The sequence below is a fragment of the Pinus tabuliformis genome, chromosome 2_2 (assembly GCF_031772625.1).
Source record: "Pinus tabuliformis cultivar Carrire ecotype Pingquan chromosome 2_2, CPIR1, whole genome shotgun sequence".
Taxonomy (NCBI): domain Eukaryota; kingdom Viridiplantae; phylum Streptophyta; class Pinopsida; order Pinales; family Pinaceae; genus Pinus; species Pinus tabuliformis.
The window spans coordinates 1,036,177,012-1,036,321,190 of NC_142300.1; positions in this window are offsets into that span (position 1 = coordinate 1,036,177,012).

A 144,179-nucleotide genomic window follows, 5' to 3' on the forward strand; every position below is an offset into this window, starting at 1 on the left:
TTCTCCCGCGGAAACCTACCCTATACCCGAAGTTCTCTGCCGAAGCAGACCAGGACGCATGCCCCCTGGGTTCCAGTCATATCCTCCCGGATTACTCACGCTCATCAGGAGGACAGAGCATGGGTTGAGACACTTCTTGCGTGAATAGACCATTTAGGGATGGTATATGACTATTTGTGATGCGTGATCCGGGGAATGAAAGTTGGTCCACGAGCTTGACCATTCTTCCTTCATGCGGAAAACACATTACTCTAAAGAGTGATGAGACGATGGCTCCCATGCAATATATATAGTCTCGTCCAAGGAGTAGGTTATAATCCAAGGGTCCTTGAACGACCGTCACGTTCATTTGAACGGTCTTCCCTTTCAATGTTATGGGCACATTGGGGAGGATCCCTAAAGGTTGACTGGTTCCTTTATCAAAGCCTGATAGATTTCTCATTTCAGGCAAAAGCGCTGGCGAACCAAGCGCTTTCCAAGCAATAGAGGAAAGGATACTCACAGATGCCCCTTCATCAATAACTGTGCCAGCCATTACCATTCTGTATATTTGGATGATAATTATGAATGGTATGCTAGCTGTCAAGCGGGGTCTGCCTAGTTGGTTCCAGTCGAATGAGACAACTAGGTTGCTTGGCGGTGGGACCGAATAAACAGCCGGATATTGCTCTGACGAACTTCCCTCCTGCGATAAAGGAATGGGAGCATTGCCCCCTTGATCATCGGAGTCAGTGTTGATGAAGAGAATTTGGACGGCGTCGTCTTTATTCTCCTCTGTGATGGTATCATTCAAAGATAGAGCCTCTGAAGGCAAAACCGGGTCAACTGCCATTTCAACCTTTAGACTTTCGTCAGGTATGGATTCCGACGGTTCATCCTCAATGACCGGCGCTTCGGCTGACCACCTGAGCGGGCCAGCTGGGTTCTCAACTAGCGAAGGACTTGGCAGGAGTCTTTGATATCTAGGAGGAAGTTGCGCTCGTAAAATCAGGCACTCTTCCAGAACTCTTTTTGCCTCGTCTAAGAAGGGACAACGGTGGATGGCATGATCGCCTTCACACAGTCTGCAGGGAAATTTAGCTTTCCCTCTCTATCCTGGGGCTTCACTCCCGCTAGTTGACGGTGAGCAGTCAACATGGCTATCAGAGGTTGATGCTACCGAATTGTGCAAACGGGGAGACCAGTCCCTTAGTATCCGAGGGATGCAGGGACAATCTCTGTGGAAGTGGTCTCCCTTGCATATGACGCATGGCGATTTAGGCCTTGCCAGTGCTGTGTGTGGATTTTTGTTAGACGACACTTGTTTGCCCCCAGACGCCTTTGGCTCCTTCTTCTTCTTCTCTTTCTTCTTCTTCTCCTTCTTCTCCTTAGGAACTTGGTTTTTTGTTTTACCAGTTCCGTCAAGCGAAGAGGAAGGAGGAGAGGAAGATGAAGTAGAAGGCTGGTGGGAAACTCTGGTCTGGTCTAACTGTTGACTTGACTGTTCAGGAATAGTGGTGTTCTGAACGACATTGGTTGAAAAGAGCCAGACAGGCAAGCCAATCGTCAGTCCTGGAAGCGACAATGTGGCCATGTGGGGCACACCAACATCTCCCCAAGAGGAGAAGGGACTAGGATTTCCACCAAGGGGAATTCCTTGGTTGGTGGGCTCCATCTTTTCAACCTAAAGATCAACGCGGGAATAAAGGGTTATTGTTCCGTTTAAAATAAATTGTTAATGACGCTTTAGACACAACTTGCTTTTTCACTTTTAAAGAGTCGAGAAAAAGCTAAAGATGACTCTAGTGTGCTTCGATGTTTTAACGAGCCCGAAGTGACAAATGCTCGGATGGACTTTTTCTATTATAGAGTCTGAAAAAGGCCAAAAGAAACTGCTCTGGAGTTCTAGGCAGAGGGTGTGCCAAACTTTTCACAAAACCGCAGAATACTTTTTTAAGGTACGGGCGGTCGATCTTCCTGAATGCTGTGTTCAGTGCATTGCGATCAGTAGGGAGGCTGACACGGCTTCCTAAGGATAAAGGATATATGCCTATAGGGGTCTCCCAATATATACGCGACGGTACGTGGGAGCACAATCCATACTGGCGCTATCGTCCCTCAGGAGGAATCACCCACCTTCAACGAGATCGACAGTCACCCGGCTTAACGATGCCGGAACACGTCTCTAGCCTAGACCTCTATGTTGTGCGTTATGTTGCAAAGCGTTGTTAAGTTCATTCAGTTTATTTTAAGTTGATCTTTTTAGAAGTTTGCCTTTCTGGATCACCACGAGATGTATGATACAATTCCTAAATGCAGTCTAAAGATGATAAGCAAGCTTTATATCTTTCAACTTTGAAAATCCTAGCTACTAAGGGAAAAGAAAGACACCATCTTTTCTCAAAGAGCAATCAGCAAAGGATCATCAAATCATTTGTGATTCCATTGTTCAGATCATAGACAAATCCAGTGATTGGATCAAGGCAGCAACTGTCTACTTTGCAACTGAGAATAGCAGAAGCAGTTCGATTGTTGCTGTTGAGTCTATGAAACAAACAATGATAGAAACACAAATAAAATGACTAAAACAAATTTCCCCAGCGGAGTCGCCAATTTGTTGTGGGGAAAAATGCCTATGCAGGACGATCCTATCCACCTAAGGTGTGACAGTGCCTTAGCAACAAACAGAGACAGCTATTCTAGTATTCTTCCTTTATGAATTAAGAATGAAGAGAGATGGGTGGACTAACCGGTGTCTTCCATTTGTCCCTCGATCCGGCTTCTCTTCTCTTTGGGTGTTCACAGCTACTTGCCTTCTCGCTCGCCCAGCTTCAACAGGTCCCTGCAAGATCACAAGAGAACAGCTAGTTGCAACAAGAGAACAGCTACTTGCGACAAGAGAAGAACACTACACAAAGACAGATATTCACATTCATAACTGATTCAGGATTAGAAATAAACCAAATACACTAATGCAATCATACATCAAAGATACATCAGTATATAGGAGAAACCAAGATAGCTTTATTGATGAATAACAAGGTTCAGGAAGAGATACAACCCAGAGGGCTCCAATCCAGCATCTCCTTCCTAGCAAAATGGAATTCCTATCTTCGCCTCCCTTCAAAGCATTAAGCACCCAATGATTCCAGTCTCAAACCAACAACAATTCTTTGCAATAACAAAATTCCAGCCTCTCAGATCTCATGGAGGAGAGATCCATATATAGATGTTTGGAGAGAGGATGAGTCAGCTTGAGATCTGACTAGTGTCCTCTCCCTCTGTCAGTTCTTGATTCCACTTGGAGGTTCTTGCTTCCACTTGGAGATTTGGAACCTCTTACTCATCACCAGTCGAATTCCCTGAGGCAAGTGTCATTTTGGAAGCTTCCTGGGTTTTGACACCTTGAGAAATGAGTTTGCCACATGTCCACTCTCGCTCAGCGCAGGTAGCCAGTGTTGGCTTTGACATTCAGCGCAGGTAGCCAATGGAGCCATTGACATTCAGCGCAGACAGCCAGTGGAGCCATTGACATGATCCTGAATTGACTTGTTTTTGAGCAGTTTCAGGTGGAGAACTTCTGTGAATTGCTGTGGTTTGTTAGCCTTGTTCCTCTAGGGGTAGGAACAACATGTTTAGGGACTTTGGATCCCTTAGATTATGGACATTTCATGCTCAATGCTGTAAGGCACAAAAATGTCTATAACACCCTATGGTCCACCATCCCTATGAAAGTTGCTATGCATAGACTAGGAACGATATATTCCACAGGCATCATAGCTTCTACGCCATAGACCAACCGGAAAGGTGTTTGACATGTTAGTTTTTTGAAAGTAATCCTGTATGCCCATAATACTACCAGTACACGCATGTCCCAATCATTCTGCTGTGCATTGCAAATATTTTTCAGTGCATTCTCCAATATCTTATTGAAAGCCTCAACTGTTCCATTAGCCTGAGGATGATATGCTGTACTCTTCTGATGATAAAAGTGGAACTCTTTAGTCAGCGCGCTAATCGTTTAATTGAGGAAGTGAGTATTGCAATCACTCATCAACACTTTCAAGGAACTGAACCTTATTAACACGTACTCAAACAAGAATTTGGATGTTGTAGCCCCTATACAATCCTTCATAGGCTGCGCCTCCACATATCTAGTCAGATACTTTGTCACGGTGATGATATAGCGCACACTTGTTTTCTTTCCTGGGGGTTGAATTGGTCCTACAAAGTCAAGAGCCCATTTCTAAAATGGTTGTAATGACACCTAAGGATTCAGAGGCAGCTCATCCCTTCGTGATGGCTTGCCCAGTCTTTGACATCCATCACATGCCCTACAATATTCTTTGTTATCCTTGTGTAATGTAGGCCACCACAACCCAACGCTCTGAATCTTCTGCTCCATTTCCTTTGTTGCATAATGCCCCCTACATCTCCTCCATGAGCCTCCACAATGATGTTGTTTCTTTCGAAATTGGGCACATATTGTTGGAGTATCTCATCTGAACCCATCTTATATAAATGTCCTACAATTATCGAGAAATCATTCGTGCATACTACCAACTCTTTCTTTTGCTGACTGGTGTAGCCTTTTGGAGCTGTCCCTATGGTCAAAAAGTGGAAAATATCTGCAAAGTGGTTGTCTGCTAACCACACGACGAAGAGCTACACGTAGGGAATCCCTTCCTCCATATTAGTAGGCTCGTCCCATGTTTCAATTGGCGACAAATGGTTAGGTCCTGCATGTCGTATCTCTAAGATGATAATGGTTCGCTATCATGCTAGAGCATCTAAGATAATTGTTTTGGGGGTTTTGTTCTAATTTGGAGGACCAATGAATGAAATAGATGTAACATTGTAATGCCTAACCTTGTGAATAATATTAATATCAAAGCAGAGGGCTGCTATAAAATTTCACACAGTGATATAGCTTGTATGTTGGCGAGCAGAAATAGAGAAATAATATGATTATCACAGTTTTCAAATTGAAAATAAAATAATCATAAGTATGAAAGCATTTAAACTATGTTTAGAAGGTTTAATAGAATATTCTTAAGCTTACAAAAGATGCTGATGATTTATTGATTCATAGGGAATTAATTAAACAAACAGTCCATTAATTCATTCTCTTTATAGATTATCACTTGAGAAGCTTATAGGAATATATTGAAACCCAATTACTCCTACCTAGTTATCTTTGTAAGACATAATAATATGAATAAAAACATAATGAGTAATACTGGAAAAACTTACAGGAAACACAAAGTGTGTAAAACAGAATTCTGAATCCTTTGCTTTGTATTAATGATCCAGAAAACTCAAGTATATCAAATGTTGAGAAATGCTTCGTCAAGGGTGCAACCCTTAATAAATCGTGAAGAGAGTTATTTATACAACAGTAGAACTAAGAAAATATCCTAAACTATTTTTACAAAAATAGATTATTATAAAATCAAAATAACGACTGCTAGTTTCTCTGGCACTATTTTGATGTTGCGTTGTTGGTGACTATCGTTGAAAAAACTGAAAATTGTTGAAACTAACTGACTGTTCCTTCAAAATCTGAATGATGTTCGATTTTCACAGTGGATTTCATATTTACTCATAACTTTTCATCTGATACACTTTCATTTGATACACTTTGACTTGTATTTCTTTATCTGTGTCCTCTATTTTAGTCTTTTAACTGTATGCTCTGTCACCTACTTTTACTTTTACCAATCACAAAAAAACACATCATCTAGTATTTTTTACTCTTATCCTAGATTTATGTCTTTAGTAAAAGTGAATTTCACTAAAGACCTATTTCACTCCATGTCAAAATGTGATATGTTGTTGCTGATTTATTTTTGTTTTAACAATTACTGTGTAAATTAATTCTTTCTACTCTGTCTCTAGTTTAAACTTTATTTTCTGTTTGTACACAAAACTTCTGCTAAATGAAGCCTTTGAATAGATTTCCTAAGTATCTTGGAGCAAATAGGTTTCATGACTAGTATCAAAATTGTTTATCCAAGCTTCTGCCCTTCTAATCACCTGCAAAATAAAACAATTTATTAATAAAAACACAGGTTGGAAGGGAGGTGATAATGGTTTCAGGGAACAGGAATGTTTGTGGACAGATTCCAAAGCATGTTCGGGAGGTAATCGAAGGTTTAATTGGGTTGCAGAGGCTCAGGGTGGCGCAGGAAGGGTTATTGATAGAGGGAATTACTCCCCTAGGGCTTTTTGGGTTGAAACCCTAGCAGACTGAAAGTTATCTATTCAAAGAAACATGCATTCATATAGCCATTATGCTATTATAAGCAAATTCTATGATAAGGGTACGTACCTTTGGTCCTACGTTTGAGAAGGCCTTTATGGTCGAAACCCTTCTTGGAGTTCCCTTCTTCTCTTTTGTCCTGCAAAACAACCAATTCAAAGAACACAACAGTACATGGACAAAACTTATAAAGAAACCATCTTCATGTTATAAATAAAGGTAGTTAGTTATGAAATCCAAACAACCATTTACATATGAATTCTAAACATGACTATCATTAACATAAAGAAGATTCATTTCGGGAACCAAGACATGTGTTTCTTTTATTATAGACAAATAAAGTACATAAAAAGGAATATGTTCACCTGAATCACCTTCAGCAGGCTCCAAGCAAAGCTTCCTTCCGGATCTGCTCCAGCCTCAAGCCTCTAACAAAACTCCTTCCATGACTCTCTCCATGATGTCATAAATGGTGGATGAACATCAACACACAAGGAAACAAAGGTTTCCTGTACAAAATGGTGGAAGTGCAGAAGGCACAAGGGACTTCAGACCTGGTCAAGGGAAAAATCTCAACATAATAACCTTTCTCTCTATTCTCTCCTCCCTTAGGCCTTCCCTTTGAGGTATTTTTATACCATCTCCAAAGTAGTTTTTTAGTTAGGAGTTGGTTGGGAACAGTTGGGCCACGGGCACTAACAGGTGATCAGTAGGTAAAACCCGCGATCTCCGCCCGAAAATGAGGAGTTTTATATATTTTTAAGTGTTTTAATACATACACGCGGGTTTGCTATACACATACCTGCGTATACACGTGTTTAACTCAGGGCAATGTCGCGTATAAGGGATAAAACACTTTTTTTTAAATTTGAGGACCAGGTCTGGAAGGAGGGGTTGCCCTAGGCCATGAGTACAGCATCACAAACCATAAGAGTGAGATTTGGAGCTATAACAGATGCCCCCTAATATATGAGTTCAGAAGGGGTACATGATGGCCGAAATATATTATGTGAGTACATGGAAAGGAAGTCTGTCAAAAACCGAGGAGGACTTCACCAGAATTCATCCTGCCAAGCCACCAAAGGAGATCAGAAAGAAACACTGTCTGAGGTGGGCATACCAATGCTCAGAAAAAGTAAAGCATGTCCGCATATCAAGTACAAGCGGATCCACTAAGTATACAAGTATAAATGACTGAAAGATACATAATGGATCATCTGATCATAATGAACAAGTACATGTCTGAATATCACATAAAAGACTGTCAATGATGCTGAAAGATGCGACGGATCACTGATATCAAAGACTGATCCCAAAAGGTACCAACTGAACATGATGGAATAGGATGGTACTACACTGCAAACTCAGGTGCCAGCATATAGAATGTCGCCATGACTGACTGCAACATATAAAGTGGAGTGGTATCAATTAGCAGCAACAGGAGCAACTGTCAAGTGAAACAATGAATGCTAATACAACCTGAGGTCTTCACCGACCGCCGTGGTACATTTCTACACCATGGGAATAAATGATCTGAAGTCTACCATGTGAGAAATCGTTTGATTACCAGTCATTGATGTATACCATTAACAAACGCGAGACTACTCACCAATAATGATAATGAGTGTCAAGGTACCCAGTACAATCTAACAAGTGTGAATAGATGAGCTAGAGTCGAACACCTGTAAGAATCTATTGAGCAGGAGACAATGATGGTTTCCCACTGTCGATAGCAAAGGATCTGCCACTAATGACTGCAAACCCCAAGGTACTGCCAAATGGACTCTAGATCCTTGTCCCAGAGCAATGAGTCGGAGTCGATAGGGAAAGATCTGCTAGAAGGAAGGCATTAAGGCATCCTTCATCAATCTAACGCGAGTGTAACCCGTAGGCCAATAATGTGGAAGGAATCGGACGAAAAAGATGTAGTGACCCAACCGAAGTACGTTTCTGGGGTACACAAGATGTGGCTAGCGCACGACAAAAACCCTCTGAACCAACCAATAATGAGAGCTGACATAGAGGCAAGGTATCCACCAATAGGGTCAAATGGAAACCAAGGTACTGCATGAATCCCAATGTGTGATAATGTATGTTGATGTCGAACACAAGGGAAACCACTCAGTCAAAGACCCATGATACTGATCGATGCTGAGCACAAGGTAACCTATCAATAATGAAAATAGGGCCAGGGTGCAGCTCTAGGCCTGTCCTCAGAGAAAGATGTCGTCGTCGATAAGGACAAGACCCGCCAGCAAGAAGTCAATGGGGACCTTCTCAAACCGGCACGAGTAAAGGACCAATATAACTGATGTGATGATAGACATGACACTGACAACCAGGGATGGCCGACTGAAAAATGAGTCAAGAGACACCGCAGAGAGGTCAACTCAGGCTAACTTCCCTTGAACAAAAGCACGACTCAATGTGACTATGTGGCAGCAGATGATGACTCTGTATAAGTTCGCCATGCAGGAGGCACGAATGAACCCTCCATATGATTGGAAGAGATAACCAATCGGGGGAGAACTGACTCAATAACAAGGTTATGGCATACCTAAGTCAAACTAAATCCCACCCATGCGGAGGAGACTTTGTTTTGAGTGCTTTGTTCAAGGGCGATACGACTGACTCTAGCTGCCAACAATAAATGGAAATAATGTCCCGTTCCCGCTCTTTTTGGAATATTTAATTTTTTTGTCTTTTTCTGTTAAGCCGGAAAAATAATAAAAGAATGCTATGGTACAGTGGAAAGAACGAGTGTCGGTGAAACAGATGATCTAGTTCCTGGGAAAGGAACGTTCCTATGCTCAATGCAGGGAGGTGAAAACTAGTCAGTGACACTCAAAGGTATGTTCCTTCCACGGGTTAAGGTGTGTCAAGCTGCAGAAGTCAAGGGTATGCAAGGTTGATTTTGCAGATGTCATGGTAAAAAGTTGGCTTAAACACGAGTCCAAGTGAAGCCGGCTCTAGGCCAAAAGGTGCAAGTGGTCAACATGCAATGCAGTAGTACAACTCAACACAAAGGAGCCTCCAGGGTATATGGCCAGAACAAAGCAGAGAAGCTAAGAGGAATGAGTCTTCAACACATAAGTCATGGCGGGATTACAGAGGACTCCCGAGCCTACTCAAAACGTAGCAGCATGGGCAACAAATGTCAGTGAGGTGCTAACTAGGATGCCCATGTAAAGGATGGCTCTACCATCGTGTCATGATTTAAAGAATCGGCGAGTGAAGATGGCTTACGAACCATAACACAATGGGATCAACCCTATGGCAGATGTATTGGTCAAATGGAGGCTAGTATGCATAATGCAACGGAAAAATGGTGTCCCTAACCTATATGCCAATGAGAACACGATACCTGCCATGACGGGTCAGCAGTCATGGAACTGCCTCGAAACTGAAAATCGTCCAAAATGTCCTGAAAAACAGACCAATCTCGACATTCCAAGCTCCCAAGTTAAAAGTCACATGAGGCCAAACAAAATAAAATTTTGAAAAAATTTTGCATTTTCAAAACTTATAAAAAGCATTTTGGACTCACCATTTTTACCATTTGAGTTTGAGAGCAAAAGATTTGGAGCAAAAGGAGCAAACTTCCCACAGCCAGATTCAACTGTTCAAATTCGTCGAAAACCTCCAGGTAACTCTTATACTTAGCTTGCAATTGATTGTGACAGGTTTTAGGATTTTTGATTGAGGTTTCACCATTGAACTGTTGTCCAAAATTTCCTCGCGACGTATACGCGGGTTGGTAATATTGAACCTGTGTACACGCGGGCCCTATACGCGACTGTGTGCACAGGAACCTGCGTATATGCCGCTAACCATTTATAAACAAAAACTAACAGTTCTGAATCGATTTTTTCTCAGGATGCCTATCATGTGGCGTGAAAGAGAGCACGCAGTGGTAGACAATGAAGTTATGAACAGTCCAGAAGCATTAGATGCCCTACGGGGATGCGGTTTGCTTAAATTTTTCAAATTGCCAAATATGAAAGCAAACACACGTCTGCTTGAGATGCTCATTGATTATTGGGATTTCGATGAGGAATCTTTTATGATCAATCAGATGCCGCTCAGGGTAGAAGTGGAGGATATCTATTTTATCACGGGCCTTTCCCGAAGGGGAGAGGTAGTACAGTCCCGGGACAGGACACGGAGTGCCCTCTCGATAGAGGACTATGTCCAGATATACTGCCCGGGACATCCCAAGAAGGTTGGGAGCCAGATTTCCATCACACATGTGGCGAGTTTATCACTTAGGATAATCCTGTTTACCATGGCTCGGGTGAACGGATCATCCTCTCTGCATCAGGCGTCACAGCAAAACATGAGCATGACAGTTGACTGTCTCACTACTGTGTTCGACTGGTGTACTCCTCTTTTGGCCAACATGAAGAGCCAACTTACTTCTATCAGGAGGGGTAAGATTAAAAACTTTGGATATGGGAGCATCTTGTGCACTTTCTTCTTCGAGAAGGTTCCCGTACTCTGCCCCAGGGTAGCAGTTTCCATCAGCACCCCACGCGATCCACGCATGGGCCGGTGGGATGATCTGATGAAACGTCTGGGGGGTGGGGAGGTCCCAAGGACTGCCTTCGACGATGACTTCTTCACCTGGTGGGATCAACAGATCATCGCCGTAGATGATTACCCCTATGTTGGGCTGGATTTCTAAGGAGATCCTGATCTAGTGTTACCACCGAATGCAGCATGGGGCGAGATCGGTAAGATTTTTTGATTTTATGATTCTTTGGATTTTTCAAATATAATGATGAATTTTGAAAAATATTTTTGATGAGATTCAAATGACTGATATGGTGATCATGTTCCAGACATCGGGCCAGTACGACCAGATGGATTCCCGTGGCATGGACGGTGCGGCCGAGGAGCCGAAGAGGCGGCTGCTGATACAGAATGGACTCTGAACAACGTCCAACGACACTTGGAGAGGTTGAGCTGCCGAGTACCGATGGCCGTCATAGAGGACCTTCCTGAGGATATGTAGCGTCATGTGGTTGGCATGCCACGTGATTGGGTTCACATTTTTCGGCGTGTGGCCAATGCTATAGTGACATACTTAGATGCTCATCCTGAACCGAGGCATTAGATATGCCGGACATGATTATGGGCATTTGAGTCCCAATTTTGTATATTTTTTGGACACACATATGTACACTCGAGATGCTTTACGATATATATATATATATATATACAGTTTGACTTTTTGATGCTTGATTTTATTGTGATGAATGATTAATATGCCAGTCTAATGCTTGATTAGCGATAGAATTAGCTAACCAATTATGAGATCTTGGAATTTGCAAATAATTAATATAAGTAAATGATCTTTGCAACAACCTCACCCTTAAATATTGGCGATATAAAGATGGATCCCGTACCCGATAAATGTTATTTAATTGAGACACTATCAATTGAGAATCAAGATACACTACCAACGAGTCAATCCCATGAGAGATTGCCTCGGATAATAAATTAATAACAGCAGTATACTCGGCCATATTGTTTGAAGCAGGACCGATGCACATGCCTCTTGATGCCATCAATTGACTAGTTGGATAATAGAGTACCCAAGCTGCGGAAGCAAGATTCCGAGTGTGCCGACTAGCACCATCGGCGAATCCAAAGTAGACCAAATCATCCATCAACACCTGCCAAAGCAGACCAAAAAGTGTTGATATCATAAAACTCTCGATGATATATGTACAAATATACATAAGATACAAAGAATCCATTGCCTAGCCAAAGCTAAGCAAAGCATTTCCTTAGGTAGAGCCCGTCAGGGGGTTCCGCCAACTTACTCCTAGGGATGTTTATAGGTACGATGATCGAACCAATCAATATACTCTCTTTGGCAAATGAATGTGTTGGAGCCAAAGGGACCGTGCAAAAATCACTAGTCGAACTAGAGGACCGAGATTCGACTTCATGCACAGGGGAATGAAAGTGTAACTGATGATGTAAATCTTCCAAAGGTTGATCTACGGCCGTCATTGCTTCGAATATTGCTTCATCCGATGGAAAAACAATATCCGAGCAATCCAATGCAGAGGTGGAATCAAGGGTCCGAAAATGAGCCACATCACCATCTATCTCCTTCCCAGAGGAAGAAGTAGAATGGTTATCTGCAGAGTTATCTATAGATTCACATCTAAGCTCTACTGCAGATATAAGAGATTCTATTCCACCCACCTTGTCGTCACCTGATGTGGTCACAGATGAAGCTAAGGTTCCAGGATTCGAAGAATAAGGAGTTTGAACAAACTCTCTCCGTAAAGGATCCCTGGAGGATGAAATTGTATCTATACCAGCTGTAGGAGGGGGAAGATTAAACGTACCCATCAATGAAGAGTACATCCCAACTCCTAGACTCTCAGTAGGCGGACGGGGGTTACCCACTAAAGGAATAGTAGAGTCAGAGTTTGCTTGAGGATCGACTGGACAATAGTCCAATTGATCAACCTTAACGATTTTCCCCTCATGACGAAAGCAAATGACATGAAACAGAGTCGAAACAACGGCATCCATATAGTATACCCAGTTCCTTCCTAATAGGAGATTATAGTCTAGGTTAGCGTCTATGACCTCTACTTCGATATTAACAACCTTCCCTCCAACACATACAGGAAAGGCCGGGATAATCCCGTATGGCCTATGAGAATGAACATCAAATGTTGTCAATAGGGTGGGAGAAGGAACAACCGACGGTGATCCAATGGCCTTCCAGCATGACATAGACATGACACACGTGGAAGCTCCCTCATCTACAACCGTCCGAAAAATATTCGTTTTCTGGTAGGTAGACTTTATCTGGAAAGCCATGTGATGAGGAAGTCTCTTTTTGACATTACTCATATCAAAAGTGAGAGCTAAGGAATTACTTGGATCTACTGCCCCCATTGCCGATAGCAAGGCACTTCGTTGAGTAGGACACAACTGGAGAACCTCTAACGCAGACATAGCACATGGACTCTAGGCCAGATCCTCAACAATGGAGTAATTCTGGGCTGCCCTAATATTAGGGTTGATAGTCGTGCATTTAGCGGAACCTTTCGGCACCCGAGGTATAGTCTCAACAGAAGGTCGCTCAATATGAAGTGGGTTGTTAGTTTCGGGAACTGATTTACCCTTGGAAGTTTCACCTTCACCATAGTCGCGTGACCGTGTGGTCACATTAGCGTGAGCACCCATCATGAAGACATTTGATGACTTGTCCCCATCCTGGTTGCCCCCTGCGGAGGTACCAGGGTTTGAACTCGCGCCAGCAAGAAGTTGTTTCCCTTGGGGAAATGGGTTGGTTAACACAGCTTGAGAACTAGAAGTCCCTTGCTGTCCTAAGAAGCGCTGAGCCTCTTGAATCTTGGGGAAAAGATGAGTTAGATGGTCTCCATTGCACAACTTGCAAGCAAACTTGACTTTCTTTCTTGACTCATTTCCACCACCACCGGCGTTGTTGCCGGATTTATTTGCATCAGGCTTCCCATCCTGGTTCTTTTTCTTACCTCGTCCTTTCTTTTTCCCATTGGAATTTTGATTTCCTTTGGGGTTATCAGATTGGACGACATTTATTGAAGAAGTTTGGGAAGCGGGGGGATTAGACGATGTGACTTGGTTATTAGAAGCAGTTTGCAAGGACAACTGCTGCAATTGATTCAACAAGTTCACAGTAGTTGTGTCTACTGACTCGATGATACCATCCGCATGCGGACCTGGCTTCGACTTAGCTACATCAACCTTGGATCCAAGAGCATCTGGCAAGTACTTTTGTAGGATCCTAGACTGAGAGTAGATCAATTCTAATTGCTGGGCCCTAAAAATGGCTTGCTCCTCAGAATAGACCCCAGACATGGAGACATCCTTGGAGATCTCGGGTTGTAAAGACTTCAAAAACCACTCGAGACGGTACTCCGGAGGGATTTCGTCTTTAATGAGACTCTTTCTCCGTCTCCATTCCTGAATATGGTCAGAAATGTGGGTTGCCTTATCCTGACGAAAGGTGGCCAGAAGTTCAGTTCTGGCATCATAGCGGACAGGTAACTAGAAGTGATTTAAGAAAATATTGGCTAAGTCAACGAACGATGTAAAGCTGCCCCCTGGCAACTCTATATACCATCTGGCCGCATTACCAGTCAAGGTGCGCTGAAAGAGTCTCAACCTAATCGAGTCATCGATAAGGGAGTTAGATGAGCACCACAAATGGAATGTGGTTACATGGTCGCCTGGGTCTTCACCACTCTTCCCTTCGAATTTTGGAATGTCCGAAGGGAGTTTGGTTGGGACCGGAGGCCAGGCCGGATTGTACTTGATTGGGTCATTTGTTAACTTAATGAGATCTGGCAAGTTTAACGTTGCCAGAAACGAAAGCCTAGGAGGACCTTGGGGATTCCACCCGGACTGGGCAGAACTCCCAAAGTTCTGAAAAGATTGTCCTGGAATTTGAGAGGCACCAGGCTGCCCGAAGTAACCAGTAGAACCGGCTGAACCAAAAGGAAAGCCTTGTGGTCCAGCAAAATTCGGAGTTTGACCAACTCTGGCCGTATAACCTCCATAACCAGCAAAGTTTCCTCCTAAAGGATTGTATGGAGTTGATAACCCCTGATACGGATTCCAAGCCGAAGCAAGGGGAGGAATACTTTGAAACATACTAACAGTGGAGTACGGCCTATTCCCTTGTTGGCTGATAAACGGATTCCCAGTTCCCGCGCTACTAACCCCAGGGTTATTCCAACCTTGGAAAGGATTGCTGCTTTGTCCCATAGAAGAAAAAGGCATGGATCCTACCGTCGGGTTGGAATGTGGTATATGACCACTTCCAAAAGGAAAACCCTGGAATGAAACCGATCCGCCCATCATGGACGTAGCGGCACTAAACGGAACCGATGGAATATCTTGTGAATGGGTGCCAAATGGGAAGAATCCAGTACCAAAAGCATTGGTTTGGGAATTTCCACTCATGGACGGAATGGAGGTAGACCCAACTATAGATGTGCTAGCAAAAGATCCAAACAAGGAAGCAGAGGAGATGGAAATGGTTCCTCCCCCTTGCACCGATGTTGGGGTTTGCATAGTCGTAGCACTTGTAGAAGCCATGCTTCCAGTAGTGGTCATCGATGGTAAGCGCGTAGCGTAACTTGGACTTGATGGTCTATGCATCGGAGTCCCAACGTACTGCAGTACGTCTGGATGACTAGATGGTAGTGGAGAATTTGGAGCCGCTAACGACTTTGAAATTTCTTCTACCTCTATGTTATTCTCCACTTGAAAGAGAACTTGAGAAAGGACTGGAGTGTCCCTCTCTTGTTCAGAAGTGCCAGGCCTTGCTTGGCTGCTAATGCCCCTGAGAGGAGGATCAATCCCCGATGTGTCAACCAGCATAGGATGGAACCCACCGGTAGTATTGCCTCTACGCCTTCTAGGAGAAGGCTCTAAACTTGGTGGTGAGAGACCACAAAGTCTTCGAGACCGTCTTGGAGATCGGTCAGCCACTTTGAATTTTTTGTTATGATCTAACTAAAGACTCAAAAAATTAAAAGCTAGGCCAACTAGGAGCACAGAGCACACACTATAAAGTCCCTAAAGATACAGCCAGTCAAACAACTTCCAAGTATTTCCGCTCCGGGTGATTAAGACCGGACACCAAAATACGAGAAAGTGAAATAAGGGGCCCTCCGAAGATAGTCTGGGATGATGAGGGCCCAGTCCTATTAGCGAAGGTATCAGAGGAAGTTATGCTGACCTCCTAACAACAGCCTGCGCCGGTGCAAGCCCCCAAGCTTCGCAAGGATGCCCTCCAGTAGTACTGTCGAGAGTGATGCAACGTCAACCTCAGGTGCCATGGGATTCCCCTCCGCAGCCACCTGTGTAGTTCCCTAGGAGTAGCTACTATGGATACCAACTCGTCGTAGAAGCCAGGCGGAATAGTCGTGAGGTAAGTTTGGACAAGTAGGAGAGGGGGTATCTCTCTTCCCTGTCTTCATAGACCCTCGTGCTTAACTCCCAGATCCGAAGCTTTCCTGGTCTTCCTAACACTATTGGATTTTCTCTCGTTATTCAGACTCCTACGTTTGAAGTTTATATGGCCTTGGAGAGTTAACTCTCCACTCGCCTAATCCAAGGCCCCAAAATCCTAATCTTGTTGGTGTAACTGACTAAAACAAAAAGTTCTAGTGAATTTTAGTTAGCGCTTGATTTTATTAGGCTGTTCTTTAAGTCACAAGGTAACGGAAGTGAAACTAGTGGTGTTTTTTGACACAAAAGAAATTAATAAAAACTTAACTACATGCACATGCACTTTTTCGTTTTTCGATGAAGAGAAATTTCTATAGGGTTCAGAGGTACTTCTAATAAAACAAATTTTCCTTTTCTTTTCGTTAATGCACACTTCACACTCACAAAAGCTAACAAAGCTATATATGCCTGAAAAAGGGGATGCAAATCTATCCTAATGCAACAACTATATGTGGATGCAAGATGTAAAACTACTCTGAAAAGAAAAATGAAAGTTGCTTGCTTATCAATCTTTATCTTGCCACTTACAATGCCTAGATGGAATATGAGATGTTACCATTCATTTCGTCTAAACACTAAAAACAAGTTCTAAGACAAACATAAAGCACTTTCACTTCACTAAAAGGAAATCAAATGAAAAGCAAGTTCAAGAAAGAAAAACTAAGATTTTCAAAAGATTTTCTTCAAAGCAACAAACAAAAAAGTCTTTTCAAAAATTGCTCTCAACAGCACGGAAACTTGTGATTGAAGAATAGGCAATTAAACACTTTTGGAATCAACACCACTCAATGGATGAAAACCCAACAAAAATAAATGTGTTTGAAATCGCTCTTAACAATCAAAAGCAGCAATGAAAGCCTTGGCAATGAAAACCAAAAAGATCAAAAAGACAAATTCCAAGAAAGTGTCAAACAACAACTTTCATGAAACAAAGAAGTAGATGGTCACAAAAAGCGATCTTGTCAAGCAAACAAAAAGTCACCAAAAGCAAGATTAACACAAAGATTGAATTCAATCTTCCTACCCTGATGAAATGGAGCAGCCAAGATTCCTAACAAGAAATCTTGCGTGCTTTAGCAAAAAACGATGACGCTTGCAATCAACAAAAAACAAGACCAATACTCCTTATAATCAGAGAGAATTCAGAATGAGATGCTCGCTGTAAAACAAATAACTGATACTGGAAAAAGACTATTTTAGACTGACTCAAACCACCAGACAAACCTTCAGAGACTAAAATATTTATAAATCTTGAAAATTGCAATATATACGCGACTGTACTTAAGTACAGATTGCGTGTATACACGACTGTGTTTGAGGAAACCTACGTATACGCGGGTTCACTCAAAGAAACAAGCGTATATACGCCTCTGTATCTAAGAAAAACATCATGTATGAAAAGCTTCAAGAAAAATAAAAAACAAACTGAAGAAACTGGCAAAGCTTAAAGTTCAAGAACAGACCAGACAGTAACAGCAAGCAGACAAGGAAGCTGAGCCCTGATTGGCTTGAAAAATACCCAAACTAGGAACAACAAGAGTGTTGTCCCCAGTGGAGTCGCCAATTCTGATAGAGTGAATTACTCCCATAGGGCTTTTTGGGTTGAAACCCTAGCAGACTGAAAGTTATCTATTCAAAGAAACATGCATTCATACAGCCATTATGCTATTATAAGCAAATTCTATGATAAGGGTACGTACCTTTGGTCCTACGTTTGAGAAGGCCTTTAGGGTCCAAACCCTTCTTGGAGTTCCCTTCTTCTCTTTTGTCCTGCAAAACAACCAATTCAAAGAACACAGCAGTACATGGACAAAACTTATAAAGAAACCATCTTCATGTTATAAAGAAAGGTAGTTAGTTATGAAATCCAAACAACCATTTACATATGAATTCTAAACATGACTATCATTAACATAAAGAAGATTCATTTCGGGAACCAAGACATGTGTTTCTTTTATTATAGACAAATAAAGTACATAAAAAGGAATATGTTCACCTGAATCACCTTCAGCAGGCTCCAAGCAAAGCTTCCTTCCGGATCCATTCCAGCCTCAAGCCTCTAACAAAACTCCTTCCATGACTCTCTCCATGATGTCGTAAATGGTGGATGAACATCAACACACAAGGAAACAAAGGTTTCCTGTACAAAATGGGGGAAGTGCAGAAGGCACAAGGGACTTCAAACCTGGTCAAGGGAAAAATCTCAGCATAATAACCTTTCTCTCTATTCTCTCCTCCCTTAGGCCTTCCCTTTGAGGTCTTTTTATACCATCTCCAAAGTAGTTTTTTAGTTAGGAGTTGGTTGGGAACAGTTGGGCCACGGGCACTAACAGGTGATCAGTAGGTAAAACCCGCGATCTCCGCCCAAAAATGAGGAGTTTTATATTTTTTTAAGTGTTTTAATACATACACGCGGGTTGGCTATACACATACCCGCGTATACACGTGTTTAACTCAGGGCAATGTCGTGTATAAGGGATAAAACACTGCTTTTTAAATTTGAGGACCAGGTCTGGAAGGAGGGGTTGCCCTAGGCCATGAGTACAGCATCACAAACTATAAGAGTGAGATTTGGAGCTATAATAGTTATGCAGCTTTTAGGGAAAAAACGAGCGAAAAGAGTGAAAACGAGGGTCTTCTGCATTTTAATGGGTAATGTTTAAAATTTGGTACGGAAATTAATTAATGAATAGTGGATGGTTTTGGCCTAAGTGGGGAGGCAGTATTAAGGTTCATCGCACTACTTTTGGTGGTTTTTTCATGAGAGCACGCGAGTTAATCTAAAGCTTCCATGTAATCGAAAGGGGTCAGAGCAAAACCACAAATCTCACGTGTTCTCGGGCTTTTAAATATCGAATATCAGGAGCGTGCAATATGGATGTGGGTTATTGGATTTTGAAGCGAGTGATCGGAGGGTTGTCACATGGTCGATATGCACGGAGGGAAATCAGCGGAGATTAGCGGAGCCCGGGGGTTAGTTACAAGTGATTTGTAATTAATTTAATGAATAAAGTTTAGGCTGAAAATATAATAAGTAGGTTTAATACAGTAGGACCGGGGTTAAAATATAGCGGAGGTTTATTAACCACACCAAGGGTGGTGGGTTAAAAGGACTTATATCAGGAAAAAGTGAATTTGTAGAGTTAATTAAAATAAAGCAGGGGGAAGACAAAACTTTAGGATAAAGGGTCTTTATAGGTTAAAAGGGTTTTGTTGGGAAAAATATGGATTGGCATAGTTAATTAAACAATTCGGGGGTGGGATTTAAACTTAGAATAAAGCGGTTTTATGGGTTTTTTTTGGGGTGAAATAAAGAAATTAATAAGGGGAAAGTGATTTCTTCAAAGGGGAATGGGTTTCGCACTAGGGAAAAGGGGTTTTGGGTTGGAAATGACTTTTGGAGGGTAATTTGCTAGGGAAATGTGTGAAACCAAGGGGCAAGGGTGAAAATGAAGGGAAAAGGGTATTTTCATAAGAAATGATGGGATAATGGGGAAATTAGTAAGTATGTAGTGGGGGATGAAATGAAATGAGGGGAAGTTAATCAAATCAGCTAGTGAACATCTTTTCACTTTCATAACTGCTCCTGCACACTAAAACATTGGATCAAGCATGATAAATGTGCTTATGCTTTGAGAACCTTGTATTCCTGCAACGTCTCTTCTACCTACCCTTTACTTACCCTAACATTTTTTACTTATTTTCCAGAGTGCATTTAAGCTAGCAGACCCTTTATTTCTTTTCATGAATAATCTACCTCTATACCTTATTCTCTCCATTGGCTCAGATTAAACTGTTGAGCCAGTTTTATTTTCTACCTATGACAATCAATTTAAAACAAATCCAATTATGATTAAATTGTATAATTGGATTAAATAAACTAGTGTGGCATATAAGCAAATTGCACACAACTATTATTTTCAAAAGTGAATTAGAGTAAAAGTAGTGGCATTTAGATTTGCAACACTTTCAGAGTTTATTGCTTTTTGCTTTTCTCTCTAACCTAACATTTTATTTTTTCCTTCATTTTTTAGGGTGCTTATTCTAACATTTTCTTTGATATGGACATATTTATCAAAATATTTCCTAACATTTTATTCAGTATTCTTTTTGTCCATATCCTAGCTTAACATTTTTTGAAAATTATTTTCATTTTTTGGACTAATTTATTTTAACTTACCAAAACCAAAAAATGCTACAACACTGCATTCAACCTTCATGGCTTCAGAATTAACTCAAAGTCATATTCTTGAAACAACAGCAACCATCTACATATCTCCCCCCCCCTCCAACACAGGCTTACTGACTAGGTACTTCAAGGTAGAGTAGTTTGTGTACATCTTGAAATGTTCGCCCAACAGATATTGCCTCAATTTTTGGAGCACATACACTTTAGTCAATCCCTTGCGCTCTTTCATGGAGTAGTTTGGAGTAGTTCTTCTCAACCTTTGATAATTTCCAACTCACAAAAGATATAGGGTGATCCATCTCTCCTTTGCCATCCTATGGTAGTACTGCTCCCAACATAATACATGAGGCATCAATGTGCACATGGAATTCCTTCTTCCAACTTGGGAAGACCAAGATTGGCGCGGTGAACATATTTTCTTTGAATACATCCAAACTATGTTGACATTCTTTATCCCAACATAATGTAGCATCCTTATTTAATAGCTTCTCCATAGGCATGGTAATCTAAGCATAAGCATTAATGAACTTTCAATAATACTTAGTATGGCCCACCATTACACGTAGTTGTTTGATAGTCCTTAGGGCCTCCAAATTGACTATTACCGTGATCTTGGTAGGATGCACCATTATTCCTTGCTTTCATACCACATGACCCAGAAAAATTCCAAAGAGGACGCAGAATAAGCACTTATTCAGGTTCAGCATGATCTTATATCTTCAACACGTATCCAACATTAAGCATAGACTGGCTACATGGCGCTTTACTAACCCAAACACCATCGAGTCATCAAAATATAACTCCAAGAATTTGTGAATAAACTCTTTGAACACCGCGATGACTACGCGAGATAATATTGCCAACACATTCTTGAGTCCGAATGGTATCACCATGTACTAAAAACACCCCTATTCTGTCGCGAAGGTTGTTTTGCTCCTATGTTTCGGTGCGATCTTAATCTGATGGTACCCAGAGAACCCATCAGTGAATGAGTAGGCTTCCTACCCTCCAACATTGTTGAGTACCTCATCAGTAAATGGCGTCGAGAAAGGACCATGGACACAAGCATCATTAAGCTTTCTTAGATCTACACAAATCCTTATCTCTCCCTTCCACTTCTTTTCCTAAACTACCATTGGGCTCACCCAATAAAATTCCTCTATTGGCTCGATAATGCCCACTTCAAGCATCTTTTCCAATTCCAAGCGGACCTTTTCCTTATATTTGGGATTAAGTTGATATGACCTCTGCTTAATGGGCTTCACATGCAGTTTCAAATTTAGTTTCATCACACCCAAATCACCTATGATGCCTTTCAAGTATGAAAAAATTTGTAGGAAAAAGATCCTAGTACTCATGGAGTAACTCAACAAATTTATCCGCTATGGCATCATCCCAATAATCTTCGATCTTCGCAAATTTTTGTTTTGCTTCGGTACCAATGTTTACTTGCCTAGTATTCAACGACGTGGTGATATCCAGGTTCTCTATCTATAGATCTTTGACCTCATGGTGACCTTTTGTTTCTAGGATATTGATATTCCTTGGATCCTCACCCTCCCCTTCACTAGTCACATTACAACAATCTAGTGCATGGCATAGCTAGGTGCTCCAATCTGGTTGAACCAATTCCAAAGGATCCTGCGAAATTCTGAGGTTCGCTGCCTTAAACTCCTGCAGCGCCTCATCAATCATTTCAAATTTTTCTTCAAAACTGAAGGTCATCCCAAAGCCTTCCCTTAAGATATCGCACTCTGCGGTGACGTGGTGGAGCTCTGTTTCCAAGTACCAATTCCTAGGGATTATATCTAAACTCTGATAGAATAAGTGCACCAACTCTAGTTGCAGCTCTATTCCATAGACTTTAATCCACTTTTCTAAATGATCACAAAGATCATTCCTCCCATCATATTTCTCAATTAACCGCACTTTAGGATGACCAAATCGCATCCTCATCATCCTCCTGTAATCGCGCCTGTCACACGGAATGAGTCGATCTTGCAGACAAGATAGACCTTCCTAGAATCTAAAGAGACCTAGTGACAAGCAAGCCAATCAAAAACTATCTTTCTCTAAATATGCATTTATAAAAAAAGGCAAACAAGTGTTTTAGGCCTACCTTGGGTCCAATGCAAGTTTGTGGAAGCCTCGCTCATTTGATCCAAGTGAGCTCCCTTGTTACGAATCTGCAAACACAAACAAGCAAACAAATTAAATAGCACCTGAAAAGCCAATATCATAAAACATATCTAACATGAAGATCAAGGAATTCATGAAACAAATGACATAAGACAATTTGTTGAGAAAAATGAATCTAATTGTATTAATTCAAATAAAAGAAGAACTTTACAACGTGTGCGTTGACGCTGTACAAGCTCCTCCCAGGGTCCAACAAGAAGTCTCCTCTACTTTGACAAGTTTCACTCTCTTCCCAATGAAGCCAAAAAGGTATGTGACCTCTCCTCTCAAGCTTAACTAAGAAGTCTCAATTCCACCAGCATTTACCCTAAAAAATGTTCAGCTTCTAACCTCTCTGGCAACCAGCCCAATGCCTTAATTTATAGTGCAATGGAGGGAAGTTACTAGGTCCTCCTTCAAAGGGATAAAGGTCCTCCTTCAAAGAGATAGCTCCTCTCATCAAGGGATTAGCTCCTTCTCTTTTGGGATGCATGAACCACCTAAGAGTGACCAATCCACGTCAAAATTCCTTCTAGAATCATCTAGAATTAACCCAAACTGAGTTTTTTTAGAATAAACTTGCACCTTTTTGACTTTCACAGGGGTCCGCATCCACTCCTTTAGGGACAGAGCGGGCAGGTCTGCTGGTTTTGTAAACAGGAAGTGCGAGACGCAGTCAACATTGAGAGAAAGTGCGGAACCAGAGCTTTGTTGATTTTCAATGTCTTTCTCTCATTTTCAAAGCTTGACTTGAAAAGCTGAGGTCTGAGACTTGCTTAGGAGGATAGTACAAGTGATGATAGACCCATACTGACTGTAAATAATCATGGTGACGATATTTTTGTGTAACAGATTGCCCCCTAAAGTGCGAAGTCTGTAGTAGATGAGGATTTCATTTATCATTTAGGAAGAGTGAAGTACTTTATCATTTCGAGGATTATCTTTTGGAGAGCCCGGTCGGAACCTGTAAAAACATTCAATGCAAGATATATATATGAGATCATATCATCGCTGAGGTAGGCATTCCCATACTCAGATCAAAACTGACTTAGAAAACTAACTACTGCTCTGATACAGGAGTGATCTTGTAATACATCACAAGTATAGACTCATGTGGACACAATATGGACGCAGCCATATCTTTATGAATAGTCCATCATATAATGAATACAAAATTCCTCGCAGCCTGGATTGCAGAAACTAGATCCAGGGTCTTCATTTCTACTTCTCGAAACAATACGATTATATCCATGCGAATGAATGTGTTGATGTCGAACATGGTAGAAACCACTTGATTACCAGTCAATGATGTAAACTGTTAACAAGTGTGAGAGAAACCACCAGGGATGTTAATGGCTCTCAAAGTACCCAGTACAATCCATGAGATGTGAATAAATGTGTTGATGTCGAACATGTCACTGAATCCTTTGATCGAAGGTCAATGATGCAACCTGTCGTCAAAGGCGAGAAACCTGCCATTGAGGCATGCAAATCCCAAGGTACCGACGATTTCTAGATCATCTTTCTAGATAATGAGCTGAAGTCGATAGAAAGCGATCCGTCGCAGGCAAGCCTACAACACAAAATCATAGATCAAGTTGAAGAAATTTAGTTGCAAGGACTGACTCAGGGATGGTCAAGATGGATGACAGATATTTTGCATATAAATGGCTTATTGGCAGTGACCTCTTGAACACATAATGACACAACAGATGGTTTGGTGACAATTGACCCAAAGTTAATAACCAGAAACCGGCTGAAGACTTTCAATGTGGTTTGATTAACTTTTAGGCAACAGATTTCCTAACCCAGGTGAATAAAAGTGTCGTGTTCAAGAGTGGTTACAAAGTATGAAAAACAGGCTCATTTTTCTCTCTTTTCCCCCACCATTTCTGGCAAGTACCTCTTTATTTTTGACAAGCTTGAAGAGGATAACATTTGCTTGATTATAAGCTCATCCTTTGGATGAGTCCAACTTAGTTTAAATTCAAACCCTAAGAAGGAGTGGTTCATTCCTGTTTGTAATTGAATAGGTCCTTCACTGTAAAATTTTAACGAGTCCAGTATAGGAGAAACTCGGCGTTTTTCAATTTTAGAGAGTCTGAAAAAACTTAAGAAGACTCCAGGGTTGACCTTTTTCATAAATTTGTGTCTCCCAAGCCTGAAAAAGTATAAAATAATACTTGAGAGAACTGCTTGATCTTTACGACCAAGGAGTACTTTTCGTAATTAGTGCCCTTGATCCGAAAAAGTAAAAAAGCGATCAACGACATGTCATTTTATAACCAATATCGAATTTGAAACGACAAAAATCCGACAATCTTTTCATGTTTTTATGGCTAGAAAAGAGCTGTAAGTGGATCGTCTTTTTAGTTCCATTTTAACGAGTTAAAAAAGAAAAACTCGGCGATCTTTTCATGTTTTAGGAGTCAGAAAAGAGCTTAAAGGTGACTCTAAATGTTTTTTTCGTCGAAAATGATAGATTTTTCCTGAATAATCCGTTATCTTAAACAAAAATGCAAACATTACTCATACCTATTTGAAATGGATAAAAATGCTGCAAAAATTACCTTTCCAAAGTGAAACATAAACAAATTTGCAATTTATTTACTCAAAAAACTTATAAAAAGGGCTTTCGTCAATTCAGTTTTACCGTTTGAGATTTGGGTGAGAAAATAGTGCTTTTGTTCAGAAATTTCCCCTGAAGATTGCGGAAAATCAAACTGTCGGAATCGAACGTTGTCTTCTCTAGGTAATCCACATCATCCTACTCTTCATTTTTAACTGTTTCATTTTTTGTTTTAGGCTTTTATTTCATTTTTTGGAGGGTTTTTAAGCTAAAAACCCGCGCGCGGGGGCTCGCAGGCGTAACACTGGCAGCCCGCGGACCCCGAATTTTTCTCAATGGGGAAAAAGTTAGGGGTCCGCACCTTCCATGTAGGCAAGGTCCGAACCCACGCACTATCTCTAACACAGAGGGTGCGGTCCCCGCAGCAAGGGTTTTTAACCCAAAAATTCTCAAATTTGACCCAAACAATTTAATTTCTAGCATTCTAATTTGTCTTTTTATTGGATGTAGAAGGTACATCATGCTAGATTGGCGTGAAAGAGAGCATGAGGACGTGGATCTTGCCGCGTTGAATCACCAACCTTCGATTGATGCATTGAAGGCATGCAGCTTGTACAAATTCTGGGCCATACCTGGCATGAGGGCCCAGGTGGATTTCTTACAGTGGCTGGTTGACATATGGAGCATACAGGACCAGTGCTTCTTCATTGGTGGCCACCAGCTCGAAATCGAGCTGGAAAACATATACTTCTTGACCGGTTTTCCTAAGAGAGGCGAAGACTTGACTCTATTTAGGACTAGGCCAGGTGGCCAGTCTGTCGATAGCCTCCGGCTAGAGTTCTGCAACAGCCAGGCTAGAGACAAAGGGATAGACATTAAAACCATATCCCATCCTGAACTCATGGTGATCGCGTTTACTGTCACCAAACTTTGCGGGAGTGCCGCATTACATATTGCCACCGGATCCCAGATGTGGATGGCAGTTGGCTTCTTTCGAGGCACCATCTTCAACTGGTGCGATGCTGTGTTGGCCAATGTAAAAGGCCAACTGACCAGAGCCAAGAACGAACAACTGAAGACCTTTGGTTATGGGGCTTTGGTTGTGAGATTTGGTCTGGAGAGGGTTCCAATGTTGATCCCGCAGCACCTTACTATTGGAGCTGGGCTTCCTCGAGAACCCAAACTGATGCGATGGGTTGCAGTTATGGCCCGTCATCTGGACGAGGGGACAGAGGTTGTTCAATTCAAACCTGAGTATTTCCAATGGTTGGAAAACCAGGTTTTTTCTATTCAGGACTTCCCTTAGCTGGGGTAGATTTTCGTGGTGACCCAGACATGGCTCTTCCACCAAGAGAGCAATGGGATGACTCAGGTAAAATCGTTTTCAACATTTTCCTATTTTAATTTTTTATTTTTCTATCGTCCAAAAACTGATAGTAAAAGTTTCAAATGCATATGTGGGTCCACAGTGACTAGCCGCTCTCCGGCCTTACGAGAGGAAACAACAAGTTGCAGCCGCGCCAGCCCCACAGTACGAATCAGCAGAGACTTTGGCCGAGTTGGAGAGTCATCTAGAGCGCTTGACAGGAGATATTCCGGAGACCAGCATAGATGACATTCCTCGTCGACTTCAGCGCTATGTGATTGGGGTCCCAGGACCTTCTAGGAGGTTCCTTTGCAAGGCGGCCCGTGCAGTGGTTTCTTATCGAGATCATCACCAGTGATAGGATGATCGCCTATTGTAGGCACATATGACATTTTTTCTTTTTGTACTTATCATTTTTGCCGATCATAAGGTGTTTTTCAACCTATGATCCAGGACGATGTATTTTTTGACACACTCCTATATATATCACTATCATCGGCTTATCTTGTAAATCATGTTATGAAATGGTTTTAAATTTACATGTATGATTATTGCAAATGTCTACTTAACATTCGAGAAGAAATTGCATCTGCTAATGTATTTAAAGATCTTGGAATATGCTGATATTCAATATAATCAAATTCACGTTCCAAGAGACGCACCCTCAAAAATAATCTTAATAACACTGGATTTCTAATGGCATACACTCTATTAAGTTGTAATACAACGAGTTCAGAATCTAACCTCACTATCAAACTCTGAATCCCAAATGAAATAGATTCAGATAATAACTCAATCACTGCAATATACTCGGCAATGTTGTTCATTGTTTGACTGAGGCTTACCCCATGCATAGATACCAAATCATCAGAGGGCGAATAGATAACCCAAGTTGCGGAAGAAATGTTCCGTGTATTACGACAAGCACCATCAGCGAAACCAATGTATGTTTGGAGAGGCATCGACATCTGCAATACCAAGAGTAAAACCAAGATAAGCAGGAATGATGACGAAAAACACTCTCTAAGCTAAGCACACTTTTTAAACTAAAATACACCAGCTAGAAAGAAAAACTATCCTAACTAAAAATCTCCATACCCATTCTTTAAGCATAATACCTCTTCAGGTAAAGACCATTTATGGGTTTACCTAAAGAGTCCCCGTCAAAGTCTACCAATTCATAGGCCCCTTTTGCTAGCTTTCGCTTGAGAAAATAGGGACCATGCCACATAGGAATGAATTTTCCAGTGCCTAATTTATCATTAGCTTGATCGTACACTAATACTAGATCTCCTTCCGAAAAATTTTGAGGGGTCACATTTCGATCATACTGAGCTTTCATACGTTTTGTGTGAGTTTCGATCGCCAATGCAGAATCACGTCGATTCTCATCTAATTGAGCCAAGTATAACAAACATTTTTCCTCTTCGGAAGTAGCTGGAAGTAACTCGATGGCCATTTGCAATGATGGGATTTCACATTCAATGGGTAACACAGCTTCCAGACCAAAAACTAGTTGGAAGGGAGTGAACCTTGTTGATGTTTTTACTGAGGTTCGATACGCCCAAAGCGCTGAAAATAGCATGTTATGCCAATTCGACCGATGAATCCCAATGATTCGTCGGATCATAATGACTAAAACTTTGTTGATGGATTCAACCATACCATTAGCTTGTGGATAATAAGGAGTTGAACTATTGTGACGCAAACCAAGCTGGCTTGTAAGTTCAGTCATCATAACATTTTGAAAATGACGCCCATGATCAGTGATAATCGCTTTTGGGACACCAAACCTAGAAATTATATGATTGAACACGAAAATTGCAGCTGTCTTGCTATCTGCCTCAAATGTAGGCATCGCCTCGGCCCACTTGGTAAAATAATCTACCACAAGGATGATGTACGCATGCCCCCTGGCCGAGTGAGGGTTACATGTAATAAAATCAATACCCCATTTGGCAAAAGGACGAACGGCAATTATAGGGTGGAGAGGAGTAGGTGGAGCGCGCATCTTTCGATAAAAAATTTGGCAGTTGTGGCATTTTCGTACCACGTTAATACAATCTTTAAACAAAGACAGCCAAAAGTAGCCAGCGCGCAATATCTTTTGGGTTGTGGCATACCCATACATATGACCGCCACATGCTCTAGAGTGACAGTCATTTAGAACCCTTTCAACTTCCTCGTGAGTTAAACAATGTCAAAAAACAGAGTCCGCCCCACGGTGATAAAGAGTATCTCCAATAATCCTGAATTGTTGGGACTGGAATCATATTTTCCGACATTCTGACCTTGAAATTTCTGGCCAAAAGGATTGGGTCTGGAGATAAACGATGATATCCCCATATCATGGATCTAAATTGCTTATTAGAAACAAGGATTCGTCCGCAATGGGCTCCTCCGCCACAGTTTTTGTGTCAGCACACGGGAAGTCACACATTAACTCCGTAAAAACTAAAGATTTCTTAGACTTAGATTTTTCAAACTCCAAGTCGAACTCTTGCAGGATAACAATCCATTTAGATTACTTGCCCCCTAGCAATTGCTTGGTCAAAATGTAGATCATAGGGTTGCAATAAAAAATTACTGTAGTTTTACGTAGTAAAATGTAGTGACGAAAATGTTGGACAGCTTGAACAGCTGCCAATGCCAATTTCTCCACATGTGAGTATTTTAGCTCAGTTGAATTTAAAGTTCGACTAAGGTAATATATCACATGTTCAGTACCGAATTCATCTTCCTGAACTAAGGCCATTCCAATGGTGGAATGAGAGGCGGCGAGATACAAGAAGTAGTCCTGGTTGTAGTTGGGAGGATGCAATAACGGTGCATGGGTCAACATGTGTTTTAGTGCATCAAAATATTTCTAAGCTATCTCATCCCAATAGAATGGAGTATTCTGTTTCAACAATCGGGTAAAACCCTTTGTAACCTTGGCGTAGTTAGGAATGAATCGTCGTAAAAAGTTTGCTTTACCTTGCAAACTTTGGAGTTGGTGAAGACTCGAAGGAGGAGGCAATTTGACAATAGCTTCGAACTTTGAGGGATCGACGCAAATGCCAGCTTCCGAAACAACAAACCCCAACAATCGACCCGTTTCTATACAGAAAACACATTTGTGTGGATTCAATCGAATCCGATAATGCCTACACCTCATAAAGATTGCTCGTAAATGGATGAGATGATCAGCTCAATGTAATGAATGAGCAGGCAAATCATCGAGATAGGGTTGCACAATGTGCTTGATGTCATGAAACGCATAAGACATGGCCCTTTGAAAAGTTGCTCCGGCATTCTTGAGCCCAAAAGGTAATTTGCAATAAGCAAATGTCCCCCATGGACAAATGAAAGTTGTTTTTGGTTGATCTGCAAGTAGAATATTGATTTGATTGTATCCGGAAAAACCATCCATGAAGGAGAATATTTCGCTGCCAGCACAATCGTCAATGATTTGATCGATATAGGGAGTTGGGTAATTGTCCTTTGGACAGGCTCGATTAATGTCCCTATAATCGATACATATCCTTATTGTCCCTTGTTTTTTGTTAACCGGAACAATATTCGATACCCAATCCGTTAACAGGATCGGATAAATGAAACCTGCTTTGAGTAATTTTTCAACTTCTGCTTTAATAGCAACAACTTTTCTTGGGTGAATCTGACGCAAATGTTGCCGGACGGGTTTAGCGTCCGGGTAAGTCTTGATTTCATGAATAACAATCGCGGGATCAATTCCTGGCATTTCCTCATAGGACCGGGCAAACACGTCACAGAATTCTTGAAATAGGGCCTTATATATTTGAATTTCGTCTTCTATACACGAGGCACCTATATGAATGTTCTCGAAAATTCCAGGCTTAACCGAAATGTCAATAGGAATGGTTTAAGAGATGTTTCCCAAATTTAACTCTGAATCAGGATTTTTCATTGGATTCTGAGGTTCCTTGACATATTCAGTCGTAAAAATTGATGAAAAATCATTTTCAAAACGATCATTCTCGGGTAAGAACGAAGATCTGTGATGGAGATCTTCCCATGGTAAATCATCTACACATAGGATTTCACGAATTTGCTCATCAGAGTGAACAAGTTCAGAAAACGTGATTGAATCCGAGCTTGATGTGAAAAGTGATTCCTCACGGACCACATTCATTAAGTCAATTTTGGTTGAAGATGGGTCGGTAAACGATTGCACAGCCTCATACGCAATTTCATATGGACTCAAAGGCATAACATCACCAAATGAGTCTATCTCAGATTCAGAAGGAACGATCCAAGGATCATCATAAACAATGGTGTCTGACGAAATCATATGAATGGTTGCAAATGAAGACGATGCGTTGATCAGAGGAAAAGGAAAAGTTCCCAGTAAACCGACATCTTTAACTAGTCCTACTCCAACATCCTTATACGAGATAGTCGTTTTACCGACATGCTGAATACTTTCAAAAGAGGCTGGGTCAGATGAAAAGTAAGCCAGCTGGTCTATTGTTACGATCTTTCCATTATGAGGAAACTTTATAACCCGAAATACCAATGAAACGACAGCTGTCATAGCGTAAGACCAACTACGACCCAAGAGAAGGTTGTAATCTAGAGGGGCATCAACCACCTCCACATCTAGATTAACGGTTTTTCCTTCAACCCCTATAGGTAAATCTTGTAGAATGCCAAAAGGATGAAACCCACAGCCATCAAAGGCCTTTAGAATCATCGGGGATTGATTTAGTGAAGGAGAAGCAAGCGATCTCCAACACTGTATTGACATAATACACGTTGAGGCTCCCTCATCAATCACAGTCCTATGAATAGGCCTGTTTTTGACTATCACTGGAATCTGGAAAGCCATTTGATGAGGTAAGTGCGGTGTACTATTTTCTAGATCGAAAATTATTAGGTTCGAGTCCTGAATGTCAACAACTCCTATAGCCGACAAAAGTAATTTACACTGTGCTGGACATGATTGCAGCACTTCCAAAGCCGACATTGCTGAGGGTGAAATAGCTAAATCCTCAACAATGTTATAGTTCTGAGCCGCTCTCGCATGTGGATTGAAAGCTGACTTTCGAAGTATACCCTTGGCGGGCGGTTTGATTACCAAGTCTAGATTAGGTTTCTCGATCTGTAGTGGATCGGAACTGAGAGCTGAGGTTGATGGGTTAGAATGAGAAGATTCTGCTTCTTTACCATCAACAGGACTTTTACTACCATAATCATGCGATCGAGTCGCAATCCTAACATGGGACATCATCAGTATGGGTTCTTCATTGGCACTCGAGGAAGAACCTATCATCTTACTGTCTTGACTTGGAAAAGGATCCTTCAAAACAGCAGGCGTTTGGGAACCTTTGACAATCTTCGCAACCTCTGCATGATGAGGGCAGTCTCTTGTAAAATTTTCTTCGTCACAAATGAGACAAGGATAACGAGGTTTGCGTTTTTCATCATTGGATTCCGATTTTTCAGGTTTCTCTTTTGAATTTTTGTCCGTTTTATTCTTCTTCTTCCCTTTCTTCTTGCCACTGGATTTTGATTTGGCTGTAGATGACTCTACAACGTGAATATCGGCGGAAATCTCCGCGGAAGAATCTCCTGTCGGGGAATCAGGCAAGGTTATGATAGGAGAAGAATTCTTGGAAGACTTCTTCTTACTTTTAGTGTTAACCGTACCAATCATACCATCAGCGGCATGAGACCCTGAAGGAGCTGCAGCGATTTGATTTTGCTTGGGAAGATTGGGGATTTTCTCGTGTAATGTACCTGACTGAGTATAGACCAAGTCAAGGTACTGTGCTTGAGCAATTACTTTCTCCTCAGTAACGACTCCGGCCTTAGCTACATCTTCATTGATCTTTGGCAACAAAGATTTTACAAACCATTCAGCCAAGATCTGATCCGGAATAAAAACCTTCACTAAACGCCGTCGCCGTCTCCATTCATGAATGTGATCTGAAATGTAAGTGGATGTTCATTGCTTTAATGAAGTTAGTAATTCCGTGCCATTGTCATATCTGACTGGCAATTGAAAATGAGTTAAAAACGAGGTAGCTAACTGACTAAAATTATAAAAAGTGCCTCGCGGTAACTCAATCTACCACTTGGCTGCGAGACCAATTAGAGTGTGCTGGAAAAGCCTTAGACGGATTGAATCATCTGAGATGGAGTTAGACGCACACCAGAGGTGATAAGTCATTACATGGTTCGATGGGTCCTCTCCTGATTTGCCTTCAAACTTAGGAATATCACTAGGCAACTTATTCGGCATTGGCGGCCAAAATAGAAGATAATTAATGGGATCGTTCGTTAGGCGCGACAAGTCAGGCAAGTCCAAAGTTGCGATAAATGGTAACTGACGATTAGGGTCCCTAAAACTCTGGGTCATGAGACCAGCCCCAGGAGGAGGATACCCAGGATAACTAGGAATAGGAATTGCATTTGGGATATTGTATCCTCCCGGAAAACCAGGATTAACCCGACCGTACTGGGGTTGTTGAGGTTGTTGATATGTGTACCCAGGGTACAGTTGATACTGATAGACTGGCTGCTGCACAGCAGGACCGAATTGGTATTGTCCCTGGTACAGTTGATAAGAAAATTGTGGTTGACTTGTGACAACCGTACTTGAACCAGGTTGTCCTACAGGCATTTGAACCAAAGTTTGAATCGTAGATCTAGATGACATTGGAGTAGATACAGGAATAGTAGAAACCAGAGCTGTCGATACTCCAGAAGTAGGTGGGGTAGATTGAACAGATGTTGCAGCAGTTGCAGCAGTCATTTGAGGCGGAGTACGAGGCATACTAAGCCCAGGTTGAGAAACTACCGAAGGTACAAAAGTTTGAATACTAGACTGGACAGGTTGCTGGGGTGTACCAGAAACTAAGGGTTGTCCAGTTTGAGATGAAAACTGTACATTCGGTTGCAAGACCTGTTGAGTTTGCGATGGATCCCACACTGAATTCATTCTGGGGTACGGACCCATAATAGGTTGAGAATATTGAGGACCATAACCGGGTTGAGGACAGGATAGATAATTCAAAGGTACATTTCCCGTTCCTTGAACATATGATTGGCCAGAGGGTGGTTGGAAATCTTGGTTCGAGTATTGACCTTGGGGTTGATACCCTTGAGGCACGTACTGATACTGGGGTTGACCTTGAGGTACATATTGATACTGGGGTTGACCTTGGGGTAAATATTGAGTCTGGGGTTGACCTTGAGGAATGTACTGTCCCGTAGGTATGTACTGTCCTTGAGGTTGCCCCCCAGGCACAAATTGGGTACCTTGAGGTTGCCCCCCAAGCGATAATTGAGGATTTTGAGTCTTCCCCCCAGGCGGTAACTGGCCACCTTGAGGTTGAGGATTAGGAATAGTACCTGACGTCATGAGAATATCTTCTACACTCAACGGCTTAGTACCTTTGCTTCCAGTTAATAACCCTTGTTCAATGGGTTGAGGGGATGCTCCCGAAAAAGTACCAGAAAGTGACTGATACCCATAGGGAACAGAAGGACCGACGTACAAAAAGGATTCTGGCGATTGAGTAAACATGGACGACTATCTTGACATATTTAACGGAGGATAGTAACCTCTAGGTGTTGGGTGATAAGGAACACGAGGTGGTGAAAAACTTAACCCTGGGTTTTCCAAGAAATTAGTCAAAGAAAGATACCAAGCACTACTCCTAGGTGGACTGTAAAAAATTGATTGACGCTCCCTTAGTTCAATAGCAGGTTGATTTTCAGGGATAGGGATGCCTACTTCTTCTTCCGGAGTAGCAATTTCTTCGATAGCTATAAGTCCAGAAGGAAGATTTTGGGTAATTATTCTTTCTACCCTAGGTGAACCAAGACCACTAGAAGCTGGAGAAGCAAACCTCGATGTTGGAGTAGCAGCAAATTCACTTGTAGGTTCGGATATTTCAGGTACCTCACCTATATCACTAGTAGAAGAAAAGCTACCAGTAACTTCGGAAATAGACACTGATTGTGGATTATAATCTGCTACTAAAGCTTGAAAATCAAGATGTACCACCAAAGAAGACTCTCCTTCTTCAGGTTACCCAACTCTACTGTCTCTAGGAGTTACAAGGGCTCTTAACCCTTCAGGCTGGCTTGGTGAAAACTCAGGAGGTTGGCCCCGAAGTCTACGAGACTTCCTCGATAATTCAGCCACGATTAAAAAATTTTAACTACTTCACACGCAAACAAAGTAAAATCTCAATGAAAACCACCTAAAGCCTCTAAAGAACCAAACAAATTTGAATCACATGCCTAAAGAATCTAGGAGATCAAACACACACAAACAGTAACTTTCCGTACTGAAAACACTAGTTGGTGATGAAGCCCAATGTCGTAGATTTCAATACAGAAATGGTGGTTGGAACAGTTACCCCCGCAACCTGCTTAATGAATAGACTGGCACAAGTTCCTCAACTTAACCATCTCGAGTGAAGAGAACCCCCCAGAAAATCCAAGTGAGTCTAGCCGACGTTTGCTCCAGGTACAGTGGGATCTTCCCACCACTGTCACCTTAGGAAGAATCCTAAAGAATATGGTCACTAAGGTTACCAACCGAAACAAATATACCTGGGGGAACAGTCTACAATCTGATACACACACAAGGGCAGAGTAGCAAGCTCAATCCCCTTGAAGGCTCCTTGACACAATCCAAGGTTTACCAACAAGTGACCCCAGGCTCCTCGACAATGGTTAATCCAAGGTTTACCATTTTTAATACGTGAATATCTGGCGTCGTTCCCAATGAGGAAGGATTGATTCCCACATTGGTTCGGACACGATCTCGTGCTTCTCCTTTAAGAGGAGCTTTCCCAGAGCATAAATGCAACAATTGGATTTCTTCCCTACCACAAGATACAGCTACTTGTTTGTTTTACTTTCTTGGAGAGTTAATTACTCTCCTACTCCAAGACACTAGCCTAAGCTATATTGGTGTATCAGAGCCCTAGAAATAAAAATATTACTAGATGAATTTTACTTTAAGCGTTATTTTTATTGGTTTTTGTTTAAGTTAAGAGGTGCGGAGATGAAACTCGTGGTATGAAGACTCAACTCGAAATCACTAAAAAATGCACTTAAGATGATTAAACAATCTTTTCCCTTCAATAAAATTCTAGCTAGGAAAGAGTTTGAGAATGCAAATACTTGTAAACATAAATCTTTCTTAACAAACAAATTAAAAGAAGATCTTTTTGTCCTTTCCAATGCACTCAAAACGAGACAACTAGTTATTTTCACAAAAATTTCCCTTTTCTTTCAAAACACTCAACCACTACAAAAACAAACTTTTTCCAAAAGAGATTTTTTATTTTTTATAAAACACTCAAAACTATGGAAACGACTAACTTTGAGATCTATAAATTATAAAAACCTACTTGAAGTCAAAGCTTACAAGATGTCTTTTTTAAGGATGTTTTACTTAGCTAGATGTAAACTAAGGACCAATTTATGCAGAATCACAAATCAGTAAAAAAAAAACCAATTTTGTTTTCTTTTTTAAAAAATGAAATCCAAACTTTTAAACACAAGCTTTTCGAAGTTTTGTAAAGAGAAAACACAAGGTGGGTTCCTCAACAAAGGTATATTTCAAAAATGTTCAACTCATAAGAAGGCTGGTAAAAACCAAGGTGATCTAAGGTTCCTATAGCTTCTAAGCTCAGAGCTACCACAAGACCAAAATGAAAACCAAACCGAATAAGCAAAACTTCTAGGAATTTCATCTAAAACCCTAACACCAATGAAATCAACCTAAGGAAAGCTTCTGACAGGTTCTATGCAGGTCTAGGCAGGGGATAATAACTTCTAAACAAAAACTAAGCTAACTAACAGAGAAAATCTTAGGTTTTCCAAAATTTTGACAGGGTCCGCAGGCCCACAGTTAACACAGGTGCGGTACCGCTCTGTGCTAAAAGCAAAAGTGCGGATAGGTACGCACTGTTTCAGAAGCCTAGGGCGCAGTCTTCTCCCAAAGTTATGAAAAACAAAAAATAACCCTGGATCTACTAATTCTACCCAATTCCACACACAACAAGCCAAAAACAGAAACAAAAACACGGTTTCCCAGGTCAAAGTAAAAACAAGGAAAAAATCAATTCCCCAGTGGAGTCGCCATTTTGTCACACGGAATGAGTCGATCTTGCGGAAAAGATAGACCTTCTGTTATAGAAATTTTTGGGCACTACAACCCCAAGCATAAAATGTCCATAAACTAAGGGCTCCTAAGTCCCTAAAAGTGTTGTTCTAACCCCTAAAGGAACAAGGTCAACTGATTACAGCTTCTCCCAGAAGTTCTCCATGAAAAACTGCTCAAAACTAGTCAAAACAGGATCATTTCAGATGCTCCATAGGCAAAGTGCGTTGCATCTCACCCAAGTACACTCTGTGGGTGCGTTGCATTTCAAAAATCCCTTATATGGGGTGCGATGGGCGAGAAATGACAAATGACAGTGTCAATCCGCGAGGTGGAGAGGCATGGAATCTTCCAGAAACTTCTCCTGTGACACTTGCCTCTCTGAATAGAATGAGTAAGAGATCATCAATCTCCAAGTGGAAGCAACAACTATCAGAGGGAAGACACTACTCAAATCACAAGCTGACTCATCTCCCTTATAGATATCTATATATGGATCCCTCATCCCAGATATCCAGAGGCTGGAATTTTGCATCTTGTAAGGAATTGCTGTTGGTTTCTTGAGACAACATCATAGTGTTGGGTGATCTAAGCTTTGTATGAGGTGAAGAAGGGCTTACTTGCTGAGAGGATGATGCTGGGTCAGAACAACTGGTTGTAAGTCCCTTGGCTCTTTCTTGATTATCAATAAAAGCTATTCAAGTTTTTCCTCCATACTCTTATGTCATTTATGTTTTATGCATTTGTATGGTCAATTTACATCTGATCCTAGATTGTTTATGATTATAGATCCATATTCTTGTATAGTGTTATGCTACTTTCGTCCTACAGGTACTTTGTGAAGCTGGGCATACAAGGGAGCAAGTAGCGAAGGACTATCAAGAGAGAGAGGAATCGAACTAGGAGATAAGCGCAAGACAGAGGTTGGTCTTCTTTGTTCTTCTCTCATCTATATTTCATAAAGGAAAAATGAAAGTAGCTTTACTTTGTTTGTTTCTAAGGTGGCTACCACACCTTAGTGGGATAAGCAGTTCTGTGTAGACACTTTTCCCTGTAACAAAATGGCGACTCCGCTGGGGAGCGACTAGGTTGTTTGTTTGTCTTCCTTGTTGTTCATTTCATAAACTTACAGATGGAGCCTGAAGTCGAGCCAGGTAGCTTTCAAACTGCATTTGTTATGCAAATGAAAAGTAGATAAATGTCGCTTCAGTCAATCTCTGGGATTTGTTTATGAATTAAACAACTGATTTACAAACTCTCTAATTGCCCCTGTGGGAGCTCCAGTAACCTCCTTAGATCTACCCCTGATTGTTGATTTATTGATTACCATTTGCTCGGCCAAAACCCCTTAACTGAACTGCAAACTGTGACCCAGAACCTAAGCAAAGTCTCGTCTCTGGCCCAGCGCAGGCTCTGTTCTATGAATCTGAAATTCAGCGAACTTCCCGAGTGTAGTAAGTGCGCTGCATTTCAAGTTCACTGTGTTACAGGTGCGTTGATCAGACTAGGCATTGTTCCTCAGTTGGTTTCTGTGTTCATTCTTTTCAGTTCTATTCATGTGTTTTGCTGTTTGTAATCAGTATATCTCTGTTTGAAACCCCTTTCCTTGCTGATATTCTGCTTCCATTGTGCAAAAGAACTATAAATGTTTTTGTGTATTTGTTGAGTCATTTTCAGTTCTCCTTTGCAAAAAGTAATGTAATTGTACTGTCGTTCCTTGATTTGAAAGTGTCACAAGTGTCGTTTTCAGTCATAGGAGAGAGTTTGGTTGCTCTTGATAGTCGATTACCCTGTTGCTATTGTATTTGGTCTGAATTTGTAGTTTTTCTAGTGTCGAAAGAAAGTATTCATTTCCGAATCGTAAAGTGTTGTGATTGCCTCCATTTTTTATTTTGAAAGGAAACTTGTTAGTAATTGTCGCTTGGAAAGTAATTCAGATTTGTGCATTAGCTTTCTTTTTATCATTCACATACTAAGAAAGCCAAAAACAAATACATGCATGTGCATTTGCATTTAGACTGTTTGATTGGTTTGATTTAGGACAGCGCATTTAGTGTGTGCTCTTTGCTCTTTGTGAAAGAATACTGTCTCTCTTTCCTTAGTAGCTAGGATTTTCATTGCACAAAGAAGATAAAGGACTGTTTATCATCTTAGATTGCATTTTAGGAATTGTACATCTACATCTCGCGGTGAACCTGAAAGGAAAATTTCTTAAGCAAGATCAACTATAAACTAAACTTAATGAATCTAACAACGCTTTGGAACCTAACGCACAACATCTAGAAGTCTAGGCTAGAGACATATTCCGGTGTTGTAAAGCCTGGTAACTGTTGTTCTCACTTATGGTTGGGTGATTCGTCCACTTTGAGACGATAAGTGCCAGTATGGACTTGTGCTCCCATGTACCGTCGAGTATATTTTGGGAGACCACAATAGGCTTAATCCTTTATCCATAGGAAGCCGCGTCTACCGCCCTATCGATCACAATGCACTGAACACAGCATTTAGGAAGATTGACTGTTGTACCGTAAAATGTATTCTGCAATTTTGCGATTGGTTTGGTAATCCTTCTGCCTAGATTTCCAGAGCAGTCCCTTTCGTTCCTTTTCAGACTCCTTAGCGGAAAAGGTCCATCTGAGCACTTGTCACTTCAGGCTCATTAAAAATCGAAGGCGACTAGAGTCATCTTTTGTTTTTTCTCGACTCTTTAAAATTGAAAAAACAAGTTGTGTCAAAGCGTCTAAAATTTATTTTAAACGGAATAATCATCACCCTTTCCTACGTTGATCTTAGGTTGAGAAAATGGAATCCACCAACCAAGGAATTCCCCTTGGAGGAAATCCTAGTCCCTTCTCCTCTTGGGGAGATGTTGGTGCACCCCATATGGCCACATTATCGCTTCGAGGATTAACAATCGGCTTGCCCGTATGGCTCTTCTCAACCTCTGTCGTTCAGAACACCGCAATTCCTGAACAATCGAGTCAGCAACTAGACGAATCCAGAGTTACCCCCCAACCCTCTACTTCCTCCAATTCTTCCTCTCCTCCTTCCTCTTCGCTTGATGGGGCTGGTAAAGCCAAAAATCAAGTATCTGAGAAGAAGAAGGAAAAGAAGAAGAAAGAGAAGAAGAAGAAGGAGCCAAAAGCGAAAGGGGGCAACCAAGCATCGTCTAGCGAAAATCCACACACTGCACCGACCAGGCCTAAATTGCCATGTGTCATTTGCAAAGGAGATCACTATCATAGAGATTGTCCTTTCATCCCTCGGATCTTAAGGGACTGGTCTCCTCGTTTGCACAACCCAGTGTCGTCAACCTCTGATGATAATGTTGAAAACACACCGTCGACTAGATTTCCTTGTAAACTATGCGAAAGCGATCATGCTGTCCACCATTGTCCCTTCTTAGATGAGGCTAAAAGAGTTTTGGACGATCGTCCGGTTTCACCGTTGCTACTTCCTCTTGGATATAAAAAACTCTTGCCGAGTCCGTCACTAGTTGAAAATCCAGCTGACCCGCCCAGGTGGTCAGCCGAAGCGTCTATCATTGAAGACAAACCATCTGAACCCATACCAGACGAAAGTCAAAAGGTCGAGGTGGCAGTTGACCCGGTCTTGCCTTCAGAGGTTCCATCTTCAGATGATGCAATCACAGAAGAGAATAAGGATGACACCATCCAAATTCTTTTCGGAAGCACAGACCCCGATGAACGTGGGGGCAATTTACCCATTCCTTTACCGTAAGAAGGAAGTTCGTCAAAGTCGTACTCGACCGTCTATTCGGTCCCACCTCCAAGTAACCTAGTTGTTTCCTTCGACTGGAATCAACTAGGCAGACCCCGTTTACCGGCTAGTGTACCATTCCATATTATTGCTCAAATATATAGAATGGTTATGGCCGATACCGTCATAGATGAAGGGGCTTCTGTGAGTATCCTTTCCTCGACTGCTTGGAAAGTGCTTGGTTCGCCATCGCTTTCACCTGAGATGAGAAATCTAATAGGCTTTCACAAAGGAACCAGTCGACTGTTAGGGATCCTTCCCAATGTGCCCATAACATTGAGAGGGAAAACCGCTCATATGAATGTAATGGTAGTCCAAGGACCCCTAGATTATAATCTACTCCTTGGACGAGACTATATTTATTGCATGGGAGCCATTGTCTTATCACTCTTTAGAGTAATGTGTTTTCTGCACGAAGGAAGAGTGGTCAAGCTCGTAGACCAGCTTTCATTTCCCGGATCACACATAGAAAATAGTCACAAACCAACCCTGAATGGTCTTTTCACACAAGGAATGTCTCATCAATCTCCAGTCTGTCCACCTGATGAGCGTGAGTGATTCGGGGGGACATGACTGAAACCCAGGGGGCATGCACCCTGGTCTGCTTCGGCAGGAAAACTTTAGGTATAGGGTAGGTTTCAGCGAGAGATATATGATTGGTCTATACTCCCGTCCGTGAGTGGAAGAGGGGGTTAGACTGGAATAAGAATCCCTCATCAAATTTATGTGAGTGGATTGTCTCACCTTTGTCTATTTCGGTAGACATCGCCGAGGAAACGTTTTGTTTGCGCTGTGAATAGAACAATCTTTGGTAACCTGAAAAAGGTAGACCTTTCCTGATAAAACAAATGTTTTGTCGGTAGAACAAAAGGTGACCTTGAAGCTTTATTTTGTACCTGGGGGCATGCAAACCTTTTGGCGTGCAAGCGAAGAGCGACTATTTATTTTTTAAATTTGTAGGTCCTCTAACCCTTTAAACTCGTAGGATTGGTCGTTTCCTAACTTGCATAAAGAAAGGATGGGGGCAAAACTCTACAAATTCCTGTTTTCATTATGAGACATTCTTATTATACGACTGGATTAATCGAGCAGTTTTAGCACATAGTTCAAGCTCGTTAAAAAATAAACATAAGTCATGAGAAAATGTTTCTCCCCGCGTTTAAGCTCATTAAAAAATGAACTATCTCCCGGTAAATAACCATCGTGAATGTAGTACTTCAGCCTTTAAAGCTTTGGTCGTGTTTCCATCATCACCTCCACTCTGTATTGGCCGATCATTCACCTCCATTTGATTGTTTACCCCTTTGAGGAACAGCTGCGAAGAGTGATTCCGCTAGCCATCCTTGTAACACTGCCATGATTGGAAAGTTCCAAACCTTACCTGGAATCAACTGCTACCCAATTTGATCACACGGTCCTCAAAAAACGAGTCTCCTTTAAGCTCTTTTCAACTGACTCGTAAAATATGAAAAGATTGCCGAGCCATTGGCCTCTCCACCTCGTTAAAGGAATTGGAAGTGCTATCCCTCCTTTAGATTTTAATATTTTTGGACTTGAGGGATTATTACACAAAAAGATCGAGCGCTTGTTTTTTCGGCTCGTTAAAAGTATCGAAAATTCATCCCTTCTGTATTGTTTTATACTTTTTTGGACTTAAGGGATTAGATGACGAAAAAGGAATTTTGTTATTTCCTTTACGTCCCTTTTTAGACTCTCTAAAATTGAAAAGGACCGAGTTATCTTTGTCGTTAAACTTTTTAAAACCTAATAGCGACAAACTTGTCCATAGCAGACAAGAACGAGTTTCACTATCGCTAGGCTCATTAAAACATAGCGATGGGTTTGCCCGAAGGGTAAATTATAGAACAAGCATATGTTATCCTCCTCAAGCTTGACAAAAATAAAGAGGTACTGGTCAGCAATGACTGGGGAAAAATTGGGAAGAAAACTGGAAGAAACTTTGTTGGTAGCAAGTCGCTCTTGAACATGACACTTTCACTCCGCATCCAATTCGGGTTGGGTTGTTTCATTCACCGGTCACATCACCATGGTCCCATCACACCATCCACATTTGGGGTTAATGCTACCAATCCATCACGTCAGTGTCACCAATATGTTCAACAAAAGTCATTCAGAGAATTCACCTGTGTCTCACCCGTTGCAATACATTTACAATCCATTCTTTCATGACCACCACCCTGAACCTTATATCAGCAGATCATTTTCACCTCCATTCAAATCATTTGTTCTGTTCCATGTCATTGATGTGGGATTCATTAAGGCCCTCCTATGACGGATCGCTTCTTGTCGACATCAACTCATTATCCGAGAAGTCGATCTAGGAACACCTCGTTCAGTACTTTGAAGCTTGCATGCTTCAATGGCAAGTTTCTCACTTTCGGCGACAGGTTTACATCAATGGCCTTCAACCGAAAGATTTTGCGTGGTGTTTGACGCCAAGTCCTTTATTCACACCACGTGAATTGTACTGCAGTACCTTGAGGGTCATTATCATTATCGTTGATTCCTCTCGCGCCTGTTAACAGCTTACATCATTGGCTGGTAATCAGGCGATGTCTTTCCATGTTCGACCCCAGAACATCTCTCACATGGATAGACTTGTACTTCGAGTGAAGATTGAATGAGATTGAAGACCCCGGATCTAGTTTCATCCATCCGGGTTGCGATATATATTCAGGGAAATATAGACATCAAATGTACATCATTGCTGCACAGATAATCATCCAATCAAAGGGATGATGGCTCTACCAGAATCATCAGTCTACACTCAGACGATTATCTGTCCTATGTACATGAAAATGAATTTATAAACCTGAGCATGGGAATGCCCGCCTCAGCTAGATCATGAAAATATTATGAAGATAATGTATTGTATTGTATCTTATTACAGGTCTCCTCCCAGCTTGAAAGAACTTCGGATCCTCATAATAAAGCATTTCACCTGACATCAAAAGATTAACGACCTCATGCTTTAGGGGGCAACTGTTATAGACATTTTTGGGCACTGCAACCCCAAGCATAAAATTTCCATCAACCAAGGGCTCCTAAGTCCCTAAAAGTGTTGTTCTAACCCCTAAAGGAACAAGGTCAACTGATTACAGCTTCTCCCAGAAGTTCTCCATGAAAAACTGCTCAAAACCAATCAAAACAGGATCATTTCAACTGCTCCATAGGCAAAGTGCATTGCATCCCACCTAAGTACACTCTGTGGGTGCGTTTCATTTCAAAAATCCCTTCTATGGGGTGTGATGGGCGAGAAGTGACAAATGGCAGTGTCAATCTGCGAGGTGGAGAGGAATGGAATCTTCCAGAAACTTCTCCTGTGACACTTGCCTCTCTGAATTCGACCAAGGATGAGTAAGAGATCATCAATCTCCAAGTGCAAGCAAGAACTATCAAGAGGGAAGAAACTAATCAAATCACAAGCTGACTCATCTCCCTTACAGATATCTATATATGGATCCCTCATCCCAGAGATCCAAAGGCTGGAATTTTGCATCTTGTAAGGAATTGTTGTTGGTTTCTTGGGACAACATCATAGTGTTGGGTGATCTAAGCTTTGTATGAGGTGAAGAAGGGCTTACTTGCTGAGAGGATGATGCTGGGTCAGAACAACTGGTTGTAACTCCCTTAGCTCTTTCTTGATTATCAATAAAAGCTATTCAAGTTTTTCCTCCATACTCTTATGTCATTTATGTTTTATGCATTTGTATGGTCAATTTACATCTGATCCTAGATTGTTTATGATTGTAGATACATATTCTTGTATAGTGTTATGCTACTTTCATCCTACAAGTACTTTGTGAAGTTGGGCGTACAAGGGAGCAAGTAGCGAAGGACTATCAAGAGGGAGAGGAATCGAACTAGGAGATAAGTGCAAGACAGAGGTTGGTCTTCTTTGTTCTTCTCTCATCTATATTTCATAAAGGAAAAATGAAAGTAGCTTTACTTTGTTGGTTTCTAAGGTAGCTACCACACCTTAGTGGGATAAGCAGTTCTGTGTAGACACTTTTCCCTGTAAAACCTTCCTAGAATCTAAAGAGACCTAGTGACAAGCAAGCCAATCAAAAACTATCTTTCTCTAAATATGCATTTATAAACAAAGGCAAACAAGTGTTTTAGGCCTACCTTGGGCCCAATGCAAGTTTGTGGAAGCCTCGCTCCTTTGATCTAAGTGAGCTCCCTTGTTGCGAATCTGCAAACACAAACAAGCAAACAACTTAAATAGCACCTGAAAAGCCAATATCATAAAGCATATTTAACATGAAGATCAAGTAATTCATGAAACAAATGACATAAGACAATTTGTTGAGAAAAATGAATCTGATTGTATTAATTCAAATAAAAGAAGAACTTTACAACCTGTGCCTTGACGCTGTACAAGCTCCTCCCAGGGTCCAACAAGAAGTCTCCTCAACTTTGACAAGTTTCACTCTTTTCCCAATGAAGCCAAAAAGGTATGTGATCTCTCCTCTCAAGCTTAACTAGGAAGTCTCAATTCCACTAGCATTTACCCTCAAAAATGTTCAACTTCTAACCTCTCTAGCAACCAACCCAATGCCTTAATTTATAGTGCAATGGAGGGAAGTTACTAGGTCCTCCTTCAAAGGGATAAAGGTCCTCCTTCAAAGGGATAGCTCCTCTCATCAAGGGATTAGCTCCTTCTCTTTTGGGATGCATGAACCACCTAAGAGCGACCAATCCACGTCAAAATTCCTTCTAGAATTATCTATAATTAACCCAAAGTGAGTATTTTTAGAATGAACTTGCGCCTTTTTTACTTTCACAGGGGTCCGCACCCACTCCTTTAGGGACAAAGCGGGCAGGTCCGCTGGTTTTGTAAACAGGAGGTGCGGGACCACAGTCAACAGTGAGAGAAAGTGCGGAACCATAGCTTTGTTGATTTTCAATGTCTTTCTCTCATTTTCAAAGCTTTACTTGAAGAGCTGAGGTCTGAGACTTGCTTAGGAGGACAGTACAAGTGATGATAGACCCATACTGATTGCAAATAATCATGGTGACGATATTTTTGTGTAACAACACCATTCATCAAAGTTGTCCTTGTGCATACCCCACCATCAAGCATGTTAGATTCATTATTTGCATACTACCATCAGTGATCAAAACTCCCCTTTTATATCATATTAGCGTCCCGTTCTAACATTTTGTCATTCCACCAAGGTCCTCATTCAAAAATTTATTCACTAATGGTAGCCCAAGTCAAAAGCCTCACTCTCCCTTAAAAAATCAATACTTGTTGGCCCACCTTCGTGTCTTACTGAGCATACATCAATCATAAAATCTCATTTCCTCATTTATTTATGACCGTCAAGTCAACATGGAGTCTAGTCATTCAAGGTCCCATTAGGTCACTAGGTTTCATTTTCCAAGGTTCAATAATACACCATTTCACTGCATAAGGCTAGCAAAAAAGTATGAGAGTAAGAAAAATAATATCCCTTTTTCATTTAAAGAGGATTTTCAAACATGTAACTATGGTTGCCCAAGCTCTAATTTTCATTCCAAAGTATGAGTTTTATTTCAGATTGTAATTTTATTCCAAAAAACAGAGATGTAATATTATTTTTTAATTTATGTAATTTTATGTTCATTATATGTAATAAGTATTATTCCTAAGCTGTTAACTCAAACTCTATGTGCCAACTTCATCCAAGAAAATTCAAATGTAAAGAGTGCCAAACTCCAACATCATCAATCTGCAAAGAAGAAAATCAGAGTGTAAAGGGTAATTAGCAAAGTTTTCAAAAAGGTGAATTGAAACATTAGAAAGTGGGTTTTAAAGTTGAAAAATAAAATTCACTCAAGTATAAGGGCCTTCATAGCATCAAACTCAACTTCATTTGTCTCCTACCATTGATTGAGAAAACCCCAAGAGAGAATTTCTCAAGATTCTGGGTGAATTTTAAAAAATAGAGTAGGCATTGCACATAGGTGCTATGCACTTTCCAGGTGCTACGCACTCCCTTGAGGCGTTGCACACTTTCCAGGAACTACACACTTCCTTCTAGCATTGTGCACTTCCTATAGGCGCTACACACTTGCTAGAGAAAGGGTGCACTTCCTTGTGGTGCTACGCATTTGTCCAAGAAAGATAGAATCACCTCCAAAGCTCCACCAAACCTGTATTCAACCTCCAACAAGTAATTAATAGCTAAATATAGCATGATTCTTCCTCCTAAAGTCACTCTTATGGTCTTCTGAAAGTTTATTAAAGATTTGGTGTTTTTCTCACATCAAAACCCTAGTATCTCCCTCAAAACCCCCATTCCACTCTCAATTCCAAAATTTCAACTCCCCTACACTTTCATATACTCACCTACACTTTCATTCCCTTTCCCTAAACCCTTTATCCCAATATTAAATAGCCTTTATCCCAAAACCCTAAGTCCTAGGTGCTACAACTTCCTAGGCTCCTAAACCCCCAACATTGTAAACAATTTCCCCATCATAAAAATCCATCATATTAATGCTCCATGTCCCCTCCTCCATTAAATAAATCCCTAAACCCATCTCCTTCAATTTCCCTTCCTCATTCCTTACTCCTAAAAAATGGCATTCCAGCAACATCATACCTCCCTAGGGTTTGATGTTAAAACACCATGGCAGAAGAGGAAAACAAACCATACAATGAGGGAGAAGAAACAGAGGTGAAGAGACCACACAAAGGGGGCATGGTACTCAGATTTGACATAGCTGATATCATGGAACTCTTGGCATCTCCTATGGTTGTGACATCTTTCAAATATATTGGTTGTTATGATTTCTGTGAGCAAATTCAAAAAGTCCAACACCATGCTATGTTGACTAAACTCTTCATATCTAAACTCCATGACAACCAAGTTACTCTAGCTAGTGTCACTTTTACTTTATCTACTGCCATTATATCAGTTGCCACCAGGATCCCAGATGTTGGGGAGAAATGGTTTAAACAAGGTGAGTTGGAGAAACATTACTATGAGCCTTTCATAAAACCAAGGTACCGAAATGAGAGAAAGAGATATTTTCTTTTTTCTCACCTCTTGGATAGATATGACCCAATGATGAAGATTGTCATGAAATACTTTTCATGTGAAGATAGCTTTTCTAGGCTTTATTCCTATCACATCCAGCTCTTAATGCATTTCGCTAGGGTAAAACTGCTCAACATACCCTATTACCTTTTCTGGAGCATTGGTAAGATGGCATATATTGTCTAGAAAAGAGAGTATGAGCATCAAATGAAGAGTATTTTTCATCATTCCCTCATCGAAATCATAGTCCTCTATCATCTCAATGAGCTGAGCATTAAATGGAGTACTTTCATAGCCAATCCCATATTCACTAATCCATCTATTCATAATGTTAAAAATGTCCCTTCATCATCTCATCCTTCCACCTCCATTCCTCCAATTCAGCCTATAGATCATTCATCATCATCAGATCAGTCACATTCACCATCACCTCCACCATCACCATTTCATGAGCATATTGAATCACCTAGTAGAGATGAGATCAGTGAGCCAGAGTAGATTGAGCAGGTTGAGGTTATCAAGCCTAAAAGGGAAGATTTGGGCACATTAGCACACACTTATCATAGAGTCCATAGGTAGGTGCTTTCCCCAAATATTGTAAGGGGGGCCTTGCCTTCTTCATCAACAAAGAAAGTACATAAATGGAAAGAGAAGATGACATAGACAAAGATTCAGCATGAGGAGGAAGACCTCCATGAGACAAAGCTGGATTTTGACTTGGTTGACCTACGTGAGCATGGTCACAATGAGGACATAAGTATTGTCATCAAGGGAAAAAATGCACTCATCGAGGAGCTCCAGATCATCTTAGAGAGGTCAAAATATATTATTTCATATTATGAGGAGGAAAATAAGCAGCTTCAAGCCAAACATGATGTCATGGAGATTCATCTCATCAAGAAAAAAAGGCAAGCAATGAAATCTAGGGCATTACTTGATGAGGCCTCTGATAGGTATGGTGAACTTGAACAAGAGCAAGAACTGTTGGCATTATGATGCATGTGTTGTACTTGATGGCAAACAACTCATAGAAGATCAACTCACTTATATATATCTAGATGAATCTACGGAAGAGATATCAGATGACAATTCTCAGTATGACAAGTCCAAAGGGGGAGATTGTTGGCATTATGAGACAAGTGTTGTCCTTGATGGCAAATCATCACAAATGATAAATTATAGTGCAGCAAATTTATTTGATAAATTATAGTTTAACAAGGTTTCCTTCATGTAGAGAAAAGTTCACACACTTTTATGCAGAGAAAAGTTTATTCCATGTAGAGAAAAGTTCACGCACTTTTATGCAGAGAAAAGTTTATTCCATGTAGAGAAAAGTTCACGAACTTTTATGCAGAGAAAAGTTTATTCCATGTAGAGAAAAGTTCACGCACTTTTATGCAGAGAAAAGTTTATTCCATGTAGTGAAAAGTTCACGCACTTTTATGCAGAGAAGAGTTTATTTCATGTAGAGAAAAGTTCACGCACTTTTATGCAGAGAAGAGTTTATTTCATGTAGAGAAATGTTCACGCACTTTTATGCAGAGAAAAGTTTATTTCATGTAGAGAAAAGTTTATGCACTTTCATGCAGAGAAAAGTTCCCTTCATGCAAGAGAAAATTTCATGCACTTTCATGGTTGGTTCATGGTATTAGTTCGACAGTTTTTGATCCTATGGTTTGGCCTGTGGTATTACATCCAAAAGTGTTGATCTCACGAACTTTCATGGTTGGTTCATGGTATTAGTCCGACAATTTTTGATCCTATGGTTTTGGCCCGTGGTATTGCATCCAAAAGTGTTGATCTCACGCACTTTCATGGTTGGTTCATGGTATTAGTCCAACAGTTTTTTGATCCTATGGTTTTGGACCGTGGTATTGAGAAAGGACTAAGGCTATAAAAGAGGAAGGAGATCATTTGGCAAAGTATCATCTGAATTATTGAATATCTAGATCTGGAATACTGTGATTGGGTTATGGTGTAGATCTGGATCTGAGCTAAAGAGGGATCTCACCGGTTGATGGAGAATAAGATCTAAGGATAGATCGAGATCAAATGGTTTGAAATGAACTATCTCTATATAGTTGATTATGCTTATTCTAGATCTGTATACTGACGCTTGTAATGATCTGAACTGGGTATAACTTAAGTTTGAAATCGCTGCAAGTCATGACTGAATATTTATAGATCTGTACGCGGGTTGGCTTTGGTGAAAGCACGTATGTACGCAGGTTTGGTTCATTGTAGTAGCATATACCATTTGAGCTATGATGTTTAAAGTTACAGGTGGTTCAGGTTGTTGATGTGTTTTGATGACTATTTAATGGTGTTAGTATTCTACATATTCAGTTTGATTGATTGAGTTGATGGATGAGATCTAGTAATGGATCTAATGGACTAGATCGGGTTGCTAACACTCATATTATCCTGGTATATGTATTGATATGGTGATTGGGCGATTCAGAAGATTGATTGATTATGTGCTTCAATGATATTTATGGGTCCAGTATGAAAATTGGATGAAACGTGGCTTTTCAGATTATGTGTTGTGCTTCAGGTGTATGAAGTCTGAAAATGTATGAAACGTGGTACCCAGAGGAGAGAAGATTGTAGGCCGGCGCCTACGTACTAGTATCTTAGCTAGTACAAGAGCTACGGGGGTGGTAGCTCCCTTCCAGTAGCAGTTGAAAACTTTGGAGCATTGTAGCAGGTAGCAGCCTGCGTACTAGTAAATGGATCGGCTAGTACAAGAACTATGGCGGTTGTAGCTCTCTGTAGGTAGAAGCCTGCGTACTGGTATAAGACTGCACCAGTACAGAAATATTGTAAAAGGATTTTCTTAGTAAGAAGAAGATTGAGATGACTTGCAGCAGGTGGTTTTCTCCCACATTGGGTTTCCAGCTTATATCATGGTGTTCATGGGTGTGGCTTATGTGTAATGATTTGTTCTATTTTACTGCACCTGTTTACTGTTAATATGGTTGATAATGTTCTAATACACTCATTAAGGATCAACTAACTGAATCATAAGAAGTTGTGGAAGTAGCATATATGAATCTGAATATGGAAATGAAAAAGTTTTATTGATGTAATAATACTGATTCACCCCCCCCTCTCAGTATTATTTCCAACAATTGGTATCAGAGCCAATCCTTTGGTAGAAGCTTGATCGCTTGAAGGAGATCCGTGGAACTATGGGAAAGAAGCTTAAGAAGAAAGCACCTAAGAAGAAGAAGACATCTCAGAAGAACTATGACAGTGGGAGAATCGATTGGGGATTAGGTATAAGAAGCTCTTTAGATTCAGAATCAGATTCAGAATCATTTCAGAATGAAGATGAACTATCAGGTATGAATTTTCTATCCTCTGATGTTCCAGATATCTATCCATTTGGAAAAGATGAAAGTGATAGTGAAGCAACTGAATTTGCTTTTATGGGTGAGCAAGAAAAGTATCAAATAGAGGAAGTATTTAGAAGGCTTACAGACAAAATTAAAGATCAACAAGATCTATTGAACAAAAGGGAATGTGCTTTCAAAGAAGAAGTTACCAAACTAAAAGCTCAATCAGAGGAATGAAACAAGGTAAGAAAGTTACTCGAGGACAAGGAAAATCAATGTCAAAAGTTGCAGGGTGAAGTGACATCATTAAGAGATGAAGTCAATGAAAGAAGCACAACCATCAAGAAACTCAGAGATAGATCCAGTTACTATGAAAGTCTTGAAGCCACGATCCGCTCGCTAAAGGAAGATCTTGAAGAATCAAAGAAGCAGAATAAATATCTACTCCAAGCTATTGAAAAACAGGTAAACGAAGATATCAGCTTAAAATATCAACTGGAATGTGCCTTCAGAACTCGTCAAATGCAGTAGGATCTAAATGAAGAACAAGAAAAGGAGATTCTCAAACTAAGGCATTAGTTGGAAGAGGGAAGGAAAGTTGAAGAAGACATGAAGAAGCAATGTCTAGAAAAGGACGAACAACTTCAAGTTGAGGTAAATATCTTGAAAGGTAAATTAGAAGAAAAGGATAAACTATTACGATTTCAAGATAGTACTAAAGCCTTGGATGATATTCTTAGTAGTCAAAGGTCTCCTGTTATCAAGACTGCTCTTGGTTTTCATGAATCTGTTGAAGGTGAATCTAGTTCACAAGGTGAGGCAAGGAACTCTAAAGAGAAATCTAAAATGATCAACAAGGAGATGAAAGGTCAACCCCATCAACGATCAAGGAAAGAGACTCCTCAAATAAAATATCTTACTCCTAACTATGGTCAGCCATTTACGCAGATGAATAATATCGAATGTTATGAATGTCATAATCTTGGACATGTTGCAGCTAGATGCAGAAGAAGGATGGTTCAAGATTATCACACCGAAAGATCATCACATTCCAGGTACTTCAATGGATATTGTTTTTCTTGCAATTTGTTTGGTCACAAAGCTGCTGATTGCTACAGGAGGAACATGAAACATGTAAGATGTTATGCATGTAACAAGCTTGGACATATAGCTAAGGAATGCAGGAACAAAGTATGGGCACCATACCAAAAGGAGAAAACATCATCACACTTGAAGATATGGAAGAAAAAGGAAGTTCAGTCAGAAAGTGGCGGCACAACACATTATACAGACATAACAGAGGGAGCCGGAAGTGTAAAACTTCAATCTCCTACGCAAGCTTGATAAAGGGAAGTTGCATATATACGCGAATTGGTTACTTCACAGTCGCGTATATGATTGTTTGAAGAAAGGAAGTAGGGACAGATTCAAGAAAAGGATTAGTTTTGCTCTAACTGATAATGGTTGCATTTTGCTAATGATGTGTGGATATGATGGTTAGAAGTATTTTGGTTCTAACTTGATATTGCTGATGTCTTGATACTTCTTATTAATATGCATGATCAGATCTGATAGATGGCACAGGTTTAGGGGGAGCATATGCTCTTAATGCATTGTTGGCATTATGGTTAATAGTCCTTGGTGATGATGCTTATATGGATAAATGATTCATCTTGCTATGATATGGTTATGAGTTGTTCAGATGATTCTTGGGGTTACAGAGTTGATATTTAGATCAGATTTGTGGTTGATTCTCTAATGGTGCTTACATGGTGATCTTCATAAGGATAAGGAGCAGTACGTAATTCACATCTTCTTTACTTGATGATGAGTCACTCATATGCTATTGTCATCATATGCATAAAGATCATATACTACAGTTATGATGCAGGATTCCTATTGTTCTTAGCACATATATGGATGAGGATTGTTGGCTGGATACATGGATGATTATTCAAAGTTACATGATGATAGGTTGTTTCATATGTTGATTGATGCAGATATTCCCAATTGATGATACTTGGTTCATGCAGATCTGGATGGCTATGGTGTTTCTCACATATGATAGAATGTGAATGATTCTGTATATACAGAATTCTATTCAAAAGGATGAGTTGATACGGACATACCTTGATGATTCATGCACTAATACAAGTTGCTGGTCTAGTTGTTGTTGACAGATGCTATGGAGCAGATCATACAGTGTTGTTGCTGATGTTTATCATGATCTTATTTAGGTGTTTGGTCTTTGTTATAAATGTCATGTATATCATTTGATGTAAAGGTCATATCAAGACCCATGATGTAATAGTGTGTCTCTATTTATTGTAGTCATTTGATGAGATCTCTTCAGGTCATGTAACGACCTATGTTGGTTTCCCCACTATGCCTGGGATGAATGATGTGATTCTCTTATGTTATCATATGTAAACTTTTGGTATATCACCATTGTGATGGGAGATAGATGTATGAGTCTTTGGTGATAGGAAGGTCATTTATGATGTATAGAGTCATGTTCTTCTTGTAGAACATCTTTTTGTAGACCTTGGTTACAGTCAGGGGGAGCATGAACAGCATATATCAGCAGAGTAGAGATTTCAGCATGTTCTCAGAAAGTGCATGGACAGATTGGTGCACCATGGCATATACAAAGGGGGAGCTCATTCAGAGATTTCAGCAGGTACTCAGGGGGAGTATGAACAACGGAATGCCTTTCTAGGAAAGAGAATATCTTGGTTCGCCCTTTTCCCTTGATGTCAAAGGGGGAGAGTGATTTGGTATTGTTGCCATCAAGTCCAAAAGGGGATATTGTTGGCATTATGATGCATGTGTTGTACTTGATGGCAAACAACTCATAGAAGATCAACTCACTTATATATATCTAGATGAATCTACGGAAGAGATATCAGATGACAATTCTTAGTATGACAAGTCCAAAGGGGGAGATTGTTGGCATTATGAGACAAGTGTTGTCCTTGATGGCAAATCACACAAATGATAAATTATAGTGCAGCAAATTTATTTGATAAATTATAGTGCAACAAATTTTCCTTCATGTAGAGAAAAGTTCACGCACTTTTATGCAGAGAAAAGTTTATTCCATGTAGAGAAAAGTTCACACACTTTTATGCAGAGAAAAGTTTATTCCATGTAGAGAAAAGTTCATGCACTTTTATGAAGAGAAAAGTTTATTCCATGTAGAGAAAAGTTCACGCACTTTTATGCAGAGAAAAGTTTATTCCATGTAGAGAAAAGTTCACGCACTTTTATGCAGAGAAACGTTTATTCCATGTAGAGAAAAGTTCACACACTTTTATGAAGAGAAAAGTTTATTTCATGTAGAGAAAAGTTCACGCACTTTTATGCAGAGAAGAATTTATTTCAAGTAGAGAAATGTTGACGCAATTTTATGCAGAGAAAATTTTATTTCATGTAGAGAAAAGTTTACGCACTTTCATGCAGAGAAAAGTTCACTTCATGCAAGAGAAAAGTTCATGCACTTTCATGGTTGGTTCATGGTATTAGTTCGACAGTTTTTTATCCTATGGTTTTGGCCCGTGGTATTGCATCCAAAAGTGTTGATCTCACGCACTTTCATGGTTGGTTCATGGTATTAGTCCGACAGTTTTTGATCCTATGGTTTTGGCCCGTGGTATTGCATCCAAAAGTGTTGATCTCATGCACTTTCATGGTTGGTTCATGGTATTAGTCCAACAGTTTTTTGATCCTATGGTTTTGGACCGTGGTATTGAGAAAGCACTAAGGCTATAAAAGAGGAAGGAGATCATTTGGCAAAGTATCATCTGAATTATTGAATATCTAGATCTGGAATACTGTGATTGGGTTATGGTGCAGATCTGGATCTGAGCTAAAGAGGGATCTCACCAGTTGATGGAGAACAAGATCTAAGGATAGATCGGGATCAAATGGTTTGAAATGAACTATCTCTATATAGTTGATTATGCTTATTCTAGATCTGTATACTGACGCTTGTAATGATCTGAACTGGGTATAACTTAAGTTTGAAATCGCTGCAAGTCATGACTGAATATTTATAGATCTGTACGCGGGTTGGCTTTGGTGAAAGCACATATGTACGCAGGTTTGGTTCATTGTAGTAGCATATACCATTTGAGCTATGATGTTTAAAGTTACAGGTGGTTCAGGTTGTTGATGTGTTCTGATGACTGTTTAATGGTGTTAGTATTCTACATATTCAGTTTGATTGATTGAGTTGATGGATGAGATCTAGTAATGGATCTAATGGACTAGATCAGGTTGCTAACACTCATATTATCCTGGTATATGTATTGATCTGGTGATTGGGTGATTCAGAAGATTGATTGATTATGTGCTTCAATGATATTTATGGGTCCAGTATGAAAATTGGATGAAACGTGGCTTTTCAGATTATGTGTTGTGCTTCATGTGTATCCAGTCTGAAAATGTATGAAACGTGGTACCCAGAGGAGAGAAGATTGTAGGTCGGCGCCTACGTACTAGTATCTTAGCTAGTACAAGAGCTACGGGGGTGGTAGCTCCCTTCCAGTAGCAGTTGAAAACTTTGGAGCATTGTAGCAGGTAGCAGCCTGCGTACTAGTAAATGGATCGGCTAGTACAAGAACTATGGGGGTTGTAGCTCTCTATAGGTAGAAGCCTGCGTACTGGTATAAGACTACACCAGTACAGAAATATTGTAAAAGGATTTTCTTAGTAAGAAGAAGATTGAGATGACTTGCAGCAGGTGGTTTTCTCCCACATTGGGTTTCCACCTTATATCATGGTGTTCATTTGTGTGGCTTATGTGTGATGATTTGTTCTATTTTACTGCACCTGTTTACTGTTAATATGGTTGATAATGTTCTAATGCACTCATTAAGGATCAACTAACTGAATCATAATAAGTTGTGGAAGTAGCATATATGAATCTAAATATGGAAATGAAAAAGTTTTATTGATGTGATTGATTCACCCCCCCCCCTCTCAGTATTATTTCCAACAAGAACCAAAAAGTAGACCTAGGACTAGAGGGCTGAAAAGAGCTCTAGAACTAGAGAAACAAAAGGAGGTTGAGCTTGCAAATGAGCTCACATGGAATCAGAATTTTTCCATCCTGATTAATGAGAACCGAGAGCAGTTGCTTGACAAGATCAACCAGCATTTAGAAAATCTCCTACACAAGGCCAATCACCAAAATGATATTCAGAGGAAGATGGAAAAACATTATTCCAATAGAGAAAGAAATGCAAGGGCAAAGCTCAAAGCAGCATAGGAAAAATTTGAAGCCCTAACTCACCAAGAAGAGTAAAAGAAGATTGAGGCTTCACTCCAAGCCTAGCCACACCAACATCAACTACTTGACCAATTTTGAAGCCTCTTGGCTCATTTTTGCAAATTTTGTCTTCTCTGTTATTTTTTAGGCAATTTTATATTAGCGGCATGTTCAAACGCGCAGCGCCCTAAGCACTACACATTTTTTTGGGGAACTTTTTGAGAAAATGGAGACCACTACTGGATGCATAATGATAAATACATCTAAGAAAACCATGTTTCCAGCCTTAGTTTGCAAAACTAGCAGGTGAAAAGGGAAAAAAAAAGCAAAAATTCATGTTTCTACCTCATTTTTGGCCTAGGCACTATGCACAAACCAGTCTTGGGAGAATCAACTTTTGGTGGGTCAAATCAACCCCATTTTGGAAACTAAAGGTAGATTTGGAAACTCGACAGGAAATCTTTCCAATGAGATATCCTAGGTTTCAATTTTTGACACTCGGAAGGCAGTCACAAGTAGCTTGCAAGATGGAGGGCACACATGACATTGTGAGGGTGCACTTGAAAAAAAGATGGCACACTTGACCATTTGCCTGATTTTTGACTCTTTTTCTCCAGAGTTGATTTTCATCTTTGGAAATAAATGTTTTATTGATGTAATTTATATTGTAAATGTAGTTATGGTCTTTTACTATGTCCTAGGGATAAATAGACTTCATCAAGTCAAATGAATCAGTTTCAATGTAATTAGGGAGGAGTCACTTGGATCTCCCTACACTCTAGGTATCAGTTCAGACTTTTGTGGATCTCTTCCTCAACTCAGGGATTCAACCCATGAGGATGAGAGAAGGTTGTTTTGATGTCTATATCTTCCCTTTCTTCACTCTTTTCAGAGGTTGGACTCATTCAATGTTGTAGTATTGGTTAGAGACACTATTGTATCAGAATTTGGCCAGTTCTATAGATGAGTTGCAACTATTTATTTGGGATACATGTGGTATGAATGTTTAGCATTGTTTCTTCTTTGTTATCATTTGTGTGAATGTTTTGTAAGTTCATAAATCATTTCATGTCTGTTATATGGTAATATTCAAGTTGATAGGCAGAAAACATGTTTTCCCATGCTCTGTTTTGGGAAAGTTATCATAATTTGTCCATTTTTCCTCAGTTTAGGATGAATACATCTCATATGCTCTTCCTAACTCCTAATAATTCTTAAACCATCTCACCAAATCATCATTTAAGTGCTCATCCTCCTACCTACGTTGCCCCTTTGAATGTCTGCAATCATATCTAATTTTCCCTAACCTAACCTCTTTGACCTAATACCCTCATCCAACAATAACCAAATCAAAAATCAAATCAAGCAACCTTTGCACATCTTAACTAGCCTAAAACCCTAATCCATCTAGCCCTCTTGGTTTTGATTCTTTGGAAATGACCCTCTCTGGCTTCATAGTGCTAGCTACCAAGTTAAAAGGTTGGTCTGTGGTTACCTTAGCTGGACCCTTCCTCAGCCTTGGAGATCCGGAGGAGTGATAACAAAGTGGGCGTAGCGTGCAGTGCCAAATATAGCACTTGAAAATGATGATCCTCTAAGACTTCTCTTTCAAAAGCATCCAAAAACTTATCTACATCGTTTAAACCATCGTAATAAGGTAAATGTCTTACCTCCAATCACACACATCGCAATGATTTAGTCATCATATTGCAGTGCAACGTATATACTTCATGTAGACTATTCTGCCATTGATCCAATTCTTCATCTAAGTCTAAGGTATAGGAGGTTTCGCGGTTCCATGCAATCCATCCATCAACTATTGGATTAACCCATTCTTGGTCTTGCACCATAATTTTGTAGATTTGATCCAAATCATCATCACTTTCCTCATAGTTGGGGACTGGTTCAGTATAGTGTGATCCTTCTGCAGGGTCCAAAGGTACTACAACATGGAGTTATTTCCTTTCGAATGACATTGTACGCTTCTTTAAATTGATTACCCCATTCATATCAATAGCCTAATCAATTCCAAGGAGCGTGAGGTATGGATTGTTGTCATCAACGATTTGTATTACTTCAAAATCAGCCAGTGTGCTCGCACCATATATATCTACGGTCACTCCATGCAATCATCCCATAGGGATAATTTTCTGCTAGTTCGCCATCCTCAACTAAATCAGAGACCACTGCAGTGCAGGCCTCCCCATTCTCTCCCATGTCTGTTTAGGAAAAATGTTCACATCAGATCCTAGATCCAAAATAACCTGGTCCATCTTATAATCTCCTATTTTCACGGTAAGCCTAATCTCATGCCTTGTCCTTGTCTTATGTTTGCCAATCTTTCTCACTATGCAGTGTCCTTGAGGAGCTCTTTTCCTTCCCAACGCACTTATTTATCAATTATTGTAGCCATTTCACTGCCTTGCTATTACGCAGTAGTATCATACAAGTCTCCAGGAAGGTAGTAAGCACAGAGGGGTCAACCTCTGTAGGCACGCCGATTTCTGGCAGTTTGTACTGTCTTCCTAAGGTAGAGGCCTCAGCAAAGTTTTTCTTCACCTCCATAAACGTTTCCTTCATGCAGTCTAGATCAAACCCAACCTCTTTTTTTGGGGCCTTGCAAACCCATCCACTTTCTTCAGGTTGTTTTCCTTTATCATCACCAGCCGTTATTCCACTTCGTAGCACGATACTCACATTTCGATCTTCCTCGCAGGGCTCATCCCTCATCATATGTAAGTTCTAGGTAGGATGCTGAAGCTGCACCTTATTTTCCTACATCTTAGCTATCAACACAAGGCATTCTTCTATTGTATGGTCAAACTGAGTGAAGTATTGACATGATAAGTGTGTATGACTCATACACTCTCGTGTGTAGTGCCCTAGTGTTCCGAAATTATAGCAAATGACCTATCACGACCTCTACCAAGTCCTCCTCCTCCTCATCCTCATCCACAACCCTGATATCCTCCATGCACTCCACCAGCACCTTAATCTAGCGGCTGAGTTTTTGCTTGCATTTGATACGTAGGTATGCTCTCCATCATTAGTTCATAGCTACAACAGTGGCACTCATTGTGGCCCACCTATTTGCAGAAATCACAAAACAATTGCTGGGGTGTCTGCACAAATTTTTGCAGCAAATGACAGTTATTTGTTACATGTTTTCCAGCCACCTCAAAAATAGCACACTATAGTGTGGGCCCCATACTTGGTCTTGCTGGATCTTCCTACCTCAAGGGCATTGCCCCCCTGAGATATAATTCACGAAGATAGGGAAATGATCCTTATCATGCTCTGGCTCTTACACTTGAGGCACCAGACTTCTTCGCACAACTCTGTCCATGCCTCCTTTTCTTTTTTCAAGCTTTGAAATTCCAAACCGAGGTTCTGCAACTGCGAGCAAATTTGTTGGACTCCCAAAGACGCATCCTAAATAGGTGTTTCATGTAATCTCATCATGATTTCTAAAGCTTCTTCATGAGTTCCTTACCTTTTCCCGCGATAAAGTAATCCTTAGGTTGGGCAGGATCGAGGCTAGAAAAAACTCGCTTTTGCGACTATCTATGAGATGCATATTAGCTTCGTAGATATCGCACTTCAGTCTTCGATATACCTCCCAAGGCATCTCACCAAGCCTCATCATGATTTCATTAAATCCAATTATTGATTGCGAGTCAAATTTAGGCTTACCAAATTCTTTGTTCAAAGTAGTCTGAGTATTTCCTAATGACGCCAATGGATTATCAGTGCAGTACTTAACGTACCATGTTAGCGAGCGATCCTGCAGAGTGGTAACCAATTATTCCTTCTTTATATTATCATCTGTGACCTATTGTGCTATCCACACAGCCTTCACAACAAACCAAAACTAATCCGGATCCTCACTACCTAAGCACTTGAAAACTGGCAACTTCATGGTATTGAACATGTCGAATGATGGTGGTGGTGGAGGTGGAGTGAGTTAAGGTGTATGTTGTGGAGGTGAAGGTGGATGTGGTGTGGAAGGATGATGTATCCACAGAAAACCATGTCTTATCAACTGGAAAACACTGTGCGGTGAGGCCTAAACTACTCCATCATCGTCACTTGAAGGAGGTCCAATCAACGGCCTGTATTCAGGACCTGCTTTTTCCTAGTTTCTAAAGCTCCATCCACTTTGCGTAGATCCAAACACCAAGGCAATGACATAACCCATTTTTCACTCAAGAGCATCTTAATCCAGGTATTCAAAGATCTCAAATATTTACCTCATGGTCCTTTGAAGAAGTGTCACTTTGCTTCACTCTAACTAACCGAGGTGTCAACCACGAACTCTATAACAAATCCTCCCATAACCCGAGCAAGCCAATGGTCAACAGCATGTGTGATCTTATCTTCAGAGGCTTCCAACCTCCGCACTAGATTCAGAGTCCACACTATTGGTATTTCACACCTCCACCTTCCTTGGTCCTCTGCCAATTTAGCTATGCACTCGTATAGCTCAATTAGGAAGGTGCAAAAGAAAGTTTCATGTATTTATGTGTACAAATATCTGTCCAACCACTATTCTTTTGTCATGCATGGATTCCTGTTTTCCTAAGTCACAAATTCTTGGATCTTTCTATTCAACCACTTCTCAATTTCCTTTTTGGTCAGATTCCAATGATGCAAAATCACACATCTCTTTTTGTAGATCCTGGTTCAGATTTTCATTCCCCACTCCTCTGAATACCGGTAGTTTGATCACCCTTGCCATACTAAACTGTGGTGGTGGTGGAGGTGGGGTAGGTGGAGATGGAGGTGAAGAGGATGAGACGAGTGGAAGTGTGGGTGGAGGTGGTAACTGCTGAATTCATTGCCTTATCAAACTAACCGTGCTTCTCGGGGAAACCTTCATGAGCTCTTCCTCGCTCTCCCGTGAGGGTGAAATTAAGGGACTGGTTTCTAATTCTTTGCTACCTCCGCTTCTGTAGATCTTCCCGCTCCACGTAGTCCCAAACATTAATTTATTTGAATAGTTCACTTTTCACACAATAACATCATAATCCAAGTGTTTAAAGATTTAATATACTTACCTCACGGTCCCTTGAGGAAACATCGCTGCACCTCACTGTAGCTAACGGTTGTGTCTACCGCTAACTCAATGATAAATCCTCCTATTATTTGGTTGAGCCAATGGTCCATAGCTCACACGATCTTATCTCCTAACACTTCTAGTCTGTGCACTAATTCAGGAGTCCACACTATTGGTTTGTCGAGCCTACACCTTCCTTGGCTATTTTCTCACTTCATGATCCACTCATACAACTTAGAAGGAAAGCATGCAAAGAAAATCTCGTGGATTTCCGTATACAAGTAGCGCTCGAACCAATGTTCCTTAGATACCTCTGGAGTTCTATTTTCCTAAATCGCGAACTCATGAATCTTCTTATCCAACCAATCTTCAATTTCTTTCTTTGTTGGATTCCAGTGGCACGACACCAGACATCCCTTATGCACATCCCGATCCCAACAACGGAACCATTTTTTGGCTTGTATGGGCCTGACCCAGGTTCAGAGGTGATTTAGCCAAGCAAATCTCGGTACTACTGGCCCTTTTGGCAACAGTCCATCGAGCGCGGACTGAGGTCTCACCCGAAGTAGTATGGGAGGGTGTTAGAACCAGGTTTCTACACCCTAGGAATGTCTGATGAGCTTCTGGAGGTCCGCGTCGCTACGCGTACTTGTTATTCCTTCGGAACCTGTGATGCTGCTTCCGCGCAGCCCTACTTAGGCTGCAACTTATATAATACCCAAGTTCCTTGCTATTTAATCTATTATTAACTGATTACTTAACTTGTGTATGTAAGATTAATGATTATTACAACATATTCAACAATCATATCAGTGTGCATGATAAATAAACCAATATAAATGTAAAGAGGAAAATGCACAATAGATACATAGAGATAGGAATCAACTTCTCTTTATTAATCTTCGACCCAAATTACAGACTCGACACCGCCATGCGCACTCAGCTACAAGGGTCCGCACACTCAGCTGCAGACTCTACTAGGCCTCTGCACACTCAGCTACAGAGCCTCTTCCTACTACTACGACCCAATGCACTTAGACCCTTACTCTATACTTGAATCATTCCCATTCATCTCTCTAATTCGCTATCTTTACACTTAGAGCCTCGCTCTATTTATATTGAGTGATATTGATCTTATTCTTTTAGTTGAAACTTGGGAGCATGACGAACCTAGGGTCCCTGGTTAGCTTGGAATAAGAAATCCTTAGGGAGAAGTTTTGGTGGTATAGCATGTTATATTAGGAACATTGTTTCCTCTCACATCTAACTTCATAAAATCAACCCCTTCAATCAGTACATTTGGATCGAGATCTTTGATTCTACAACCAATAGGATATTTCCTGCAATCTGCTATTACGCCCCTATCAATTATACATCCTATAAGAGCAATAACCTAGATAAGAATTTTCCTTTCAATGCCTTAGAAAAGGACATCTACAACCTAAGGAATGAAGTTCATATCATTTTGTGTGGGGATTGTTTAACCAATTTAATGTCCTTAAATTGTTAGCATAAATTATCGACCAGGGCAGGTATCCTAATGAAACACAAGTGCACTATATGTGGTAGAAGTTACTTGATGTTGTTAAGATACCTATGTTTTTGTTAAAGTCTAAACTTGTAGTTAATATGAAGATGATATTATTGATTATATTAAAGAATTGTGCCTTAAAGTTGTTAGCTACTTATCTTAGAAATTAATTTCTATTGAATCAGTTTATGGATGGTTTAAGTGTGATTCTAAGCTTTACTCTTGTTAGACTATTTGGATTTTATCTCTGAATTTTATGCTATAGCCAAGCCTAAATTACTTTGTGCTAAAGAGATCTATTCTATCACATTGTAAATGAATGATGTCTGGATTTAATTTTCAAGTAAATGATTGTGACTCTTTTACTCATTAAACTTCATCCAAACAAGTCATAAATCTAATAACTTGAAAAGCAACTATGCTATGAAAATGAAATAGTTAATTACACTAGGTAGAAGCAAGGAAAATGATCAAACTATACTAGATAAAAAGAAAATGAAATAACAGAATTAAGCTAGGCATAAAGCAAATAAAATTGCTTGTGCAGACAATGATTCAATTGTGAATTCCATCATACTGCATTTCAAACACAGAACAAAGCATCTATGATAAAGCAATTAAGGAAAGCTATGTCCAATTGGTTAAAGACATGTACTGGACGTAGGGCCCCTCCACGAAATAGTCGGAAATATCCAATCAACATAGTATGGAAAACTTAAAATCAAGTCTATTACTCGCAATCAAGTGCAACAAGATGTTCTCAAACTTTACATATATCGGCGCGCACGCAAAACACAAAGCGACCATTACTTTTGTAATACTTATCTATATAACAGTATGAGAGTTTCAAGCCTATATATATTTACTCTGATCCTATTAAATCAAACTATATCAATCAATAATCGATTTTCTCTTTGGAAAAACAAATTGATAAGATTTCAAGAAAACTCGATCTCTGTCCTAGCGATAATATTGCAGTTGAATTTGAGGTTGATCGTGTCATCATGCAATCTTCTTGAAGGATTGGCTCAAAGGAATAGGAAATAATCCATGAGGGGATCATTCCTCATCCATCCATATCTTCCATGGTTGAGCTGGAGCATCTGAACCCTATTAACAATGGAGGTAGGTCCAAAAATCTGGATTACTTGCAGAAACAGGCCAATTCCATAGTCAAATGCATACTTTAACAAAATAATAAGGTAAATAGACAAATATGAAGAAGAAGACATTAAGTTCTCACCTTTAACAAAACCTTGTTTCTATTGCATTATTTAGGTGAATGGTATAGAGAAAAAGCAAGAAGTATAAGCAAAAGGGGTGTCAATGTAAGATAGTCCTTGGACTCTACTTCCCCCATGCTAGAGGTTTTGTATGTTCTCATACAATTCATCATTGTAATTCTCTTGTTCCTTCTCATTATCGCCTTTAGGATTCACTTTCTTCTTCTTTTTGGCAACCACTTGCATCCTTGGTTTCCTCATGAGGATTTTGTATTTTAGGTTGGTGATTTCTCTTTGCATTGCCCTCTTCTATTTCTTCGGCTTTTTGTTATTTTTGTACCACAAACTCAAATGAAGGATAAGGTTTTCACTTTTTTCAATTTGAATCCCATTTTGTGCTTTCAATGTCTGATTTTTGTTCTTGAGATATATGTTCAATGTCTCTAGCTCAAATATTTATTGCTTTAAAACATTGGATGCTAAAGGTTCTTGTGGATCATTTAACTGATTTCTTCCTTCTCCAAGACTTTGGATTGATTCTTTAGTTACTGCTTCCTTTCTTTCTAATGACTCTATGTAGTCATAAATCTCTTGTTGAATAGGTTCAACACCTGGACTGTGCACTAGAATTTTCAAGGGGTGAAATGTAGGGTGGTGATGACACTCTTGGTGATAGTTTTGGGGATCCTTCCTAGGAACCTTCAGGGTTTTCAGTTGGCTCATTCTCCTCGAGATCAATATATTTCGTATCTCCTGAGATTGCTTATTGCATTGTGTTCAACCTGGTACTCCTCCTTATTACTGGGTCTGTAATCTTTGTGCTTTCCTTCTTTTGGCTTTTGGTTTTTCTTCCTGAGGAATGGCCTCGATTTGTGATAAATCTTCTGTTCTTTTGCTAGCTTTCTTCCTTCTAATATTTCCCCTTTTCATTTTCTACAAATTATCCACTATGGGCAGTTCATCTTCTGATAATTCCTGTTAAGACTGGGGTTCTTTTACTTTTTCCACTGTTCTCTTATTTCCCCTAAGGGTTCTACTACCGCTGGGCTATTCAGGAGCTTTTTCTTCAAAATGGTTTCTTATCAAGAAATTTTCCTAGTTATCCCCTACACTCTGAAGGTGGAATTCAACCAAGATCTTTACCAATCCATGATGATACATGGTATTGTCTATGAATTAAATCTTTTTTTAATATTCATGGACATTTTCTTAAGACTATTAAAGAGGAAATAAGGAAGATTCATCTGGTGTTCCTCAAGAAAATGCATCATTATCCTAATGTGGTAGAAATACATGTATCCAAACTAACCCTCACAAGTAATAAATTTCTTAAGTACAGGAAGTAACTTCCTCCATTTACTCTTAAGGGTTGTACTAGGAATACCTTTCTTCAAGATTCTGGTATCCATGTTTGGATTTTTTAGGAAGACTCTCCAACCTTCTCCATTGATTCCCTTGTTTTTGAACCATTTCTCTCTGCTTCTGGGAAATTCAGTATCTTCTACGATTAGAGAATCCATTATAGTGAACTTAATGTCTCCTATTTCAACCTCTGTTCTATCAAACGAGCATGCAAAAGTCTTTGTCACTTCCTTGTGGTAACCATCGAATTTCTCTATGAATTGTAACCATTGTTTTTTCTGTAACAGCTCCCTGGTCTGAGGATATCATTCTAAGAATTTCTTTCCCGCTGGCTCAGTTCGAACAATAACACCCATTATGGAGGATTCTTCGTCTCAATGTCTGCTTATTTTGACAGGATAAATGATGTTGGTAGGGTTTCGGTTAATGGCGGAGAGATAGAAAGGTTATATGAATTCAGAGAAATGGAAGAACATATGAATTATAATGAAGGTTGTGGGAATGAATTTGACCATTGGAGTGCATTCGAAATAATGATTCAGTGATTTACCTCAACCGATTTGGAATAAGGAAAAGACAAAGGTTTTAAGTGGTGGTTTATGATGATTTTTACAGGAGACATTCACCCTTAGTTTGCCATGATTTCGTTTTATTTTGGAAATTCTATGTCCTCTTAGTTCATATATGTAATATATTAATCCTCATCGTTAATTTAAAGTATGACATACCTTTGATTAACTTTTCTAACCTTAATTGTTCTTTGATATCTCCTGCATGTACTTTGCATTGCTAATTATCCTTCAATTCGAATTACCAAGTGTTCGTATCAAGTGGCTTTAAAAATTTACTAGGGCTATAGAAACTTGTCATAGCTGTAGAAACTTGTCCGAGCCGCAAAAAGTTTTTGATTCTGTAGCTGAGAAAAAAAACTTTAAGAAATAAACTTTATTTTTTAAAAGAAAATTTAAGGTACCAACAAGAGTTGGTTTTCACTTCAAATTTTATGTATAAACATGCCAACAACATGTTGGTTTTCATGTTTATACCTCTTATTATTATTATTATTTTGAATATATATATATATATATATATATATAATTTATTTATCATTTTTTTTTAAATAAAAAACATAAAATTGAGTAAAACTTCTACGGTGGAAAAGAAGGAGAACTCTTTTCAACCATCTTAAATTTGAATTATCTTGGAAAATTTTGACAAATTCTTCTTTTGTCAATGGCTTTTGATAAAGTCTGAGTCGATTTCCATTTAATAAAAGAGGAATTTTCTCTTCATTAATAGTCCTGATTCTAACTACACCATTGTCAAAGATATTTTCAACTTCGTAAGGTCCAAGCCAGTGGGTTTCGAATTTCCCTTGAAAATTTTTGAACTTTGAATCAAAGATTAATGCCCAATCTCCTCGATGAAAGTTTCTTTCTTTAATGTACTTATCATGCCATCTGGATCTCTATTATTGAACTAGGCTGGTTCTCTAGAGGGCTTCTTGTCTTATTTCATCAAGATCATTAAGTTGTTCCATCCTTTTCTTCTATGCTTTTGATAGGTCAAGGTCTAGCTAGATTGTTGTTTTATAATTCTGGATCTGGAACTCTATTGGAAGTAAGACTTGCTTCCCATACACAAGTTTGTAGGGAGTATGTCTTGTAGTACTTCTCCATTTAGTTCTATAAGCCCACAAAGCTTCTGGAATCTTTTTTGCCTAGTCCTTCTTATGTAAGTGTACAGTCTTGGTAAGGATTGCATCAATTACCTTATTTGTAGACTCAACTTGTCCATTGGCTTGTGGATGGTATAGAGTATACTTCCGATGTTTGATTATGTATTTCTCCACAAGCTTCTGCACTATTCTGGATGTGAATTGTGTTCCTTGATTTGTTACAATTTCTCTTGGAACACCAAAATGAGTGAAAATATCCTAAAAACAAAATGAAACTACAAAATTTTCAATAACAAAAGGAAGTTCTTTAGATTCTACCCATTTAGTGACATAATCAGTACATACCAGAATATACCTCTTTTTCTTTGAATGTGGGTTGATTAGTACAACAAAATCTAGTGGCCACTTTTCAAATGGTTAAATTAGTACCTTTGGTTGTAATGGAATTTCATTTGAAAGTGTGGGTTTTCCCATTCTCTGACAATTATCACACCTTTTAACATATTCCTTGGTATCCCTGAAAATGGAAGGCTAATAATATCCTAAAAGTAAGACTTTATAAGCAATTCTTTTGTGAGAAAACTTTCCTCCACGTGGTTCGTCATGGAAAGATTTAAGTATTTCTAGTATTTCATCCTCTCGAACACATCTTATGATTATGAGATTTGGTCCTGTTTTGTATAACTCTTCATTTATCCATGAATAAGATGTGCTATTTTGGACTATTCTCCTCTTTTCTTTAGGAGACAAATGAAATGGCATTTTCCCTGTATCTAAATAGTTAGAAATATCTGCATACCACGATGATTTAGTGGATACTGCAAAAATATATTCATCAGGAAATTTATCCTCTACAGGTTGATCATTATTATCATTTTGAATTCTAGATAAAAAGTCATCAATTGTGTTCTGTTTTCCAAGCCTATCTAGAATGGTGATGTTAAATTCTTGTAATAATAAGAGCCATATGGTTATTCTCCCATTAGTGATTGGTTTATTCATTAGGTATCTAATGGCAGAATGGTCTATGTGAATGAAAGTTTCATAGCAAGTTATATAATGTCTGAATTTTTTAATGACATGAACTACAACTAAAAACTCCTTCTCAATTACAGTATAATTTAACTCTACAGGAGTTCAATTTTTACTGGTATAATAGATTGCATAAGGAGTAAGATCTTTTTTCCCTAACACATCTCCTAGGGCTGAATCTAAAGCATCAGTTAAGATATGGAAAGGAAATTTCCAATTAGGTCCTTTTAAAATAGGTGCTTCATAAATTCTCTTTTACAAAGTTTCAAAGGCAATTTGACATTCAAAATCCCATTTGAATTCGCAGTCCTTGGTAAGAAGTTTAAAGAGTGGAGATGCAATTTTTGTGAAGTTTTCTATAAATCTTCTATAGTGTCTAGCAAAATCAAGAAAACTTCTAACATCGCGTTGGAAGTTTGGCACTGATAACTTAGAAATGACTTCGACTTTAGATGAGTCCACCTTAATTCCATTTCTTGAAATATGGTGACCTAAAAAAATCTCTTCGTTAAACATCATGAAACATTTCTCATGACTTAACGAAATATTTTTTTCTTTACATTTTATTATTACTTTTTCTAAATCTCCAAGTTCTTTATTAAAAGAGTCACCATAAACTATGAAATCATCCATGTATATTTCCACACAATCATGAATAATATGAGAGAAAAATCTGAGGACTGGTATTTGGAATGTTTCCGAATCATTACATAATCCAAAGTGAAGAACTCGGTAAGAATATGTTCCCCATGGACAGGTGATTGTGGTTCTATCTTGATCTTCATGTGCTACCTGAATCTGGTTATATCCACTAAAACTGTCCAAAACTGAAAAATACTTTTTCCCTACTAATGTGTCTAAGACTTGATCTATGAAAGATAGTGGAAAGTGGTCTTTTATTTTTTCTTTATTCAATTCCCTGTAATCGATGAATACTCTCCATTTTCCATTTTTCTTTGGAACAATTACTAAGGGTGAAACCCACTGACTGTCTCATATTAGATAAATGAAATTTACATTTAATAGCTTTTGCAATTCCTCCTTAACAATTTATTTTAGATTAGGGTTCATTCTTCGTTGTGGTTGTTTGACTGGTCTTGCACTTTGTTCAATGTAGATATGATGTATGCAAGTTTTAGGATCAATTCCTCTCATATCAGTGTATTTGCATGCAAAAGCAGAATAATGTTTCTATAATATTTCCACCAGTTGATTCTTTTGTAGTTCTTCCAAGTTTTCATTAACATTCAAAGTTTTACCTGGAAAGGTTTCTATTAAAGAATTCCTAATTTTTTCCATAGATAGCAATGATACTTGTCTAGATGAGAGATATTCATTTCAACTATGATCATAATGTGAGGCAGATTCATTATTTTCCAATAGATTTAAAATTTGGTCTTCCTCTCTTACTTGTTCAGTAGTAAAAACATGTTGTATATCATCTTCATCATCTATCCATTCTTCATTGTTTGTTTCTACTATTTTTCTTGTAGGAGGGTATAATGTAAATTTATTTGTATAATTTCCATCTGAAATAAACATGTCACATGATCGACAATTGATGAAAGCATCAGCTATAGCTAACCAAGGTCTTCCTATGATTATTGGATGTCCTCCTAAATTATTCTTTGGTGTTAATACCATGAAATCAATAGGATATTCCCAAGAATCTAAAGATACAAAAACATCCCCCAATACACCATCAGGTTTGATCACATACCTATCTGCTAACTATAATAGTGTTGGTGTGTATTTCAGGTTAGGAAGCCTAAGTGAGTCCATAACTTGTTTACTCATTATGTTTATGGCTGCTCCTAGATCAATTAGTTTGTTTGGGATTTTAGTTCCATTGATGTGAATTTTTACAATGGGGCTCCCTGGATCTAAATATTTTTGAATTTTCATTTTCCCCATCATGATGTCTGCAATTTTTTTGACTAATTGAATTCTTTTTATGTCCTTTATTTTTCTTCCTGATCTTTAAGTACTTAATTCCTTGATTGTTTTCACAAAGATTGGTATTTCTTTTATGGCTTGTAACAAAGGAATTTTTATACAGATATTTCTTAATCCATCCAACATATCATAATCAGGCAATGTAATTTGATTTTCTACTCCTTCATCAATTTTCAACCATTCAGGGAAAGGTGGCATAATTGATACCAATGGTTGTTCTATGATAGGAGTATTTATTAGAACATTTTTTGTTTGATTATTTTCGTTTTGAGGGAGAGAGGCCTCTCCTTCTTCAGATTTATTTTTATCTTTTTGAAGATTTGGTCTCGTTTCCTGAATAACAACAGGGGCTTTTTTTTGTAACACTCTTCCAGACCTTAATTGGACATTATTTAGATCTAGTGGAGTTATTACATAAGTCTGAGGATTTTGCCCTTCCATGTTGTACACATGTTTTTGTGGTATTTTATTATTAGGATTCAGAAGTGGTTGAGTGGGTAGTTGATTTGGTGATTGTGGAAATGGTAGGGAGAGCTGTGGGTTTTGATTTTGGACCTGGATTTGAGGTAATTGATTAGCTTGGGGAATTTAATTAGATTGGGGTAGAAATTGCGGTGGAAGATAGGATGGTGAATATTTTTGATATTGAGCATTAGCTCCATAAGGACTTTGCCATCCTTGATTCCAATATTGTGATTGTGGTTGAGCCCAAGGCTGCCAAGATGGATTCCAAGTATTTTGTGAAGACTGAGAAAATTGTTGTGGTCTGAAACCTTGTGGTTGATTTGGTTGAGATTTTTTCCATGGTATCTTGGCTATAAAGTAGAGAGGGTCTACTTGTTATGGTATTCCTTCATCATTAAATACAACCTTGAGACCTAGTAAAGAAGTACATTCCTTAGTATCATGATTATATGCACTTATGACATAGGTTTCTATAACTTTTGAATCTAAAGGACACTCTCTTAGTGTGTGTTTCGTTCGACATCTATGACAGAAAATAGATAATGCAAAATTTTCAAATTTTTGCTTGTTTTGTATTTTAAGGGTATCTATCTGTTCACTTAGACTCCCTAAAATATATGTTTTCAAGGTATCAAGAAAGATTCCTAATTATGCCCTGCTGACTGTCCCAACTGTAGATTTATTAATTCTTGATAAGAGAGGGTCTCTAGGACTTTTTCCAACTCGTGCTTCAGCCCTTGAGATATGTACACATAAATCACAAATATCTTCAAATGGTAATTGGGAAATATCTCCTTTCCCAGTTAAGTTAAGGAGATCGATCCATTCATCTTTAACATCTTTAAACAGGAGGGCTTTTAGAGTTCCCTCATCCAAATTGTCCATTTTTTCTCTTTTAATATTGTAGACAAATCTCTCTACTAAGTCTTCAAGATTCTCATCTTCCTTTTGTGTCATTTTATAGACTTCATCTTTAAGGTTACTAGGCATACAATAATCTCTATATTTGTCTAGGAAATCCTCTTTCATTTGTTCCCATGTTCTTATAGAATACATCCCTAGACTCATGAATCATTTTAATGCTGAAAGCTTTAAGGTAGCAGAGAACAATTTTAGTTTTTGAGCATCATGTAGATAGTCATATGATGTGCATAATACTTCAAATTCGAAGAGTAATGTCTTCAGGTCTTCATTTCCTTTTTCCATGGAAATTAGGAAGAATCGAGGGTGATATATTCTTCATTGTGAGAGTTGTATCTTCGCCGAGAATAGGAAATCCAAAGATATATTGGTTTCCTCTACCTCTACCCCCTCCCCTATTCCTATCTCCACCTCCTCCTCTACCTCTACCTCTACCTCCTCCAATCCTATTTTCCTCACCATTGACATTGTGTACCTCTCCTTCCCCTTCTTCAGCCATGACAGATTCTTCAGAATTAATATAGGGTTCTTCTAATTCTTCTGGTTCTTCTATCAATGGTTGTTCAAAATAAGTTTCCTATTCCTCTTCTTCACTAGGAACTTCTAATTCTTCTCCCAAAATTTGTTCACCAGTGCAGGATAGAAAAACTACTCCTGTAGTTGGGGATATAGGATTTTCTTCAATTACAGCTTTAGTAGATGAGGTAGGTGAGGTTCTGGATTAGATTTCTGATCTTGAGATTTCAGGAAGCCTTTTTGACTTGCAAATGGAATCTGGGTTTGAGTAGGTGGTGTGGAATTTTTAAATTGAGGTGAAGTGAGTGGATTTGTTGGAATTAAACTTCTTCCTCATCCTACAAATCTACCTCTAGAGTCTCTATCCATACGCATATCCTGTTTTGAATTAATGATTTTTTTATTTTTTTAATTTCTATTTGTACTTCCTCGGCAACGACGCCAAAATGTTTAGCAAATTTAATGTCCTTAAATTGTCAGCATAAATTATCGACTAGGGTAGATATACTGATGAAGCACAAGTGCACTATATGTGGTAGAAGTTAATTTATGTCCTTAAGATATCTATGTTTTTGTTAAAGTCTAAAATTAGAGTTAATATGAAGATGATATCACTGATTATATTAAAGAATTGTGCCTTAAAGTTGTTAGCTACTTATCTTAGAAATTAATTTCATTGAATTATTTTATGGATGGTTTAAGTGTGATTCTAAGCTTTACACTTGTTAGATTGTTTTGGATTTTATCTCTGAATTTTATGCTACAGCCAAGCCTAAATTACTATGTGCTAAAGAGATCTATTCTACCAGATTGTAAATGAATGATGTCTGGATTTAATTGTCAAGAAAATTATCGTGACTCTTTTACTCATTCAACTTCATCCAAACAAGTCATAAATCTAATAGATTGAAAAGCAACTACGCTATGAAAATGAAACAGATGAACTACACTAGGTAGATGCAAGGAAAATGATCAAACTATACTAGATAAAAAGAAAATGAAATAACATAATTAACCTAGGTATAAAGAAAAGGAAATTGCTTATGTAGACAATGATTTAATTGTGAATTCCATCACACTACATTTCAAACACAGAATAGAGCATCTACGATAAAGCAATTAAGGAAATTTTTTTTCAATTGGTTAAAGACCTGTACTAGACGTAGGGGCCCTCCATGAAATAGTCGACAATCTCCAATCAACGTAGTATGGAAAACATAAACCAACTTTGTTTCTCGCAAGCAAGTGTAACAAGATGTTCTCAAAATTTACATATATTGACGTGCACCCAAAACATAGAGAGGCCATTGCTTTTATAATACTTCTCTATATAACAGTACGAGAGTTTCAAGCCTATATATCTTTATTTCAATCCTATTAAATCAAACTATATTGATAAATAATCGATTTTCTATTTGGAAAAGAAAATCGATAAGATTTCGAGAAAACTCGGTCTCTTTGCTGACAATAATCTTACAGTTGACTTTGAGGTTGACCATGTCATCATGCAATCTTCTTGAAGGATTGGCTCGAGAGAGTAGGAAGGAATCCATGAGGATATCATTCCTCATCCATCCATATCTTCCTTGGCTGAGCTCGAGCATCTGAACCCTGTTAACAATGGAGTTAGTTGCAGACATCTGGATTAGTTGCAGAAACAGGCCAATTCCGTAGTCGAATGCATACTTTAACAAAACAATAAGGTATATAGACAAATATGAAGAAGAATACATTTAAGTGCTTACCTTTAATAAAACCTTGTGTCTATTCCATTATTTAGGTGATAGGTATAGGGAAAAAGGAAGAAGTATAGCCAAAAAGGGTGTCAAGGTAAGATAGTGATTGGAATCTATAGTGACATTAATGCTCGAAGTGCTACTAACCAAGCTATTATGTTAAGTAATAACTCTAACCTTCACCCTTTTGGCTTGATGATGATGGTAACCTAGCTATTATATTCAAGAGAAACTCTGAAGACATAACCGAGAACTTATTCGACACCAAGCTCCTCAAACTTTGTAGTTTCCAGGACCTCATCATTTGTAATGGTATTAACAAGTGGCCTCTCTAGTGAGATGACTTATTTCCATGGGTTGGGTAGCAGCGTCATGGATTATACGATTATCACACCCATGTCCTCAACTGTATTAGAAACTTTGAGCTACTTATCGGGTACGGACTTGACTCTGACCATAGACCTTTGTCTTTATCCCTCAATCTTTTTATGCATACCACCCACATGTAGGAGACCAGTGAAAGAAAAAAACACATTCGCTTCAATAGAAGTAATGTCAACCTTTTCTTAATGGATTTAGAAATGGATTTAGGCTCCCTGAATTATAATAATAGTATGTATCAAATCCATTACCATTTTACTACTACCCTTTCCACTACCATTAGCAAGTTCTGTAATGAGACTTCATATAAGAAGAATAATAGAACTTCCAATTCTTGGTATGAGAAAGACTATAAAATTTCTAGGAAAGTAATCATAGATGTCCATAATGAAATAATTAAGCTCCAGAATATAAGTATATACAAATATCTCATCAAGAGGAAGAAGAGATCATATTTTAATAAGAGACAAGAGCACCTTCTCCACCTTTCTAAAGTTGCACATAGAAAGTTTTGGTGGAATGTGCTTGTTTGTAAAACTAAATATAATTATTTTATCCCCTTAGAAAATTAGGATAACTATCTTAAGAAGTTTTATGACTCTTTGGACACCATGGGTATTGTTACCACTCAAAATAGCAGGGGACCTAAAGGGGTTCCAAAGAGGAAAACTGCTAGGTTAAGGGAAATGGTGGAGGATTAGCCCACTGTCACAACAAATAAGTCTCCCTGATCTTTAGATAATTTCACTGATGGGAGGAGTCCCAGTAGTGTAGGGATCACTTTTAAAGTATATGTCAATGGATAGGTCAGAAATGACACGGAAGAAACCCTTTTCAAGAGCTACGACTTTGGATTCCTAAATATTCCACGTTAGAATTACCTCAAATTTGGAGGAGAGGGAGGGGACCCACCAGCACAATAGCCTATAGGAGATCAAAGTTTTTACTTGGGTCAATTCCTGGGAAATCAATGCCCTAGGTGACCTGATGGAGCTAGACTTGGGGAAAAAGGGGAAAATAGTAAAAAGAAGTTTAAAGCGATCAGCCCTTTAAGGGACCAGTGCCTGGTTCACTTGAGGATATTGGCTCAAAGATGATAATGAATAAGAACTTGGTTTCTTGATCAGGAGGCTCGGAAAGTTAACTTCATCCAATGTTGAGGGAAGGACAAGAAACGTGACATTTAAGCATTTATACTTGAAATAAAATGACACAAGCTTATCGAGACAAATAATATCTAGGACATTTAATTCATATAACATTGACCCATACATTAAACTAAAACATCCTCAATTCCACATTTCAATTATGCAACAATTAGCCCTAATTTTAGTAGTATGCAACAAAAAGAATAATAAAATTATAGAGTATACCCAACCAACATTTCATTGACAATACAAAGCTCCAAGACAAGATAAATAGCCCAAATCCATAAGTCAAAATTCATCCATCTCCAGAAAATACCCTCCAAGGAAACAATGTGCTTTCTATGATTAGAGAGATCCCAAGTCAAGTGATCATATAAATGAATGTATCTAACATCAATATATAGCCTCCTAAAAAGTTTCAATTAGCCTATGCGCTTACATTAGCCCATAATGATAAAATAATGTGCAAACAAAACCCTTATTTGTGACAAGACCACCAAACTAGCTCACAAATGTAAAAACAAGCCTCACAAGGGGCAAAATAGTAATATGTGCATGTCTTAAGGCCATCCCAAGGCTTAATAATATACTTCAGTGCCATATTGAGGAATAAATTCCTCGGAATATGAGGGACAAGGGGGTGGCCCCTTGTTCTCCAACTAGTAGACCTGTGGTGCTCTTAGTGGGTCTGAGCGAAAATTAATGACCCCATGGGTCTCCATATGAATCAGAGATACCTTTAGATCCTCTGCAATGATCCAAGTGGTGGAATGAAAACTTACATGACATCGTACAAGTGTTGGGACACTTTCCAATAGTGTGGGACTCCTATGGGGCCCTGTTGGGCATAGTCTACCAAACATATCACCATCATCCCAAAAGTGGACCTCTAATAATCTCTGTATTGCTATGGATGCCCATGCCTCTCTGTGCACACCATACATGTGCCAATGTATACCTCTGGGGGTCAGGATCCCATATAGGGAAACCAAACCCAAACAGAAACCACATGTAATCCTGCATAAGATCCAATGCGTCCTCTAGGCTTCCAGTATAACCAGTCATTAAAATAATTAGGTAAGAGAGATTACAAATCATGGATAACAAAGCGGGAACTTCATAATGGCATGCCCTTCGGTAGTGGGCTTTGGCATGTGCTAGTGTCTCCAAGCTCCAAAGAGGGTTAGCCAAGTACCTTATTAGGTTGTTTCATCCCTTAGAGGGGATACTATGTCCAAGGTACATCCCTCTAATGGCCATGGCAAGTGACAAATAAGTGAGATGGAATAGGGAATGAGAAGGGTATTCCAGGGGCCACATAGTGGGCATAGGGGTAGCTAGATAAGGGGAAGCCCAAACCTAGGTATGTAATGTATAGAAGGGAGAAGTCGTGGTACATGAGGTGCCTCGACCTTGATTTTTCCACCCTTCTTTATATGCCTTTTTCCTTTTATGAATTTTCTTTACTTAACTACTAAGGTCTCAAAAGACAAGAGCATGATGTGTAAGATATAACAGTGACTACCCCCTGTAAGTCAGGGCAGTTCATTTCTCTTTGTGGGTTTGGACAATCATGGGCTCATGAATGATAAAGGAGGCTCATCTAGGGCCTATGGAATGAGGTTGATGGCCATGGATTAGGGTAGAGCTCATGTATTGGATTTCTCCCACATGCTAATTATTTTTGTCACACCATATTTTGTATTTTGTGGTACAACTTCCTATCAAATGTCACCAATTATGCTTTTTCTTCTTTTTTTTAGTTGCTTCAACCTTCGGGCCATCATTCTAGGCCTAACCCAAGGTGGGGGAAATGGGATAGGGAAGCTAGCCCTATGTAGACCCAAAATGGTAATGTGGACCCAGGATGATGAATGGGGATATAATGAGTGGGAAGGGAGTAATATATGCAGGTAAAGGAGTAGAACCACACACCAAAAGCTAAGGTTTCCCAAGTAGTACCACCCTAAAACCAAATGTTCAATAAAGGAGATCCCACAGGACTAATATTCAAGGGTAACAACCAAAAGAGATTAAGGAGAAAAGAGTACAATCTAAGCCCACTCTTTCTGCCAAATTTACCCATCAATCCATACCCAAAATTATCCATGATAAGTAAACCAATTACTCAATTATCAAGTGACAAGACATACCTTTAGATTTGGGAGGCCCACCTTCAAACATACAACCAATACAGGTGGGTGAGGGACCACATGGCTAGATCAGGTTGTAGATAAATGGCACAACGAGCTAGTACGAGGCATCAACCAGTTATCGGCTTAGGTTCATCATGGAAAAAAATCTCTCCTGGGGATATCACCCATAAAGTGGTGGGTAACATCTAGCTCCAACTATGACGTGATCTCTCTCGAAGTGGATTAGGCTGCTTGAATGAGAGGTCACGAGAACTCCAGAAATATCTTGGTTATGGTAGAGCTATTATCAGCACATGTCAAAGATCAAAGCCACAGGGCAGCATGTTTTTCACAATGTCTGATGATCACCCATGCTTAATGTTAACCCATAAACCAATAAAGTATGCATTTTTTTTCTTTATGAAATCTAATATGTCATGAGAAGCATCATATGTGGTTAGTTCTAGTGAAAAAATCATCATGCAATGCATCCTACCGTAAAATGCATATAGTAATGTTAGTACTAACTGTAATCATAAATCCAGTGCAACCAATATATCATCACATCTATATACATATGCCAACTAGTATGATTACTCATGTAGCAACCCCCAAATTGAATGTGGACATAATCACATGGTGGATGAGGTAGGAAAACATGATCTCCATTCGAGGTAGAGGGAGGCTCTTGGAGAAAGAAGATTGGTCATTCTATAGGTCTAGGGCTCCCCCTCTAGGTACAAAATGGGGGAATGAATGATTACTCTCAAGAACTCCTCATCAAAATCAGTTCTTCTAGTATCATGCTTTGAGGATGCCACATGGTTGTGATGAGAGGGGAACGAACGCTGAGAGAAAAAAGGAATGCAACAAATAGGTCTCTCAATGTGATGGTCACAATGGGGATGGGAGGTCGCAAAGTGATTATAATCTTGAGGATGGGTTAAAGGGTATAAAGTATATTCAATGAAGCGTTCCTCCTTGACACCATATTCAAAAAAGGGAAAAGGGGCATGCTCACTTGAGGGGATACCAAAAGGGATGAGGGACTTACTTGAAGAAGACTCAAGGTGATGAACAAGAGGTAAAGATAAAGGGGAGGGTGAAGTATCATATTCAACCGGTTTTCCTTCTCCACATCCTAAAGGCTCAAGTGATTCCAATACATAATCATAAGATGGGTAGGTAGGAGCCTCATTTCTTTCGCCGTTATAAGTATCACAAATTTGTCTTTCATTAAAAGGAGATTCAAAGATTGGGCTTTCATTTATAGGAGAGTTAGTCACTTCCATAAAAGGTTGTCCTTCTTTATGCAAGGGAAAATAATAATTCTCTTTCCCAAGGGTATCAATGAGCATGTCATTATAAATAGTGCCCAAGGGAAGGGAAGACCAATCTCATCCTCATCCTCCTTTTCGGTGTCATAAATGGGAGCACAATCAAATTAATGACCAACAATTTACCATTTCTCCCTTTCAATGTGGAAATGATATTCAATGTTATTTTTCAGGGGGACAATGGGGTCATCTCTCTCAAGGTTTTCAAAAGAGGATCCATCAAGAGTAATATCCTTGAGAAAGGTAGGGTTCATCTCAATTTCACTTCCCATAAATTCATCCTTCCCAGCACATGTGCCCTCAAAATCATCTTGTCCGTCTTGTAATCCCAACAAGGACACATCTTCTTTATCATCACTGAGGTCCTTGAGGTAATATTCATATTGGTTGGTTGACAAGCGAGACCTTTATTCTTCTCTCTTCTCTTGAAGAACAATGGTTAAGGTATCTGTCACATGACTCTGGCAGTATGATTTTTGGAGGAGAGCATTAGTAGGGTTCTCTTTATATTTACATTTAATCTTATGAATCTTCACTTCTTCATCATATATCCAGGAGAAGACTTCATTAGAATTATATTGCCTTACTACCTCCCTACATGACCTGCTATATTCATCTATTCTTTCTTGTGTTATTTGGAGGCTTTCAGGATCCAACTCTTCGTTATCTTTAGAGGAGATGTTTTTCACTTCATTGTTATTCACACTCAATTCCATAATTAGTATTTTCTCATCATTCTCATCTTCTTGGTACCTTGGTCATTGATCTGGATTTAAATAGGAACACAACAAATTACAAATATAACCATAAATACATAGATGTAGCAGAAATAACACTTCATTTCATTAATATCAAATATTGAAATATGGTTACAAACAGAATGGAAATAAGACTAGCTCGGGTGATGGTAGCTTATATATGGGAACAGATGTGGTGGCTACATGATCCAGGTGGATATTGGTGGCCACCCACCATGTCCACTTGGAACCCCACCAGTATTTCTTTTATATATTTATTTTCCTTAATTGTAACACAGTTTACTATTTTTAGCAGTTTTTCGGGTCTTGAACTTCTGGAGCCGTTTTGAGGCCCTAAACGACGTTTTTTGGGAAAACTGGGAGCAACATATGTCCATGAACTAATATTTCTCTTCCTAAAGTTGTAGTTCTTGGATATGTCTTTCTAACGAGATATTGTGCGTGTCAAACGGAGATCGTATGCCAAAGTTATGACCCCGGGAAGTTGATGTACAAATTTACCCAAACGAGGACCACAGTTTGGCATTTCATCTTCTAGGGTTAGGTTTTTGGATGTTTAGGGTTTTCCATTATTTCTAAACAATAAATAGGCCTTTGAGCCTCATTGTAACATAGTTTAGAGGCATGTAGCTGCCACATCTCTTCTCAGAGATAAGCTACTATCGCCCTAGGTAGTTTATCTCCATTTTTGTTTGTAAGCATATTTCAGTATTTTACAGTAATGAAATGAAGTATTATTTCTGCTACATCTCTATATGTATGGTTGTATCTATAATTTTTTGCGTTCCTATTTAAATTTGGATCAGTGGTATCAGAGTGGTATGCTCTTTCTTTGGCTTTCTTTGCATGTCCCCAATGAGGTCGAGATATAAGGAGTTAGGGCTTGAACTAGTCGAACCTTTGCAACACCAGCCTCACAAATCCCGACGGCCTCCCATGGCGGATGAAAAGAAAGACGAGGGGGCAGGAGATCCTATAAAAATCTTGCTCGAAGAAGCCCTCGAGTGACAAAGGAATGCGATGATGGATAACTTTGCCCAAATCCTTCCGCGGCTACCCAAGGGCGACACATCTACTTCCAGCAGCTACTCTGGAAGTGCCACACCCTTTAAGGTACAAGTTAACTTTGAAATTTCCATATTTGAGGGCCAGATAGATGTAGACGTCATAGATAAATGGTTAAATCTACTAGAAGGGTATTTGTTTGTTCATGATTTTTATGGCCTGGAAAAGATTACTTTCGCTCTTCTCAAAGCCACCCCCCACATCAAGGACTAGTGGGAAACCTACTACGAGAAAAAGGATAAAAGTACAGCCTCACTATTTTGAGTTGCACCCACTTGGAATTCATTCCAGACTACCGTCAAGGAGCAGTACTACCCTGTTGGAAGCTATGAGGATCAATACGTAAAGTGGACCATGCTATGGCAAGGAAGGGACCAAGAAGTGCTGAAGTTTACCAATATTTTCCATACCCTTCTCACAAAGTTTGGTATCAAGGATTCGGAGCAGATTTTGGTACTAACATACTGTAGTTTCCTACATAGGTACATCCAGGAAGAAATAGAATTCCTGAACATCTCATTGCTCGGCACAGCATACCGATATGCCATCAAGATCGAGCAAAAGTTTAAACAGAAGAAGTGAAACTTTGGATCTGTGAATCTGAAGCAAGGGAAAGGTGCCCCCAGACCACAGAAAAAAGGAAAAATCCAAGGTGGGGTGGCCCAAGACAACCCACCAAAGGTGCAAACAAAGAAAAGTGTCGCGAAGCCGAAAAAAGAAACAGAAAAGTGGTGTGAGTTCCATAAGAGCTCCACTCACAACACAAGTGAGTGTCGAGCCAAACAGTCACTAATGGCCGAGCTAAAGGTTTCAAAATCAGATGCATGTTCTGACTCTGAGTCATAACCCGACAAGGGGAATGACAAAGGGAAGAAAATTATCAATGCGGAGCCCAATGCCACCATTGCCACCATGAAGATCCAGAAGGAGGAAGCCGAAGATCCAGAGGAGGAGGATCATCTCTTCCACTCCCAGATGTGGGTAAAGGGCACCCCGCTACAGGTCATTATCGATAGTGAGAGCTAAAAGAACCTCATTTTGGTAGATTTTGTGAAGTGGTTGGGCTTACCGACCACAACACATCCACAACGATACACCATCGGGTGGCTTCACCAAGGATGGGATCTTCGGGTGAGCCAGCAATGTCACCTTCCATACAACATCAAGCCCTCCATGGATGAGGTATTATGTGACATTGCTCCCCTTGGTGTTTGGGATGTATTGTTAGGACAACCATACTTGTGGAAGCGACATGTTGTGTATGAATCAAGGCCTCGTGATGTTATTGTTACTTTGGGAAATAAGTTGTACAGGATACCGGAGGTAGCACCGCTAATCGCCATCTCTTTGGTTACTGCAAAACAATGCAGTAAGCTCATTTCCAAAACCAGGAAATTTGTTTTCCTGATGATATGCCCTTAAGGAAAGAAGAAGACGGTGGCCACGACCTCCAGTCAGGGCCCCTCAGAATAACAACTACAAATGGACAAGGTCATGGAGGAGTATGAGGACATCATCACCTCCCCTGTAGGGGTTCTTCTGCACTGTCAGGTCAAGCACTCCATCAATCTGACCCCAGGTGCACCACTGCCCAATGGACCAATCTATCAGCGCTCCATTATGAAGTACGATGAAATCAAGAGGCAGATTCAGGAGCTGCTATAGAAAGGTCACATTTCTCTAATTTCATCGCCCTATCGGAGCCCGATCATGTTGGTACAAAAGAAGGATGGGACTTGGAGACTGTGTATTGACTATCGGGCACTGAATAAGATCACTTTCCATAATAGGTACCTGATCCCATAGATTGATGACCTCCTAGACCAACTGAATGGGGAAAAATATTTCAACAAGATTGATTTGAAGTCAGGATATCACCAGGTACCAATCAAACCCTCCAATGTGTGGAAGACTGCCTTCAAAGCCAAGGAGGGCCTTTTCGAATGGTTGGTTATGACTTTCAAATTGATGAATGCTTCTGTAACCTTCATGAGGCTAATCGATGACATCTTGCAGCCATTCACCAACTCATTTGTAGTGGTATATTTAGATGACATCCTGATCTTTAGACAGAGTTGGGAAGAGCGCCTCCACCACATCCGACAAGTTCCCCAAACACTGCGGCAAAACAAGTTATGTGCCAATTTGGAGAAATTCACTTTTGGCATGACCCAGGTTCAGTATCTGGGATACATTATTGATGAATGGGGGTTGCATGTTGATCCAGCTAAGATCCAACTCATCCAGGATTGGCCATCTCCAACCACTCTGATAGAGCTCCGCAGCTTTCTAGGTCTTGCCAACTTCTACCATAGGTTTGTGTTGGGATTTTCTCATCTCACTTAGCCCTTGAGTCATGTCACCAAGGGAGGAGCGAAAGAAAAATTATTTTGGTCTGAATCTCAATAGAAGGCATTCACAGAGTTGAAAGATCGGTTTTTCTCGGCACCCATGCTCGCATTACCAGACTTGTAACAACCATTTGAGGTCGAGACAAATGCCTCTAACTATGCTATTGGGGAAATCCTTACTCAACATGGGCATCCAGTGGTATATCACAGTGAGACACTTTCAGACACAGTCCGAAATTATCCCACTTATGACAAAAAGATGTATTCCATTGTGCAGGCCCACTGACAATGGAAGCATTACATTTTGGGGAAGGAAATAGTCATCCACATAGACCACCAACCCCTATAGTTCATATAGACCCAAGGGAAATTGCAGAATGATCGCAATCAAAAGTGGTCCACATTGTTACCGGGAATAGTGTCTATGTAGAACTACTAATCCCACTAAGGCTGGTAGCTACCTTAGAAACAAACAAACTAAAACTACTTTCGTTTTCCTTTATGAAAGATATATGAAAGAAGAATAAAGGAGACCAACCTCTGTCTTGCGCTTGGTTCCTTGTACGATTCCTCTCTCTTCTGATAGTCCTTTGCTACTTGTTTTCGTACTGAGCTTCACAGAATACCTGTAGAATCAAAGCAGCATAACACTATACGAGAACATGGATCTATTATCATAAGCAATATAGGATTAGATGTATATTAACCACACAAATGCATAAAACATCAATCACACAAGTATATGGAGGAAAACTTGAATAGTTTTATTGATAATCAAGAAAGAGCCAAGAGAATTACAACCAATTGTTCTGACCCAGCATCATCCTCTCAGCAAGTAAGCCCTTCTTCACCTCATGAAAATCTTAGATCACCCAACACTATGATGTTGTCTCAAGAAACCAACAGTAATTCCTTACAAGATGCAAAATTCCAGCCTCTAGATCTCTGGGATGAGGGATCCATATATAGATGTCTGCAAGGGAGATGAGTCAACTTGAGATTTGATTAGTGTCTTCTCTCTGATAGTTCTTGATTCCACTTCGAGATTGATTATCTCTTACTCATCCCTAGTCGAATTCAGAGAGGCAAGTGTCACAGGAGAAGTTTCTGGAAGATTCCATGCTTCTCCACCTTGCGGATTGACCCTGCCATTTGTCCCTTCTTGCCCATCGCACCCCATAGAAGGGATTTTTGAAATGAAACACACCTACTGTGTGTATTTAGGTGGGATGCAACGCACTTTGCCTATGGAGCAGGTGAAATGGTCCAGTTTTGACCAGTTCTGAGTAGTTTTTCATGGAGAACTTCTGGGAGATGCTGTAATTAGTTGACCTTCTTCTTTTAGGGGTTGGAACAACACCTTTAGGGACTTAGGAGCCCTTGGTTTATGGACATTTATGCTTGGGGTTGCAATGCCCAAAAATGTCTATAACAGTTTCCCCCTAAAGCATGAGGTCGTTAATATTCTTCATGTCGGGTGAAATGCTTTATCATGAGGATCCAAAGTTCTTTCAAGCTGGAAGGAGACCTGTAATAAGATACAATACAATACATTATCTTCATAATATTTTCATGATCTAGCTGAGGCGGGAATTCCCATGCTCAACTTTATAAATTCATTTTTCATGTACATGAGACAAACAATCATCTGAGTGTAGACTGATGATTTTGGTAGAGCCATCATCCCTTAGATTGGATGATTATCTGTGCAGCAATGATGTACATTTGATGTCTTTATTTTCCTGAATATATATCGCAGCCCGGATGGATGAAACTAGATCCGGGATCTTCAATCTCGTTCAATCTTCACTCAAAATACAAGTTGATCCATGTGAGAGATGTTCTGGAGTCGAACATGGAAAGACATCGCCTAGGAACAAGTGATATGACCAGTGAATGGAACAACCCAACCCGACTAGGATGCGCAGTGAAAGTGTCATGTTCAAGAGCGACTTGCTACCAACAAAGTTTCTTCATGTTTTCTTCCCAATTTTTCCCTAGCGGAGTCGCCATTTTGTTACCGGGAATAGTGTCTATGCAGAACTGCTAATCCCACTAAGGCTAGTAGCTACCTTAGAAACAAACAAACTAAAACTACTTTCGTTTTCCTTTATGAAAGATAGATGAAAGAAGAATAAAGGAGACCAACCTCTGTCTTGCGCTTGGTTCCTTGTTCGATTCCTCTCTCTTCTGATAGTCCTTTGCTACTTGTTTTCGTACCCAGCTTCACAGAATACCTGTAGAATAAAAGCATCATAACACTATACGAGAACATGGATATATTATCATAAGCAATATAGGATCAAATGTATATTAACCACACAAATGCATAAAACATCAATCACACAAGTATATGGAGGAAAACTTGAATAGTTTTATTGATAATCAAGAAAGAGCCAAGAGAATTACAACCAATTTTTCTGAACCAGCATCATCCTCTCAGCAAGTAAGCCCTTCTTCACCTCATGAAAAGATTAGATCACCCAACACTATGATGTTGTCTCAGGAAACCAACAACAATTCCTTACAAGATGCAAAATTCCAGCCTCTGAATCTCTGGGATGAGGGATCCATATATAGATGTCTGCAAGGGAGATGAGTTAGCTTGAGATTTGATTAGTGTCTTCCCTCTGATAGTTCTTGATTCCACTTGGAGATTGATGATCTATTACTCATCCTTGGTCGAATTCAGAGAGGCAAGTGTCATAGGAGAAGTTTCTGGAAGATTCCATGCTTCTCCACCTTACGGATTGACCCTGCCATTTGTTCCTTCTCGCCCATCGCACCCCATAGAAGGGCTTTTTGAAATTCAATGCACCTACTGTGTGTATTTAGGTGCGATGCAACACACTTTGCCTATGGAGCAGGTGAAATGGTCCAGTTTTGACCAGTTCTGAGTAGTTTTTCATGGAGAACTTCTGGGAGATGCTGTAATTAGTTGACCTTGTTCTTTTAGGGGTTGGAACAACACCTTTAGGGACTTAGGAGCCCTTGGTTTATGGAAATTTATGCTTGGGGTTGCAGTGCCCAAAAATTTCTATAATAGTTGCCCCCTAAAGCATTAGGTCGTTAATCTTTTTAATGTCGGGTGAAATGCTTTATCATGAGGATTTCAAGTTCTTTAAAGCTAGAAGGAGACCTGTAATAAGGTACAATACAATACATTATCTTCATAATATTTTCATGATCTAGCTGAGGTGGGCATTCCCATGCTCAGCTTTGTAAATTCATTTTTCATGTACATGAGACAGACAATCGTCTGAGTGTAGACTGATGATTCTGGTAGAGCCATCATCCCTTAGATTGGATGATTATCTGTGCAGCAATGATGTTCATTTGATGTCTTTATTTTCCTGAATATATATCGCAGCCTGGATGGATGAAACTAGATCCAGGGTCTTCAATCTCGTTCGATCTTCACTCAAAGTACAAGTCGATCCATGTGAGATATGATCTACAGTCGAACATGGAAAGACATCGCCTGATTACCAACCAATGATGTAAGTTGTTAACAGGCGCGAGAGGAATCACCGATAATGATAACGATCCTCAAGGTATTGCAGTACAATTCACGTGGTGTGAATAAAGGACTTGGCGTCGAACACCACGTAAAATCTTTCGGTCGAAGGCCATTGATGTAAACCCATCGCCGGAAGTGAGAAACTTGCCATTGAGGCATGCAAGCTTCAAAGTACTGAAAGGGTTGTTCCTAGATCGACTTCTTGGATAATGAGCTGATGTCGACAAGAAGCAATCCGTCATAGGAGGGCCTTAATGAATCCCACATCAATGACACGGAACGGAGCAAATGATTTTAATGGAGGTGAAAACGATCTGGTGATATATGGTTCAGGGTGGCGGTCATGAAAGAATGGAGTGAAAATGTATTATAGTGGGTGAGACACAGGTGAATTCTCTGAGCGACTTCTCTTGAACATATCGGCGACACTGACATGATGGATTGGTAACATTAACCCCAAATGTGGATGGTGTGATGGAACCATGGTGATATGACCAGTGAATGGAACAACCAACCCGACTAGGATGTGGAGTGAAAGTGTCATGTTCAAGAGCGACTTGATACCAACAAAGTTTCTTCAAGTTTTCTTCCCAATTTTTCCCTAGTCATTGTTGACCAGTACCTCTTTATTTTTGTCAAGCTTGAGGAGGATAACATATGCTTGTTCTATAATTTTCCCTTCAGGCAAACCCATCACTATTTTTTAATGAGCCTAGCGATAGTGAAACTCGTTCTTGTCTGTTATGGACAAGTTTGTCGCTATTAGGTTTTAACGAGTTTAACGACAAAGATAACTCGGTCCTTTTCAATTTTAGAGAGTCTGAAAAAGAACGTAAAGGAAACTCCAAAATCCTTTTTCATCATCTAATCCCTTAAGTCCAAAAAAGTATAAAATAATACAGAAGGGATGAATTTTCGGTAATTTTAACGAGCCGAACAAAACAAGCGCTCGATCTTTTTGTGTAATAATCCCTCAGGCCCAAAAAGATTAAAATCTAAAGGAGGGATAGCACTTCCGGTCACTTTAACGAGCTGGAGAGGCTAATGGCCCGGCAATCTTTTCATATTTTACGAGTCAGTTGAAAAGAGCTTAAAGGAGACTCGTCTTTGAGGAACGAGTGATAAATTCGGGTAGCAGCTGATTCCAGGTAAGGTTTGGAATTTTCTAATCACGGCAGTGTCACAAGGATGGCTAACAGGATCACTCTTTGTAGCTATTCCTCAAAAGGGGTAAACAATCAAGTGGAGGTGAATGATCGGCCAATACAGAGTGTAGGTGATGATAAGAACATGACCAAGGGTTCAAAGGCTGAAGTACTACATTCACGATGGTTATTTACCGGAAATTGGTTCATTTTTTATTTTAAAATGAGCTTAAACGCTGGTGGAAACACTTGCTCATTGCTTATGTTTATTTTTTAACCAGCATGAAGTCCGCGTTAAAACTGCTCGATCCAGTCGTATAATAAAAATGTCTCATCTAAGATGCCATTTTTGTGGAGCTTGCACATTACAAAGCTTTGCTCTGGATCCTTTCTCTATGCAAGTTAGGAAACGACCAATCCTACGAGTTTAAAGGGTTAGAGGACCTACAAATTTAAAAAATAAATGGTCGCTCTTCGCTTGCATGCCAAAAGGTTTGCATGCCCCCAGGTATAATGAAAAAGAGTTTCAAGGTTACCCCTCAATTTGCAGACAAAACATTTGTTTTATCAGGAAAGGCCTACCTCTATCAGGTTACTGGAGATTGTTCTATCTGTGTTACAAAGAAAACACTTCTTCTGTGATGTCTACCGAAATAGACAAAGGTGAATGGCGCAGATGCCTCCACTCACATAACTTTGATGAGGGAATCTTATTCCAGTCTAATCCCATTTTCCTAAAGAGACGGGTGTGTCAAACTAGTCATATATCCCTCACGGAAACCTACCCTATACCTGAAGTTCTCCTGCCGAAGCAGACTAGGGTGCATGCCCCCTAGGTTTCAGTCATATCCTCCGAATCACTCGCGCTCATCAGGAGGACGGACTGGGGATTGATGAGACATTCCTTGCGTGAAAAGACCATTCAGGGATGGTATATGACTATTTGCTATGCGTGAACCGGGGAATGAAAGCTGGTCTACGAGCTTGACCACTCTTCCTTTGTGCGGAAAACACATTACTCTAAAGAGTGAGGAGACAATGGCTCCCATGCAATAAATATAGTCTCGTCCAAGGAGTAGATTATAATCCAGGGGTCCTTGGACTACCATTACGTTCATGTGAATAGTTTTCCCTCTCAATGTTATGGGCACATCGGGAAGGATCCCTAACGGTCGACTGGTTTCTTTGTCAAAGCCCGTTAGATTTCTCATTTCGGGCAAAAGCGATGGCGAACCAAGCGCTTTCCAAGCAGTCGAGGAAAGGATACTCATAGAATCCCCTTCATCTATCATGGTACCGGCCATGTCCATTCTATTTTAGCAATGATTCGAAATGGTACACTAGCTAGTAAACGGGGTCTGCCTAGTAGATTCCAGTCAAAGGAAACAACTAGGTTGCTTGGAGGTGGAACCAAATAGACGGTCGGATATGACTCTTAAGAACTTCCTCCCTGTGGTAAAGGAACGGGTAGACTGCCCCCATGTTCATCGGAGTCTGTGTTTACGAAGAGAATTTGAACGGTGTCATTCTTTTTCTCTTCGGTGGTTGTATCATCTGAAGATTGATCCTCTGAAGGCATGACCGGGTCAATTGCCGTCTTGACTTTTTGACTTTAGTCTGGTATGGATTCAGATGGTTTTTCTTCAATGATAGATACTTCGGCCGACCACAAGGGCGTTTCAGCCAGATTTTCAACTAGTGACGAACTTGGCAAGAGTTTCTTATATCCAGGAGGAAGCCATAACGGTGAAACCGGACGGTCGTCCAAAACTCTTTTAGCCTCATCTAAGAAGGGACAACGGTGGACGGCGTGATCGCCTTCACATAGTTTACAAGGAAATTTACATTTTACTTTTTGTCCAGGGGCTTCACTTTCACTAGTTGACGGTGTACTTTCAACATGATCATCAGAGGTTGACGATACCGGGTTGTGCAAACGAGGAGACCAGTCCCTTAAGATCCGAGGGATGCAAGGACAATCTCGATGATAGTGGTGTCCTTTGCAAATGACACATGGCAATTTAGGCCTGGTCGGTGCAGCGTGTGGATTTTCGCTAGATGACGCTTGGTTTCCCCTTTTCGCCTTTGGCTCCTTCTTCTTCTTCTCTTTCTTCTTCTTTTCCTTCTTCTTCTCAGGTACTTGATTTTTGTCTTTACCAACTTCATCAAGCGAAGAGGAAGGAGGAGAGGAAGAATTGGACGAAGTAGAGGGTTGGGGGGTAACTCTAGTATCGTTTAGTTGCTAACTCGATTGTTCAGGAATCGTGGTGTTCTGAACGACAGAGGTTGAGAAGAGCCATACGGGCCAGCCAATTGTCAATCCTGGAAGCGACAATGTGGCCATATGGGGTGCACCAACATCTCCCCAAGAGGAGAAGGGACTAGGATTTCCTCCAAGGGGAACTCCTTGGTTGGTGGACTCCATTTTCCTCATCATAAGACCAACGTAGGAAAGGTGATAATTATTCCGTTTAAAATAAATTTTTAGACGCTTTGACACAACTTGTTTTTTCAATTTTTAAGAGTCGAGAAAAAACAAAAGATGACTCTAGTCGCCTTCGATTTTTAATGAGCTTGAAGTGACAAGTGCTCAGATGGACCTTTTCCGTTAAGGAGTCTGAAAAGGAATGAATGGGACTGCTCTGGAAATCTAGGCAGAGGGATTACCAAACCAATCGCAAAACTACAGAATACTTTTTACGGTACGGTAGTCAATCTTCCTGAATGCTGTGTTCAGTGCATTGCGATCGATAGGGCAGTAGACATGGCTTCCTATGTATAAATGATAAAGCCTATTGTGGTCTCCCAAAATATACTCGACGGTACGTGGGAGCACAAGTCCATACTGGCACTTATCGTCTCAAAGTGGAGGAATCACCCAAACAACAGTTACTAGGCTTTACGACGCCGAAATACGTCTCTAGCCTAGACTTATAGATTTTGTGCATTAGGTTCCAAAGCGTTTTTAGATTCATTAAATTCATTTTATAGTTGATCTTGTTTAAGAAATTTGCCTTTCAGGTTCACCGCGTGATGTAGATGTACAATTCCTAAAATTCAATCTAAGATGATAAACAGTCGTTTAATCTTCTTTTTGCAAATGAAAATCCTAGCTACTAAGGAAAGAGAGATGGCATTCCTTCAACAAAGAGAAAAGAGCACACACTATATGCACTGTCCTAAATCAAACCAACAAACAGTCTAAATGCAAATGCACATGCATGTATTTGTTTTCAGCCTTCTTAATGTGTAAATGATAAAAAGAAAGCTAATGCACAAATCTGAATTATTTTTCAAAGCGACAATTACTAACAAGCTTCTTTTCAAAACAAAATGAGGACAATGACAACACTTTGCGATTTGGAATTGAAAACTTGCTTTCGACACTAGAAAAACTACTAATTCAGATCAAATACAATAGTAACAGGGTAATCGACTATCAAGAACAATCAAATTCTCTTCTATGACTGAAAATGACACTTGTGACACTTTCAAATCAAGAAACGACAGTACAATTACGCTACTCCTTTGTAAAGGAGAACTGAAAATGACTAAAAACATACATAAAAACATTTACAGTTATTTGCACAATGGAGGCAGAATAACAGCAAGGAAAGGGGTTTCAAATAGAGTTGTACTGACTACAGGCAGCAAAACTCCTGAATAGATCTAAAAAGAGCGAACACAAAAACCAAAATTTAGGAACAAAGCCTTGTCTGATCAGCGCACCTGTAACACAGTGAAACTGAAATGCAATGCACCTACTACACTCGAGAAGTGCACTGCAATTGAAGTTCACAGAACAAACAGTGCGTTGGACCAGGGACGAGACTTTGATTGGATTCCGGGTCACAGTTCACAGTTCAGTTCAGGGATTTAGGCCAAGCAAGTGGTAATCAATAAATCAATCACAGGGGTAGATCTAAGGAGGTTACTAGAGCCACCACAAGGGCAATTAGAGAGCTTGTGAATCAATTGTTTAATTCGTAAACAAAACCCGGAAATTGATTGAAGCAACATTGATCTACTTTGCACTTGCATCGCAAATGCAGTTCGAAGGCTAGCTAGCTTGACTTCAGGCTCCGTCTGTAAGTTTATAAAGTAAACAAATGTAGATGAACAAACAATCTACTCGCTCCCCAACGGAGTCGCCATTTTGTTACCGGGAATAGTGTCTATGCAGAACTGCTAATCCCACTAAGGCTGGTAGCTACCTTAGAAACAAACAAACTAAAACTACTTTCGTTTTCCTTTATGAAAGATAGATGAAAGAAGAATAAATGAGACCAACCTCTGTCTTGCGCTTGGTTCCTTGTTCGATTCCTCTCTCTTCTGATAGTCCTTTGCTACTTGTTTTCGTACCCAACCTCACAAAATACCTGTAGAATCAAAGCAGCATAACACTATACGAGAACATGGATCTATTATCATAAGCAATATAGGATCAGATGTATATTAACCACACAAATGGATAAAACATCAATCACAGAAGTATATGGAGGAAAACTTGAATAGTTTTATTGATAATCAAGAAAGAGCCAAGAGAATTACAACCAATTGTTCTGACCCAGCATCATCCTCTCAGCAAGTAAGCCCTTCTTCACCTCATGAAAAGCTTAGATCATCCAACACTATGATGTTGTCTCAAGAAACCAACAACAATTCCTTACAAGATGCAAAATTCCAGCCTCTGGATCTTTGGGATGAGGGATCCATATATAGATGTCTGCAAGGGAGATGATTCAGCTTGAGATTTGATTAGTGTATTCCATCTGATAGTTTTTTATTCCACTTGGAGATTGATGATCTCTTACTCATCCCTGGTCGAATTTAGAGAGGCAAGTGTCACAGGAGAAGTTTCTGGAAGATTCCATGCTTCTCCACCTTGCGGATTGACCCTGCCATTTGTCCCTTCTCGCCCATCGCAACCCATAGAAGGGCTTTTTGAAATGCAACACACCTACTGTGTGTATTTAGGTGGGATGCAACGCACTTTGCCTATGGAGCAGGTGAAATGGTCCAGTTTTGACCAGTTCTGAGTAGTTTTTCATGGAGAACTTCTGGGAGATGCTATAATCAGTTGACCTTGTTCTTTTAGGGGTTGGAACGACACCTTTAGGGACCTAGGAGCCCTTGGTTTATGGACATTTATGCTTGGGGTTGCAGTGCCCAAAAATGTCTATAACACACATACCTGCAACAGTTCCATTTGAACATCAAGTATAAGAAGGGCGGAACCAATAATGTTGCAAATTTCCTCAGTCGACCATCAATCATGGCGCTAACCATCATGCTCAAATCTTGTGGGCACTAGACTTCTGATTGGCCACTTCTCTACAAAAGAAACCTAGAATTTGGCCACATACTAGACACTCTTAGAGGGTCAACATGTTCTAGATTTTCACCTCCAGGATACCCTATTATTCCACCTTGGTCACCTTTATGTTCCTTCAAGTGAGCATGCCAAGATGATTTGGTAAGCACACTATATTCGAGTTACTAGACATTTTAGGGTCAAGAAAATAGTGGCAGTATTGCAGAAGTATTTCTATTGGCCGAATCTTTGACAGGATGTCAGGAAGTACATCAGATCATGCACTGCCTGCGCCATTTCCAAACCGACGATCAAGAAGCAAGGCCTCTATATCCCGCTGCCTACCCTTAGTTGACCTTGGGAATCCATCTCAATGGATTACATGTCAGAAATTCCTTCTACTAAGCATGGAAACGACTGTGTTTTTGTGGTCGTTGACAGGTTCTCAAAGATGGCCATTATGGTGGCCTGCAAGAAGAATATTATAGCAGAAGCCAATGCTAAACTCTTCTTTGAACAAGTGTGGGTACACTTTGGGATCCCACAGTCTATCATCTCAGATCGGGACAACAAGTTCCTCAGTACATTTTGGTCCAGTCTCTGGTCAATACAGAACACCAAACTCACTAAGTCCACAGCCTTCCATCCTCAAACTAATGGCCAGATAGAGGTCGTCAACAGGATGATCGTACACATTCTATACATGTACAACTCAAAGCATCCACACACATGGGATGATAGCCTCCCTTATGTTTAGAACAACTACAACCAGGCTCTCCACAGATTGACTAGCCACAACCCTTTTCATGTGGGCTTGGGATTCTATCCACTATGTCCCATTGATGTGGCCATGCCGTTTGCAGCTACTCATGCAGATTCAGCTCATAGCTAGTCCGAAACAGATAAGGCAAACATCTTCATTGAACACATCCAACATATTCACCAGCAAGTCCATGAGATTCTGGAGAAATCAAATGGAAAGTACAAGTAGCGACATGATCAACATTGGGTGCCACACAAGTTTCAGGTGGGTAACAAAGTTTAGTTGCATTTGCAAAAGGAATGCCTTACTAGAGCCTATCGGAAACTCAGACCACTCTAATATGGTCCTTACACCATTACCAAGGCTATGGGAGACAATGCATTTGAGCTTAGTGTTAACACCCAGGTTGTTCCCTATGACTCCCAAGGGAATACGGCCGGGGTAACCACTAACCTGTCTTTGGATCACTGTTTCTAGCCTAACAGTGATCAGAGAGGGCTCTCTCTTTATGTTATGTAGCTGTTTGTTGTAGGGTTTTAGGCTAGCTATTATGCACTGTGTTTGTTTGTGTTTGGTTGGTGAAAATTCCTTTTAGGTTCTGGTGAAGTAGTTTTCTGAGAAGTTGAGTACCATTGGGCAATGGAGTCTGCAGCTGTATGTATTTGAAATTTTGGGATGAAAGATGGGACTTACAGGGCCACTTGGGTGTTTAATAAGACAGATTTTGATTAAAAGACTGGAAACAGCTAGCACAAACAGTGAAAGCATTAAAGAATTTTCACTATTTATTTAAATGTTCCCAACAGATAGATTTAAGAGGAGAAAACAGATGTCTTAGGGGCAGAGTTGAATCCCTGAGAATGACTGTTATAATAAATACACAGTTCTGAATTGCAGCATTTAAGAATTACAATCCTGTTACTGTATAAGAGGAAAACATTTATAGTAGCTCAGTTTGAGTCCAGGGTAAACATGGTTAAATCCTGGTACTAATCATTCACCTTGCTATCAAGTGTAAACATAAGAACAGTAAAGAGAACAAAAGACTCAAAGCAGACACGACAAAAGGATTTGAGAATACTTATAGTCTTATGCAACACCCATGGAATCCTGTAACATGCATCCTTCACTACAAGACATCAGATAACACTCAGCTTTGGAAATTCCATGCTTTCTTTGTATTAGTTTCTCTGAAAAATTACAATGAGCCAGAGCTCTTCTAGGAGAGTTACAAATATCGACCAACCAACCCTTTTCACTGCTGTGAAGGATGAATATATACTAGTCGTTCTTTACAAAATATCTGAGTCCTTGGTTATCTCAGATTTACTTCCTTACCAACTATCTAAGATATTATGGGCAGAATTTAATACAACATTTAATACATAGTACAGGCATTTTAATGCTCTGTCAGAAGATATTTCAGATTACTGGGAACAGCTAAGTCGGTCTGAATATTTGGAGTTAATGCATGGAGAACCCGACTGTAGGCTGGTACACTGTGTCTCGGACCTGTCCATTATGACTTTGACTGCTGCCGGTGGTGAGTCATTGGTCTGGCTGAGTTGGCTCAGCCTCTTGTCCTTTCCTGTGGGTATTGATTCCCAAAATTGTCGCTGCATGTACCTGTTTCTTTCCTCATGCACTATTGGTTCTGTCCCATCAAAATTGCTGTCACTGTTAGTGATGTAGCACATTTTAAATATTTTCCAGTCACTTGACCACTTTATACTTGTCTTGTGGTGACCTGAGCTGGCTTTTGACCTGGAGCTTTGCAACTACCGTGGCAGTATCTGGAGCATGGCTTGCCACCAGTCCTCCTTGGGCATTTGATGCCTTCGCATTTTAATCAACGTCTCATCAAGCTCTGTGTATTTGAAAAAACTGGGAGGAGTTTCAAAAAGATGATTAACTTCAGTTTCAATGAAAAATGGCCCTTCAAGCTGGGTGTATACACTTTGTCCTGTGGGAGGAATAGTTTCTTCAGAAGCACTGCTGGATGCAGTGATTTGATTTTCTATGTAGGCGGCCATCCTATTTGTAAATTGATCCCTGCTGATCAATTTCCCTGTACCACTCAACAAGCTAGGCATTCCTCTCGCCTGTAGCATTCCCATTCTGAGCTTGAAGTCTTCAACTTCAGTCTGTATCTCGTAGCTCCTCCTTTCTGCTGTCTGCACATATCCTCTGAGTGTTAGCACCTTTTTGGTCATGAGGATGGCCTCCGTTCTGTTGGTGATTCCAACTGCTGCCAGCTCATCTTTGTCTTGTCTGTTCAGAAAATCAATCAGTTGGCTTGCCTGTTCAGGCCTATTTCCTAGTGCTGTCTTAGCCTTCTGGATATCTATCTGAGCTTGCACAATTAAATCCATATGTTCATGGATTGTTTTGAGTGATTTCCACTGCTTAGTCATGCTTTTGGTGATCTTGTTCCATAAGATCCTCTTGATCTCAGCCATGGTGTTTTTTAGATCAAGCTCTTTCTCCAGGGCTTTGATTCTGTCCCTTTGGGTTTTGATCTGTCTGCCCTGCTCTGCCACTGTCATTTTGGACTGGTCATACTTGGCATCTATCTCTGCCAGTTTTTCTTTTGCCTTCCTTATCTCATCTGCTTGTAGCTCCATTTGCTTAACAGCCTCAGTTAGTTCTTCTACACTGGGCTGGTCATCTGTATTTGCTGTTGTAGGGGCCACTGTAGCTCCAGAACCTGTTGCTGCTGTAGAATCTGTTGGAGGAGTTGTTAGTGTAGATGCTCCCTGTTTGTCTTGATATGATTTCTCCAGCTCCTTCTCTAGCTCTTGGATCCTTTGATCCTGCTGCAATAGTAGATCAAGTTGTTGATCAACTTGTTTTTCTTTTTGGAGTTCAGATGTTTGAGGGTGTTCTGTAGGTGACAGTTTCAATCTCCTCTTCATGGCATTGAGGTCATCCTCCTTTTTCTTCAAGAGGGCTTTCACCCCGGTTGGGTCACTAGGGTTATGCCCTAGATCAACAATAATCTCTTCAAGAGATTTTATCCTGTTATCCTTGGCCTTGGAGGACAATCTCTCAAAATCCAGTTGAGTATTTGTGTTCTTCAAGGATTCTTTCAGCTCATGAGCTAATGTGGCCTTATCTACCAAGGTGGCATAGACCATTTCTCCAGTCTGCTTATGGAGCTCAATTTGGTCCATAGGATGTATGTCTTTGGCCAATACCTCCACCCTTGTTTTGATGAAATCAGCAGTGGACATTGGGTTGGGCCCCTTAGGTTTAAAATGGCTGAATATCATCTTATCCTCTTTGATGTCGTAGACCGACATCAATCTTTCTTGTTGGGCTGGAGTAGCATCTATGAATTGTTTGTAAACCTCAGCCCTCAATAGTTCATTAGCTGCCTTGATTTCTTTGAAGGTGGCCTTGGGACCTTTGAGCTTCTGGATTTGTTTGGAAGAAGATGATACCTCCATGCCAAGTTGTAGATTCTGCTCCTGCTGAAAGGAACTAGTCCCTGTGTGTTGGCTGCCCTCCTTATCCTTGGCTGTATCCTTTAAGACATCTTCAGTAATGTCTTCTACTTCTGGGGAGTCTGCCCTCTGTCTTTTGGCCTCTGGCTGATGGGAGGATCCACTGAGGGGAGTGGACTCTTCTCTTTGTCTTTTGGTTCCCCTTTCTTCATGTGCCGGGGTCTGTAAAATTGAAGTGGTTATGGGCTCCACTTGAGGGGGTGGTGTATGCAGTAAGGGGGTTTTTGGCAGCCCAGTTTGTGGCAGACCAGTTTGTTCTTCTTGCTGCCCTGTTTCTTGCTTCTGTTGTTGCTCTTGTTGTTGCTCTTCTTGTTGCTCTTCTTCCTCTTGTTGTTTTTCCTGCTCAGACTGCTGCTTCTTTGCTTCATCTTCAGCATCCATCTTTCCCTTTCCCTTATCTAAGCCTGGTGCTGTTGTTGGTGGCGCTGTCCTGGTAACCGAGGTTCCTCCTTCTGATGTTCGAGGCAGCTTGAACGGTACCTGGATCACATAGTCCAGGTCAATAGTTTTTTCAAGTTCTTTCATATTCTTAGCTATTCTTTCCTCTTCAGACAAGCTCTCAACAAGGGTATCCAACTGCCATTCTTGTGAGTTTGCATACTGCTCTAGATGGGGATAGTGGCAGTGTTTGATGGCTAGGAGTCTGTACTTTATTCTCCTAGCAGTGATGAAACCTTGAGGGTCATATGGGACCCATCGGAAACTGTAAGACAACTTATATTTGTCTTTTAGAATCAGATCTGCAGCCTCCCATCCTTCCTTCTTATTCATGATAAAAGGGCCCAGCTCATTTTTGAAGTTAAGGTGTGCTTTTTTCTTTGAGCTGTGGAAGTGAGTGAGGTCTGACTGGATTAATTGCCTGTAATATTCCAAGGCAAATAGTCTCATGGGAACATACTTGGGTAGTCTGTATGGACAGAGCTCACACCCATACACTCTGAACACAGTGTGGTGTTCATATAGGTACCAATCACCTACTTTGTATTTCTTAGAAAGCTGTAAAGCTTTCTTGATCTCATTTGATATTCTGGGGGGAGGAGATTTCATAAGTATGCTGGAGACAGGGTACACAAACTGATCTATAAATTCACAATAGCTATAGGGTGAATTTGTGATTTCATGATAGACTGAGGTCCAAAAAATGACTGATCTTCTCTCCCCTTTGTTGTTCAGCCTTCTGATGTAGCATGGGAAAGCTTCTGAGTGATGATACATGAACAGGTGGTAGATATATGCTGAATATCTAAAAACTCCTTGTCTGTCCAATTTGCACAATTGATCATGGATCTTATTGGCTATGAACTTGGCAAAGTTGAACTTTCGGGCAGGGGGTTGTCGTGGGCTGTAGGCAGATAGCATTACAAGCATGACTAGATCCACATGCTCGCTGCTCTGGTAGCCTAGCACATAGGCTATCATGTCCAAGAGCAGCCTGCCTGAGTCATTGAAGTGCTTATGTAGATAAGGAGGTGGCCCTGTAGGCTGGTTCTCAGGCCACATGTAGTTTCTGGTGATCTTCTGCAGTTCTTCACTGGTCATCTTCTCACCTTCTTCCACTAAAGATCTCATGGAGAAAGGGACTAATAGTTCTGTCTGTTCGAAGTGCAGCATTTTGTTGATGGTGTCAGCGTTTATGTAGAATAAAATCCTCCCTAGTTGAGTGTTGACAGCTTTGTGCTCCTGATCATAATTTTGAGCACATAAGTGAATGAGTTCAGGGAAAACATTCACAGCTGGGAGGCAGTAATAGGGCAGGTTTGACTCCCATATCCCATCTGTACCAAGTCCTGCTTTATAATCTTCCCTCAATGTGGTGAAGGTCTTCAAAAAGTCTCTTTTCCCCTCAAAATCATTTATGAGACAGTCTTTGTCAATTAACTGCATAGCTTCCAGTTCCTTATTGGTTTGACTCAGTGGAGTGATGTTGAGGGAGGAGGATTCAGATGCTGCCATGACACAGTATGAAAGGGTGCAGTAGGATGCAAAGCTTTGATGAATCTACTGAAGACTTTGAGCAGCAGGTAGATGCAATTGGTGCAATGTCTTCTCTTGGTGTGAAATTTTTCTGAAGCTGGCAAAATACTGGTGAATTTCAGGAATGTAGATTGTCTAAGGGAAGGCTTACCGAGGTATTGGCAGTTGTACAGGAAGAGTGTAAATAACCAGCAATTGGCAATAAAGAACAATGCCGGGCACTTCAGGGCGATTTCTGCGGTTTTAACCCGCAAGCTGTTTAGTACAGAGCTGAATTGGGGCTGATGGATGGTACAGGGTTGCTTGTGTCTGATTTGGGCGCTCAGGTGGAGACAAATTCAGAGTTTTTGCAGTCTTTAAAGGTGATTTTAGCAGAAAATTGGAATTCACGGGCAGAAATGGGAGAAAACGGCAAAATACCTGGCAAATCGCCCTGGAAGCCTGCTGGTTGGATTGCAAAGGCTTAATGCAGTCAAGCCTCGAACTTTGACCGGTTTACTTGTCGAATTTGATGGCTGGATGCAGGATTTCGCGGCAGCAGGCTTGACAACGGCTAGTTCAGCTTCGCATGTGAAATAATCAAAAACTATGCGTTTAGCCGTTTAAAACGGTAAATTCGGCAAAATTATGAATTTGGCGCTTTTCCGCCGGTGACGTCAGCATGACGTTATGGCGGGGCCCGGGTGACGTGGATGCTGATGTGTTGGCCAGGTCGGCAGGACATGGTGGCGGGCGGGCGCAAAGGCGGGCCAGCGTGGAGGACCAAGGGACGATGGGAGCGGGCACCGGCGGGGTGACGTCAGAGCAGCGTGGATATGACGTGGGGTAGCGGTACACGGGATGGCGGTAAGTGGGTTCCCCGCACCACCTTTGGGCAAAGGCGGTAAGTGGGAGGAGGGCTCCGAACAACCTTAGCGCCCGCCACGCGTCCATTGTACGGGACAGGGAAAACCACTTTCCCCGGACGCTAAAGGTCGGCATGTTGAGATCTGAAATCGACCGCCCACCCTTAGATCTAGGCGCTGGAGATCTGACGGCTGGCGGGCCTCCCGCCAGGTCGAGCATGTTGGGGAAGGGTCCCGCCAGCGGAATAAAATATTGATTTTAATATTTGGGCGCAAAACTATAGGTTAGTGGGTTTTGAACAATTTTTCATCTTTTGGCTTAACCCGTAATGTGGTGGGATTGGGAAACGTGCCAGAGGCGGGTTTTTTACTTTGGGTAATTTTTGCAAAGGTTTTTTAGGGGTAAAAGAGGGTTTACAAGGGTTTTTCAATGCAAATGGTGGTTTGAAGAGCATTTTGACCTGCAGCAAGGGGGAATGGGATGGGATAGGCTCACCAAGGTGACCAGATGTCACTTTGGTCCCTTTTGAAGACCATATGGCTATAATGCCAAGGGGAGGGAGTATATATAAGATTTGGGGCTTTATACACCTCAGTGTTAGTATTTATTAGGGGTAGGGGTAAAATAGGGGAGCTATATAGTAAAATTAGAGGTTAATATGAATGAAGGGAGCAAATGAAAGGGATTTTACTGAGTTTATCTGAAATTGACTTGGTTTTGAGAGTAGATCAAAATGAAAAGATCTTAGACAAGAAATGTGGATTCTGAATGAACTAGAACCACCATAAAACCATGATCTCTCTTCATAAATCTCAGCTGAAAGAAAGGGAGTGTTAGTAATGGAACAAAGGGGAAGAGGGAAGTTAGTCATGCTCCTTGCTGTAATATGATGGAATTAGCCACTTTTTGTATTGATAGATTTTGCCTTGGCAAAACACCTGTTGACATAGGTGTAATGGTGAAAACACCCTTTCTGCAACCACAACTGCCTACCCAACTATTTCACCTAACATTTTTTGTTTCTTCTTGGAGGGGCACTTGGACTTGCAACCCTCAATTGCCTTTTTCTTTTCTTTGGCTTTTCCCTTTTTCTCTCTATCTACTTCTGCCCTTATCTCCTCCAAGGTCCCAGATTAGACTTTTGGGAACCTTTGTTTCTCTACCTGAACTACTTGTCTGCCAAGATTAAGCTGTTTGGATAGACATCTTTCTCTATTCTACAACTCAAAATTGAAACATGGCATGATCCAGATTAGACTGTTGAATCATCCACAAAATATGTAATAAGGTCCTCAATATCTGAAGTAATTACACACACCTCTGATTACCTGGAAATATGGGATCTTTGTGCTAACAATGCAGAGCATATTTGGAAATTTAATAATCAATCATGAAAAATGAAACCTATTACTATAGGCATCCAACAGTGGCTCCACATGGGGATGGTTTTTCTTTTGAAAGACCAAGAACAGCAGGTCAGATTGCCTTGTTCCTTGGATGTCCATCTTGATCTTTGAGATCTTATGCATGTAACCTGTCAAAATGGTGTGTTTCTTTTTGGAGAAGCTCTGATATTAACTGCCTGTTGCTGCTAGTTGCAGCTCTTGGGAAAATTTCTTTATACAATGTAAATCAAAAGAGAATATGTACAATTGCATATATACAATGAGCCTTTGGATCCTTAACATATTGAACCATCATAATAGTGCTTCAGCATCCTGCCATTGACAGGACCTTCATCTTGTTCAGTCACAGTCAAGCTTTTAAGGAAATAAGTATTATTACCCTGTACTGCTTGGACGGCAAATGGTCCTTTCCATAAAGAATCAAACTTCCCATGTTTCCCTTTGTCTTCTCTTCTTGCATCCCACTTTAGAACTTTGTCTCCTAGATTGAAGTCTTCTGCTTTGGTTCTTCTGTCAAAGGCCTTTTTCAGTTTCTCCTGTAGTATCTGCACTCTGCTGAAGACTTGTTCTCTGGTCTGCTGTAAACAGATTATCTGGTTGATCCTTCTTTGCATGTCATTTGGCTCTGCTTGACTTTCTTGTAGAAGTTTCATAACTGGCACCCCTAGTGATGAGGGAAACCTGGCCTCTAATCCGTAGACTAACTCATATGGGCTGGTCCCAATTGATCTTTTGGTGGTTAATCTGTCTGCCCACAAAGCATTTACTAGTTTCTTATGCCAATTCTTTTTGTTTTCTTCCAGCACTTTCTTAATGATATTTATCAGGCTTTTGTTTGATGATTCAGCAAGACCATTTCCCTGAGGATAATAAGCTGTAGAATGGCCCAAAGTAATATGAAATTTATGGCAAAAGTTTACCATTTTCTTGGATCTGAAGGCAGCAGCATTGTCTGTTATTATCTTGTCTGGGCAGCCAAATCTGGCCAGTATATTGTTCTCTAAGAATTGAATGATCACTGAGTCATTTGCTTGTCTACATGGGGCAGCTTCAATCCACTTGGTGAAGTAGTCTGTTGCTGTTAGAATCCATCTGTGTTGTCCTGAAGATGAGGGGTGAATTTCTCCAATGAAATCCAAGCCCCATTGTTGAAAAGGTCTCTCTGTTGCAATGGGCCTCAAAGGAAGTGGCAGCAGCTGTCTTTTGCCTTCAAACAGTTGGCACTTGTGGCATGATGTTGTGAATTTCTTCATATCTGAGAACATAGTGGGCCAGTAATAACCAGCCCTTAATATCTTGTCCACAGTGGATTTCCAGTATAGATGTCCACCACAGTCCCCAGCATGGAATTCTTGCATAATTTTATCAGTTTCATTCTCAAGAAGACAGTGCAGCAAAATACCTTCATGGTTTTTCCAGAGTAGATTCTCATCTGACACACAGAATTTGGATGTTTTCATTTTTAGGAACCTAGACTTAGTTCTGGACAGTCCTGGGGGAGCACACAGGTTTTGTAACACATAACAGATATCAGAGTACCACGGAGATTGTTCAAAGGCTACATTGATCTTTGGAGTCGCCAGCTCTGTTTCACTGTCCAGTTGGTTTATATCTAAGGCTTGGAAATTTGCTTCTGTCATTAACTTAGCTAATCCCTGCCCTTTTATCAACTTTGTAGGTTTGATTTCAATGTCAAATTCAAGTATGTTTGCAATCCATTTTCCCCTCCTTCCTTCTAAGTTTTCTTGGGTGAGAATGTCTTTAACAATAGGACTTGGTACATAAGCCACAACATGAGAGTAAAGGATATAGATCCTAAAATCTTTTATAGCTTTGATTAATGCATAGGCTTGTTTTTCCATTATTTGGTACTTCAAAGGAGCATCTCTAAGGGCTCTACTGAAGAAAGCAATGGGCTTTTCATTCCCTTGATCATCTTTCTGCAATAAAACAGCAGCAATAGTATGTTGGGAGGCAAAGGAGAAAATGATAAAGTCTCTGTCAAACTGAGGGTTAGTTAGTACCGGGGTTTGGGTTAAAGCCTGTTTTATGCTTTCAAAGGCTTGCTTTGCTTCCACAGTCCACTTAACCTTTGAATCTTTCTTTAGCATATTGTTTAGCAGTCTGATCAATTCTGCTAAATTTGGAATGAACCTTCTTAGAAAATTGAGCTTTCCTAAGAATCCTTGCAACTCTTTGACATTCCTAGGGTGGGGCATTTGTAGGATCGCTTGTATCCTGTCTGGATCAATTCTTATGCCATCTTTTGAAATGATGTGTCCTAAAAGTTTCCCTTCTTCTAAACCAAACAAAGACTTCTTGGGGTTTAGAGAAATGCCATATTTTCTGCATGTTATGAAAATCTGTCTTAAATGTTTCAAATGTTCTTGGTCAGATTTTGAGAAGGGTGTAAGATCATCTAAGTAAATGACCAAGAAGTCATGAATTTCTTTTGCAAAAGCAATATCCATTGCTCTTTGAAATGTCGCCCCTGCATTCTTCAATCCAAAGGGCATTTTCACATACTTGAAAGTACCCCATGGGGTAGTAAATGCAGTCTTGTCTTGATCATCAGGGTGTACCAGGATTTGATTGAAACCTGAGAAGCCATCCAATAGTGATATTCTTGAGGCTCCTACTACTCTTTGAAGAATATGGTCCATTTTGGGTAAGGGATAGTTGTCTTTGAGTGAGACTAGGTTCAAATTCCTTAAGTCTACACAGAGTCTAATCTCACCAGTTTTCTTTCTTGTAGGGACCAAATTTGAAATCCAGTCAGAGAACCTGATTGGTGCTATGATCCCAGCTTTGAACATTTTTTGTAATTCCTTTTCAATGGAAGGAAGGAGCACAGGATTGATTCTTCTCAATTTCTGTTTGAATGGTTTTTTATTGGGCTTGAGGGGAATGGTGTGCTGTATAACAGAGGTATCATAAGACTTCAAGTCTTCATAACCCCAGGCAAAGACATCTTGGAACTCCTTAAAGAGGTCAACATATTTGGGTTTTTGGTCAGGGGGCAAAGCAGCAGATAGCTTTATTATTTTGGGCTTGTCAGGGGTACCAATGTTACATTCTTCAATTGTTGCATCTAATGGCTGCATCTTTGGTTTCCTGGAAACATCATTTGAGTCAAAAATATCCTCTAGTGGGGTAAGGCCTGCTGGCAGAAGATTGTCTTTGAGTTGTATGATTTCATCTTCAGCACTGCCCAGCTCTTCACAGTCAATTTGGTGAATTTGCTGAATGTTTTCTTTGTTGAAAATGGTTGGACTGAGTAGTTGTTTTGCTGTCCTAGGTGACATTGGGTGAGCAGACTGTTGAAACTGTAATTGTGATTGACTTGCTCCATCAGTAATTTGAGATTGACTTGCTGTCTCAAGATCAATATTTAATCCTGTAAACTCTTGTTGTAAGGTTAAAAAGTTGTTTATTTGCCTATCATTCTCAAATACTTGCCACTCTTTGACATTGTTTGGGATAGAAGGTCTATATTTGACTTCTGCTGTGAAACAATTGTTGGGCTGCAATGGGAATTTGAAGGTGCTGGCAAATGTTGCCAAGCTGTGAGCATGGAGATTGTGGCCCCTTGGAATCTTTGTGAGAACAAACTCGGAGAAAGTTTCTAATATTTCAATTACAGCAGACCTATAGGACCTTAATCTTTTGTCATTGGTGACGAAATCCCCTTTTACTTGTTGAATTACTAGATCAGAGTCCCCCATGATTGAGAGGTTATGTGCTTGCAATGATTTTGCAATTTTGAGGCCTAGTAGCAGAGCTTCATACTCTGCCATGTTGTTAGTGCATTTAAAGTTCAATCTATAAGCCCTGCCTTGTGCACAGGCTTTCTCTTTGTTATGTATCCACACTCCAGCCCCTGCCCCTAACTTGTTGACTGAGCCATCAAACTCTAGGACCCACAGACTATCTTGCTGATCAGGGGATCTTAAATTCTTTTCATGGGATGGCCATGTGAGCATGAGTTGAGGTTTCTTTTTCCATTTGTCTCCTAGAATAGTTTCATCATCTGTTTGACAATTTTTCACACTTATGGGGGCGTGAATGGGAGCTGCTGGACTGATTGAAACTTGGCAGGAGTCACTTATTTGACTGATGTTTTGTCCTTGTATGGGTATTTCAGTCTTAATGTCATGGTTCAAGGAGCTTGTGCTGTCATTGAAGAGAATGAAGGAGTCTATGTCTGAATGGACAGCATATATTGGAAAATTTTGAGGTTTTTCTTCACTGCTGACCATATATTTCATGAGTGTTTCCCTATAAAGTCTTTTGGGTTGTCCAAAGACAGAGATGGTTGCATATGACATGTCTAATTGCAGGGAGCCTTGGAGTTTGGCTCCCCATGATCTTGATAAGAGCATTCCATATTTGGGTGGGATATCAGCAACAACAACATCCATTAAAATGGTTTTGTTAGGAAATTGGACCAAGGACACACACAAATCCTTAATCAGGCCCAAGCATTTGACTTGACTAGAGTCAAAAGAAAACAGGTCTTTGTATGGTCTTGTTATATCCAAATTTAATCTTTCCATGACTGCTTTTGGCATGAGGTTATGAGATGCACCTGAGTCAAACATTGCATTGTGCAATATTTTATCATGAACATGCAAGCTGACATAAAAAGGTAAGACTCCTGTGACTATTGTTTTTCCGTCTACCTCTGGTCCAAACAGTAATTCTGGAGTGTCATCTAGCACATTTACATCATCTTTGTTGTTGGTGAGCTGGAGGGATTTTTTGATCTGTTGTTTGTATATGTCATGCTTTGCTAACTCTGAGAGGGGAATTGCAACCTTTAACTTGCCAATCTCTACTCCTAAGTCAAAGGGTTTATCCACCCGAATTTTAAGGTCACGGCCAACAGTCCTTTCCTTGTTCAATGACTCTTCTGGTTGGATTTCATCTTGATTTTGGAACCTGTCCCTCATGCCCATGTCTTGAGGGGTGATGTTCGGATTTGGGTGAGAGGATGAAGTTGCTGTGGGCTCTTGTGATGTAGGCAGTAGTTCAGTGACCTCCTCAACCACTACTTCCTTTGTAGGTAAGTTTGTTTTGTGATTAGGTTCAATGACTGAGTCTTCTTTAGATTGTTGTTTATCCTTTACCTTTTCTGGTTGATTTGCATTCACAGTCCGACTTCTTAGTTTGTACTGCTTATGAACTTCATATACAGCAGTATCATATCCTTGCTTGAAGTCAAAGGATTCTCCTGATTGTGTTTGGAATGTTTTGTTTTCATCCTCATCATGGTCTTCCTGTGTTAGGAAAACATGGCTTTTACCATCCAGCCCTATTAAATTGATCTCAGGATCTTCATTGAGCTGATTAGCTGAGGAAGTTTCTGCATAATTTTCCTGAAAGGGGGGTCTGATATCTTGGTCAGCACCTGTTTTTCCTGTATTGGGGTTTTGTGTTCTCCTAAAATTTGGGTTTCTAGGAGTATTGTTTTGTGGCGCTTCCCAGGATGACTTTCTTTCTACTGATTCCACTCTCTCACCTAGTCTTTTCATGCTATTTAGTATTGCATCCAACTTCTGATCAAAGCCAGAGGGCTCTTCCTTGAAACCCACCTTCTTTTCCAGCTTTGCCCTGTTTCTTTTGGCAATTAGGTTGGCCTCTACAGTGACTGCAACTCTTTGGGCTTCAGCAAGGGTTGGAGGGTCTCTTTCTCTCAACTGATATGCCATTTCAGAATCAAAACCATCAGGGAAATTGTAAAGGGCCAAATCAGGAGGTGGCCTTAAGTTCTGGGGAATAGCATTGTATATGTTATTGAACCTAGCACAATATTCTAAAACTGTTTCTTGGGGGCCTCTTCTAATGGTGTTGTATTCCCCAAGTATATGGTGTGGATCTCTCTTTTTCTCCCATCTGTTGGTAAATTCTTGGTACAGAGCTTCAGAGGTCGCAATGGAATTTGCATTCAGTGATCTAAACCAAGTTCTGACATCTCCAGTTAGGCTCTGGACAAAAATTCTCATTCTCATACTGTCATCATCTATTTCAAAGGTCTCAAAGTGATCTTGCATCTTCTTGGCATGCTGGGTAGCTGTCATAGGTCCCTGGGAGTCGAAAAACGAGAGTCTAGTTTGGTAGTCATGTGGTAGAGCTGGAGCATTAGCTGGTATCTGCAGAGGTGCATATCTGTTAGCCATATTTATGGGATTTATAGGATTGATAGGGACAAATGGACCAGCTGATATCACAGGTACAACAGGGGTAACAAAAGGGAAGTTGATTGAAGGATTATGTGCAGAAGGTGAAGATGGGAGAGGGGGACTTTGAGGTGTTGATGATGAACTAGGGGAATTAGGTGTGGAACGGAAAAGGACTTTACAAGGAGTTGGTATGAAGATAGGTTGGTCTAAGCTTATGACTGGATCAGCAGGCCTCTCCTGCTTGTGCTGTTTCCTTATGTTTTTTGTGATGATGTTTGGATTATCTACAATAACAGGCTGATCAGGGTCAGGATGTGCCCTAGTGTGCCTTGGGTTTCTTTTAGGAGCCAGCTTCTAAGTGTTCTCTCAGAGCTTTATACAGAAGTTTCGTATTTACAAGGGCTAAATAAGAACTCTGGAATGACTATATATGTTTCAAGGCTAGGATAAGTTTCCCTAGTTAGCTCTTCCCTAAGACTGAAAAAAACAGTCCTAAGATGTCTTGGCTAGTTTCAGGCTTGATGAAAGCTTTGAAAATAGATAGTGATTGAATATTCTTAAATCCCCAGTGGAGTCGCCATTTATGTTAACACCCAGGTTGTTCCCTATGACTCCCAAGGGAATACGGCCGGGGTAACCACTAACCTGTCTTTGGATCACTGTTTCTAGCCTAACAGTGATCAGAGAGGGCTCTCTCTTTATGTTATGTAGCTGTTTGTTGTAGGGTTTTAGGCTAGCTATTATGCACTGTGTTTGTTTGTGTTTGGTTGGTGAAAATTCCTTTTAGGTTCTGGTGAAGTAGTTTTCTGAGAAGTTGAGTACCATTGGGCAATGGAGTCTGCAGCTGTATGTATTTGAAATTTTGGGATGAAAGATGGGACTTACAGGGCCACTTGGGTGTTTAATAAGACAGATTTTGATTAAAAGACTGGAAACAGCTAGCACAAACAGTGAAAGCATTAAAGAATTTTCACTATTTATTTAAATGTTCCCAACAGATAGATTTAAGAGGAGAAAACAGATGTCTTAGGGGCAGAGTTGAATCCCTGAGAATGACTGTTATAATAAATACACAGTTCTGAATTGCAGCATTTAAGAATTACAATCCTGTTACTGTATAAGAGGAAAACATTTATAGTAGCTCAGTTTGAGTCCAGGGTAAACATGGTTAAATCCTGGTACTAATCATTCACCTTGCTATCAAGTGTAAACATAAGAACAGTAAAGAGAACAAAAGACTCAAAGCAGACACGACAAAAGGATTTGAGAATACTTATAGTCTTATGCAACACCCATGGAATCCTGTAACATGCATCCTTCACTACAAGACATCAGATAACACTCAGCTTTGGAAATTCCATGCTTTCTTTGTATTAGTTTCTCTGAAAAATTACAATGAGCCAGAGCTCTTCTAGGAGAGTTACAAATATCGACCAACCAACCCTTTTCACTGCTGTGAAGGATGAATATATACTAGTCGTTCTTTACAAAATATCTGAGTCCTTGGTTATCTCAGATTTACTTCCTTACCAACTATCTAAGATATTATGGGCAGAATTTAATACAACATTTAATACATAGTACAGGCATTTTAATGCTCTGTCAGAAGATATTTCAGATTACTGGGAACAGCTAAGTCGGTCTGAATATTTGGAGTTAATGCATGGAGAACCCGACTGTAGGCTGGTACACTGTGTCTCGGACCTGTCCATTATGACTTTGACTGCTGCCGGTGGTGAGTCATTGGTCTGGCTGAGTTGGCTCAGCCTCTTGTCCTTTCCTGTGGGTATTGATTCCCAAAATTGTCGCTGCATGTACCTGTTTCTTTCCTCATGCACTATTGGTTCTGTCCCATCAAAATTGCTGTCACTGTTAGTGATGTAGCACATTTTAAATATTTTCCAGTCACTTGACCACTTTATACTTGTCTTGTGGTGACCTGAGCTGGCTTTTGACCTGGAGCTTTGCAACTACCGTGGCAGTATCTGGAGCATGGCTTGCCACCAGTCCTCCTTGGGCATTTGATGCCTTCGCATTTTAATCAACGTCTCATCAAGCTCTGTGTATTTGAAAAAACTGGGAGGAGTTTCAAAAAGATGATTAACTTCAGTTTCAATGAAAAATGGCCCTTCAAGCTGGGTGTATACACTTTGTCCTGTGGGAGGAATAGTTTCTTCAGAAGCACTGCTGGATGCAGTGATTTGATTTTCTATGTAGGCGGCCATCCTATTTGTAAATTGATCCCTGCTGATCAATTTCCCTGTACCACTCAACAAGCTAGGCATTCCTCTCGCCTGTAGCATTCCCATTCTGAGCTTGAAGTCTTCAACTTCAGTCTGTATCTCGTAGCTCCTCCTTTCTGCTGTCTGCACATATCCTCTGAGTGTTAGCACCTTTTTGGTCATGAGGATGGCCTCCGTTCTGTTGGTGATTCCAACTGCTGCCAGCTCATCTTTGTCTTGTCTGTTCAGAAAATCAATCAGTTGGCTTGCCTGTTCAGGCCTATTTCCTAGTGCTGTCTTAGCCTTCTGGATATCTATCTGAGCTTGCACAATTAAATCCATATGTTCATGGATTGTTTTGAGTGATTTCCACTGCTTAGTCATGCTTTTGGTGATCTTGTTCCATAAGATCCTCTTGATCTCAGCCATGGTGTTTTTTAGATCAAGCTCTTTCTCCAGGGCTTTGATTCTGTCCCTTTGGGTTTTGATCTGTCTGCCCTGCTCTGCCACTGTCATTTTGGACTGGTCATACTTGGCATCTATCTCTGCCAGTTTTTCTTTTGCCTTCCTTATCTCATCTGCTTGTAGCTCCATTTGCTTAACAGCCTCAGTTAGTTCTTCTACACTGGGCTGGTCATCTGTATTTGCTGTTGTAGGGGCCACTGTAGCTCCAGAACCTGTTGCTGCTGTAGAATCTGTTGGAGGAGTTGTTAGTGTAGATGCTCCCTGTTTGTCTTGATATGATTTCTCCAGCTCCTTCTCTAGCTCTTGGATCCTTTGATCCTGCTGCAATAGTAGATCAAGTTGTTGATCAACTTGTTTTTCTTTTTGGAGTTCAGATGTTTGAGGGTGTTCTGTAGGTGACAGTTTCAATCTCCTCTTCATGGCATTGAGGTCATCCTCCTTTTTCTTCAAGAGGGCTTTCACCCCGGTTGGGTCACTAGGGTTATGCCCTAGATCAACAATAATCTCTTCAAGAGATTTTATCCTGTTATCCTTGGCCTTGGAGGACAATCTCTCAAAATCCAGTTGAGTATTTGTGTTCTTCAAGGATTCTTTCAGCTCATGAGCTAATGTGGCCTTATCTACCAAGGTGGCATAGACCATTTCTCCAGTCTGCTTATGGAGCTCAATTTGGTCCATAGGATGTATGTCTTTGGCCAATACCTCCACCCTTGTTTTGATGAAATCAGCAGTGGACATTGGGTTGGGCCCCTTAGGTTTAAAATGGCTGAATATCATCTTATCCTCTTTGATGTCGTAGACCGACATCAATCTTTCTTGTTGGGCTGGAGTAGCATCTATGAATTGTTTGTAAACCTCAGCCCTCAATAGTTCATTAGCTGCCTTGATTTCTTTGAAGGTGGCCTTGGGACCTTTGAGCTTCTGGATTTGTTTGGAAGAAGATGATACCTCCATGCCAAGTTGTAGATTCTGCTCCTGCTGAAAGGAACTAGTCCCTGTGTGTTGGCTGCCCTCCTTATCCTTGGCTGTATCCTTTAAGACATCTTCAGTAATGTCTTCTACTTCTGGGGAGTCTGCCCTCTGTCTTTTGGCCTCTGGCTGATGGGAGGATCCACTGAGGGGAGTGGACTCTTCTCTTTGTCTTTTGGTTCCCCTTTCTTCATGTGCCGGGGTCTGTAAAATTGAAGTGGTTATGGGCTCCACTTGAGGGGGTGGTGTATGCAGTAAGGGGGTTTTTGGCAGCCCAGTTTGTGGCAGACCAGTTTGTTCTTCTTGCTGCCCTGTTTCTTGCTTCTGTTGTTGCTCTTGTTGTTGCTCTTCTTGTTGCTCTTCTTCCTCTTGTTGTTTTTCCTGCTCAGACTGCTGCTTCTTTGCTTCATCTTCAGCATCCATCTTTCCCTTTCCCTTATCTAAGCCTGGTGCTGTTGTTGGTGGCGCTGTCCTGGTAACCGAGGTTCCTCCTTCTGATGTTCGAGGCAGCTTGAACGGTACCTGGATCACATAGTCCAGGTCAATAGTTTTTTCAAGTTCTTTCATATTCTTAGCTATTCTTTCCTCTTCAGACAAGCTCTCAACAAGGGTATCCAACTGCCATTCTTGTGAGTTTGCATACTGCTCTAGATGGGGATAGTGGCAGTGTTTGATGGCTAGGAGTCTGTACTTTATTCTCCTAGCAGTGATGAAACCTTGAGGGTCATATGGGACCCATCGGAAACTGTAAGACAACTTATATTTGTCTTTTAGAATCAGATCTGCAGCCTCCCATCCTTCCTTCTTATTCATGATAAAAGGGCCCAGCTCATTTTTGAAGTTAAGGTGTGCTTTTTTCTTTGAGCTGTGGAAGTGAGTGAGGTCTGACTGGATTAATTGCCTGTAATATTCCAAGGCAAATAGTCTCATGGGAACATACTTGGGTAGTCTGTATGGACAGAGCTCACACCCATACACTCTGAACACAGTGTGGTGTTCATATAGGTACCAATCACCTACTTTGTATTTCTTAGAAAGCTGTAAAGCTTTCTTGATCTCATTTGATATTCTGGGGGGAGGAGATTTCATAAGTATGCTGGAGACAGGGTACACAAACTGATCTATAAATTCACAATAGCTATAGGGTGAATTTGTGATTTCATGATAGACTGAGGTCCAAAAAATGACTGATCTTCTCTCCCCTTTGTTGTTCAGCCTTCTGATGTAGCATGGGAAAGCTTCTGAGTGATGATACATGAACAGGTGGTAGATATATGCTGAATATCTAAAAACTCCTTGTCTGTCCAATTTGCACAATTGATCATGGATCTTATTGGCTATGAACTTGGCAAAGTTGAACTTTCGGGCAGGGGGTTGTCGTGGGCTGTAGGCAGATAGCATTACAAGCATGACTAGATCCACATGCTCGCTGCTCTGGTAGCCTAGCACATAGGCTATCATGTCCAAGAGCAGCCTGCCTGAGTCATTGAAGTGCTTATGTAGATAAGGAGGTGGCCCTGTAGGCTGGTTCTCAGGCCACATGTAGTTTCTGGTGATCTTCTGCAGTTCTTCACTGGTCATCTTCTCACCTTCTTCCACTAAAGATCTCATGGAGAAAGGGACTAATAGTTCTGTCTGTTCGAAGTGCAGCATTTTGTTGATGGTGTCAGCGTTTATGTAGAATAAAATCCTCCCTAGTTGAGTGTTGACAGCTTTGTGCTCCTGATCATAATTTTGAGCACATAAGTGAATGAGTTCAGGGAAAACATTCACAGCTGGGAGGCAGTAATAGGGCAGGTTTGACTCCCATATCCCATCTGTACCAAGTCCTGCTTTATAATCTTCCCTCAATGTGGTGAAGGTCTTCAAAAAGTCTCTTTTCCCCTCAAAATCATTTATGAGACAGTCTTTGTCAATTAACTGCATAGCTTCCAGTTCCTTATTGGTTTGACTCAGTGGAGTGATGTTGAGGGAGGAGGATTCAGATGCTGCCATGACACAGTATGAAAGGGTGCAGTAGGATGCAAAGCTTTGATGAATCTACTGAAGACTTTGAGCAGCAGGTAGATGCAATTGGTGCAATGTCTTCTCTTGGTGTGAAATTTTTCTGAAGCTGGCAAAATACTGGTGAATTTCAGGAATGTAGATTGTCTAAGGGAAGGCTTACCGAGGTATTGGCAGTTGTACAGGAAGAGTGTAAATAACCAGCAATTGGCAATAAAGAACAATGCCGGGCACTTCAGGGCGATTTCTGCGGTTTTAACCCGCAAGCTGTTTAGTACAGAGCTGAATTGGGGCTGATGGATGGTACAGGGTTGCTTGTGTCTGATTTGGGCGCTCAGGTGGAGACAAATTCAGAGTTTTTGCAGTCTTTAAAGGTGATTTTAGCAGAAAATTGGAATTCACGGGCAGAAATGGGAGAAAACGGCAAAATACCTGGCAAATCGCCCTGGAAGCCTGCTGGTTGGATTGCAAAGGCTTAATGCAGTCAAGCCTCGAACTTTGACCGGTTTACTTGTCGAATTTGATGGCTGGATGCAGGATTTCGCGGCAGCAGGCTTGACAACGGCTAGTTCAGCTTCGCATGTGAAATAATCAAAAACTATGCGTTTAGCCGTTTAAAACGGTAAATTCGGCAAAATTATGAATTTGGCGCTTTTCCGCCGGTGACGTCAGCATGACGTTATGGCGGGGCCCGGGTGACGTGGATGCTGATGTGTTGGCCAGGTCGGCAGGACATGGTGGCGGGCGGGCGCAAAGGCGGGCCAGCGTGGAGGACCAAGGGACGATGGGAGCGGGCACCGGCGGGGTGACGTCAGAGCAGCGTGGATATGACGTGGGGTAGCGGTACACGGGATGGCGGTAAGTGGGTTCCCCGCACCACCTTTGGGCAAAGGCGGTAAGTGGGAGGAGGGCTCCGAACAACCTTAGCGCCCGCCACGCGTCCATTGTACGGGACAGGGAAAACCACTTTCCCCGGACGCTAAAGGTCGGCATGTTGAGATCTGAAATCGACCGCCCACCCTTAGATCTAGGCGCTGGAGATCTGACGGCTGGCGGGCCTCCCGCCAGGTCGAGCATGTTGGGGAAGGGTCCCGCCAGCGGAATAAAATATTGATTTTAATATTTGGGCGCAAAACTATAGGTTAGTGGGTTTTGAACAATTTTTCATCTTTTGGCTTAACCCGTAATGTGGTGGGATTGGGAAACGTGCCAGAGGCGGGTTTTTTACTTTGGGTAATTTTTGCAAAGGTTTTTTAGGGGTAAAAGAGGGTTTACAAGGGTTTTTCAATGCAAATGGTGGTTTGAAGAGCATTTTGACCTGCAGCAAGGGGGAATGGGATGGGATAGGCTCACCAAGGTGACCAGATGTCACTTTGGTCCCTTTTGAAGACCATATGGCTATAATGCCAAGGGGAGGGAGTATATATAAGATTTGGGGCTTTATACACCTCAGTGTTAGTATTTATTAGGGGTAGGGGTAAAATAGGGGAGCTATATAGTAAAATTAGAGGTTAATATGAATGAAGGGAGCAAATGAAAGGGATTTTACTGAGTTTATCTGAAATTGACTTGGTTTTGAGAGTAGATCAAAATGAAAAGATCTTAGACAAGAAATGTGGATTCTGAATGAACTAGAACCACCATAAAACCATGATCTCTCTTCATAAATCTCAGCTGAAAGAAAGGGAGTGTTAGTAATGGAACAAAGGGGAAGAGGGAAGTTAGTCATGCTCCTTGCTGTAATATGATGGAATTAGCCACTTTTTGTATTGATAGATTTTGCCTTGGCAAAACACCTGTTGACATAGGTGTAATGGTGAAAACACCCTTTCTGCAACCACAACTGCCTACCCAACTATTTCACCTAACATTTTTTGTTTCTTCTTGGAGGGGCACTTGGACTTGCAACCCTCAATTGCCTTTTTCTTTTCTTTGGCTTTTCCCTTTTTCTCTCTATCTACTTCTGCCCTTATCTCCTCCAAGGTCCCAGATTAGACTTTTGGGAACCTTTGTTTCTCTACCTGAACTACTTGTCTGCCAAGATTAAGCTGTTTGGATAGACATCTTTCTCTATTCTACAACTCAAAATTGAAACATGGCATGATCCAGATTAGACTGTTGAATCATCCACAAAATATGTAATAAGGTCCTCAATATCTGAAGTAATTACACACACCTCTGATTACCTGGAAATATGGGATCTTTGTGCTAACAATGCAGAGCATATTTGGAAATTTAATAATCAATCATGAAAAATGAAACCTATTACTATAGGCATCCAACACTTAGCATTCCACCATTCCTTGGCCTGCACCGAGTGTTCAATGTGAACCACCTTCGGCCATACTTTCCACCTTTACTAGACACATCTGACATTACAGAACAGCTCACACCCACAGAGTTAAATCCAGATTGCGTGGATCAAGATGCAACTGATTAGATCATGGACACATAGATCAAGCACACTCGCTAGCAGAATATCCAACTGTATCGAGTTGTCAAAGTAGGCTAACTCATTCATGAGGGCAAGTGGTTCACCAGGGACCAAGTTCAATAGAAATTTCCTCATCTCATGGAGGAACTCAACGCAATGGGGACCATTTCATCCTAAGGGGGGAGGAATGATCCAGGTGGATATTGGTGGCCACCCACCAAGTCCACTTGGACCCCCACCATTGTTTCTTTTAGCATTTTAGTTTCCTTAATTGTAGCACAATTTACTATTTTTAGCAGTTTTTCGGGTCCTGAACTTCCAAAGCCATTTTGAGGCCCTAAACGAAGATTTTTGGGAAAATTGGGAACAACATGGGTCCATGGATCAGTATTTCTCCTCCAAAAGTTATGTTTCTCATATAGATATTTCTACCAAGATATTGTGTGCGTCAAATGGAGATTGTATGCCAAAGTTACGACCCCGGGAAGTTGATGTACCAATTTACCCAAACGGGGCCCACAGTTTGGCATTTCATCTTCTAGGGTTAGCTTTTTGGATGTTTAAGGTTTTCCATTGTTTCTCAACAATAAATAGGCCTTCGAGCCTCATTGTAACATAGTTCAGAGGTATGTAGCCACCACATATCTTCTCAGAGATAAACTACCATTGCCCTAGCTAGTTTATTTCCATTTTTGTTTGTAAGCATATTTCAGTATTTTACAGTAATGAAATGAAGTATTATTTCTGTTGCATCTATATATGTATGGTTATATCCATAATTTGTTGCATTCCTATTTAAATTTGGATCACTACATTCATTTGAACCGTGTTACAATGAACCTCGAAGGCATTTTTATTATTGAGAAACAATGCAAAACCTTAAACATCCAAAAACCTAGCCCTAGGAGATGAAGCGCCAAACTATGGGCCCCTTTTGGGTAAATTGGTACATCAACCTCACAGGGTCGTAAATTTGGCATATGATCTTCGTTTGCGCGCACAATACCTTGTTATAAAGATCTATCTAAGGACTACAATTTTCAAGTGGCCAACATTGATTCGTAATTGATGTTGGCCCCGATTTTCCCCAAAAAACATCATTTAGGGCCTCAAAATGGATCCAGAAGTTCAGGACTCGAAAAACTACAAAAAATAGTAAATTGTGCTACAAATAAGGAAACTAGAAAACTGAAAGAGATAGTGGTGGGGATCCAAGTGGAATAGGTAGGTGGCCACCCACATCCACCTCGATCGATCATCCAAATTCTCATATGGTAATGAGCCATATTTTTCCTTGATCTTATGAGATAAGGAATTAAATGCACTAGTATAATAGGCAAGCTCTAAGAAGCGATAATTTGTGGGCCCTTCTTCATGCTCCTTCCTTATGTTGTTGAGTTTGGACCTACTCATGTTATAAAAATTGAGTATGAAGTCCTTATTCTTGTGCTCTATTAGATGATCACAAAGCTCAGACCAAAAATCCAATATTTCCCATAGGTCTTGTACTTCTTCGGGGCTAATTTCATGGATACTTTATTGAACCATTTTTCATGATCTTACATATAATGTGAAAATGGTGTCGCATGGGTGAATTAAAATGCCTTCATAGATTCCTGCTTCACCCTACAAGCATTGACTTTGAACTTCAATGAGGAACTAGGACTTTGTTCCTCCAATGGAGTCACCAATAATGATATGTCAATATGTCGTACAGGGAACAAAACACATGTCTCATCCCTAGAAACGGTGCCAAAAATGTTACCACTCAAACCAGCAAGGGACCCAAAGGGGTTCCAAAGAGGGAAACTGCTAGGTTAAGGGAAACGAGGGAGGCTTAGCCCACTGTCACCACAACTAAGTCTCCCTACTCTTTAGATAATTTAACCAATGGGAGGAGTCCCAGTAGTGTAGGGACCATTTATAAAGTATATGTGAATGGATAGGTGAGAAGTGACCCTCAAAAACCCTTTCCCAAGGATGGAGTGAAGAATGGAACTTGCTTGCTCTTTAAGTAAGGGACTTGGTCCACCAGGGATAAGGAGTGAGGAGTGGAGGGTTGAGGGAGAAGGTATAAGCTTATAAACAAGGTTCTCAATCCCTGTAATCCATGGGAAACTTGGATTCCCAAATGGTCCTTGACAAATAATATTTATTGAGAAGTGGGACCACACGGAGCCAAGTGGACCCAACCCAAGTTCGGGGATGGAATGCAGCAACCAATTATGTTTCTATGATGGACAAGGTGAGGTTAAAGGACTGAGCAATAATATTTACTTCAAAAGGTTGAATTGATCCTATTGAGGGCTAGCCTTGGGGATGCCTAGGAAAAATTTGATACTAGAGCTAGGGCTTGGGATTCCTAGAGATTCCATCATTAGAATAACCTCAAATTTGGAGGAGAGGGAGGGGACCCACCAATGCAATATCCTATAGGAGATCGAAGTTTTTCCTTGGGTCAATTCCTGGGAAATTGATGCCCTAGGTGACCTAATGGAGCTAGACTTGGGGAAAAAGGGGAAAATAGTAAAGAGAAGGTTAAAGTGATCAACCCTTTAAGGGACCAATGCCTACTTCACTTTGGGATATGAAGTCAAAGATGAAAATGAGTAAGAACTTGGTTTCTTGATCGAGTCCCAGAAATTCAACTTCATCCAATGTTGAGGAAAAGATAAGAAAAGTGACCTTCAAGAATTTATACTTCAAATAAAATGATGCAAGATTATTGAGACAAATAATCTCTAGGAAATTTCATTTATAAAATATTGGCCCATACATTAAACTAAAACATGCTCAATTCCACATTTCAATTATGTAGCAACTAGCCCTAATTTTAGCAGTATGTAGCAACAAGAATAATAACACCAAAATTCACTTACAACATTATAGATTATATCCAACCAGCATTTCATTCACAAGAAAAAGCTCCAAAACAAGACAAATAACCCAAATCCATACATCAAAATTCATCCATCCCCAGAAAATATCCTCCAATGAAAAAATGGGAAGCTCTCTATGATTAGAGAGATCCCAAGTCAAGTGATCATACAAATGAATGTATCTAACATCAATATATAGCCTCCTAAAGAGTTCGAATTAGCCTGTGGGCCTACATTAGCCCCTGATGATAAAATAATGTGCAAACAAAACCCCTATTAGTGACAAGCCCACCAAACTAGCTCACAAATGTAAAAATAAGCCTCACAAGGGACCAAATAATAATATGTGCATGTCGTAGGGCCCCCCAAAGCCTCAATAATATCTTGTAGTGACATATTGAGGAACAAATTCCTCAAAATATGAGGGATAAGGTGGTTGCCCCTTGTTCTCCAAGTAGTAGACATGTGGTGCTCTTTGTGGGTCTCAGGGAACATCAACGACCCCATGGGTATCCATATGAATCGGAGATGCCTTTATATCCTCTACAATGGTCCAAGTCATGGATCGAAAACTTCCATGACATCATAGAAGTGTTGGGACACTTTCCAAGAGTGTGGGGCTCCTTTGGGGGCCTACCAGGCATAGTGTACCAAGCATATCACCATCATTCCAAAATTGGATTGCTAGTAATCTCTAAACACCCATGAAGATCTGTGGAGTATTATATGTTGTTGTGGAGGCCCATGGCTCCCTATGCACACCCTACATGTACCGATGTACACCTCTGGGGCTTAGGATCCCATATAGGGAAACCAAACCCAAATGGAAACCACATGCAATCTTGCATAAGATCCAATGCATCCCCTAGGCTTCCAGTACAACGAGTCATTAAAATAATAAGGTAAGAGAGCCTATAAATCATGGATAACAAAGTGGGCACTTCCTAATGGCATGTCCTTCTATAGTGGGCTTTGGCATGTGTTAGTGTTTCCAAGATCCAAAGGAGGTTAGCCAATTACCTTATTAGGTGGTTTCAGCCCTTTGAGGGGATAGTATGTCTAAGGTACATCCCTCTAATGGGGGTGTCAAGTGACAAATAAGTGAGATGGAATAGGGAATGAGAGGGTCAATCTTGGGCCACATAGTGGGGCATAGGGGTAGCTAGATAAGGGGAAGCCCACACTTAGGTATGTAGTGTATAGGAGGGAGAATTCCTAGTACATGAGGTGCCCCAGCCTTGATTTTTCCACCCTTCTTTATATTCCTTTTGCCTTTTATGAATTTTCTTTCATTAACTACTTGGGACTCAAAGGACAAGAGCATGATGTGTAAGATATGGCAGCGATTACCACCTTTAAGGAAGGGTGGTTCATTTCACTCCAGGGGTTGGGACAATCATGGGTTCCTGAATGATAAAGGAGGTTCATCTAGGGCCTATGCAACCAAGGTGATGGCCATGGATTGGGGTAGATCTCATGTGTTGGATTTTTCCCTCATACTAGTTATTTTTGTCCCGACCATCTTTTGCATTTTGTGGTACAATTTCTTGTTAAATGTGGCCAATTATTCTTTTTCTTCTTTTTCTTAGTTGCTTCAACCTCTGGGACATCATTCTAGGCTTGACCCAATGTGGGGGGAAGGGGATAGGGAGGTTAGCCTTATGTGGACCCAAAATGGGAATGTGCACCCAAGTGGGATAAATGATGAATGGGGCTATAATGAGTGGGAAGGGAGTAATATGCGAGTAAAGGAGCAGGACCACACGCCAAAAGTCGGGGTTTCCCAAATAGTACCACCCTAAACCAAATGGTTAATAAATGATATCCCATACGACTAAGATTCAAGGGTGAAAACCAAAAGAGATCAAGGAGACAAGAGTACAAACTAAACCCACTCTTTCCTCCAAATCCCCCCATTAATCCATACTGAGAAGTTTCCATCATAAGTAACTCAATACTCAATTATCAAATGACAAGACATACCTTTAGATTCAGGAAGCCCATCTTCAAACATACATTCAATACAGGTGGGTGAGGGACCACATGGTTGGCTTAGGTGGCATAGAAATGGCACAAAAAGCTATTAGGGGGAATCAAGGTGCTGTCAGATGAGGCTCATCATGGAGAAAAAAAATTCTCCTGGGGATATCACCCACAAAGTGGTGGGTAACAACCACTATCTTAAAAACTCCTATTAAGGAAGATATATTTTCTCTTGAAGACATTGAGTCTTGGATCAATAAGCTCGCTAATGGAAAAGCTAAACATAATGAAGGATACCAAGCCTATATCGTTAAAATGGGAAGATGTATCCTCATTCCTCATCTCCAGAAGCTTATCAATTTGATTGTAAAGCATGGCTTCCCTAAGCTTTGGCCGTAAAGCCTTACTGTGTGTATCTTTAAAAATGGGGACAAAAGCATTCCCTATAACTATATGACCAATATGATTAGCCACATCCTAGCAAAGATTTATGGGCTTATTTTAGAAAAGAAGCTTAGCCTTTGGCTTGAGAACTAGGGTAAAAGGGCTAAAGGGAAAGTTGGTTTTAAGAGACAACACTCGACTATTGACCACCTTGTCACTCTCGGATCATTGCAGAAGAATGTCGCAATAGTAAAAACAATCTATTCTATTGTTTTGTGTACTTTAGAAAATATTTCAACACTATCCCTCGAGATAAGCTCTAGGAGAGACTTGAAGAGATCATGGTCCCTCCTAAACTGAGGATTGTTGTGATTCGCCTCTACGAGACTTTCATTTCCAATCTTAAGACTAATGAAGGGTGGTCTAAAGATATTAAATGCAATAGCGGGGTCAAGCAAGGGTGTCCCCTTTCCCATACACATTTTGGTATTTACATTGATAAGCTAGAGGAGTGTCTAGAAATTGTGGGTTGGAAGGGCACTGAGCTCACTGGTATAATCATTACTCTTCTCCTTTATGCTGATGATATCATTCTTCTTGCAAAAATCCATAATGACCTAGACAAGCAGCTTAAGACTCTTCATGTCTACTGCTCCAAGATGGGTATGAAAGTTAATACTGAAAAGACTAAAGTCATAATCATTAAATCCAAAAATATCACCCATGGTATCTTTTTCTATGATAACCATTGTCTAGAGTAGGTTTTTTTCTTATAAATATTTGGGTATTGACTTTCTTCATCAGCTCAACTAGAATTATAACATCGAGAAAAGAATTATTGGAGCTTGGAAAACTTATTATGAGCTTGAAAACAATTGTAAGTCGGTCAATCTTTACATTTGGAGTAAAAAAGGGCTCCTATTTGAGACTCTCGTCACCCCCGTTGTCTTATACAGATGTGGAGTTTGGGATTGCAGTATATCTAGAGAGTCGTGGAGAAATATTGAGATGATCCAAAAGCAATTCATAACCTATAACCTCAAGATCAAGGGAAATACTACATATCTTATCCTCTTGATCGAAGTTGGCTTTTCCCCCATTGAAAGTATGGCTATGTTTAGATATTTGATGTATAAGAAGAAGCTTTACAACATGCAAACCAAGCGACTCCTAAAAATTTCTTCTAACTTTAGTCAAAACCCCCACTTACGCCTCAAGCGCAGGTGGCATAAGGATGCCTAGTCTTCGCTCAACCTTTGGGGGATTTGGGATATAATTATTGGAAGAAATTATAGTATTAAAGATATTACTACCTCCAATTTTAGGGAAAATATGTGGGATGATAAGGAGCTGGAGGGTAAAAGGAAGTGGAGATACCATAAGCAGGTGATCAACCCCACCCTTGATAACCAGAATTATCTCTCCATGTTAACCAACACTAAGAAGAAAACGAACATTGCTAGGATAAGAACTAGTTCTCATCACCTTCGAAGTAAGACCGAGTGGTGGTCTACTCCCAAGATTCCCTGGGACAATAGAAATTGTCAAATTTGTGACACTAAGAAGGTGGAATATGAAAAGCACTTCCTTTTAGAGTGTGCAGCTCTTGTTGACGTTTGCTCTCAATTCCCTATCTTCATCCACACCTCCAATCTTCTTGACATATTAATTCATCCCAGCTATAGTGATCTCGGAGCACTTCTTTCCCTTCTCCTTGATCACAGAAACAAGATTTTGAGGAATGACAATTAGAATCCTTTTTTGTTTTTAGAGGTCCGATAGACCACATCGGTCTTAGTGGACGTTAATCATCATCATCATAATATTAGTTTATAATATTTTTTTTAATAGAAAACTTATTGAATATATATGTGTGTGTGTGTGTGTGTGTTAATTTAGATTATATATTAATTATATATATTACTAATATATTATAATTTATTGAAAATATATATTAACAATTTGAATTAATTAGATTTTATTAGATTTTATGTTTGTTTAATTATAAATTATTTATTGAGTAATATTATAATTAATATTATCATATATACTTATATTTTAATATTAGTTAATTAAAATTATATATATTATTAATATATTTATAATTTAGATAAATATATTTTTGATTAATCATATTATTAAGATTAATCAATCATGTTATTAAGATTAATTTGGAAGACATTTATCTATAATATAGATCACAAAAGTCTTAGATATAAGATATTTATAATTTATTAAAATATATATTGACTATTTAAATTAATTAAATTTTATGTTTCTTTAGTTATAAATTAACTATTAAGTACTATTGAAATTAATATTATAATATAGAATTATATTTTATATTTTAATATTAGTTAATTCAGATTATATATATATATATATATATATATATATATATATATATATATATATATATATATATATATATATATATATATATATATATATATAATTTATTAAAAATATATATTCTTAATTTAAATCAATTCGGTCTCATTATACAACTTGAGTGGACCTAATAGTTACGAGAATGTGTTTCCTCCTAAGAGGTCACAAGTTCAAAACCAGAGGGGGTAGAGTATATATGCCTTTGTAGACTTAGCAGTCAAATCGTTGCGCGGAGGTGGGTCCCTTATCCCACAAAAAAGGAGATCTCATAAACAAATTTGGTGTCTGACTTTGTCGTGACCTTAAAAATAGATAATAATAATAATAGATATGGTTGTAATAGACCAAAATATTTTTATGGTTTTTTTAATAATAAAACTCATCAAATAATTTTAAACAATATGTCAGGCCAGGCAATAACTCCATTAGGCAGAAAAGATGATTTGTTTTTCATTCAATCAGGTAGGTCTATTATATACATGAGGGAGAGACTGTTCAGTTCATCTCCCGATGACTGTTCACATTTCTCATTTATTTATTTACAGATATTTACCCAATCACAAGGATTAGGTGTCAACATTCCCCCCTTATTCTGAAGGGTTGTTGGTGAGTCCAAGCATCGTTCTGAATCGTTCAAGATTTTCTCTTCCAAGTGCTTTGGTGAAGATGTCTGCAATTTGCTCATTTGTGGAACAATGACGGAGATGGATTGTTTTGGCCTCAACATGATGTCAAATCAGATGATATTTAGTATTGATGTGCTTTGTTTGATCATGGAACTTTGGGTTCTTGGCCAAGCTTATTGCAAAGGTGTTGTCAATCATGAGTGGAGTTGATTGTACTTGTTTTACCTACAAATCTTCAAGAATTTTCCTAAGCCACACAATTTCTTTTGTTGCTTCAGCTGCTGCCACATATTCTGCTTCTGTTGTGGAATCTGTTGGAACTGATTGTTTGCGTGATCTCCAGGAGACAGCTCCTGATCTAAGACTCATAGCACATCCTAAAGTAGATACCCTAGTTTCTTTGTCTCCATCGAAGTCTAAATCAGAGTACCCGATCAAGCTGAAGTCATCCACCTGTGTGTACTTGATTCCAAAGTCTTGAGTTCCCTTCAAGTACTTTAGAACTCTTTTTGCAACAGACCAATGTCCCTCACAAGGCTTTTGCATAAACCTGGAGAGGATTCCAACAGCAAATGAAATGTTTGGTCTGGTGGTAGTTAGGTAGTTGAGACTTCCTACAAGCTGTCTATACTTTGTTGCATCCTCAAATTCCTTTCCTTCAATAGATGTGAGCTTTAAGTTTTGTTCCATTGGAGTAGTAAGAGGATTGCACTCTGTCATGCCAAACCTATTCAACAAATCTCCAATGTATTTCTTTTGAGAAAGAAATATGGACTTTGGATGTTGGGTTACTTCAATGCCAAGGTAGTAATGAACATAGCCCAAATCAGTCATTTTAGAACTTTTCCCCAATTCCTTCTTTATGGATGCAATGTAGCTTTCATTGTTCCCTGTCATTAAAAGATCATCTACATATACCACAAGATATACAACTGTTTTGCCAAATTTCTTGACAAATAAAGTTGCATCATCAAGATCAAAATGATTGAAGTTGAGTTTCAGAAGATGCTTAGTTAGTTTTTCATACCAGGCTCGCGTTGCCTGTTTGAGGCCATACAAGGACTTCACAAGTTTGCATACTTTACGTTCATGTCATTTCATAGAAAATCCTTCAGGTTGGGACATAAAAACATTCTCTTTTATATCTCCATTCAAGAAGACAGTTTTTACATCCATTTGATGGACTTTCTAACTATTCTGAGCTACTAGTGCAAAGAGTGTCCGGATGGTGGCCCATTTTGCTGTGGGGACAAAAGTTTCCTCATAATCGACCCCTTCCTTCTGTGCAAAACCTTTTGCCACAAGCCTAGCTTTGTGCTTGTCAAGTGAGCCATCATCTTTGTACTTGTTCTTGTAGACCCACTTGCAGCCAATTGGTTTGGTTCAAAATGGAGGATCAACCAGCTTCCAAGTGCCATTCTTTATGAGGGCATCATACTCCTTTTGCATCGCTTCTTTCCATTCATTGTGAGAAGTAGCTTTTTAAAAGGAAATTGGTTCAAAATCTATAGAGAAGTTCAATTCACAATCATAAGAAACATCCATATCAACAGGTGAATTAGAGTCATCTACATCACCTCCTTTTTTTCGGTTTGAATTTCTGGTCCCTGTTTTTCCAATTTCATCAGGATGAACACTTTCAAGTGTCTTTGTCAGCCACTTTGGGGGACCTTTCTGAGATGGTCCAGGCTACTCTGTTGATTGAGTTGGGACTGAAACAAGATTGAGTCTCTCAATTCTATCAATTACATCACCTAAAGCATCATCCGTTGTTGGAGTTTCATTCGGGGGAGAGTGTTCTTCAGAAGAAGATTCCACATGTTGATCTAGAATAGGAATCCCCCCTTCAAGATGTGGAATCTGAAAATCAAATTCTTGAAACATTTCATTTTTGTGAATCTATCCAAGCGATCAAGTTGCCGCTCAACAACATTGTCAGATTTGGATGATTCAAGAAAAATTACATCTCTAGATACAACAAACTTTTTATTTACTTCATCATAGAGGCGGTATGCTTTAGAGGTGTTTGAATACCCCAGAAAGATACACTTACGACTTCTAGCACCAAGTTTGTTTCTATGTACCTTTGGTATCAAAGCATAACAGGTGGAACCAAAGACCCTGAGATGTTTTACCGAAGGAACATGTCCATACCACAATTCATAAGGAGTCTTGTTTCTTATAGCATTAGATGGACATCTATTCTTTATATATGCAGCACATAGAACAACATCAGCCCAAAACATTATCTTTACATTTTTGAAGAAAAGCATGGATCGTACCATATTCAAGATTGTTCTATTCATTCTTTCAGCTACACCATTCTGTTGGGGATTATAAGGCACAGTTGTTTGATGTTTGATCCCATGTTGGCGAAGATAGTTTTCAAATTCATTTGATGTATATTCTTTTCCATTATCAGTGCGGATAGACCCAATATGATATTGTGCATCATTTTCAATCCATTTATGAAAATTCTTGAATGTTTGGAAAGCATCATATTTGTTCTTCAATAAATAAACCCAACACATTCTGGTGTAGTCATCATCAAACGTCATGATATATTTATTTCCATTTGCAGAAGAAACAGGCATTGGACCACATAAATCTGAATGAATGAGTTCAAGTTTCCTATGTGCTCTTGAATGTGAATCATGAAAAGACTGTTTGCCATGCTTTCCTAGAATGCAAGCATCACATTGCTTAAGTTTTCTAGGAATTGTAGGCAAACCAGCAACACCATTTTTCTTCAATAAGTGGAGACTGTCATAGTTCAAATGTCCAAATCTAGCATGCCATAATAAAATTGATGGAAGTGTATCTTCTTCATGATGAGAATTGTATGAGAAATGTTGTGCATGAGCAGATGTTCCTTGTAGTTTGAGAAGCCTTTCTTCTTCTATTCCCCTCATGACAAGTGAGTGGTCAGATTCTTTTCTTACCTCAAGCTTGCCATCAAACATGTGAATGGAGTGACCTTGCTGGCAGATGTGGACCAAGGACAGCAAGTTTCTCTTGAGTTGTGGGAGATATAGAACATGATCCAGAAGAAAGTCTGGAAGACCAGGCAGTTTAAGCCTGATTGTGCCAAGCCCTGATGGCTTGATTTTTGACTGATCTACAAAGTATACTGCTCCATCAATATTGTCAGTGAAATCTTCAAAAAAATCTTTTCTATGAGTCATGTGACAGGTTGCTCCTAAATCAAGCAACCAATCATTTTTCCAGGAAGCAAGTGAAGCATTAAACAAATCTTCATTTACTCCAACGTTACATTGTGCCTCAACATAGTGAGCGGATTCAGGTGCTTTACCTTTGTCTGTATCATTAGTTTTACCTTTTTGTTGGTTTCGTTTCTGCTCAATTTTGTCCCATGGTAGCTTGCATGTAGAGGCATCATGTGATCCATTTCTTTTTCAGCGAATACAATGTAAATCTCCCTTTTCTCCTTGAGAATGTCTGCCCCCTGCCTCTGAAATATCTTCCTCTTCCTCTTCGTCCACCTCTTCCTCTTGTAGAATCTTGAGCAAGATGCTTTTCTTTATGAGCAAGGCACACAGTCTCTTCAGAAGACTCAGGGGTTGTCTTCTTTCCAAAAGCTTTCTCTCTTTCAGCAAACTTTTTCACAAGAGAGTCAAAGGTTATATCTTTGAGATTTCCATTTGCTTGCAAAGACTCAAGATAATTGGAGTAAGTAGGATAAATTGCCTTGAGAAAAGCAATAATAGGGATATCCAGCTCAACCTTAGTGGATTTGATATCATGCATTATAGACTTTACTTCAGATGCAAGAGCGAGACGATCATTATTTTGCAGTTCAAGAGTGAAGAGTTTAATCATGAGTTGAACAACTTCAAGTGCAGAATGTGAGTCATAGAGTTCTTTCAGCTTTTGTAAAGCTTCAAAGGCAGTTGAATATGATGAAATATGGCGACTCACCTCTTCATTTACAGATGCTGCGATTAATGCATAGGCTTTGCTGTTCTTGTTTTCCCAAATGACGAGCTCTTTGTCTGAGGTAGGCTGTACTGGGTCATTGTCTCTTTCTCCGACACACACTCCTTTCCACAACTCATTGAAGATGAGGGTGTGTTTTATCATCCGGGACCATTCAGGATAGTTCTCCTTGCCAGTGAGAACTATTCCTACCATGGATATGATTGAATGCATTCTGTAAAAAAAACTTTTGCTGATAGAAAAGAATACTTCTGCCAATATACAATAAAAATGTACTCAAAAATTTATGTGGGAAACGATTTTGGTTGTTTAATTCATATCACAGTCAATAATCAATCATTCACCGCGAGCTCTACAAAGTTGGAGTAGCAACGGCATCAACCGCGAGCTCTACAAAGTTGGAGCAGCAACGACATCACAATTTCAAAGCTCACTGAAAAGACTAAAAAATCACCATAAATCCCTTTGATTCTCTAGACCTTGAAGCCACGACTGTTTCTCTTACCACGAGCCATCTCAAATTTCCTACCCTATGATCGAACATATGGTTTAGTGTGGCTGTGTGGAACACCTGGTGCTCTTCCAAAGTGCCTGACAGCCTCACGATGGCTCTTGGGGCCACAAGACTTCTTAAAAAAATATGGAATAGCATTAACAAAAATATGGAACAGCGTTAACATGGGACAACGTTAACAAAACATATGGAACAACGTTAACAAAAATATGGAACAACGTTAATATGGGACAACATGAAGAGTTAGCAGTAGCCAAAACCATAAATATGCTGGGCAGTGATGAGAGAGCACGTTGAGGTTTCAAGTTTACTTCATAAATCAGTTCGATGTTAACGCTGACTTTGCTGCATCTGAGTCCATTCAGGCATTTTAAAGACACACTCAAACCCCAGTCGACACACACTAAAAATTGTGATGTCCAATCTAAACAAAGGGGTTAATTTTTTTTTTTTTTAACAGAGAGCCTATGCAGGATGAATATAAAGAGGGCACACCTGTCTACAAGCAGAGGGAAAACCATTCATTCCATTGAAGAAGAAGAATCAGTGAATGTATCGCAACAAAACGTCGCCCCATTTAAAAAAAAACGCAAAAAAGGAAATGTGGCTGCTGGTAAGAATAGTTTCTATGCAAAAAAGATCTCAAAGACAAGCAGGGGTGTAAGGAATGATACCATGTTAGTATGGCAGGATGACAGTGCTATTCACAAAAAAAATTAATGTACAGCGCTTCTGTCTGGACAAAATGGACAGATGCGTTATGAGGCAGCGCTGGAAAGGAATATGGCAGAGGGAGGTTATTTCAGGACAGAGGGGAATAAGGCAGAGCCAGAGTAGCGCTGGAAGGTAACTCAGGACTGTATCATGTCAGGATAGGACAGAGATGTTACAGGAGCATAATAGCTAAAACAAGGAGCTGGCTCTGATATCATGTCAGGCCAAGCAGTAACTCCATTAGGCAGAAAATATGATTCGTTTTTCATTCAATCAGGTAGGTCTATTATATACATGAGGGAGAGACTGTTCAGTTCATCTCCCGATGATTGTTCACATTTATCATTTATTTATTTATAAATATTTACCCAATCACAAGGATTAGGTGTCAACATAATATAACAAATTGTCAGGCCAGGTTGTTATAGACATTTTTGTGCCTTACAGCATTGAGCATGAAATGTCCATAATCCAAGGGATCCAAAGTCCCTAAAAGAGTTGTTCCTACCCCTAAAGGAACAAGGTCAACAAAAGACAGCTTCTCCCAGAAGTTCTCCACCAAAAACAACTCAGAATTGGTCAAATCAGGATCAATTCAGTGGCTCCACTAGCTGCCTGCGTTGAAATACAGAGGTTACACTGGCTAGTTGCACTGCAACGCAGGTAGAAGCACTACCAGGGTGCGCTGAGCGGGAAATGACAAATGGCAAGTTCATTCAACGAGGTGGAAAGACCCTGGAAGCTTCCAGAATCTTCCTCAATGACACTTGCCTCAATGAATTCGACCAAGTGATGAGTAAGAGGTTCTCAACCTCCAAGTGGAAGCAAGAACTGACATAGAGAAGCCACAAGTCAAAACATAAGCTGACTCATCCTCTCTGCTTACATATATATATGGATCTCTCACCCAGAGGTTCAGAAGGCGGGAATTTTGTACTTTGCAGAGAATTGCTGTTGGTTTGAGATTGAGATTAGTACATTGGGTGATTTATGCTTTGTTGGAGGAGAGGAAGGGATTCCTTTGCTGGGAGGTAGATGCTGGATCGGGACTCACTTGGTTGTATCTCCTCTTGAACATTGTTATCATATCAATAAAGCTATTTGAGTTTCTCCTATATGCTTGTATTTCAATGATGTTTTGTTATATTTGCATATTTAGTTTATATCTGATCCTAAACTAGTTATGAATGTGAATATATGTCTTTTGTGTAGTTTTCTTCTCTTGTGATCTTGCAGGAACTGGGTGAAGCTGGGCCAGTGAAAGAGCAGGCAGCGGGAAGTGAACAAAAGAGAGAGTGATTGGATCGACAAACTAGCGGAAGACACCGGTTAGTTACATCCTTCTTTCTCTATTTACATCTCATAAAGAAGAATACTCAGATAGTTTTCCTTGTTTGTTGCTAAGGCACTATCACCTCTTAGAGTGGGATAGGGGCATTCCGAATTGGATACTTTTCCCAACAACAAATTGGCGACTCCGCTGGGGAGAGTATCTTGTTAGTTTACTTGTGTTTCTATTGCTATTCATTTCATAAACTCAAGAGTGTCGAATCGAACTGCATTTGCCATTTACAAATGCAAAGAAGAGATCAGCTACTCTAGTCCATTCGCTGGGCCTGTTTATGATCTGAACAGCTGATCCACAAGTGCTCTAACATCCCTTTGTGATAGATCTTAGTCCTCCTATAAATCATCCTCCTAATTGTACCTAATTGATAGCTTTTATCCGGCCAAAAACTGTAGATTAAACTGCAAACCGTAACCCAGAACCCAGAAACAACTCTCGTTTCTGCTTCAGCGCAGACTCTGTGAAGAGGTTCTGCATTTCAACGCAGGTCCCGTGAAGGCTACCTGCGCTGAAGTTCAGTTTCTCTGTGTTGAGGGTGCGCTGATCAGTCTTTTCCTTGTGCAGCTGTGGTTTTTTGCAGCCCGTTATCAGTCAGTGTACCTATCTGAAACCCCTTTTCTTTGCCTCAATTCCACCTCAGTTGTATAAATAAACTGTATTTGTTCTTTGTGTATTCGTTACATCATTTGCAGTTTCCCATTACAAAAGTAAACTAGTCATACTGTCGCCCTTAGATCTAGACCTGTCGTAAGTGTCGTTTTGATCTTAGGAGTGAGTTTGTTTGCTGTTCACAGTTGATTTAGCTTTTACTTTTGTCTTTTGGTTTGAATTTATGCATTTCAAGTGTCGAAACAAGTAAATCATAAAGTGTCGTAATTGTCTTTTTGATTTCGAAAAAGGAACTTGTTTGTGTTTTTCACTTGAAATCGAATTCAAATTTGTACAACAGCTTTCTTTTTAGGCATCAATATTAAGAAAGTGAAAACAAATACATGCATATGTGCATTTGCATTTTGACAGTTTGCATGTTGATTTAGGGAAAAGTGCATTACTGTGTGCTCTATGCTCTTTGAGAAAAGATGGTGTCTTTCTTTTCCCCTTGTAGCTAGGATTTTCATTGTTGAAAAGATATAAAAGCTTGCTTATCATCTTTAGACTGCATTTAGGAATTGTATCATACATCTCGTGGTGATCCAAAAAGGCAAACTTCTAAGAAAGATCAACCTAAAATAAATTGAATGAACTTAACAACGCTTTGTAACATAACGCACAACATAGAGGTCTAGGCTAGAGACGTGTTCCGGCGTCGTAAAACCTGGTCACTGGTCGCCTCGCTGATGGTTGGATGATTCCTCCTGAGAGACGATAAGTGCCAGTACGGATTGTGCTCCCACGTACCGTCGCGTATATATTGGGAGACCCCTATAGGAATAAAACCTTTATCCATAGGAAGCCATGTCGGCCGCCCTACTGATCGCAATGCACTGAACACAGCATTCAGGAAGATTGACCGCCCGTACCCTAAAAAGTATTCTGCAGTTTTGCGAAAAGTTTGGCACACCCTCTACCTAGAACTCCAGAGCAGTTCCTTTTGGCCTTTTTCAGACTCTATAACAGAAAAAGTCCATCCGAGCATTTTTAACTTCAAGCTCGTTAAAACATCGAAGGAGACTAGAGTCATCTTTAGCTTTTTCTCGACTCTTTAAAATTGAAAAAGAAAGTTGTGTCTAAGAGTCGTTAAAATTTATTTTAAACGGAACAATCACCCCTTTTTCCTGCGTTGATCTTTAGGTTGAGAAAATGGAGCCCACCAACCAAGGAATTCCCCTTGGTGGAAATCCTAGTCCCTTCTCCTCTTGGGGAGATGTTGGTGCACCCCATATGGCCACATTGTCGCTTCCAGGACTGACAATTGCCCTGCCGGTCTGGCTCTTCTCAACCAATGTCGTTCAGAACACCACTATTCCCGAACAGTCGAATCAACAATTAGACGAGTCTAGAATTTCCCACCAACCTTCTACTTCCTATAATTCTTCCTCTCTTCCTTCCTCTTCGCGTGGCGAAACTGGTGAAACCAAAAACCGAGTTCCTAAGGAGAAGAAGGAAAAGAAGAAGAAAGAGAAAAAGAAGAAGGAGCCAAAGGCAAATAAGGGAAAACAAGTGTCGACTGATGAAAATCCACACACAGCACTGACCAGGCCTAAATCGCCATGTGTCATCTGCAAGGGAGACCACTTTCACAGAGATTGTCCCTGCATCCCTCGGATACTAAGGGACTGGTCTCCCCATTTGCACAATCCGGTGTCGTCAACCTCTGATAGCCATGTTGAAAGTACACCGTCAACTAGTGAAAGTGAAGTTCCAGGACAAAAAGGGAGAACTAGACTTCCCTGTAGACTGTGCGAAGGCAACCATGCCCTCCACCGTTGTCCCTTCTTAGACGAGGCCAAAAGAGTCTTGGAAGATCGCCCGGTTTCGCCGTTACGACTTCCTCCTGGATATCAAAGACTCTTACCAAGTCCTTCGTTAGTTGAGAATCCAGCTGGCCCGCTCAAGTGGTCAGCTGAAGCGTCTATCATTGAGTATAAACCGACTGAATCCATACCAGACGAAAGTCAAAAGGTCGAGGCGGCAGTTGACCCGGTCTTGCCTTCAGAGGATTTATCTTCGAATGATACAGTCACTGAAGAGGATAAGGATGATGCCATCCAGATTCTTTTCATCAACACAGACTCCGACGAACACGGGGGAAATGCACCCATTCCTTTATCGCAGGAAGGAAGTTCGTCAGAGCGATATCCGGCCGTCTATTCGTTCCCACCACCAAGAAACCTAGTTGTGTCCTTCGACTGGAACCAACTAGGCAGACCCCGGTTGCCAGCCAGCATACCATTCAGAATTATCGTTCAAATATACAGAATGGTAATGGCTGGCACCATCATCGATGAGGGGGCATCTGTGAGTATCCTTTCCTCTATTTCTTGGAAAGCGCTTGGTTCACCAGTGCTTTTGCCTGAAATGAGAAATCTGACAGGCTTCGATAAAGGAACCAGTCGACCTTTAGGGATCCTCCCCAATGTGCCTATCACATTGAAAGGGAAGATTGTTCAAATGAACGTGATGGTCGTACAAGGACCCTTGGATTATAACCTACTCCTTGGATGAGACTATATATATTGCATGGGAGCCATCGTCTCCTCACTCTTTAGAGTAATGTATTTTCCGCACGAAGGAAGAGTGGTCAAGCTCGTGGACCAGCTTTCATTTCCCGGATCACGCATCGCAAATAGTCATATACCATCCCTAAATGGTCTCTTCACGCAAGAAATGTCTCAACCCACGGTCCGTCCTCCCGATGAGCGCGAGTGATTCGGAAGGATATGACTGGAACCCAGGGGGCATGCGTCCTGGTCTGCTTCGGCAGGAAAACTTTGGGTATAGGGTAGGTTTCCGCGGGAGAATATGACTAGTCTGTACCTCGCCCATGATGGAAGAGGGTTATTCTAGAATAAGATTCTTTTGTCAAAGTTATGTAAGCTGGGTCGGTGCCGCTTACCTTTGTTCATCTTGGTAGACATCACCGAAGAAGTGTTTTGTTTGCTGCGCAAATGAGACAATCTTTGGATAACCTGAAAGAGGTAGGCCTTTCCTGGTAAAACAAATGTTTTATCTGCAAATTGAGAGGTAACCTTGAAATCGTACTTTATAGCTGGGGGCATGCAAACCTTTTGGAGTGCAAACAAGGGGCGGCTATTTATTTTTTAAATTTTTAGGTCCTCCCTTTAAACCTGTAGGTCTAACGCTTTAAACTCGTAGGATTAGTCATTTCCGAGTTTGCATAAAGAAAGGATTACGAGGCAAAGCTTTAGGAGGTGCAAGCCCCATAAAAAATGGCATCTTAAATGAGACATTCTTATCATATGACTGGAATCGAGCAGTTTTAACACATAGTTCATGCTCGTTAAAAAATAAACATAAGATCGAGCAAGTGTTTCAATTCGCGTTTAAGCTCGTTAAAAAATGAACTACCCGGTAAATAACCACTGCGAATGTAAATTATCAGCCGTTAAAGCCTTGGTCGTGTTTGCACCGTCACCTCCACTTTTCCATTGGCCGATCATTCACCTCCATTTGATTGTTTACCCATTTTGAGGAACAGCTGCGAAGAGTGATTTCACTAGCCATCCTTGTGACACTGCTGTGATTGGAAAATTCCATCCCTTACCTAGAATCAGCTGCTAACCCGTTTATCACTCGTTCCTCAAAAGACGAGTCTTCTTTAAGCTCTTTTCATCTGACTCATAAAATATGAAAAGATTGCCGAGTTTTGGCCTTCCAGCTTGTTAAAGCGACCGGAAGTGCTATCCCTCCTCTAGATTTTAATCTTTTTGGACCTGAGGGATTATTGCACAAAAAGATCGAGCGCTTGTTTTGTTCAGCTCGTTAAAACTATCGAAAATTCATCCCTTCTGTATTGCTTTATACTTTTTCGGACTTAAGGGATTAGATGACGAAAAAGGAGCTTTGGAGTTATCTTTACGTACCTTTTTAGACTCTCTAAAAATGAAAAGGGACCGAGTTATCTTTGTCGTTAAACTCGTTAAAAAGCATTAATAGCGACAAACTTGTCTTTAGACGAGAACGAGTTTCACTATCGCTAGGCTCGTTAAAACATAGCGATGGGTTTGCCCGAAGGGCAAATTATAGAACAAGCATATGTTATCCTCCTCAAGCTTGACAAAAATAAATAGGTACTGGTCAGAAATGACTGGGGAAAAAATTGGGAAGAAACTCAAAGAACTTTTATTGGTAGCAAGTCGCTCTTGAACATGACACTTCCACTCTGTGCCTGAGTCGGGTTGGGTTGTTTCATTCACCGGTCACATCGCCATGGTCTCGCCATACCATCCACCTTTGGGGTAAATGCTACCAATCCATCACACAAGTGTCGCTGATATGTTCAAGAGAAGCCATCCAGAGAAGTCAACCGTGTCCCATCCACTACCATACAATATCCTTCATCCTTTCATGACTGCCACCCTGAACCATATATCATCAGATCGTTTTCACCTCCATCAAAATCAGTTGCTCCATTCTGTGTCACTGATGTGGGATACATTAAGGCCCTCCTTTGACAGATCGCTTCTTGTCGACATCAGCTCATTATCCAAGAAGTTGATCTAGGAACACCCCCTTCAGTACTTTGAAGCTTACATGCCTCAATGGCAAGTTTCTCACTTCTGGCGACAGGTATACATCAATGACCTTCGACCGAAAGATTGTGCGTGGTGTTCGACGCCAAGTCCTTTATTCACGCCACGTGAATTGTACTGCAGTACCTTGAGGGTCATTATCATTATCGGTGATTCCTCTCACGCTTGTTAACAGTTTGCATCATTGACTGGTAATCAAGCGATGTCTTTCCATGTTCGACTTCAGAACATTTCTCACATGGATCGACTTGTACTTAGAGTGAAGATCGGACGAGATTGAAGACCCCGGATTTAGTTTCATCCATCCGGGCTGCGATATATATTCAGGAAAAATAAAAACATTGACATGTATAGCATTGCAACAGATAATCATCCTACCAAAAGGATGATGATTTCATCAAAATCATCGGTCTACCATCAGACGATTATCTGTTCTATGTACAGAAAAATGAATTTATAAAGCTGAGCATGGGAATGCCCGCCTCAACTAGATCATGAAAGCAATATGAAAAATAATGTATTGTATTGTATCTTATTACAGGTCTCCTCCCAGCATTGGAAGAACTTCGGATCCTCCTAATAAAGCATTTCACCTGATAAACGGCCTCATACTTTAGGGGGCAACTTTTATAGACATTTTTGTGCCTTAGAACATTGAGCATGAAATGTCCATAATCCAAGGGATCCAAAGTCCCTAAAAGAGTTGTTCCTACCCCTAAAGGAACAAGGTCAACAAAAGACAGCTTCTCCCAGAAGTTCTCCACTCAGAAATGGTCAAATCAGGATCAATTCAGTGGCTGCACTAGTTGCCTGCGTTGAAATGTAGAGGTTACACTGGCTAGTTGCACTGCAACGCAGGTAGAAGCACTACCAGGGTGCGCTGAGCGGGAAATGACAAATGGCAAGTTCATTCAACGAGGTGGAAAGACCCTGGAAGCTTCCAGAATCTTCCTCAATGACACTTGCCTCAATGAATTCGACCAAGTGATGAGTAAGAGGTTCTCAACCTCCAAGTGGAAGCAAGAACTGACAGAGAGAAGCCACAAGTCAAAACATAAGCTGATTCATTCTCTCTGCTTACATCTATATATGGATCTCTCACCCAGAGGTTCAGAAGGCGGGAATTTTGTACTTTGCAGAGAATTGCTGTTGGTTTGAGATTGAGATTAGTACATTGGGTGATTTATGCTTTGTTGGAGGAGAGGAAGGGATTCATTTGCTGGGAGGTAGATGCTGGATCGGGACTCACTTGGTTGTATCTCCTCTTGAACCTTGTTATCATATCAATAAAGCTATTTGAGTTTCTCCTATATGCTTGTATTTCAATGATGTTTTGTTATATTTGCATATTTAGTTTATATCTGATCCTAAACTAGTTATGAATGTGAATATATGTCTTTTGTGTAGTTTTCCTCTCTTGTGATCTTGCAGGAACTGGGTGAAGCTAGACCAGTGAAAGAGTAGGCAGCGGGAAGCGAACAAAAGAGAGAGTGATTGGATCGACAAACTAGCGGAAGACACCGGTTAGTTACATCCTTCTTTCTCTATTTACATCTCATAAAGAAGAATACTCATATAGTTTTCCTTGTTTTTTGCTAAGGCACTATCACCTCTTAGAGTGGGATAGGGGCATTCCAAATTGGATACTTTTCCCAATAACACAGGTAGTAACTCCTCAAAGCAAAATTGATTCGTATATCATATTCCCTTAGGTTGGTCTTTATTATATACATGAGGGAGAGATTGTTCACTTCATCTCCCAATGACTGTTCATATTACTTATTATTTATTTACATTATATTCACTCAAACCTGATGATTAGGTGTCAACATTCCCCCCCTTGGTGAGTCCAAGCATCGTTCTGAATCGTTCAAGCTTTTCTCTTCCAAGTGCTTTGGTGAAGATGTCGGCAATTTGCTCATTAGTGGAACAATGATGGATATGGATTGTTTTGGCCTCAACATGATGTCGAATCAAATGATATTTTGTATTGATGTGCTTCATTTGATCATGGAACTTTGGGTTCTCATCCAACTTTATTGCAAGAGGTATTTTCAATCATGAGTGGAGTTGATTGTACTTGTTTTACCTGCAAATCTTCAAGAATTTTCCTGAGCCACACAATTTCTTTTGTTGCTTCAGCTGCTGCCACGTATTTTGCTTCTGTTGTGAAATCTGCTAGAACTGATTATTTGCGTGATCTCTAGGAGACAACTCCTAATCCAAGACTCGTAGCATATCTTGAAGTAGATACCCCAGTTTCTTTGTCTCCATTAAAGTTTGAATTAGAGTATCCAATCAAGCTGAAGTCGTCCACCTGTGTATACTTGATTCCAAAGTCTTGAGTTTCTTCAAGTACCTTAGAACTCTTTTTGTAGCAGAACAATGTCCCTCACAAGGCTTTTGCATAAACCTGGAGAGGATTTCAATAACAAATGAAATGTATGGTCTGGTAGTAGTTAGGTAGTTGAGACTTCTTACAAGCTGTCTATATTTTGTTGCATCCTCAAATTCTTTTCCTTCAGTAGATGTGAGCTTTAAGTTTTGTTCCATTGGAGTAGTAAGAGGATTGCATTCTATCATGCCAAACCTGTTCAACATATCTCCAATGTATTTCTTTTGAGAAAGAAATATGGACTTCAAATGTTGGGTTACTTCAATACCAGGATAGTAATGAACATAGCCCAAATTAGTCATTTCAAAACTTTTCCCTAATTCCTTCTTTATGGATGCAATGTGCTTGTTTGAGGCCATACAAGGACTTCACAAGTTTTCATACTTTATGTTCATGTCCTTTCATAGCAAATCCTTCAGGCTGGGACATAAAAACATTCTCTTTTAGATCTCCATTCAAGAACGTAGTTTTTACATCCATTTAATGGACTTTCCAACCATTCTGAGCTGCTAGCACAAAGAGTGTCCAGATCGTAGCCCATTTTGTTGTGGGGGCAAAAGTATCCTCATAATCGACCCCTTCCTTCTGTGCAAAACCTTTTGCCACAAGCCTAGCTTTGTGCTTGTCAAGTGAGCCATCAGCTTTATACTTGTTCTTGTAGACCCAATTGCAGCGAATTGGATTGGTTCCTAATGGAGGATCAACCAGCTTCCAGGTGCCATTCTTTATGACAGCATCATACTCCTTTTGCATTGCTTCTTTCCATTCATCATGAGAAGCATCTTCTTTGAAGGAAGTTGGTTCAAAATTTGTAGACAATTTCAATTCACAATCATAAGAAACATCCATATCAACAGGTGAATTAGAGTCATCTACATCACCTCCATTTTTCCGGTTTGAATTTCTAGTTCCTGTCTTTCCAACCTCATCAGAATGAACACTTTCAAGTGTCTTTGTCAGCCACTTTGGGGGACCTTTCTCAGATGGTCCAGGCTGCTCCGCTGATTGAGTTGGGACTGAATCAAGGTTGATTCTCCCAATTCTGTCAATCACATCACCTAAAGCATCATTCGTTGTTGGAGTTTCATGCTGGGGAGAGTGTTCTTCAGAAGAAGATTCCACATGTTGATCTAGTATAGGAATCCCCCCTTCAAGATGTGGAATCTAATTATCAAATTCTTGAAATGATTTTGCTTTTGCGAATCTATCCAAGCGATCAAGTTGTCGCTCAACAACATTGTTAGTTTTGGATGATTCAAGAAAAATTACATCTCTAGATACAACAAACTTTTTATTTACTTCATCATAGAGACGATATGCTTTGGAGGTGTTTGAATACCCCAGGAAGATACATTTACGACTTCTAGCACCAAGTTTGTTTCTATGTACCTTTGGTATCAAGGCATAACAAGTGCAACCAAAGACCCTAAGATGCTTTACCAAAGGAACATGTCCATACAACATTTCATATGGAGTCTTGTTTCTAATAGCATTAGATGGACATCTATTCTTTATATATGCAGCATATAGAACAGCATCAGCTAAAAACATTATCTTTACATTTTTGAAGAAGAGCATGGATCGTACCATATTTAAGATTGTCCTATTCATTCTTTCAGCTACACCATTCTGTTGGGAATTATAAGGCACAATTGTTTGATGTTTGATCCCAGGTTGGCAAAGATAGTTTTCAAATTCATTTGATGTGTATTCTTTTACATTATTAGTGTGAATAGACGCAATATGAGATTGCGCATCATTTTCAATCCATTTATGAAAGTTCTTGAATGTTTGAAAAGCATAAGATTTGCTCTTCAATAAATAAACCCAACACATTCTGGTGTAGTCATCAATAAATGTCATTATATATTTGTTTCCATTTGCAGAAGGAATAGGCATTGGACCACATAAATCTGAATGAATGAGTTCAATTTTTCTATGTGCTCTTGAATGTGAATCATGAAAAGACTGTTTGCTATGCTTTCCTAGAATGCAAACATCACATTGCTTAAGTTTCCTAGGAATTGTAGGCAAACCAGCGACACCATTTTTCTTCAACAAGTGGAGGCTGTCATAGTTCAAATGTCCAAATCTAGCATGCCATAATAAACTTGATGGAAGTGTACCTTCTTCATAATGATAATTGTACGAGAAATGTTGTGCACGAGCAGAGGTTCCTTGCAACTTGAGAAGCCTTTCTTCTTCTATTCCCCTCATGACAAGTGAGTGGTTAGATGTTATCCTTACCTCAAGCTTGCCATCAAACATATGAATGGAGTGACCTTGCTGGTGGATGTGGACCAAGGACAGCAAGTATCTCTTGAGCTGTGGGAGATATAGAGCATGATGCAGAAGAAAGTCTGGAAGACTAGGCAGTTTAAGCCTGATTGTGCCAAGCCCTGATGGCTTGATTTTTTATTGGTTTACAAAGTATACTGCTCCATCAACATTTTCAATAAATTCTTCAAAAAAATCTTTTCTATGAGTCATGTGGTAGGTTACTCCTGAATCAAGCAACCAATCATTTTTCCAAGAAACAAGTGAAGCATTAATTGAATCTTCACTTACTCCAATATTACATTGTGCCACAACATAGTGATCAGATTCAAGTGCTTTACCTTTGTTTGTATAATCAGTTTTACCTTTCTTTTGGTTCCTTTGCTGCTCAATTTTGTCCCATGGTAACTTGCAAGTAGAGGCATCATGTGATCCATTTCTTTTGTAGCGTATGCAGTGAAAATCTGCCTTTTCTCCTTGAGAGTGTCTACCCCCGCTGCCTCTGAAATATCCTCCTCTTCCTCTTCGACCACCTCTTCCTCTGGAAGAATCTTGAGCATGATTCTTTTCTTTATGAGAAAGGCACATAGCGTCTTCAAAAGATTCAAGGGTTGTCTTCTTTCCAAAAGTTTTCTCTCTTTCAGCAAACTCTTTCACAAGAGAGTCAAAGGTGATATCTTTGAGATTTCCATTTGCTTGCAATGACTCAAGATAAATGGAGTAAGTAGGATAAAGTGCCTTGAGAAAAGTGATAAGAGGAATGTCCAATTCAACCTTAGTGGATTTGATATCATGCATTATAGACTTTACTTCATATGCAAGAGCAAGAGGATCATTATTTTGCAGTTCAAGAGTGAAGAGTTTAATCATGAGTTGAACAAATTCAAGTGCAGAATGTGAGTCATAGAGTTCTTTCAGATTTTGTAAGGCTTCAAAAGCAGTTGAAAATGGCGAAACATGGCGACTGACCTCTTCATTTATAGATGTTGCGATTAATGCATAAGCTTTGTTGTTCTTGTTTTCCCAAATGACGAGCTCTTTGTCTGAGGTAGGTTGTTCTGGTTCTTTGTCTCTGTCTCCAACACACACTCCTTTCCACAACTCATTGAAAATGAGCGTGTGTTTTATCATCCGGGACCACTCAGGATAGTTCTCTTTGCTAGTGAGAACTATTCCCATGATGGATATGATTGAATGCATACTGTAACAAAAAAAACTTCTGCTGCAAAACTTTTACTCTTAATGGGAAAAAATATAGTTCTGATATGACTGGACAACAAACTCAAATTGACAGCAAATGTCAATACCCCAGAGATATATATCGCACTATTCAAAATATATATCGGTTTCTTTTTACATTGATCACCCAATGCAGCCCTTCAAAAAAAAATTAAAATTACAAAGGCAAAAAAAAACAATGTATTAATGAACATTGCAACGTTTCCTAGCACTCCATTATCAAAGCGGTATTCCATCAAACTTTGTGGTCTCATTACATGCAATAATCAATCCTTCAACATTTCCTAGTAAGAGGAATTTGCTCAATTGACAATCAGTGGATACCCGTTCATCAAAACACTCTCATGCCATTGAACAACACCCATGACAATCACTGTACTGCCTTCCTTGATGTGTCTAGAGTGAAACGTAAACAATCAAACCATCTGAAGGAGCAAGCTATGGCTCAAACTGATTCAAATTTTGAGACTGAAACTTATCAATAATATATACATCAAATAATGTCATTAATTCAGATGCCTTTGATAGCCATAGACCACATAGAAATTAACAAGAAGACATAACATTATATGAAGCTCTTCAAAAAATTTAACACACAGCTGAATATCGAAATCAATTGTTACAGATTGATTGTTGAAATCACAATGGCAATGTTCTCATCCAGCTCCCTGAATAGAAGAAAATTCAACAGACCCTCGTAGATCTTTGATTCATGCACCAGAGGCTTTGATTCATGCACCAGCAGCTTTGATTCACACACCAAAGGCTTTGATTCACACACCAGCAGGTTTCACGCAGTAAACTTGGTCATGGAGACGATTCATGCACTCAACGCAGTAGTGCTCTCAATGCAGCAGCAGTAATGCTCTCAACGCAGCAGCGTGGAATGAGCAATGGTTCAGCAGTCCATCCTGACACACAGCAGAGATGGCCTTCAGTCCGCTCAGAATACAATTATGTAGTGGGCACAGAATAATTATGCAGCAATATAATTATGCAGTGGGCGCAGAATGGGTCAGAATCACTTATGGCAGACAGAGCGCACAAGGGTAGTGGACAGAGAGCGCAGTAGGCAGAAGGGAGTTACAACTATTTTGGGAGCTGGCTCTGATACCATGTCAGGCCAAGCAGTAACTCCTCAAAGCAAAATTGATTCGTATATCATATTCCTTTAGGTTGGTCTTTATTATATACATGAGGGAGAGACTATTCACTTCATCTCCCGATGACTGTTCATATTACTTATTATTTATTTACCTTATATTCACCCAATCGTGATGATTAGGTGTCAACATTAAAACTTAATACAAATTTAAATTAAACTATGAATCAATTAATGTAATTTAATACAAATTCAAATTCAAATTCAAATTCGACTTTAAATCAGTTAATATAGCACTATTAAAGATCATGGCTTATAAAACTTATTAATTTTCATCCATGTGTGTCTCCTTGTGGTCCTCCACATCCATCTAATTTAATTCTGATTCCAATAGCAGAGGTTGGATTATACCTTATAATTCTGATTCTGATTCTGGTGCACCTTATAATTTATTTAGATTCAAGATTCAAGAGTTGTATGATTATTAGTTAGTGTTTTTTTCATTTAAGTTAATGAACTGTATCCGATTATTATTTTTAATTTTTAATTTATTATTTAGCAGTGAAAGAAATAAAATTTTGTGACATGTAAATTATCTATTTAATAACAATATTATTTTTTAAATAATTATATATATTTTAAATAATTTAATTTTTTATAATTGTTAATTTATAAATAATTAAATATTATTATAGATTTATTTTAAATTTGAAATTATTAAGCACTAAGCAGAATTAAAATTGCTACCATGTACTTTTTGTGATTTAATATGGAAAGAAATATAAATCTAAATTTTGGATGGATCCACTGTGATTTGTTCTTTTAGAGATGTTATTAATTCTTACCATGTATTTTTTCGTGGTTTAATATGGAAAAACAATATAAATCTAAATTTTGGATGGATACTTTGTGATTTGTTTTTTAAAGATGTTATCACATATATGTATATGGGTAATTATTTATTTTTTAAATGTTGATATACAATATATATATATAATTATTAATTTATTTCATTTCCACTTAATATAATGAAATTACATACTGAAGTGATATTATTAGAGGAAACACTTGGACTAGTGGCTCTACAATCTGAACTAGGATTTGAGTTAGGTTTTGACTGCTGGTAACCATGGCGGGTCATGGAGGAGGGAGTTCTGAACCCTCCTACAACCAAATAGCCACGAACAGAAGCAAGGGAACTAGTCTGCATTTCTTCAAGAAACCAACAGAGGTGATAACTGAGGATATTAATACAGGAAATATCAAACCTCACAGATAGAAAGAAAATCATGAGGATGATAGCAAGGAGAAGAGGAAAGAGGCTAGCAGCCAGAAAGCTACACCTATGAGTGCAACAGGGGTCTGTAAACCCAAGTCGACCATTCTTCCTCGGGTTGTTTTAAGTGACCTAGCGCTACAGGTGCACAGAGATCACATGGCGGAACACGCGGTTATATGCAAATTTATGGGGATTTGGTCGATGGAGAAGGCCTTACACGCATGGATAAGGAACCACTGGAAACCACAGGGGGAAATAAACCTTCACCTTGGATCCAAGGGCTTCTTTATGGTGATGTTCACAAAAT